Below are 114,364 nucleotides of genomic sequence, written 5' to 3'. Positions count from 1 at the left end.
GGGAACACCTATCGAAGGATAAACTAACTTCACTAGAAAAACGTTCTCTGCCTGCCAAAACACGCTCCTTGGAGACTAACCTATGAACTCACAAGACATCCTTTCTATATAGAAGAACTGCGATTAAAAACCATTGCCTTCTACGACACAGTACCAAGCTTCACATGAGGAAGTGCAGGATAAAAAGGCAAATAGATGGATATATTTTTTTTACCAAATAGACGGAATGATGACGTCAGAATGGATTAATGACAGGCATATCACGACGAGTTATCTGACCTATTTATAAGGAGTGCTGCAGAGCAACACGGGTCTTCTAAGTTATTTTAAAAGTATAATATCATCCCCATATAAGTACAAAACCTGTGGATACATACAGCAAACATTATTATTAATAATAATAATGGCGTGTGGCCTTCGGAGAAAACTGAGGCAGGTCTTTCGAGTTGACGCCTTTTAGGCGACTTGCACGACTGTGAGAAATTATGAATTATAATGCTGAAGACGGCACATACACCCAGTCTCTGAACCATTGGAATTAACCAATAAAGGTTAAGATCCCCAATCCGGACGAGAATCGAACGCGGGACCCCTTGCACCAGAGGTCAGCACGCTGACCATTTAGCCATGGAGCCGCATACAAGTAAGTAAGTATTTATTGAGCATAACAGGCTTTCCCCAATTACAACGTCCCCCTATTCCAAATTCAAAATAACCACAGAAGTGAACATTTATTTTTTTAAAAATCAAACTAAATCTACTATGTGACCTCTCACATAGGCGGATAGCCAGTCCACACGCAAGACACCACCCCTAAATACAGAATATTATTTTAGCTACCCTACTGTAAGCACTAACTACTTCGTACCTAACTACCACTAAATCTACTGTGTACCATCTCACACATGGGTGGATAGCCAGCTCCACATGCAACACGCTACCTCTACACCTAACTAAACTAACTACTTAACTACGTTAAATCTATACAAATTCTATCCTAAATCTGTCTAGTCGCGACATCACTCCTGGTGAGGAACGGCTACCACCCTTCCCAGGGATGTCACGACCAGACATGTCTCACGAGGCCGGGAACCGATACCTCATAGACCCGTTAAGCCGTCAATGTTATTTCTTCACCACTCCTTCATGTAACAGCCCACATGTGAGCGGATTGCCAGCTCTACATGTAGCCTGCCACACCTGAATTCTTCTGCCGAGACCGATGTCATAACTCGCATGAAGCCGGATACAACAAATATTGATATATTTATAGCTGAAAATGTAGACATTTCTGTGCGAAGCAGTTATGTAATTCAAAACACCTGTTGAGCTTCAGAACACGAGCCATTTAAAAAGATGTTAACCCTGCATTACTCGCTAGGTCTGTACGTTCGCCGTTACTCGCTAGTGAGCGAAGCGCTCACCTTTATGTTTAAAGGCCATAATATGCCCACAAAAGGGAGGTATTTTTAATACATCAATTAGATATATTTAAATATATAGGAACACAGCCGAGCGGACTGCTATTGAGCCAACTTCTGCATTCGGAGGACGCGTGAGTTCGGGCCCCGCCATCGGCTCTCCTGAGAATGGTTTTACGTGGTTTCCTATTTACGCTTCCAGGTGAATGTAGGGACAGTTCCTGTTCATAGGCCACAGGCTATTCCTTCGACCTGCTCACCCAATTTCATTCACCATCATTCATTTCATATTCATTACCCTGACAACAGATGTTGACATCAGGAAGGGCATCCGGCTGTAAAACAAGTGGTATAAATTAATCTCGCATCATTCTCGACCCCACATCAAGAAACGGGGCTAAGGGCAGACAAACAATGTACGTATTCGAAAACACAAATGTTTAAATTTAAACAAATTTGAGGCAGGAGTAATATGCTTAGTACGAACTAAATAATGCAGATATATGATCCTGAAAAATAGGAAACAAAACTTTTACACGGCCAGTCATCACTTCTGTTGCTTTCAGCATCTTTCCTGGGCACTGTTTCCGGGTTCGAACATTTCGAACGGAATCATGGAAGCCTGAGATGGTAATTCCATCCTTTCCTAAAACAAATGGAATATAGCCTTCAATCAACGAAAGTGCCTCTTCGTCTTTTGAACATGTAGACACTCTGTTTCAGAGTTATCATCACCTTCGTAAACCTCATTTGTTTCATTACCAAGTACAAGTCTACTTCTTTCACCGTTTCACACAAACACGAAGGTATCTGATCAGTGAATGCCATTGTGACTTGCATAAATTTACTAACAACAGTCACAATATGAACCTTTCACTTTAAACACAACCATAAGACAAAGCTTGATGTATTACAATGCACTGTTACTCGCTACTGAGCGCACCGCTCACAAAACATACACAGTCGTGTCTAATAATGGATTGAGAGTCTTGGTTTTGAAAGATAAAGGAAATGACTGACGCATCCCCTTCCTAACGATGTATTTGAAAGGTATATGGAGTTTCAGAAGTATAGGTCAAGTAAATTTTACGACAAAAAGCAATATGCTACGAAAGTGAGTTCCGCGCTCTCCATGCGAGTAACCGTGGGTTAATAAAGATAATAATGTTATTGTTTTTACGTCCCGCGAACTACTTTTAACGGTTTTCGGAGACGCCGAGGTGCCGAAAGTTTGTCCCACAGGAGTTCTTTTACGTGCCACTAAATCCTCCGACACGAGGCTGACGAGCACTTTGAAGTACCACCGGATTGACCCAGGATCGAACCTGCCAAGTTGTGGTCAGAAGGCCAGCGCCTCAACCGTCTGAGCCACTTAGGCCGGCTTTAAAGATTTAATAATATTTTGTTTTACCCAACCAACCAAAGGCACTCAAGAAATGTGTTTTACAAATAACTGACAAAATATTCTAATTTTTTAAGTATTGATAATAGTGAAGGGGGTGCCTGGCCGAGGCGGTAAAGGCGTGCTCGGTTCGTCCGGAATGACGTGGGTTCGAATCCTCGCCAGGAAGTTGTAAAATTTAAGAAATGAGATTTCCACTTCCGGAGGTGCATATGGCCCTGAGGTTCACGCAGTCTACACCAAAAATGAGTACCAGGTTAATTTCTGGGGGCAAAGGCGGCCGGGCATAGAGCTAAACCACTCTACTCCATCACGTGCCGAGGTTAACAATGGTGGAAGCCTTTACCTTCCACTTCTTCAAGGGCCTTCGTGGCCTGTACGGAGGTGACTTTGCTTTACTTTGCTTTGATAATAGTGAATAGGTTCATTTGGTATGTTTTGCTCAAAAAGTCTTAAGCAATGAGTGGCAGCAATTGCTCATGAATTGCCCTCTTTACGGTGTTGCAGGTACATTATGAGTTGTTACGCCTGCTTTAAGATTGATACTTCCCTGTAACACTAAAATGTGTTCATATCTTAAGGACTAGAACACATCCCCAGTGCCCTGGCTTATATGCAGAATCAGTCAAAACAGTATTGTGAACTTTGGACTTAATGCCAACAAGGTCTGACTAGGAATTCCGGAAAATTTGGGGGTTGAGTTGGGTAGCTTTCTTGCCGTGCTTCTTTTGCTTCTTCTCAGGTGCCTCGATATTACTATTAGGGACATGGTTGCTTCTTTTAACCTATATGACTGTGATACCTGTACTAATGTGGTTACTTTAATTAACAGGAGCTATGAATGAAAAGTTGAGGTGCGGGTTGGTGCTTAGTCGGGAAGGTAAATGAGCCTTTGACACATCTGAAAGGACATAGATTCAGTCCTCAGTCGCGAAGTCAAATTTAGGAACGATACTTTCACTTCTGTGGAAGCAAATAACCAATGGGTTTACTCATCTTGTAATAGGAATGAGTAACATGTTGATTTCTGAAATTAGAGGTGACAAAAACAGAAAGCTATCCAATTTATGACGAGGTCACAGATATTGGAAATCTTTGGTCCCCCCTCCTTCAGAGCACTTGAATGGAGATACAGGCCGCTTAGATATTATTATTATTATTATTATTATTATTATTATTATTATTATTATTATTATTATTATTATTATTATTATTATTATTATTATTATTATTATTATTATTATTATTATTATTATTATTGATGTCTGTAAGTGACTGAGTGAGTACTAAGTTCTGTGATGTTCGAGAGTCCTTTTCTCATAGTTCAGAGTAGCCCGATTATATTTTCTGATGGAAAGTGTATTTCGTATGACAACTTGTTGTGTCTCTCAGAAGATAGATATTTTGATTGGCAATTTGTTGTCTCTCTTAGAAAATACATCTTTTAATCGGCAATTTGTTGTGTCTCTCAGAAGATAAATCTTTTGATTGGCAATCTGTTGTGTGCCTCACAGGATAAATCTTTTGATTGGCAATCTGTTGTTTCCCCTCAGAAAATAAATATTTTCATTGCCTATCTGTTGTGTGTCTCACAGGATAAATCTTTTGATAGGCAATTTATTGTGTCTCTTAAAAAATAAATACACTGACTGACAGAGCAAATGCAACACCAAGAAGGAGTGGTTCGAAAGGGATGAAAGTTGGGGAAAAAACAGAGACGGCACGGAAGAATAATTGATGTTTATTTCAAACCGATATGCAGGTTACACAATGCGCACGGCATCGACTCAGTAGGATGTAGGACCACCGCGAGCGGCGATGCACGCAGAAACACGTCGAGGTACAGAGTCAATAAGAGTGCGGATGGTGTCCTGAGGGATGGTTCTCCATTCTCTGTCAACCATTTGCCACAGTTGGTCGTCCGTACGAGGCTGGGGCAGAGTTTGCAAACGGCGTCCAATCAGATCCCACACGTGTTCGATTGGTGAGAGATCCGGAGAGTACGCTGGCCACGGAAGCATCTGTACACCTCGTAGAGCCTGTTGGGAGATGCGAGCAGTGTGTGGGCGGGCATTATCCTGCTGAAACAGAGCATTGGGCAGCCCCTGAAGGTACGGGAGTGCCACCAGCCGCAGCACATGCTGCACGTAGCGGTGGGCATTTAACGTGCCTTGAATACGCACTAGAGGTGACGTGGAAGCATACGCAATAGCGCCCCAAACCATGATGCCGCGTTGTCTAGCGGTAGGGCGCTCCACAGTTACTGCCGGATTTGACCTTTCTCCACGCCGACGCCACACTCGTCTGCGGTGACTATCACTGACAGAACAGAAGCGTGACTCATCGGAGAACACGACGTTCCGCCATTCCCTCATCCAAGTCGCTCTAGCCCGGCACCATGTCAGGCGTGCACGTCTATGCTGTGGAGTCAATGGTAGTCTTCTGAGCGGACGCCGGGAGTGCAGGCCTCCTTCAACCAATCGAAGGGAAATTGTTCTGGTCGATATTGGAACAGCCAGGGTGTCTTGCACATGCTGAAGAATGGCGGTTGACGTGGCGTGCGGGGCTGCCACCGTTTGGCGGCGGATGCGCCGATCCTCGCGTGCTGACGTCACTCGGGCTGCGCCTGGACCCCTCGCACGTGCCACATGTCCCTGCGCCAACCATCTTCGCCACAGGCGCTGCACCGTGGACACATCCCTATGGGTATCGGCTGCGATTTGACGAAGCGACCAACCTGCCCTTCTCAGCCCGATCACCATACCCCTCGTAAAGTCGTCTGTCTGCTGGAAATGCCTCCGTTGACGGCGGCCTGGCATTCTTAGCTATACACGTGTCCTGTGGCACACGACAACACGTTCTACAATGACTGTCGGCTGAGAAATCACGGTACGAAGTGGGCCATTCGCCAACGCCGTGTCCCATTTATCGTTCGCTACGTGCGCAGCACAGCGGCGCATTTCACATCATGAGCATACCTCAGTGACGTCAGTCTACCCTGAAATTGGCATGAAGTTCTGACCACTCCTTCTTGGTGTTGCATTTGCTCTGTCAGTCAGTGTATTTTGATTGGCAATCTGTTGTGTGTCTCACAGGATAAATCTTTTGATTGGCAATGTATTGTGTCCCTCAGAAAATAAATATTTTATTGGCAATTTGTTGGTGTCTCACAGGATAAATCTTTTGATAGGCAATTTATTGTGTCTCTCAGAAAATAAATATTTTGATTGACAATCGGTTGTGTGCCTCACAGGATAAATATTTTGATAGGCAATTTGTTGTGTCTCTTAGAAAATAAATATTTTTATTGGCAATTTGTTGTGTCGCTTAGAAAATAAATCTTTTGATTGGTAATTTGTTGTGTCTCTCCGAAGATAAATCTTTTGATTGGCAATTTGGTGTGTGATAAATCTTTTGATTGACAATTTGTTGTGTGATAAACCTTTTGATTTGCAATTTGTTGTGTCTCTTGGAAGATAAATCATTTGATTGGCAATTTGTTGTGTGATAAATCTTTTGATTGGCAGTCAGAGTAACACACTCCGAGGAACCCACTGGGTAGAATAATTTTCTGTATATACACTGACTTAGCAAATGTCATGGGATAGTCACCTAATAGCGTGTAGGGCTTCCTCTGGCTCTGCGAACTGCAGTGAGACGCCGTGGATGTGAGTCGACTAGTCCCTGGTAGTCCTCTGGACGCAGCTAACACCAAATCGTTTGCAGAGCGGCCGCCAATGCTGGTCTGTTCGTGGGTGCAGGATCCATGACACGGAGCTTGCGTTCCAGGACATCCCAGATATGCTAGATAGGGTTCATATCGGGGCTCTTGGGTGGCCATGGCAGTCGTTGGACCTCCACTGCATGTTCCTGGAACGATTCCTGGGCGACGTGGGAGCGATGTGGCGGTGCGTTACCATCTTGAAACACCGTAGAACCGTCTGGGCGCTGGAAGGTTAAAAATGGGTGGAGATAGTCTCCCAGCAGCTCAACATACCGCGTACCATTCAAAGTATCTTCCAGAACAACTAGGGGGCCCATTCCATACCAGGAAAGTGCACCCCAGACCATAACAGAGACACCAGCGCCCTGGACCACACCTTTGAGGCAGGCGGGATCCATTGCTTCATGTGGTCTGCGCCATACACGGTGCCTCCCATCGGCATGGTGCAGTTGAAATCGTGATTCGTCCGACCATATTACGTTACGCCATTGTTCCAGTGTCCATCCCTGGTGACTGGCGACAAATGAGCGTCGTTGTGCCCGATGACGTTGGGTTAACAGTGGCACCCGTATGCGGCGCCGGCTCCCATACCCTATAGAACCCATGTTCCTACGACTGTCCACTGGGAGACGTGTCTAGCACGGCCTGTGTTGAATTGAGCCGTGATTTGTTGCATGGTTGTCCGTCTATCGCTATTGAAAATCCGTCTCAGATGTCGCCGGTCACGGACATCGAGGGTGGGTGGACGGCCTGTCGTTCGTCTGTTGTGGACGGTGACACCCGCATTCAACCATTCGCGATACACCCTGGACACGGTTGATCGTGTGAAGCCGAATTCACGCACCACTTCCGAAATTCCACTTCCCAACCGTCGGGCACCGACCACCATACCCCGTTCGAACGGTGTCAGTTCACGACGACGTTCCATGTTACACCTGACACATGCACAGCCACTGCTCACACACCTGCGCATCAGTGCTCCGCTATCCCATGACATTTGCTCAGTCAGTGTAAAGTAGAGACAACGTGGTCCAGACACTCGCAGGAGATCGGGCATGCGCAAATAGGGTATGGGAGTAGTCAGGTGGCGCTGTTGTCGATGTGTGGCGTGCATTGAACGAAAACCCAGTTGGGAGTGTTGTTGCTGTGTGGCGTTGAAGTGAAGAGTGCCGATTTCACCGCTCTGAAGCATGCTTTCAAAAGGTGATCAGCGTTCGTTGATTAAAATCGAGATTGCCCGTGACGAAAATGCATCAGGGGATTACGTGAAATCTGTGACGAGAATGCAGTACCGTATAGGACGGTTGCACGATGGGTCAAGGCGTCCCGTGCGGGTCGGAACGAGACTGCACATTTTCACCGCGCACTTCGGTCGTCCATTACTCACGGTCAGATTGACATCGTGAGTGGTCTCGTTTCCGTAGACCATCAATGGACTGTCCGGGAAATATCCGTAGTGGTTGGTCTCAGTCATCAAATAATTCCGCGCACTAGGGCGCTCCGTCGCTTTCATCAACAAGGAACACCTTGCTAACGCTGCCTAACGGCTTCCCGACATTTGGCGTGTGACTTTATTGCAGGATGTACTCGTTAGTTCATTAAATCTTGCGTTCTATCAATACAGCCCTCGTAAACGTCCAGCCACGAGCCAACTATATTGTACATTAATCAGTAAATGAAGGGTAATATTCAAAGTCCAAGGAATGTTCTTAATCAATTGAGAGATAAATTTATATTACTAGATGTAGGGTCAAAAATTGAGAAGAGATTATTTATCATTTTCAATTTATGGAACTGGAGTTAGTAAATTTTAATAAGCTTAAATGTAAATTTTTAAGGTAGAATTTTGAATTTATGTACGTGAGTTTATTTTGCTTCTGCTTCATTGATTACCACTAAATGTTTTAGTATTAAAGTATCCAATATTTTTAAGGTGACATCAACCGATGTTCGACGACATATAAAACCTTTTTAGAGTGTATTTTCTTAGATTATAAAATTGAAAATTAAAGAAACCTGAACTGGCAGCACATACAGGCCCTTTAGTTCCTTGGACCATCAAAATGATTCCTACAGACGGCTTGAAAGTATTGGATTATACCACAGTCAGTATCGTAACACTCATGGCCGTATTACACGGATTTTTAGACAATCAGAGTTCTATGAAATATAACTGGCATTTATTAGATGTAGCCTACATAAATCAGAAACTGAGTAGATACATTCCACACCGAATGTCTTCTCATACATAGTGAGTCGACAAGACTGGCCGCCTAAAATAATGTATCCCATTCTGTTAAAGGTATCATTATTTTTTCATATTCCTAAATGGCATTAAGGGACTCAACAGACAGTATACGACTTTTTTCCCTGGAATTATTAATAACAGAAACATCGATACTAAGTTCTTGTTTCCAAATAAAATTATACAAGTTTCATCCGCCAGCACAGCAGTGTTAAATTGGGCAAATCTAGTAGTGCACTTGATTTTAATGTACAATCGTTCCTTTGGGAGAAAATCAGTATTCCAAATCACACTCTCACAAACGTTGCATGCTGCTCTGCAGCAGGACGACGACGGCGTGACGCGGCGGGTATGAATGTACATTTCTAAACAGTTATTACCGCAAGCTAGTGAGTGCGCTGACGTGTGTTTACATCTGTAGCGCAGGCGTAGGAGTGGCTTGCAAAGCAAGTGAGCTATAACGTACCCTCACTTCAAAGCACTGTTAGCTGGTTGGGAATACAGGATACATAACAAATCGTATTATGTTACTGATTTACTGATAATTAATAATACGATGTATTTAAGTAAACATTTTCGCGCAGACGCAACTCTATGATAGTCCATTAATGCGCAGCATGTGAAGTAGAATATCGAACGTCAAAATCTTCATGCACCCTAATCAGTTGACTCGTCAGCCGTGTTTGTCGAACTAACATCAAAGTTGCTGCTGTTTTGAAATTGTGTAAGGAAAAATGAGTCTTCAAAGCTCTGAAAAACCTTTTAAGGCTCTGGGTAGAGGTGAGAACAGAGCGCGTAATACTTTAATGCTCTCTAAAGCTGCAAATCACATTTCTCCAAACCATTGTCTATCGTAATTTTTTTGTTCATTGGCTACCTAATAGCTACCTAATTTAAATCAACGGTTTTTACCCTGAAAGCCTTGCGGGCGGCCATTAGTCGGGAGTGACAGTGATTCTAGCGCCGGGGATGTCTTGGTTACGACTATCACAGGATAACTCGTTCCCAAAGGGCATATGGGATTCCCCTTGACGACGAGTAGTTCCACAACTTCTGATTCCTGGGGAGACTGGAAGTACCTGGCGAAGGACTATCCTTTCTACACTCCCCCGAGGTTATATATTCTATTGGGCTATGTTCTTGCATTAGTAATTCATTTTCAGGTCACCATAATTCGTGAGGAGTGGAGCCTCATGACTTCACAATACAAAATAACAACTCGCAATAATACAACATTATGCACAATTTCATTTCATCTTGAACCAGGCGAACCTCAGCTAGGCTGTGTAGCTCAGACGGCAGAGCACTGCTTCACTGAGCCCATGAAGAGGGATTCGACAAAATTTCCGTCTCTTCGGCGTCTTCAGAAATCTTAGGTCCACATCATCAACAGTTATTAAATGAATACTAACAAGTTGTTTATTAACATCGAGTTAAAATTAAGCAGCGTGTTAGGACTCTTGCATTTCCTCAAGCATTTCCTGAGAAATGTGAACTAACATGTTGTTAACTCTTGCAGAGTTACAAACAGTGCGAATCTAGAAGGCAGTGGCAGAGCCATGCGGTTTTTGAGCTTATTTCAATGCAGTTTTGTTTGAATACAGCTATCTAAAACATGGCGCGTGAAGTCAGCATAAGCAGGTTGTTTGACATGTGGTTCGAAATCCCCAGCTAAGAACGAGAAACCGTCTTTTCCAGGTCTCTATAATCCTTTTCACGTTGTTTTGTATCGTGATGTATGCTACGTTATGACTATTCGGAGGTCTTGCTTCTAGATGAAAATGTGAGGCAAAACGTTATCACCTAGCAGAATCCCTTTGCAACTTGTGCTAATTTCAACCGTTTCCTGAGACGAGAGTTATTAAAATATTGTAGGCCTACAGTGATTTACAGTCCCTGGCCATCTAGTACAGGCATCCCTGCATATTTCAGCTCTATTGCCTCCAGCTGATTCCATTCTTTCTAGTGTATAATCTATTGCACCTGAAACACCAACAAAACGTCCGGCTCCATGGCTAAATGGTTAGCGTGCTAGCCTTTGGTCACAGGGGTCCCGGGTTCGATTCCCGGCAGGATCGGGAATTTTAACATTAAGTGGTTAATTCCTACGGCACGGGGGCTGGGTGTATGTGTCGTCTTCATCATAATTTCATCCTCATCACGACGCGCAGGTCGCCTACGGGAGTCAAATGGAAAGACCTGTACCTGGCGAGCCGAACCCGTCCTGGGATATCCCGGCACTAAAAGCCATACGACATTTCATTTCAGTGAAGATATATGTATATATACATGAAGATGTCATACTACTACTACTACTGCTACTTCTACTACTACTACTACTACTACTACTACTACTACTAATAATAATAATAATAATAATAATAATATTCATATCAAGATGTCCTTCGCATATAATTCCTGCATCTGTTGTCATCGGTAATAACTGATCCTAAGTAGCAGAACTTGTGTACCTGTTTCATTAAAATATTTCCAATTATGAGATGTGCCTCTGGCTTCATTTTAGATTTGCTTACAACTATAATATTCGTTTTATTTACATTAATGTTAAGTTGGAAACCTTTTAAGATGGATGTTAATTTGTTGAGCATGATCTGCATGTTCTCCTCATTGTCAGCCAGAAGTGCAATGTCGTCGGCAAATCTAATACAGTGTATAACTGTTCCATTTATTTCAATGCCAGGTGTTTTTGATTTAAAAACTTTCATGGCCTCTTTAGTGTACAGATTAAATAGAAATGGTGATAAGGAACACCCCTGTCTCACTCCTTTCCTGATCTTCACCTTCATATTGTTTCATTACTTTCAATGTTTATTCTTTGATTGATGTAGAGGTTTAGTATTGCTTTTCTGTCTTTCCAGTCCAAATGAATATCCTTTTTAATTCTGAACAGTCTTTTCCACTGAACATCGTCAAAAGCTTTTTCCACGTCTACAAAAGCTATATATGTATTTCTGTTAAGCTCTAGTCTTCAATCCAAGATGGTTTTAAGTGCTATAATAGCTTATCTCGTTCCTACTCCTTTCTTGAACCCAAACTGATCATCATCTAGATTCTGCTCAATTTCCATTTTGATTCTGTTTTTCAAAATGCATGTGAATATTTTTGCTGCATTTGAAAGTTTTTTTCTTTTTGTGCTAGTTGTTTTACGTCGCACCGACACAGATAGGTCTTATGGCGACGATGAGGCGGAGAAGGGCTAGGAGTGGGAAGGAAGCGGCCGTGGCCTTAATTAAGGTACAGCCCCAGCATTTGCCTGGTGTGAAAATGGGAAACCACAGAAAACCATTTTCAGGGCTGCCGACAGTGGGGTTTGAACCTGCTATCTCCCGAATACTGGATACTGTCCGCACTTAAGCGACTGCAGCTATCGAGCTCGGTGCATGTGAAACAAGGCTTAGTATTCTGTAATTGTAAAATTCTGTAGAATCTTTTTTGTGCAGAAGTACTGCTTTGCTTTCTACAAAATCCTCTGGTATATCTCCGTTTTCATAACAGTACTTGGTGATTTTGAAGAGTTCATCCTTCAGCTTTTTTCCAGAGATTTTTCACAGTTCAGGTAAATATTTTTAATATAAAAGTCAAAAGTAGGCATTTATACAAGTGGAGACACATGCTTCCCTTAGTGCATCGTTACTGCATTGTCCTACATAGGAGGCTTACAGTGGTGTCTGTACAGCGCACTAGCCGCCAGCGTCTTAGAAAGGTGTAGCAATCCAACTGATGAGCCCACTGCTACACCGGGGATAAACACGAGTAATGTTACCATTGGAAAGGCCGAAAGAGCCTGAATAATTTTAACATTTGCAATCGATGAAATGAAATTATGGTTTCCTCCTGGAAACTAAATTTGTGATAATTTCAAATACTTAGGGGAAATCCTCCAATCGTCTGGATTAAATCGTGAAGCAAGCAAAGAGAGAATTTCAAAATTACAAACATCCTATAGAATTACATGGAACATATGTAACAAAAATCAGCATCTCGGAACGCTAAATTAAAATACACGGCAATTAAATCTGAAACATTATGCGCATCAGTAACCCTGATTTAGTGTGATTAGCTGCTACATCGAGAGGTCCGGGTTCAATTTCCGGCTCTGCCACGAAATTTGAAAAGTGGTACGAGGGCTGGAACGGGGTCAATTCAGCCTCGGGAGGTCAGATGAGTAGAGGTGGGTTCGATTCCCACCTCAGCCATCCTCGAAGTGGTTTTCTGTGGTTTCCCACTTCTCCTCCAGGCAAATGCCGGGATGGTACCTAACTTAAGGCCACGGCCGCTTCCTTCCCTCTTCCTTCTCTATCCCTTCCAGTCTTCTCATCCCCCCACAAAGCCCCTGTTCAGCATAGCAGGTGAGGCCGCCTAGCCGAGGTACTGGTCATTCTCCCCGGACTCAAAGTCTCACGCTCCAGGACACTGCCCTCGAGGCGGTAGAGGTGGGATCCCTTGCTGAGTCCGCGGGAAAAGCCAACCCTGGAGGGTAAACAGATTAAGATAAGAAGAAGATGAAGAAGAAGAAGTAACCCTGATCATTGGAGGCAGATCCCTAACTAAATGTTTAGGAAAACAAGAAAGGAAAATCTGTAGAAAAATGTTTGTCATAATTTGGATAGGAGTGTGGATGAAAAGGAAGTTTCTTCAGTTTTATACCAGTATTCTGAGAAACTATCAGAAAAAGACGACTGAAATTTTAGGGCCATATTCAAAGAATGGACTATGAAAGACTTACTAAAAGGATATTTAATCATGCCTCCTCACTAAATGTCAAGAATAATTGGATAATCGAAATTGAAAAGGGCTTTAAAGAAATCAGTATAACATTACGAAATTATATGTGACGGGGCTTGCCTTAGAACGGTGGGGAACAAATTTCATTTTGCTGAAAAACCCAAGAATTATGCGCAAGCGCTTCAACGAAATTAAAGAATTAAGAAAATATACTTTTGTTTTATTAAAATACGATTCTTTGATTAATTATTTTTCCGTCAAGTATGTTAATGTCCCAGATTTGAAGTCTGTGATCTCAGTAAATAATAATAATAATAATAATAATAATAATAATAATAATAATAATAATAATAATAATAATAATAATAATGTCCGCCTCTGTGGTGTAGTGGTTAGCGTGATTAGCTGCCACCCCCGGAGGTCCGGGTTCGATTCCCGGCTCTGCCACGAAATTTGAAAAGTGGTACGAGGGCTGGAACGGGGTCCACTCAGCCTCGGGAGGTCAACTGAGTAGAGGTGGGTTCGATTCCCACCTCAGCCATCCTGGAAGTGGTTTTCCGTGGTTTCCCACTTCTCCTCCAGGCAAATGCCGGGATGGTACCTAACTTAAGGCCACGGCCGCTTCCTTCCCTCTTCCTTGTCTATCCCTTCCAATCTTCCCATCCCCCCACAAGGCCCCTGTTCAGCATAGCAGGTGAGGCCGCCTGGGCGAGGTACTGGTCATTCTTCACAGTTGTATCCCCCGACCAAGAGTCTGAAGCTCCAGGACACTGCCCTTGAGGCAGTAGAGGTGGGATCCCTCGCTGAGTCCGAGGGAAAAACCGACCCTGGAGGGTAAACAGATGATGAATGAATGAATAATAGTAATAATAATAATAATAATAATAATAATAATAATAATAATAATATTGAAGTCTGTGATCTCAGTAAATAATAATAATAAAAAATAATGTATATATGTATGTATGTATGTATGTATGTATGTATGTATGTATGTATGTATGTATGTATGTATGTATGTATGTATGTATGTATGTTAGGTTTTCAGCCCGAAGGCTAGTTGGATCCTCAACAGGTCCATCATTAGCTGTCATAGATAGCCTAGGTGTCACTGAAGAGGCGTACTAGGGAAATTAGGAGTGAGGTAGTTTCCCGTTGCTTTCCTCACTGGGCCAGAAGTTGCTATTGCACATCAGTCCGCCAAGCCCACTGAAATGCGTGCACCAACCGACCCTATGAGCGACATCTTCACACAATTCATAGTAGGGACTGGCTGCATAAGGAATGGCATTACTAGCATCGCTCATACCTCAGTCACTTTCACATTGTCAAAGCCAAGTATAAGACTGAGACAGGTAACAAATTTATTCTAGCCCGTACCAGAAGACGTAGTGCACTGTAAACACTACATCCTGCCAGCAAAGGCATAATTATAATAATATTAATAATAATAACTTACAACAAGAATATCTCGATCAATGCAAAACTCAGACACTACCAGACAGTGGTCCTCCCGGAGGCTTTGTATGCAGCTGAAAGTTTGAACCTGATAAAAACAGGATTGGTCAAGAAGTTGGAAATAGTGGAGAGAAAGATTCTGAGGAAAATAGTGGGACCCCAATGAACAGAGGATGGATCAACAGAAAGAAAGGAAACCAAGAATTATATCTCAAGATGGAAAAGATCTCAGATACCTTCTGAAAGAGGAGAGCCATGTTCTTCCAACATATATACAGAATGAACCCGGGAAGACTGACCAATCAGATAAAATTTTTTGAGACCAGGAAAACTACAGTGCGCTGATACCAGGAGGTGAAGAAGGATCTGGAATAAATGGGAATGCAAGGAACGGAAATCAGCAACAGGGATGCTTACAAGGCCACGAAGAGGTTTCAAGAGAAAGATCCCGTACCCAAGCGCCATGGACAGGAGAAAGGAGGAGATTGCAGAGTAAAGGGATAAAGGAGTACTGGACGAGTATTAAAACCCAGAAACAGAAGAAGCTGAATTCGAATTAACGTGGTCCATAGTCGGCCAAAACGAAATAATAATAATAATAATAATAATAATAATAATAATAATAATAATAATAATAATAATTGTACCGGAGGTACACCTTCTCCGTTCTGTTAAACTATAAGGCCATCTGTGTCATGAAACTGGAACTAGTGTAATATAAGATACTTGGACTGTCAACCGTTAGATGTTTCTACCATCGACTTGGTGACCCTCTGGCGGAATTAAGGACAATTCATTCTTGAGAGAATTTCAATTTTCAAAGTCTCTTAACCTTAGTTTTTGTAGACTTTTTTTTAATGTGTCAAAGTGTTCAACACTCGTACAGCTTCCTTCTTCCTTAGTTATTAACCAATCAGGAATTTTGTGTACATTTTCTCTAGCCAATTAAAATTGGGCGTGTGTATAGGCATCCTGCCTATCTGAAAAGAGATCTGGCAACTTTCCTCGAAAATGCTATAAAAGCTGGATGTTTTAGGGCCGTATTGTCATCTTCACCGCTCTGGTCTAGTCAGTGCAGGGCTGCAGGGCGGCGTTCGGAAGGCCTAACAACTCAAGGTAATGGCAGAAATTTTTTAACATGTGATAGCTCCAGGCAGATAGCCTGAGGGGAAGGTTTCAAACTTATTTAATTTTATGTATAGTCCTAATTTAAGGATTTTAATATAGATTTTCGGCAAATCTAAGGACCCTGTTGAAATCCCTGCTGGAAAACATGTAAGTTAAGGGAACAAAGAGTGATCACCCTCTGTTGATTCCCATTCAACTTGGTATGAGTGACTAATATTTTCTAAACCGCTAAATTCTTAACCCTCTTTCGGCATTTAATATTCCTCGTTCAATCAACCCTCTGTATTATAGGCCTAGCCTCTGCAACTTCGGACCACAAGCCCTTTTAGGGTTTTAAGATTTTTCCTAAAAGGAGTGCAAGTGTTTCGCCTTCTAGCCTTTCTTCATGGCCAATCATGTTAAACCTTTTATTTTTACATTAAGGCCATTTAGTATTGGCACTCATTGCCCCCGTTTACATTTCAATTATTGATAGACACGTGTGTAAAAGACTGTTGAGCAGCAGTAACTGTAAACACAGTATTTGAAGTTTATCAGGCGTAATTTTCTAAGAAGCTTGTGCTGAGAGGCTGAACTCTAGTAACTTTTGGAACTCAGTCTCGTGGGATGTGAATTAGTGGAGCAAACACTTTGTTGTTTGTTCCGAATCTTCTATCAATCAATGTCCTACTCGGTGGCTGAACGGTCAGCGTACTGGCCTTCAGTTCAGAGGGTTCCGGGTTCGATTCCCGGCCGAGTCGGGAATTTTAACCTTAATTGGTTAATTCCTACTGCACGGGGGCTGGGTGTAGGTGTTGTCTTCATCATCATTTCATCCTCATCACGACGCGCAGGTTGCCTACAGGCGTTAAATAGAAAGACCTGCACCTGGCGAGCCGAACCCGTCCTGGGATATCCCGGCACTAAAAGCCATACGACATTTCATTTATCAATCAATATTTTCTAAAAAGTAAAGAAATGAAATTTCAAGATTTAGTACTTTAACTTATGCTTTGGTCATTTCATTGTCAGCCCATTCACCTCGGCAGCTCCTTACACCTCTCTGTTCCAAGATATTCCCTTAATAATAATAATAATAATAATAATAATAATAATAATAATAATAATAATAATAATAATAATAATAATAATAATTAACATGTACTTTGACTTACCTTACAGTGAAGTTAAATAACTTTATTGCACAGATTCTCAACTGATTTATATGTTAGGTAATAAAGCTTGGAAAAGGAATCCAGAACACACTGTAAACTGTTTACAAAAGGCTCACTTTACCTCTCGTAATAATAATAATAATAATAATAATAATAATAATAATAATAATAATAATAATAATAATAATAATAATAATAATAATTAACGTGTACTTTGACTTACCTTACAGTGAGGTTAAATAACTTTATTGCACAGATTCTCAACTGATTTATATGTTACGTAATAAAGCTTGGAAAAGGAATCCAGAACACACTGTAAACTGTTTAGAAAAGGCTCACTTTACCTCTCGATATTGTAGAAAGTTATTCGTCAGACTGACCGTTTGTTTGTTTGTTTGTTTGTTTGTTTGTTTGTTTACAGAAAGAAAGCATGATGACATGAATTCCTTTAATAATATTGTATATTTTGCATAAAATGGCTCTCATTTCACAACATATTAGATTGTATCAAAAAGATATAAGTATAATAAATATTCATTCTCGTCTGTTTATCCCAAGAAATATACTGGAACTTTCTCCCCCTGAATAGTTCTGCAAATGTACGGAAATTCATTCTCCTCGGTTTTAACTCTTCTGGCATATGAAATTCCTCTCGTCGCTACAGTTTGCGTTGAACACTTCTCCATTACTCAGAGCTTTCCCACACATTGCTTTCATACCCCTTGGCTCTCCTGAGGCCCATGGGATGTCCTCTGCAGACTCTCCTAGAAAAAAACCATCATATGGATTGAAATCGTTACAAATAAAAACATTACATCATTTAAGCTAAAACATTTTGAACTGAGTCTGAGTGAAAAACAAATACGACTTTTAGATAATATCGTTGTACACGTTGTACACTCAGATGACTTTAAATACCGAACTCCTTTGCTAAATAATGAGAATTTGCATCGTCACATTCCTAGTTGAGGTTTTATTAACAGACAAAGTAGCGGCCCCCTATATTACGAAAAACGTAAAATTAACTAACTTCCTCAATTGTGCAGAAAGTTAAAGGGATAAACGGCCAGGAAATGTTTCAAATTGTGAGTCTTTGACTACTACCATTAAAATGTTTTCATTCCTCCCCTGAAGGGGGAGGCGGGTCTCTTAGACAGTGACACCGTCTCTCGGGCCGGGAGATTTGTCACGGTGAAGGAGATGCTCGGAGAAGGTGAAGGGGCGGCGGCCGTGGCCTTTACTAGGAACTGTCCCGGCATTCGCATTAGTGCAGGAGAATGGAAAACCACGGAAAACCATTCTCACGACAGCCGACGGTTGAGACCAGCCGTGAGGTCCAGCCCTGTCCCGTCTCCCGAATGCAGAGGCGTAGAGCCACGGTAGAGCCATGGCCACCCCTCCTCTGCTCGGCTGGTCGGTCAAAGTGCAGAGCTGTTGGAACACGGACCAGCCGTGGCCACGTATGGGCCGAGACCCACACTACATCTATCGACCTGAGTCTTGAATCGCTCTATCAAAAAAAAAAAAAAAAAAAAAAAAAAAAAAAATTGAAAATCAGTTTCGGCATAAATGCAGTTCCAGAAAAACAGTCTAAAATCGCTCGTTACTTTAGTCGTTTTTTTCTTTATTCAAATCCTATCCAAATTAACTTATTTACATAATTATTTCTGTAATGTGTTCCTTGGTTCCAATACCTCAGGCGTTTTTTTTATTTTTTTTTTTAATGTCTACACCTAATCTATTAGTAACGGCTTAAGTGAAACAATGCATTGACTCACATTAGCGCTCGTACCGATAGAAAAAGGCAAACTGATATTCCAATCGACCGGATAACTATGATTAAGAAAAGGATTTCAATTTTTAGGAATAAATAAATACTATATTATCATGGCCAAAAATATGGCTTCCGACTGAGATAGCTAAATAAAATTCAGTTTTCTGATTTTTATTTAATATAATTATTATCATATTTTATCATATTTTATTTACCTAAAATCCGTAGCTCATATCCCTAGGATGTTTTCAACACTGAATTGCTTGCCTGAAGGGCTAGAACTGTATGGCTTTCAACCACTGAATATACACATATATTTGAATGTAGGTATATTTCTTCGAGTGACTACTAATAAAAAAATTTCATTCCTCCCTGAAGGGGGAGGCTGGCCTCTTAGACGGTGACGCCGTCTCTCAGGCCGGGAGATTTGTTACGGTGAAGGAGATGCTCGGAGAAGGTGAGGGGGTTGGCGGCCGTGGCCTATGCCAGGAACCGTCCCGGCATTAGCCTTAGTGCAGGAGAATGGAAAACCACGGAAAACCATTCTCAGGACAGCCGACGGTTGGAGCCAGCCGAGAGGTCCAGCCCTGACCGTCTCCCGAATGCAGAGCTGTTGGACTACGGACCAGCCGTGGCCACTTATGCGCCGAGACCCACTCTGCATCTACCGAACTTCGAGTGAAGTGTACGAAATGTATTGATTGTATAGTAGAACATTCTATATGCGTGTAATTCTATGAGCAACAGCAACAACTTCTTCTTGGTTGAAGTCGTCAGAACAATTATTCAGCGTTATGCTTTTTTTAATTCTGTCACATTTCGAAACAGGTGATTAAGAAGAATACGAAAAGGTGTGGTAACTGTGTGAAATTTCGTGGCGATGTTTATTACTCATTGCGAACCGACAGCTGTAGAGCATATCCTTTGTCTAGTGTCGCATTTAGCCTCTAGGATCGCTCCGCATTGTCTTGACTTGTGCTGCCATCTTACGCAGAAATACACACTCTCCAGTTATACTGAGGTTATACACATAAAACATGTTCACTAAGCAGATTCCTAGCTATCGCTTGGTAATGAATTCTACAATATTATCAATATTTCCCAATATTTCCATGGATTTACTGTATGTCTCATTTTACTCTGCTCTGTTGCAGTGTATCATATAGTACAGAAGATTAGGCACCATTGCACTATAATTATGTTGCTTCTCACGAGAGTTTAATCCTGATGTAAACGTGGTATCTGTATGCCTCCGTCAAAGAAAGAATTGTGATTTGCTGAGCGTGTACTATCACGCTCCACTTCGTCAATGTCTCGTGTTCGGACGACAACAATGCGAAGATTAGAACTTCTGACTAAACATATATTTGTGTACAATACGTAACGCGCCGGGCTGAGCAGCTCAGACGGTAGAGCGCTGGCCTTCTGAACCTAACTTGGCAGGTTCGGTCGTGGCTCACTCTGGTGGTAGGCCTATTTTAAGGTGCTCAAACACATCAGCCTCGTGTCGGTAGAGGCACGTTAAAGTACTCCTGCGGGACAAAATTCCGGCACCTCGGCGTCTGCGAAAACCGTAAAAATAGGTAGTGAGACGTAAAATAATAATAATAATAATAATAATAATAATAATAATAGGATGAGGAACAGTTTTTGATCTGTTTGAAACTAAACGGAGGAGTTAAAGGGAGATCTTCTGCTGAAATATGAGGAATGATTACGTTATTTATTTATTTATTTATTTATTTATTTATTTATTTATTTATTTATTTATTTACCCTTAGGCTACAGCAAAAATTACACATGTAGGAAGATTTACATTACGATGACTGTCTGAAGTGCCACCGATACACACTAATCTATTAAAATACCAATAAGCCAAATATCTAACTTGCAAGTTGAAATTTATATAACTAATATTAGAGATTTCCTATCCTAATTTATCATGATTAAACATGTCATCTGGAACTGTATATAATCATATAACAAGTATCGAAAAGAAAAAAAGATAAAAGACACGAAATATAGGCAGTTGCAGTCATAACACAGCTCTCCACTTAGTTTCTCTACCTCGTTTATTGCTAAACTTGGATTCTGTTCACTTAATTTATTGAACACATTCACAGTGCACTGTGATCGGTTCTGGGCAATTTTCCTCTTGTGCACTTCACAACACATGCTGTCCTACCTCTTACTCCATTTCTTTCACACTGAATACTGACTCAGACCAAGTATTTGCTCAGACTCTCTGAATGCCGATGCAGGATGCAGCACCTTACCTTTAGGCTGTCCACCTCGGAGCTTCCCCGCACTGCGAGGAGTTTTCCAGTATTACACGTCTTGTGCCTTAATTTCTCCATATTTAATCACTCGTTTATAAACAGGTGCAAATGTACATATACGTAAATGATAAAATCTCAAATATTTATTCCAAATTTCTAAATACACTGAAATAAAAATTAATATGACGTACTACAGTCGAGTGAATCCGACGGTTGTCCAATCAATGAACTATGTCTATGTCCACGTGCAAAGACAAGATGTTCCGCCTATTTGTTTACATCACGATTGAACTCTGGTGAAAAAGAGCATAGCTGAATTTAGAGTTCACGGAAACAGCCAGCTAAACAATCGTCGATTTGTAGGCCTATTCCACTTTCTTACGTAAGTCAGGATCTCTATTTCCTCTCTTGTATCTGTTCTCTCCCGGCGAACTGTCTTTCTCACTCCATCGCGGGGAGATCAGATTTGAGGGGTCTAGGGAAGTTTTCAGTTTCACTCCCATCCCTGTTTTAGCCAATAACTTGTCGTATTCAATATGACGTCACGAACACATTTCACTACTACATCGCGAGATACGTGTACTGAGGCATAATCCCCGTTATATAAAGCAAGAAGGCTAACTGACTGACTGACTGATTCACTGACATTAATGTTTAGCCATTTCCAGATGAGCTAGGAACTTGAAATTCGGCAATCTGATAGCTATTAAGCTGTAACCTAATGAGAAATTTCAATAGGTTTAATTTTTAAATATATTAACCCCCACCCCCAAAGAAAATGTCGGACGCGAATTCCGGGAGCCGTAGGAAATTGAAATTGGGCCAAAAATATAGCTGTTACCCTGTAATCGACTGAGAAATTTCAAAAGTTCCAATATTGAAATGTTAAACCCCGAAAAGTATCGAATTATTGAGGCAAAACAGTGAAATGGCGTATGGCTTTTAGTGCTGGGAGGACATGTTCGGCTCGCCATGTGCAAGTCTTTCGATTTGACTCCCGTAGGCGACCTGCACGTCGTGATGAGGATGAAATGATGATGAAGACAACGCATACACCCATCCCCCGAGCCAGAGAAATTAACCAATGATGGTTAACATTCCCGATCCTGCCGCGAATCGAACCCGAGACCCTTGTAACCAAAGGCCAGCACGCTAACCATTTAGCCATGGAGCCGGATATTATTGAGGTAATTTTTAATGTCGGTGCCGATCTTTGTTTCGAAATATTTTGTGCCTAAACGATAATTCCCATCAAAAATAGGTAGCACTTTCGGTCCCTAGAATGCAGAGATGTACAACCTTGATCCTGTGACTTTTTGTCGTATCTTGACTCCTTCTAATTTAGATTGAGATTCATTTTCCGATTTTGGGTCAATTTTGTTTCTTTTCCATACATTAATTATTTCACTGCTTGAAACACTTATAACAGACAGGATCACGAAATTCAGCAGGATCCTTGTCACGACGATTGGTCATAATATGAAAATCAACTTTCAATATTCTAGCTGCCATGAAGGTATGGGAAAAGAGAAGAAATATGTGGAAACACTACTAAAATTTCAGCTTGATCTATGTTTCTAAAGCAATCTAAGGAGTAGCTTATGGTGATACGACTAAATGTCAAAGAACCAAAATTACAGTTCGTTTCGAGGTTGATGAGCCTGCTTAGTTTCAAGACTGTAGCTGTCTAATAAGTAGGCGAAATAATTTCTCAACTTGTAAAAGACGCACGATATTTGATAGAAACATTTACCTCTATCCATGTCATAAAGAGGACCAAAAATGCAGGCCACTGAAAGGGCCGTCTGATACCGTAATCCATTTGTCGATACTATGTACTGTTCTTTCACAGTGATTTTCAAAATGAAGGTCTGCGCTTATAAACGTGCACATCTCCAACCCATATTCTATACCTATTACATAAAGCCAGAAGGCTAACTGACTCACTCACTGACATTAATGTTTAGCCACTTCCAGATGAGCTAGGAACTTGAAATTCGACAATCTTTTAGCTACTGGACTGTAACCTACGGAAAAATTCCAGAAAGGTAAATTTTTAATATTCCCCCCCTCCCCCACCGGACACAATTTATGACGGAAATTCCAGGAGCACTAGAAAATTGAAATTTGGCAAAATTATAGCTGTTATCCTGTAATCTACAGAGAAATTCAAGAAAGTTCCAATATCTAACTTTTTACCTCCAAAAAATATCTAATTATTGAGGCAATTTTCTTGCCTGTGCTGACCTTCCCTTCGAGGTATTTTGTAGCTAAACGGTAATTCCTATCAAAATATTGATAGCATTTTCGCCTCCTAAAAGGAAGAGATCTACGACTTTGGTCCTATGACATTTTTTTGTCGTATCTTGACTCCTTCTACTTTAGATTGAGCTTCATTTTCCGATTTTGGGTCAATTTAGTTTCTTTTCCATACATTATTTCACTGTTTGAAACACTTATAAGACAGGTAGGATCACGAAATTCAGCAGGACCCTTGCCACGACCATTGGTCATATTAAAGTCAACTTTCATTACTGTAGCTGCCATAAGCGTATGGGAAAAGGGAAGGAATATGTGGAAACGCTACTCAAATTTCAGTCTAATCTAAGTTTCTAAAGCAATCTAAGGTGTAGCCGATGGTGATACGACAAAACGTCAAAGAACCAAAATTACAGATCGTTTCATAGTCGATACGCCTGCTTAGTTTCAAGACTGTAGCTGTCTGATAAGTTAGCGAAATAATTTCGTCAACCTGTGAAAAACGTATGAAATTTGACCTAGATCGAAATATTTACCTCTATCCATGCCATAAAGAGCAGAGATACGAGAAAATGTCTTAGGACTAAAAATGTAGGTCAATAAAAGGGCCGTCTGATGCCATAATCCGTTTGTCGATATGATGTACTGTTCTTCCACAATAATTTTCTAAATGAAGGTCTGCACCTATAAACGTGCACTTGTCCTACACATACCCTGTTATTCCTTCCCTAAGCCAGAAGACTAACTGACTCACTGACTCACTGACATTAATGGTTGCCCACTTCCAGATGAGCTAGGAACTTGAAATTCGGCAGTCAGAGAGCTTTTAGGCCGTGCAACCCAAGGAAAAATTCCAAAAAGTTAATTTTTTTCATATTTAGCCCCTCCCGTCGGCCAATCAAAATATCGGACTAAAATTTCATGTTAGATCCTTCCAGATGAACTAGGAACTTGAAATTAGGCAATCTGATAGCTATTAGGCTCTAACCCAAGGGAAAATTCCAAAAGTTCAATTTTTTCACATTTATTCTTATTTCCCATATTTCCCAATCAAAATGTCAGACTCAAATCTCGTGTTAGACCCTTCCCGATGAAGTAGGAACTTGACATTCGGAAATCTGATAGCTATGAGGCTGTAACCCAAGTAAAAAATTCCAAAAAGTGCAAATGTTTCATATTTAGCCCCCCCCCCCAATCTGCACCCAAGCAAATTATCGGACTCAAATTTCGTGTTAGACCCTTCCAGATGAGCTAGGAACTTGAAATTCTGCATCGTGATATCTATTAGACTGCAACCGACGGAAAAATTCCAAAAAATTCAAATTTTTAATTTTTAATTTTTCCCCCTGCCCACACAAAATGATGGACGCCTGTGATGCAGTGCCAAACAAAATTAACATTTGACAAAGTTCTAGCTCCTAGCCTGTAACCGACTTAGAAAATGCAAGAAGTTCAAATATTTAATATTTTACCCAGTAAAAGGTCGATATATTAAGCCAAATTTAATGACGGTGCAGACTTTGGTTTCGAGCTATCTTGTGGCTGAACGGTAATTGCTATCAATAAACGGATTGCACATTCCTGTCCTAAAATGAAGAGATCTACAACTTTGGTCCAATGACGTTTTGTCGTATCTCGACCCCTTCTACCTCAGATTGAACTTCATTTTCCCGGTTTTGGTCAATTTTGTAAAATTTCCATAAATTATTTTACTGATTCACTCACTCATAAGACAGATAGATGCACGAAATTCAGTACGCTCCTTGGCACGAACATTGGCCATTCGTAGACCGACTGTTATTATTCTATCTGCCTTGAGTGTATGGGAAAATGGAAGGAATATGTGGAAACACAAATAAAATTTCAGCCCAATTTATGATTCTTAAGCAATTTATGGTGGAGCCCATGGAGATACGGCAAAACCTCATATAACCAAAATAGTAGATCGTTTCATCGTCAATCTGCCTGCCAAGTTTCAAGACTGTAGCTGTCTGCTAAGTTGGCAAAATCGTTTTTCAACTTGTGAAAAGCGGACGACATTTGACATGGATCGAAACGTTCACTTCTCTCTATGGTATAAAAAGCGGAGGTACAACATGTATAAGACAAAAATGTAGGCGAATAAAAATGTCGTATGATTTCGCAATCCGTTTCTCGATACGACGTACCGTTTGGCAGCCTTAAATTTCCAAATGAAAGTCTGTACTCTGTAGCGTGCACATTTCCTGGCCCTATCGGCAGTCTGATAACTATTAGGCTCTAACCCAGTGAAAAATTCCAATAAGTCAAATTTCTAATTTTTACCCCTCCCCGCTAAATAAAATGGCGGACGCAATATCCGGGTGCACCAGAAAATTGAAATATGACGAAATTATAGTTGTTTTACCCTCTAACTTTTAACTTTTTACCTCTGAAAAATATCTGCCGTTGCAGACCTTCGTTTCGAAGTACTTTCTGCCTAAACAGTAAATCCAATCAAAACTGGATAGCACTTTCTGTCCCTGGAATGAAGAGATCTATAAATTTGGTCCTATGAAAATTTCAAGACTGTAGCTGACTATTAAGTGAATAAAATAATTTTTTTTAACTTGTGAAATTTGCCCCAGATCGAAAAGTTTTCTCCTATCCATACAATAAACCGGCAATATACGAGAAAATATATTAGCACCAAACATGCAGCCCAGTCCGTTTGTCGATGCGACATACCGTTTCGCCGCAGTCTATTTCGAAATGTCCATTTGTTATGTAGAGTACCCGGGGGTACGAGCGAAAGCGAGTTACTGTATATAAAGCCAGAAGGCTGACTGACTGATTCACTCACTCACTCACTCACTGACATTAATGTTTACCCACTTCCAGATAAGACAGGAACTTGAAATTCGGCATCTGATATATATTAGGCTGTAACCCAAGAAAAAATTCCAAAAGTTCAAATTTTCAATATTTTTCCCTCTCCAAACAAAATGGCGGTCTAAAATTTCGGGTGCGCTAGAAAATTGATATTTGACGAAATTATAGCTGTTACCCTGCAACCGACGGAGAAATTACAAAAAGTTCGAATATTTATCTTTTTATCTCCGAAAAATATCGAAATATTGCGGAAAATTTAACGATGGTGCCGCCTTCGTTTCGAGGTGCTTTCTGGCTAAACGGTAATTCCTATCAAAAAACTGATAGCACTTTCCGATCGTAAAATGAAGAGACCTACAACTATGGTCCTGTGACGTTTTGTCGTATCCCGCTTCTTCTACCTTAGATTGAGATTAATTTTCCGATTTTGGTTCACTTTTTATTTTCCATATATTATTTTACTTCTTGAAACCCTTATAAAATAGATAGAATCAAGAAATTTGGCGCGTCCCTTGCCACGTCTATTGGTCATACGAGTACCAAGTTTCATCATTCTACCTGCCGAGCATGTTTGGGAAATCGAAAGGAATATGCGGAAACTGTGCTGCAATTTCAGCCTAATCTAAGTTTCTAAAGCCATCAAAGGTCCAGCCGATGGAGATACGGCAAAATGTCAAAAAACCAAAATTGTAGGTCGATTCACAGTCGATATGCCTGCCAAGCTTCAAGACTGTAGCTGTCTGCTAGGTTGGCGAAATAACTTTTCAACTTATGAAAAGCGTACGAAATTTGACACAGATCGAACCATTCACCGCTATCTATGGTATAAATAGCCGAGATACGACAAAGTGACTTAAAAATAAAAAATATACCACTAAAAGGGCCATCTGATGACGTAATACGTTTGTCGATACGAGCAACCGTTCCGCCGCAGTAAATTTCTAAGTGAAGGTCTGCACTTAGAAATGTGTATATCTCCCGCCAATATCTATATTATATAAAACCGTGCGGATGGCTGACTGACTGACATTCAAAATTTACCACTTCCAGATGAGGTAGAAACTTGTAGCGTGTGACCTATGGAAAAGTTCCAAAATTTCAAATATTTAATTCTTACTGTTCTTACCCAAAACTAAATTGCTGATGCTATGTTGCGATGCGCCAGAAAATTAAAAATTGGCACAGTTATAGCTCTTGATCTGCAATCGATGGAGACATTCCAAAAAGGTTCCAGTGTTTAACTTTTGAACTCCAAAAATTATCGAAATTTGGAGTCAATTTTCATGACGGTGCAGATCTTCTGGAGGAATATTGTGGCTAAACGGTAAGGCATATCGCCGAATGGGCAATACATTTATAACCCACCATGTAGAGATCTACACTTTTGACCCGTGACTTTCAGTCGTATCTTGACACCTTATGCCTTAGACAGACATTTTCTGATTTTACGTCAACTTTGTACATTTTCCGTAATTAATTTTACTGTATTGCACACTTGTAAGACTGATAGAATCATTAAATTAGGCAGGCTCATTAGAACGTCCGAGGGTCATATGTGAGCAAAATGCATGATTCTAGATGCCTTGTAAGAATGGGAAAACGAAAGGAATATGTGGACACTGTACTCAAATTTCAGCCTAATCTTATAATCCAAAGCAATCTACGGTGTACCCGATGCAGTTACGACAAAACGCCAAAGAACCAACATGTAGATAGTTTCAACCACGTTACGCCTGCCAGGTTTCAAGACTATAGCTGTCCATTAGGCGAGGAAAATAATTTCTCATCTTGTGAAAAACGTGCGTAATTTACACCAGGTCTTGGCTGTAAATTGGGAATATACGAGAAAATATTATCGGACCAAACATTTAGGCGAAATAATGGGCCGTCGGTGGCGCAATCTGTTTCTAGGTTCGACGTACCGTTTCGTCACATTAATTTTCCAAATGATCACTTCTAACGTAGAGGAATTAGGGGTTTGGGGGCGGAGCCTCCAACGAGCAAACGCGAGTCTATATAATCTAAAACTGTACGGCTGACTGACTTTCTGACTGACTGACTGATATTAATATATACCCCTTCCAGATGAGGTAGAAACTTGAAATTTGGCAAAGTGAAAGCTATTTGCCTGTAACCTATGGAAAAGTTCCAAACAGTTCAAAGTTTTAATTTTTATTTCCTTTCCCCAAAACTAAATGGCGGATGCTATGTTGCAGTGCGCTAGAAAATTAAAATTTTGCATAGTTATAGTTCCTGCCCTGCAACCGACGGAGAAATTAAAAAAGTTCCAGTATTTAACTTTTGCCTACAAAACTTATCAAAACGTGGAGGCAATTTTCATGCCGGTGCAGACCATCGTTTCGATGTATTTTGTGGCTGAACGGTAAGTCGTATCGCCAAATGTACAATACATTCGGAACCCATCATGATGAGATCTATAATTTTGGTCCCATGACTTTTAGTCTTTATCCCATATGCCTTAGATAGAACTGCATTTTCTGATCTTACGTCAATATTTACATTTTCTATAATTAATTTTACTTCTTTGCACACTTATAAGACGGATAGAAGAATGAAATTCGGCAGGCCAGTTGAAAGGAGGGTGGGTCATATGTGAGCAAAATGCATTATTCTAATCTGTCATATTGTAACCGTTCAATACCAGGATAATAGACAGGTCATTAGGCCCAACAATTAATATATACCGTTTTCCGCGCCATTATACGATATATTTGGTCGTAATAAGCACGTTTTGTGCAGTCGGGATACGAGCGGCGCTGCGCTAGCTCAGAGGGCGAAGCTCTAATTGCGCACACAGAGGGAGAGAGAGCTCAGTACAGCGAAACCTTGGAACTACGCTCTCTATTCAACAAGCGAAATCGAAAGAGAAATGCCCAGAGAACAGATGAGTCAAGAGGTGGAGTCTGTTTTACAGGATTTTAACTTGAGAAATGGAGATTCTCAGCAATTTCCATGTATATTCATGGATTCCAACTCACCATTTCAGCGCGTGAATAATAACAATAATAATAATAATAATAATAATAATAAATATTGGTACAAGCTTTAGAAACTTACGAGTAAGGACACCTTGGAATCATTATAATTTACACTATCAGAAGATGTACTACTTAATGACGTATTGGTAATGACGCACATTAGACAAATGTCCTTAATGAGAACCAGATGTCGGGCGCTCAGATCGTGAAGGAAAGAAACGAGTCCCCAGCTTATTCTGGCTTGCGTACAAATTCCTAAGAGGAAGCTTGTGAAATTAGCAGAGATTCAGCGATGCGATTTACATGAAATTAGATCAATGAAAAAGGAATTCAAGATCTACAAAATGAGTATTCACACGACTCTGAAGGATCATTGCTAACGGAGCGAGTTGTCACCTGTGGGCGGAGCTTACCCTCTCTCCAGCCGGCTACTCGGATTTACTATAAATGGAACGTAGACTAGCCCTGAGTATTCCATTCTTTACTCATTCGTTCCTGAGACTTCGTCACTCATTTTGAACCAGTGTTGCTCAATTAATACTCTCTGTTATTCAGTGTTTTTAATTAGTGTGTTAGACAAGAAGCCTGTTCAAGTCAGACCGATGCACGTATAATATAACCAGATATTTCTTGTATGAAAAGAACAATTGTGGTGTGTGAATATAGGTGCTTCTAAACACAATATTTATTAAGGGGATGGAGACTAGTAAAGTTATTATCGGATCACACGAATAATAGTCAATGAACGGGTGAGATTCAATAATCGCCAAGGCGCTAGAGATTTAATGACTATATTCTACCAATAATCATTCTGTCCTATGTAGGGCAGGTGCAGTAATAGGAGAAGTCATTCTAACCCGAAAAAGTGTTAGATTAGCCAGGAAGTGATGTATAATTGAACCACTAATAGAAGGCAGTAATCGTGTCATGTTACAATAAAAAGGGAATCGAGTATTGATCTCCAAGAACTGCAACCGCTACTCGGGTAGTCCATTCGACCTTATGAGGTGGTCTAGCCATATTATGTTATCTGAAGGCATATAAACAGTATTTCAATAACCAGTTTCCTATTTGTCCACATGTACGTGAGTACTTGTCGAACTCCGGAGTCTAATCTACTAGAGTGCGCCATTGTGCCTGCAGTTTTGGATTAGGGACGACCTGAACGCGCCATTGTGCTGGCAATATTTCATTCAGGGATCATCCAGAACTTCCGACCGAGGTGGGTGCAGATCAAGACATCATGTACGTGACCCCGAAGTAGATGAATCTAGGACTCTCAGGTAACAAGGCGTCAGTGACGGAGGCTTAACGGACGGCACGGCTACACGCAGCAATGATAAGTACAAATCGATCATATATCTAGGCATGTGAATCACGAGGGTCGCATAAAATGTAACTGTGTAATATATATGTATATATTTCCTGCGTGTAATTTGTTAATGTACAGGTGACGCAATATGCGTGTTTCAATGGGGGTAAAGTTTTTGTTGATTTTATGGGCTTCATCTGTGATTCTGCATAATCACGAGTTTATTCCGGAGATTTCTTTTGAATGAATTAGTATGTAAGGCCTCCATAGTGTTTGTGCTTAAGTGAAGAATTTTTAAGACTTCATAATTCATTCCAATTTTGATTAATTGAGATGGATCTTCATAAATTTCTAAAAGTATACTATTTCAATGCTTCACGATGTAATGCAAGTGCCCAGCTAGTCCCCTTTAGATCTTAAGGACGCTGACACCTGGAAGAAAGAGGTAATGGCTCGAGGTGCAATAACGATTTATATATACCGGGCGAGTTGGCCGTGCGGTTAGGAGCGCACAGCTGTGAGCTTGTATCCGGGAGACAGTGGGTTCGAATCCCACTGTCGGCAGCCCTGAGGATGGTTTTCCGTGGTTTCCCATTTTCACACCAAGCAAATGCAGGGGCTGTACCTTAATTATGGCCACAGCCGCTTCATTCCCATTTCTAGGCCTTTCCTCTCCCATTGTCGCCATAAGACCTATCTGTGTCGGTGCGACGTAAATCAAATAGCAAATGATTTATATAGTTGCGGGAGTGAATTCTAATTATATTACCTGTCGATTTAGAGTCATCATGATACGTGTACAGCGTGGGTATTAGATACGTGTGTGTGACGAGAAGGGTGAAACGATAATAATAATAATGATAGTGATGAGATAAACAAGGCTGAATATGATCGAAATATTGATAAAAGATATTTGAAGCCAGCTAGGAATGATCATTTGCCCTCAGAAAGACGAGAGAATTGAAAAAGAATTACGTACGTATGTCTAGGGACGAAGTGAAGGTCTTCGCCCAGCTGACGAGGGCAGGCTACTTCTTAGAGAAAGATTTATGGCCCTCAAAGGGAAAGGAATGTCAGGCCTAAGTGGCTGGTTCTGTTGTCTGCCAAGGCTCGTAACATTCACGTAGGAATTCTCCTTCACTTTAGCACTGTACTGTTTATTCACAAGCCAATAATTTCTTACCATCAGCGTTGTATGTTCTATGATTCGATAGGTGACGCAATCCTCTCAATTTTATATTCAAATGAGATCGGAATAGAGTTTTCAGCTTCACTTCAAGGTTCAACTGTCACGGGTTCCATACCGTGTAATATCGACCGCCTTAGATCGACACCAGGAGACATGCTTCATTTTAATGTGTTTTTATTTACGTGTATGGTGATTTATGGTGAATTACAGGATACGAACGTTGTATGGGTCCGCTTTTTTAAGAGTAGGGTAAGATAATACTCTGGAGAAATGCGTATATGTGATAAGTGATATATAATTAATGTAATCAAGTATATTTTATTTGTGACGAGCGACGGCATGATTTTCATGGTTATGAAAGTACGCGGAATTGTACCTTACAAAAATATCTCAAGACCATGTTGGTTGTTGTTAATTAATATTGTTGCCCTACGAGAAATGACATCTCTGTTTACATAAAGTATGTGTTGTTAGATGTTAATATTACGGATACCAGCGGGTACCCATATTAGGTAAAGAGATATTCCCCTCCTTTATTATGAAGTGCATGATATTTGTATCCAGTGTTAATATAAACTGATATATTCTGAATATTCTGATATAATTATTCTGAAAATTCTGAAAATATTCTGAAAATAGACTGATATGGATGTTATCGGCATTTTCCATAAATTGATTTCCTTTGTTTTTAATTATATGGCATTTTCTCGTTTGTTTCAATTTCTCTGTGACTCTATCAGTTTATTATTTATGTTTTGAATTGGGAACAAACATTCTGCTCATTCCATAGGGTAGTGTATTCCTCTGTTATTATATAACACACTACTTTCAATACATCTAGATTTAGTGCCCACTTATTTGCGAACGGACCTTTGACCCGTATGCTCTTCAGCTTAGCCGTTGTGCCAGTGAAAGTAGGGACGATGAGACCGATGCCCGGGATCGACTTCCGAAGTTCCTCATTCATAAGGTTTCTATCGAAATATTTGTGTGTGAAATTAAGTTTTATAATCAGTGCCCTATCGACCCCGGGAGGGGGTGAAATAAGTGTACCAAGTTTGGTTAAAAGCGGTCCAGTAGTCCTCAAGACTAACTGCGTGGGGAAAAGTCACCGCTGGAACCCTTATTGGTGGGGATTGCGGGGTGAGAAAAAAGATTAATCTAAAGTAGTGTCGAATCCATAGTGTGCGGGCTCGCTGAGATGATAGTGATACACTTTAAAGTCCAAGTTCATCGTGGAAGTGAAAACATTTCCAAAATGACTGAGATAATGAACGTATGTGTGTACGTTCCAGCAATGCTCTCTATCAATATCAATACAAGTATGACTTACTATCCGGAAAAAATACTGTGGGGGTAAGAGACCCCCAGATCCCGAGGGTAGGGGTGAAATGTAAAAATAATCGAAAACGACCGATATTTGAGTTGAATGCATAGTTTTGGGGGGTTCGCTGAGATGAACTGTGACACTCTGGATGCCGTTTAAGACAAAGTCCAATCCCAATCGGTAGAGGGGGTGAGAACCACTGAAGAGAAAAAAGTGTCAAAAGTGACCAAGTTTACGGGCGTATGTGTATGCGTTCTACCATACCTCTCAACCAAACTTGATACGTATATGAATTACCGGAAAGATATTACTAGAGGGGTACGATTCAGCCAGCACCGCTAGCGGCGGAGTTGAATTATAAGAAAATACGGAAAGAGGGGTGAAATATTAAAATAATGAACAACGACAAATATTAATGTACAGTCCATGGTTTTCGGGGTCCCTAAGGTGAATAATGACACTCCGGATGTCTTTGAAGTCTATGTTTGGCCAGCAATGGCATGAGGATGAGAAGGAGATAGGAGGAAAATATCCAAAATTATGGAAATTACGCATGTATGTATGATTCTTCCACCATAGCCCCCATACAGTATTGGTACACTTACTGTCTGGAAAAAATTCTGTTGGAGGAAAACACCCCTAGCACTCCCAGCGGAGGAGATGAAATATAAAAATAAACGAAAACGACTGATGTCAAAGTTGAATCCATAGTTTAAGAGGTCGCTGAGTTGATCTGTGGCACTCTGGATGGTGGTTAAGTCATACTTCAGCCGCAATAAGAATGGAGGTTGAGGAGGGGTGAAAATTAATGTAAAAATAACCGAGATTATGACTGTATGTAGGTATGTTCCAGAATAGCTTTCAACGAAAGTGCGTACACATACGACTTACTATCTGAAAAACATACTGTTGGGGGGGATAATCCCAGTACTCCTAGGGAATGAGGGGTAATATATAAAAATAAATGAAAACGACTGATATTATTCTAGAATCCATTTTTACAAGGTTGCTGAGTTGAATTAGGACACTCTGGGTGCTGGTTAATTCCTACTTCAGCTCCAATCAGATTGGAGGTTGAGAAGGAGTGGAAATTAATGTAAAAATAACCGAGATTGTGGATGTATGTGAGTATGTTCCAGAATAGCTCTCAACGAAACTTGGTATACATATGACCATCAGGAGAAAAAATATGTAGAGATGGAAGATCCCAAGCCCCGCTAAGGTAGGGGAATGGTAAATAACCTGTATTAATGTTGTCCGACTCCTTGGCTGAATGGTTAGCCTAGCGGCCTTCGGATCAGTGGGTCCTGGGTTTGATCCCCGGCCGGGTAGGGGATTTTAATCGCTTCTGATTAATTCTTCCGGCTCGGGAACTGGATATTTGTGTTTGTCCCAACACTTCTTCATATTCAGACAACATACAACACTACCAACCACGACAGGAACACACAATAGTGATTATATTCCTCCATGTAGGATTGGTGTCAGGAAGGGCATTCGGTCGTAAAACAGGGCCAAATCCACAAGTACGACGCAGTTCGCTCCCTCACATATAGGTGTAGTAAAAGTGGTAGAAGAACATGTATTAATGTCGAATCCATTGTTTATGTGTCTCTGAGATGAATTGTTACGCTTTGGATACCGTTAAAGTCCACGTGCATCCTCCATTGAGACAGGGGTCTGAGATGGGCTTAAAAGTAAACAGTCTGAAACAACCGCGATTAGTGTTGAATCCACTGCTTTTGGAGTCGCGAGGATGATTGGTGGCAGTCCCAATGACAATTGAATTCGTGTACATCGTATCTATATTGCGACGGGTAAGTGCATATAGTTATTACTAGGGCTCGGATGTTTAAGACCTAAAAATAGGTCTGAAATACGAGAAAACTAGAAATCAATCTATTTTTGAAACATATTTGGCTCGTTTAAGCTCAGATTACCTTAATATTATTCAAATGCTTTAAAGTTTAAACGGAGCACCACGAAACAAATTAACTAGATGTCTTTCGATAGATTATGGTAGGGTGGCAGGGCAAATAGTGCAAACTCACATGATTTTTTCATTCTTCTCCGCGGGTGGTATTGAAGTGTATGACAAGATTCATCTTCAAAGAATCAGGCGCGGAAGACCTCCGATTATCACTTAACACATTCTTGTAAAAAGAGAAGCTCCTTTCTACGTCACAAGACGTTATCGGTGCGTATTTTAATATTAAATCAGTGCTATCGAGTATGCACTCGTCTTGAAATGCACTGGTACCTTCTCTAAGAACATAATTTCTCTTGCACACGCAGCGAAAACCATCACATCGACTGAGCACGTTTTGAAGTTTCCTTTTTACACTGACGCAAACTATTCCACATGATTGTTGTGCTGAAAGTTCAACACTTCTCATAATTTCAATACTTGCATGAATTTCTAAGCCAACAGCTTCTAAACGAGTAATTGCACTCGATATAATTCCAAAGTTCGACTTAATATATGCCACACTTTCTAACAGACTGTTGGAAAAGAATTCCTGCGCAATCTTGTAGAAGAGGCAGAGTATTCCACTTGTATTAACTACAGATGTGATACGGAAAAACAGTTTTTTGAATACTAGTTCTCATTCGGAAAGTTGATTATGATTTCGCCAAACCGCCGAAATACGTTGTATGACCGAAATATGACGTTTGTACGAAGATAGCTCACAATATGATCTTATGACAAAAATAGCCAAACTATGCATTTATATGACAAGTAAAAGTCACTTAATTGCGACGATAATCACCTGATTTGCACCAAAATCCAATCAGGCATGAAAATAGAGACAAAGAAAAAATATTGCTTTTACTAAACATCCGAGCCCTAGTTATTATTATATTTTTGACAGGGTCAAATACTTCCCAGTCAATTCGAGCTTCCATAACGATAAAGGTTTACTCGAAAATTAAGTAATCCAAAACTTGAAATCAAACACATTTCAATAACCTTAAAACTACATAATAGATCATGAAGTATCAATCAACATTTCAAAAAGGAATTCTATAAAAAATCACTTCACACATCCATAGTTCGTATTTTTATGCAGTAATAGGTTAGATTGCAAACTAATTTGGTTAGTAGGAAGTGTCGGCCAACCGCTCTTCAATAATGTACAAAGAGTAACATAAATTATAGGGGTTCTGATGGGCCATGCCCTTAATATTTATGTTAACCCCATAGCACAGTTATTGTGAAGGTAGACTATACCTGGTACTCACTTCAGTAAGTTTGCATTCTAACCTATTAATGCATAATTGGGAACACAAATCATTAAAGTCAACACTAAAAAAGTAACCGGGCAACGTCGGGTGCTACAGCTAGTAAAATATAAAATACGAGGGATATAAAATATCATGACAACTAATCTTTTTTAAGTGCCCATCCTGTGGCGATGAACATTAAGGCGTAGGGTCCTGGCACCGTGGTTAGGAGGTTCGAGTGCTATCGGCCGGAAGGGTGGGACAGGTGGTGATATCAAATTTCTGATCACTAGGTTGAGTGCCAAAAGCCTGGGCTCAATTCCAAACCTCCGTGCAATGTTCATGTGGAGTAATGCAATGCAATGGCGTATGGCGTTTAGTGCCAGGAGTGTCCGAGGACATGTTCGGCTCGCCATGAGCAGGTGTTTTTGGAGTTGACTCCCGTAGGCGACTTGCGCGTTGTGATGAGGAAGAAATGATGATGATGAAGACGACACATACACCCAGCCCCCGTGGCAGCGGAATTAACCAAAGATGGTTAAAATTCTCGACCTAGCCAGCAATAGAACCCGGAACCCCTGTTACCAAAGGACAGCACGCTAACCATTTAGCCAAGGAGCCAGACTTCATATTCAGTGAGGGTGTGTGACGCTGTTCATGGTGATTAGTCTGTCAGATGGGGACTTTAAGCCTTGAACATAACCCCTTGGTACTATTCGACAGGAGTAGGCAATGTCCCGTCACCGGGTTTCCCCTCCTTCTTATATTATTAATAATATTTAATTAATAATAATAATAATAATAATATATTATAAAATTATTATTATTATTGTTATTATTATTATTATTATTATTATGTCCGCCTCTGTGGTGTAGTGGTTAGCGTGATTAGCTGCCACCCCCGGAGGCCCGGGTTCGATTCCCGGCTCTGCCACGAAATTTGAAAAGTGGTATGAGAGCTGGAACGGGGTCCATTCAGCCTCGGGAGGTCAACTGAGTAGAGGTGGATTCGATTCCCACCTCAGCCATCCTGGAAGTGGTTTTCCGTGGTTTCCCACTTCTCCAGGCGAATGCCGGGATAGTACCTAACATAAGGCCACTGCCGCTTCCTTCCCTCTTCCTTGTCTATCCCTTCCAATCTTCCCATCCCTCCACAAGGCCCCTGTTCAGCATAGCAGGTGAGGCCACTTGGGCGAGGTACTGGTCATTCTCCCCAGTTGTATCCGCGACCAAGAGTCTGAAGCTCCAGGACACTGCCCTCGAGGCGGTAGAGGTGGGATCCCTCGCTGTGTCCGAGGGAAAAGCCGACCCTGGAGGGTAAACAGATGATGATGATGATGATGATGATGATTATTATTATTATTATTATTATTATTATTATTATTATTATTATTATTATTATTATTATTATTATTTCGTAATGCTGTTGCGAGCCTGGTGCAGCCCTTGTAAATAATATCCTCCGACGAGTGTGGTCGACGTCTGCTATGTACGACAAACCTCATGTTGGTGAAGTGTGTGTGTGTGTGTGTGTGTGTGTGTGTGTGTGTGTGTGTGTATTATTTACTGAAATATTAGGAACAGCACGAGCACCTAGTCCCCGAGCAAAGGGAATTAACCGTTTAAAATAAAAATCCCTCTATCCGGCCGGGAATCGAACCAGGGACTTCGAGGACTGGAGGCCAAGACGTTGAGCACTCAGCCGCGATGCCGGACTATTTAGTCTTAATAATACTTGTATTCACTTAATCGCTGCATTGCATTGTAAGCTCCTAGCTTATTTTCAACTCTGTCATTACAATTAGATCATTATCAATTGGTAAAATGGTTACATGATTTCCGTGTAACCGAATCCAATCCTGCTATTTATACCTATCAGTACATGCTCAATAAAAACTAGGAACAATGGAGGTGACAGATTACAGTTCAGTTTGCCTCATTACCACTTTGAACTGAAGACACATTACACAAACAATTCTCACTGCAGTCTGATTACCATGTTATTATCTTCCATGTCACAATTCACAGAACATTTAACATTCTCTCCCTAACATGTTATGTGTTACATCTTCCTTACATACCCAGAGCAGGACGGTGAATATTATTCTTTCCTTGGTATTCTAGGATACATATTTCGTGGGTCCACGGAGCTTTTCGTTCTTTTTTTAGAAGTAACATGTTTTCCCTACTTCAACAGAATCCTCAACATTCTTTCGCTTATTATTCCGTCATACGTCAACCCTAGATCCAAAAAGATAGAATCGTTGAGTTCCGTAGGTCTACTAAACACAATAGTCAACTTTCTTTTTATTCGTATTATGGGATGACATCTTCCTTAGATAAAAAAAAACCAGAATAGTCAACATTATTTCTCTAAGTATTCTATGATAGCATTTTCTTAGATCAACAACAGAGAATAGTCAGCATTCCTCCCTTAATATTTTGTGATAATGTTCCTTAGATTGAAAAAGCAGAATATTTACAGCATATATGTCTTCCCTAGATCCATAAAAGAGAGTAGTTAACCTCCTTTACCTGAATATTATACGCTAAGTCTTCCCTAGATGCGGAAAAGAGAATAGTTAATTTCCTTTCCCGTAGTATTCTGTGGCACGACTTCCCTGTCCGGCGACAGAAGTGTTGGTTGTCACTAGCGTCCCAGCGAGGTGGTTGTGACTGAGTGCCCAGCAAGTAGCTGGACTGCAAACGATGTACAGGACAGAAGACTGTGTACTACCTACACTGTGTGTGTGTGTGTGTGTGTGTGTGTGTGTGTGTGTGTGTGTGTGTGTGAACTACTGTCGTTTGAGGAACGCCGTGAGTCAGCAACTGAAACGGCTATAGTGAGTGTAATTGGACCGGTGTTAATGTTCGCTGTTGTGAGTATCGTCCTGCTGTTGAATACTGTTGAGCTGTTGCTATTTAGTTGTCACTGCATGTGACTGCGTGAATTACTAGACTATCTCTGAAGTCGAACCAAGGAATAGGTTCGGCTGGAGTCCTGCTGTCAGAGACTTGTAGATAGACAGCAATTAGTAAGTGTGGCCGTTCATGGTTGAATAGCATTGTAATAATAATAAGGTTATTTCCTTTACGTCCCGCTAACCATTCATTTACGATTTTTGGAGACGCCGAGGTGCCGGAATTTTGTCCCGCAGGAGTTCTTTTACGTGCCAGTTAATCTACCGACACGAGGCTTGCGTTTTCGAGCACCTTCAAATACCACCGGACTGAGCCAGGATCGAACCTGCCAAGTTGCTTTCAGAAAGCCAGCGCCTCACCCGTCTGAGCCACTCAGCCCGGCAAATAGAATTTTGTGTGTGTGTGTGTGTGTGTGTTCATTTATTGGGTCATCCTGAAATAAATTCGAGTAATACATCAGACGCTGTTGAATTCCTAAAACTAAAAAACCGAAATATAACTGTATATTACTGTGGTAACATTTCTTATCATTTCGTGCATAATGAAAAATCCGGTATAGACCTTCGATAGCCTGAACCTGTACTGACATTTGGTTCATACTCTTTTTGGTTTTTGGTTCACCCTCATTTTATAATTTTTACGTGTAATATTGATCTGAGATGGAGTATATCTTGATACTTGTTGGAATCCTTACAGTTCCCATGGATGTGGGTGAGTGTTATAGTAGTATTCGTGTAGTGGATGAACATCTAATCAAATGGCATTGATGAAGGTGAATATTGCTTTAAGGGACAGATAATCATATGCTCACTTCTTCGCAACATCAGTCAAAAAGAGAAAGAGGTAACGTTTTGACTCCTCAGTCAATGAGACTGTAGGGTAAAGAATAAGGTGGTCTATGACGAGGAGAATTGGAAGAAAATGCAAACCGAATCCTGCGGAAAAGAACAAGTCAAGAAATATCACAGGATAAATATGACCTAAGGTGGAACGATGTGAGACTGAGTACGGGTTCCGTGATTACCTCAATCATGGCAATCCCTTGGCAATTTTAGTATTTATTATTTATAGCCCGAGCGAATTGGCTGTGCAGTTATGGTCGCCTAGCTGTGAGCTTACATTCGGAAGATAGTGGGTTCGAACCCCACTGTCGGCAGCACTGAAGATGGTTTTGCATTTTCACACCAGGCATATACTAGGGATCTACTTTAAATAAGACCACGGCCGCTCCTTGCCCACTCCTAGCCCAAGTTACCAAGACCTATCTGTGTCGGTGCTACGTAAATTACAGATATTAAGATATTAGTTAGGTAGGGCATTTTAGACCACACAGATTAAAAATGTCAAAATAAGGTTATTGGCAATAGTTGCTGCTGATGACCATTTCACTTATAGTTCACTATGTAACTATTTACCAAGCACAGTGATCCATTTATTGTTGTCTCCAGATCCAAAGACACCAACGTGAAGTGCATCTGGCCCCGAATTATTCCCGATGACGTCGCTGTTTCGGCCATATACTGTGCTGAAGATCTGAGCCTGCTGGTCTGAGTCTATGACAAGGAGGTGAGCTTCTTCCCGAACACACACATCTCGAGCGTCAGTCCAGTTGAGAGGTTTGGTATGCAGCTTGTACTGTCCTCCGTGGACTGGGCGGTAGTCACCAAGATCACCTGCGTATCACACAAAGTATTTCACTCCGCTTTCATTTTTTAAACACAAATATCTGTTACATAATTATATCCTCCATTCAACTTTGCTTGGTGCTTATACAGCCCAGAATTTTAGACGAAAATCTTCCGGATGTACTGCATGAAGTGTAAAATGAGACAAACTGTTCGAAAAACTTGATATTCCGTCATAGCCTAGTTTCACTTCCTTTGAAGGAACGTTTTCAATGATGCCAGAAGTCGTGAATTGAAAGTAATGGTTACCCTGCTGACGAACAACTACACTCTTTCGCCACCAGATGGCTCTATAAGGCTTGTAAAAACGTCAGAACATCCAATCAGTTTGTTTCATTTTATGCAAAATAAACCCAGAAGACTACCGAAATAATAATAATAATAATAATAATAATAATAATAATAATAATAATAATAATAATAATAATAATAATAATAATAATAATAATAATAACTCTCTGTAGATCAGTGGTAGAGTGTCGGACTTCCGATTCCAAGAATACGGTTCAGATCTGGAGGAATGAGTCGGAATTTTAAAGGGTGAAGGAAAAGTCTCCTCGATATTCCCTGGCGTACGATGTCGGCATGTTAAAGATTTCTGGTGACCCACTCAGTACTTATCTGATGAAGTTACCAATGCTGGAAAATTTTCAGACATCCGCCTACCAAGCTCGATAGCTGCAGTCGCTTAAGTGCGGTCAAGTTATCCAGTAATCGGGAGCCCTGAAGATGGATTTCTGTGCTTTCCCGTTTTAACACTAGAAAATTGCTGGGGCTGCACCTTAATTAAGGCCACGGCCGCTTCCTTCCCACTCCTAGCACTTTCCTGTCCCATCGTCGCCATAAGACCTATCCGTGTCGGTTCGACGTAAAGCAATTTGTAAACAAGTAAATATTGTTCAGGATTTAGTACGCTTTGTTTGTTTGTTTGTTTGTTTGTTTGTTTGTGTTAAGTCCACATTTGTGCCCTTTAATTCAAGCGCTTGTAGTAGTGAATGTGATTTAAGTGTGATTAAAAAAAAAACGTAGTGATTTTGATAGGAAAATCACAAAATCAGCACAGCACTGGCATTTTCAAACAGACGGTTATTGACATGTTAGAAGGCATGGTTAATATTATAGAGGTGTGCAAGTGAATTTTACTTTTTTTTTACTCGTGGCTCCTAAGAAATTATGCTGGCCCCTAGATTTTTCGACACATCTACTAAAATAAGACGTCGAAACTGGCGCGCAGATAGGCTTAAATGCATCAAATCAAACTACCCGCACATGGTAGCTGAGATCACACTATTGTATGTATGTTCAGTCCGTCAGCGATTCCGCTGGTGGGATCCTCAATAGCTCTGCCATCAGCTGTCATAGATGGCCTAGGCATCACTGAAGAGGCGTACTAGGGAAATGAGGAGTGAGGTAGTTTCCCGTTGCTTTCCTCACCGAGCCAGATTTACTATTGCATATCAGTCTGCCAAGCCCACTGAAATGCATGCACCAACCGACCCTATGAGCAACATTTTCACACCATTCATAGCAGGGACTGGCTGCATAAGGATTGGCATTTATAGCATCGCTCATACCTCAGTCACTTTCATATTGTCAAAGCCAAGGATAAAGCTGAGACAGATCTATGAAAGTAACAAAATTGCTCTAGCCCATGCCAGAAGACATAGTGCACTGTAAACACTAGGTCCTGCCAGCAAAGGCACAAATAGATTATTAGTAACAATAATAATAAAAACAATTTCATTTTTTTAATGCCGAAACTGCAAATGGTCCTAGGAAATGCTAGAGTGTCGGAATTTTAGCCCGTAGAAATTCGTTAACGAGCTGAAAGCCAACAACTGTCGCATATAATACATCCTTAAATCCCTCCGAGCTGAGTTAGGATCGAATACAGGGCTAACGATTGACGTACGGTACTAATAAGGCTAATGAGTGCAGTGATCTGGTTTCTAGCCCGTTTCAGGTAAACTTAAATATAAAAAACTACCCATCAACTCAGTTTTAGATCCTCTGGATATTTAGGCTAGAAATGGAATCCTGGTCATAATACATACGAGTCGATTGAAATCTAGCAGCTAAGAATGGGCACTATATTACCGTAGAGAATAATCTCTAAAGAGCAGCGTGGTCCTAACAGTTGCTCGCATACTAATTTAATAATAATAATAATATTATTGGTTTCACGCCCCACTAACTACTTTCATGATTTTCGGAGACGATGAGGTGCCGGAATTTAGACCCGCATGAGCTTTTTACGTGCAAGGAAATGTACGGACATGAAGCTGACGTATTTGAGCACCTTCAAATACCACCGGACTGAGCCAGGATCGAACCTGCCACGCTGAGGTCAGAAGGCCAGTCTGAGCCACTTATCCCTACTGTAGATCATCATCATCATCATCATCATCATCGTCATCATCATCGTCTGCAGTTTCCAGCTGTTGGCCGGGTCTGGTTCGTGCCTACTGTAGATATCGCCTATAATGATTTTGTTGGTCCTGGAATTTGTAATATGTTTTGTAGAAAAAATGCATAAAATAACATTGTAAATTACTAGTTAGAATCAGTGTCGTATATTTAGAACGATTTAAGATTTTAAGGCGAATAATTATATCACCCTCTTCCAGATGACAACTCATTCACTCAATTACCATTTTCCATTCTGGAAAAGGACAGCGCCTAATAACCAACGTGTTTCTTTTCGTAAAAGAAACTTTCTACTCGTCCGTAATGGATAATTTGACTGTCTAGATTGTTTATTCCTCTGGTTCCCGAAAAGAACAGTATTCGGTTGTATGCGTTGTTCATTAGCTCAAAATCCTTACAGTCAAGTTTTCCGGTGTGAAGCAATCGGTTATCTTCATTTTTGCTCTCTATGACGTGTTCGGCGAACCGAAGTGTTTATTCCTCTTTTAAGAATTTATTATCTCGATTGTTTATTCATTTGATCACCGCACCATTGTGTATTCGGTTACATGACTTCGTGGTTCAAAATTCCGTCCTTCCCCAGGTTCTTCAGACTTGGGTGCGTTGAGTGGTAACCATGGGGACAGCAGTTGAGCCTGATACTGCTTACATTTACTTGTTACGAACTTCTCAATTTCATTCTTCCTGTTAAACCTCCGTTATTCAGGTCTGACATTTATTACTATTATGAACAATTACATCGCAATTGGGAAATATTCCGGTAGCAATGGTCACTTACAGTAGTGTGATGATAAAGTTAAAACGTAATTACACAACAACACCATGAGTACAACATGCAATTCCATGGAAAGAAAATATAACAAGATATACTACTAGTTTTTTTCTTTCTTAATCTACTTACCCTCCAGGGTTAGTTTTCCCTCGGACTCAGCGAGGTATCCCACCTCTACGCCTCAAGGGTAGTGTCCTAGAATTTCAGACTCTGGGTCGGGGATACAAATGGGAAGGGTGACCAGTACCTCGCCCAGGCGGCCCCACCTGCTATGCTGAACAGGGGCCTTGCAGGGGGGTGAGCAGTTTGGAAGGGATAGACAAGAAAGCAGCCGTGGCCTTAAATTAGGTACCATTCCGGCATTTTCCTGGATGAGAAGTGGGAAACCACGGAAAACCACTTCCAGGATGGATGAGGTGGGAATCAAACATACCTCTACTCAGTTGACCTCCCGAGGCTAAGTGGACCACGTTCCAGCCCTCGTACCACTTTTCAAATTTCGTGGCAGAGCCGGGAATCGAACCCGGGCCTCCGGGGGTGGCAGTTAATCACGCGAACCACTACACCACACAGGCGGACTACTAGTATTAGTTTAACATTCTAAATAGCAACATCAATTCATCTATCAAAATTCACACACAACTTAACATTACAACACCGTCATATACGAATTCACACGTACCATACGTAATTCAAAATTTTAAAATACCTTCCAATATGACGATATTAGTTTTGCGAGGCATCGCATCCACTCCGCATCCGCGAATGGTTATCCGCGGATATTGTAACTATTTAACTCTATTGAAACAGATAGAGCTGTTAACATGATACCTGGCACCAGCCCCCTGCAGTGACGGGTTTACTCTTGCGACAACTATCAACATACTGAGTGGTTCTCTTCTTTTCACTAACTGTAGGTCTCCGATTCGTTAGCTGAATGGTCAGCGTACTGGCCTTAGTTTCAGAGGGTCCAGGGTTCGATTCCCGGCCGGGTCGTGGATTTTAACCTTCATTGGTTAATTCCAGTGGCCCGGGCTTGTGCTGCTCCCAACATCTCTGCAGCTCACATACCACATATAACACTACCCTCAACCACAATAACACGCAGTTACATGGCAGATGCCACCCACCCTCATCGGAGGGTCTGCCTTACAAGGGCTGCACCCAGCTAGAAATAGTCACACGAAATTAACTAACTGTAGGTGGGAGACAGTTAGGCTTGGGTCATATTTACGGCTTTATGGACTCAAGGCTCGTTTTACATCACCATTCTCCCATATTAACGTCAAGGGTCACCTCACCACAGGCGTGAAATGTATGAAAGTGACTTGTCAAAATTTCTAGAGTATCATTAAACCTCATTATTTGGAAATTATCATCAACATTATCCGCACTTCCATAGAGGTTACATGCCCGGATTTATCCGCGGATATCCGCTTCCGTGCAGGGCTCTAGGCATAGGGAGCTTCTATTTAACACGCCTTTCATCTTCCTTTCCTTTAGCCCCTACCTTTCTTTTCAGGTGAGTTGAATCTCTTGCTGCCAGGAGGTCATGATAATCGAGTGCTACTGTCACTAGCTCCTCACCAAGGCTGTCACGTTTCGAATCCCAGCGAATGCACGTGGGATTTTTCAAACTAAAAGTCACGTCTCTGTGATTCAAATTCCACGTAAACCTGAACGTCTGGCGGCTAATGTATTACTATTACCAGACTTGTAAAACTAGAAACTTCCTTTCCTTTTCTTTCCTCGTGTCGTTAAGTAGGCCTATGTGTTGCATTTATGCAGAAATTGGTAGTACAGAACATGAAAGTAATTATAATCAAGATGTAACTTTATGGAAATATAACCTGCCCACCATACGTATCTATATAAGGTATGTTTATTTAGGGTGGCATAATATTCTTATATTTAGCATCCAAATCACTGTAAAATATGGCATTTCTAATACATCCGAACGCTAACACTAGCTTATCTGAAGTCACTTCCAGTCTAGGTGAAAGTTTATAAACGCGTATATGTAGGGGCATAGAATACATCTAAATTATTCACTGGACATTGTAAGAGGTGACTAAAAGTGGTGGCTTCCCAGGGACTCTGAGAGTGGAAGTGTGGAGTAGAGGCCATCGGAACCCCAGGTGAATCTGGCAGTATTTCACTTGCATGTGTCAGAGTCCTTAATTTCACATTTCCTATCCGAACTCCCTTAATTGTAGAACATGTTGTGTCTCTCTTCCAAGGTATCTTCAGCTGAAAATTGACATAATATAAATTCCAATTTTAAAATGACATAATTTACACGTGTAAAATAAAATATTCAAACAAACTGCATTAAAATAAAAATCCCGAAGATAATGGGTTTGCAAGTTCTAGAGATAATTTCGCTTTTACGAGTTTATGGCCCTTGCCTGTCCTTCGGTGATACTTTCATATTTCGAAGGATCATACCTTCTCTTTTGTCTTTTTATTGGAGCCGTGAGTGGAAGGTTAACTAGTTAAATCACTAAACGAGTGGGCTTCATTATATGGGAGTTGAAGTTGTAGTTTTCCATAATTAAGGCCACGGCTACGTTTCCTGTTTGCAGTCCTACACCTTTCCAATCCCGGTGACTACAAAAACATATCAACGGCTCTTTTTCGGTGACGATAGCGTAGCAAAGTGCTAGGACAGGTTAGCTAGAAAGGAAGCGACTGTAGCCTTAACTAAGATGTGGAAATGGAAGACTACGGAAAACCTCCTTAGGCTATTGATGGTGGGGTTCGAACCTATCATATCCGGAATGCAAGCTCAGAGTTATGCGGCTTGTACCACGCCACCAACTTGCTGGATTCTATCTATTTAGTGCGATGTCAATACTTATCATCATCACCACCACTACCTTTTCCGGCTCCATGGCTACATGGTTAGAGTGCTGGCCTTTGGTGACAGGGGCTCCAGGTTCGATTACCGGCAGGGTCTGGAATTTTAACCATCATTGGTGAATTTGGCTGGCACGGGGGCTGGGTGTGTGTGTTGTCTTCGTCATCATTTCATCCTCACCACGACGCACAGGTCGCCTACGGGTGTCAAATCAAAAGACCTGCACCTGGCGAGCCGCACATGTCCTCGGACCTCCCGGCACTAAAAGCCATACGCCATTTATTTTTTTACCACCAGCTCAAAGTCTACAATGTCAGTATAGATCTACATTTGTAATTAATTTCATTTATCTCATCGAAATATGGACCGCTTGATTACCTGGTGTTGGTTCAGGAGAGGAGCTCATTGTTGAAACTTCGGTGTCCGGCTCGGCTGTTTCTGTGTTGTATTCTGTAACAGAATATCAAGGACATTTACAATTATTGGTATTTCAGCCTGTTATTATTCATCATGTGAATAATCTTTCATACCTGCTGTTTGACTCTCTGGGGTTGTATTCGCAGGTCTGTGAACCTGGGAGTTCTCGCATGCACACGTATCTGGTCTTCCAGCCATAGAGGCTGCTTCCTCACACTTGCCCCGAGATAAGCTCTCTTCTACGTCCAGATGCAACTTAGAAACAAAATAAGAAACTGTATATAATTCCCATGTGTATAAAAATGTTCATACGACTAGAAAATGTTCATACAACTACAGAAAGAAAGGGAAAGGAATTAGTTTCGATACTCTGTAGACAGATGTAAAACAAGTATCATAAACAGCTACAGTAGATATCGAGTATGTCGGTCGAATCCTCAGTTCTAAGACAGATTAGATCCCCAGTCGCTTCAACCATTAACTGTCACAGCCTAGCATCACTGAAGAGGTGTACTAGGGGAATGGGAGAGTGAACTAGTTTCCCGTTGCTTTCCTCATCGAGCCAGACCATGATATTGCCTATAAGTCTGACAAGCTCACTGAAATATATCCATTAACCGCCCCTATGAGTGAGTCTTTCACAACATTCATTCGAGGGATTGGCTGGGTAAATAATGGCATTTCTAGCATTGCTTATCCCTTAGTCACTTTCATATTGTCAAAGCGAAATACATAATATTGAGGCAGAGCTATGAAAGCGACATTCTTGCTTTAGCGCATACCAAAAGATAGGCCTACAGTGCAGTGTCAACGTTATATCTCATATCCGGCTCCATGGCTAAATGGTTAGCGTGCTGGCCTTTGGTCCAGGGGGTCCCTGGTTTGATTTCAGGCAGGGTCGGGGATTTTAACCTTCATTGGTTAATACCTATAGCTCTGGGATGGGGTATGTTAGCCGTCTTCATGATTACATATCGTCAGATGTAGGGCCCCATCCTCATAGACACGCAGATCACCTCTACGGCGTCAACTCGAAACTCTTCGGTGGCCACACGCCATTAGTTACTGTATTTCATTACAGATGGACCCGCACTGAAATATCGAGTACTCCGTAAAATTTAACGTATGGAAATCAACCTCCTTACAGGCCTATTTGCCCCAATTTTTTCTCTTGAATTCAAACATTATCTTCACATTGTGATCTGTTCTTAAAAAGACCACTCAAACTTGTTCTTCTATTAATGTCATTGCATGTCTTCCCTCCATTGACAGCTCGGAATATACCGCTTAGTCGAGCAGCTCGTCTCCTTACCCCCAAAGTCTTCCCAGGCCAAACTTTGTAACATTTCGATAACGCTACTCCTTTTTTTTTCAGAAATAGCTCAGAACAAACCGAGCTGCTCTTTTGTGTGTGCATTTTTTCCAGCTCTCGAATCAAGTAATCCTAGTTAGTGTTCCATATGCTGGAACCATATCGTAATTGTGATATGATCAGACAATTATATGCCCCCTCCTATACATCCTTGCTACACCCTCATCACTATATGAAGAGATCTGTTACTTTTATTTACAATCCCGTTCATGTGATCACACCAATGAAGATCTTTCCTTATATTAACACCTAGGTAGCCTACTTTCAAAGACCCCCGTGAGGGACCTTCAGCCCTTCAACGTAGTAATTAAAACTAAGAGGATAATAATGTTATTTGCTTTACGTCCGCTAAACTACTTTTATGGTTTTTCGGAGACGCCAAGGTGCCGGAATTTTGTCCCGCAGGAGTTATTTTACATGCCAGTAAATTTACCGACACGAGGCTGGCGTATTTGAGCACTTTCAAATACCACCGGACTGAGCCAGGATCGAACCTGCCAAGTTGGGATCAGAAGGCCAGCGCCTCAACCGTCTGAGCCACTCAGCCGGCAAAACCTGACTTTCCATCCCATTTGCCTTCCTGCTGTCCATCTCACAACATTGTCGAGGTCATCTCGCAGTTGTTCACAATCTTGTATCCTATTTATTGCTCCATATAGTATAACATCATCCGCAAAATGTCTTGTCTCTGATTCCAGTTATATTTTTGTTTTACAATGTGTTTACTTCGCACCGACACAGATAGGTCTTACAGCGACGATGGGATAGGAAAGGGCTTGGAGTAGGAAGGAAGCAGCCGAGGTCTTAATTAAGGTACAGCCCCAGCATTGCCTAGTGCGAACATGGGAAACCACAGATAAACATCTTTAGGGCCGCCGACAGTGGGGTTCGGATCCCTAACCGCACAGTCAACTCGCCCGGTATTTCAGTTCTTTACTTATATCATCTATATAAATAAAATTGTAGGGGGTCCGCTGTCTGTAATTTCTTTTGTTTTGCCAATTTTTCAGATATTTATCCGTTTTAGGTCAACTCAAGACCGAATCGGTGGTTTTTACGTTTCGTGTCTGTTTGTTTGTCTGTTTGTCTGTCTGTTTGTCTGTCTGTTTGTCTCTTCCACCATCACGTCGAAACGGCTGGATAGATCTCAACCAAACTTCATATTTAGAGTATACTCAACTCGGGGAAGGTTTCGATATGCATATCGTTTTAAAATCTTTGAATACACGGGGGGTTTATAGGAAAACCAGAATGGTTTTTCCATCATCACGTCGAAACGGCTGGATAGATCTCAACCAAACTTCATATTTAGAGTATACACATCCCAGGGAGGGTTTCGATATGCATATCATTTTAAAATCTTTGAATAGACGGGAGGTTTATAGGAAAACCAGAATGGTTTTCCTCCATTTTCTCTTATACTATTGATTTTCTGTAAACTTCGTTTACCGTACGTGAAACATCTCTTCATTATAAACAACTTTCCTTATGTTCATAATTTACCTTACTCTTCACATGACGGAGAAATTTACAATTTTCCGCTGGTATTATGGTCTGCATTGAGTGACCGACAGACCGACAACGAACTTACAGGTTACCATGGCAACGTCTCTGACTGCATGCCAGCAGGGAAGTAACGTATTGCCATTTTCCTCATCATGCCTTTAAATTCGTGGTTGTTCCTTGGGTAGAAGGCAAGAGAGGCGTCAATCGGCCTATCTGCGGGATATTGGCGGAATATCGTTGGATGTTATAACCGCCCTCGAATAGATTAAGTAATAACACCATTAGTCATCTTCTTATTATTTGTTTACCTAAAAATCACTGAACCTAAATTTCTCCTCTGTTACCGCTTTATTATATCCATAACTCACACTAGCATAATTTATTGAGGGGCATTTGATTTTCCAATACATTCACTTGTCATTTATATATTTGTCGTTATCCGGCTGTCCTCAGTTATAAGCCATTTTCTATTACTTTCAACCTTCTTAACTGTATTATTTCTTCCTTAATTACGCCGTATATATGCGAGTGCTACAAACTACTGGATGTATTTCCACCAAGACTCATATTTAGAATACACCTGTCCTTGATAGGTTTTAGGGCAAATATTGTTTCTAAATCCCTAAACTGACTGGGGGTTTATACGAAACCGAAACAGTGATTTTGCACTTCCACAAAATATACACAACCAAACTTAATGGAAATTTACCTACCTTGGTAGAAATCAATTTCTAAACTTTTTTTTCTCATGTGCATCATTTCGATACGAGGATTAATAAGGGAGATATAATTAACGGACCGTTTTTCTGTACAAGTCGCATCGGACTTGACTCACGAGCGGGTGCGTGTAAAGCGTATTCCTTAGAACTTGAAAACTACTGAAGACATTCGAACAAAAATTTATATTTAGCATCCACCTGTCCAAAGGTAGGTTTTAAACGTAAATAACATTTCATGTTCCGGAATGGACTGGCGGTTTATAGGGAACACAAATGGTAATATTACTCTTCCACAATATATACAGAACAAGACCAACCTGACTGGAAATCGACTAAACGTGATGGAATTCCACCTCTAAACCTTTTTCTTTTCAGGTGCATTTTTCGTCAGGAGGATTAATAAGGGAGATATCATGAATGGTCAGTTTTGCAGGTTAAGTCCAGCGGGCATAGCCCAAAAGGTGTTTTACATGGAGCAGATTCCTTATCTACATAAATCAAATCGTAACGACTGTGTGCCTCTACACTGACTATTTTGGCGAAATTTTCGTACAGCTTTCCGTTTAAGGGGTAATAATGACCATCTCCATAATTTTTGGTTTAGTTTCCTGAAAGTCCTAATTTTTACCCGCCTCGCCCAAAATCCACATTGAGGCATAATCTGCCAGAAGAAAAAGAAGATAATTAAAATTTGACAAAATTATACGTTTTAGCCTGTAACGAACGGAAAACATCCTAGATCATTAAATTTTTCACTTTTTATCCCCGAAGAATATCGAAATATGCAGGCAATTTTAATGATGGTGCAGACCTTCGGAAATTCCTATCACATAACGGATTGCACAATCTCCGTTCAATTTGGAATGATCTACAACCTTGGTCTTATGACTTTTTGCCATATCTGTATCCCTTTTACGTTTGATTTTTCTCTATTAATCGATGTTAAGTCAATTTGGAATTTTCATATACATAATTCATACTTTCAATTACTTATATGAAATACAGAATCATCAAACTCTTCACGAAAATTGGCCCACCCAGTAGCCATATGTGAGCCAAATGCTATGTATATAGCTGTCACATAATTATCCGAAAAGTAATGTAAGAATAGATGACATATCATAGGACCAGCCATTTAGGCCACTAAATCCGGCGTGTCTTATGGTATAATCCTTTGTCGATATGACGTACGTTAAGTAGTAGTTAATCTGTAAATGAAGGTCTTCAATATTGTAAACACGCATATACTTTCGTATGTCGATCTATATATATTCACTGATGTCGATTTTTAGCAATCGAGAAAGGGTGGGTCTGCTGTTGTAATCAGTACTCCCCACACCGACTTTGACTGGCAGTAGGAAAGGGTTCCTTCTCCAACTCCTGTGTAACTGTCATTAGTAAGGAAGGCCTACAATTGTAATGAATAGTTCCCTTCTCGATTTGAATTGCAGAAGGCAAGTGAGCATGCAGTTTTGTTTAAAACTCCCCTACCCGATTGTGTTTGGCAGTAGGCAAGGGTGCCCGCCATTATAAAGAAATGTCCTCATCTAAAATGTGACTGGCATTAGGCATAGTGGCCTGCTATTTTGATGGAAACTCACCAACTTGGTGTGACTGGTAGTAAGATGTCTGGCAGTAGGAAAATGGGCCTGACATTATAATGATAACGGCACAACTCAATTTTGACTGGTGGTAGAGAAGTTGCCTGCCATTATAATAAAATCTCCTCGACTGTAATCTGTTTGGAAGTAGGAAATGGGGCCTGCCATTGTAACGAACACTCCCAAATTGATTGTGAGCGCGCAGTAGGCAATGTGGCCTCCAATTATAATGTAAACTTCCAAACTTGATTGTAAATGGTAGTAGGCAAGTGAGCCTGCCGTCATATCACAAATCCGTAACAAACACTTTACATTGGAAACAACGTATGGGGACATCCCCATGCTCTTTCTCGGATAACGCTAAGAGACATGCAATTTTAAAACAATCTTATTTACTGCATGTACACTATTTACTTCGATATTCGAATACAATGCCGAATACCCTTAGCGAAGCACGGGTACATTTGCTAGTTTATATATAAAAATACGTAAAGTTTAAATGATACTGCCTTGACGAAACCCCCTCTTAATGAACACAGGAGCAGATAATGCTTCACCTAATTTAATTCTCTGAATTCTATATTCTAGAAAGTTGGAGAACTTGAACAAGGATGTATCTTCCGCATAAAAGGCATCAACTGGTTAACCAACCCCTTCGCTTGGTATTTGAATGGAAGAAACTACATAATTGAGTGATTTGCTTAGAATGAGTCTACAATGATTGAATGTAGCAAGACTGGAGTGGAAAGATTAAATCAAAAACAGGAAAAATCCATCTGCGGCCGAAACAACAGCAACAAAAAATTATATTACTACTAATAATAATAGAGTTTAAACAGTTTTCATTAAAATATAGCATGTACAATATGTGATTGTAAAAACGATGAAAAACAATCAATAAAGTACCTCATTAAATCCTGGGCGTTGGCGACGTAAATAATGCCCCCGCTAGGTCAAGGGCTACCGGAGTTTACTTCCGTACGGTTGTCTACCTTTTCTCTCGACGTCAGCACGTGGACTACGCATCCAAATGATGATCGCGCCTAACGCTCCATTTCACGGGATCCGGTGTTTCAACGGGGCTACACCGTCGGCAATAGCACAAACATGAATATGAAACATTTTATTTATAATTTTTTTATTATCTGAATTTACTCACTCCATTTTAGAGGAGCTTTCACTTTTCGTAAATATCAATTATCAAGGGATTGAACTCTGACATTATGGTTTTATTAACATGGCATATGATTATTCCTACTATTACTTGTTTATACGTCTTTTTCTTCTTTCTCCTCCACTTTCCTCACATCTGTGGTGTCGCAGGTTCGAACTGTGTAGCACATGTGGATTTGGCCATGTTTTAGGGCCAGATACCCTTCCTGACGCCAACCCTATATGGAGCGGTGTAATTACTATCGCGTGTTTGGCAGTGTACTGTGTTGATTGAATATGAAGGGGAAAGTGTTGGGACAAACACAAACATCCAGTCCCTGGGTCAGAAGAATTAATCAGATGCGATTAAAATCCCCGACCCGGCCGGGAATCGAACCCGCGATACTCTGAAGAGAAGGCCTCAACGCTGACCATTCAGCCAATGAGTCGGTCACTTGTTTATTCTAATAAACAATTATTATTTGCCCTCACTGTATTTGAAATACCTACATTTATAAACGAAATATTTTATGCATAAATAGGCTACAGTATTTTTGACATTCTGAATTTGTTGATTTTTTAACTCACTTTGGCGATACGTGTAACTAAACTTGCAACGATACAGAGAAGATTAGCGCGGTCGTTATGAAGGTACACTTAACAATGTTTCCTGTGAAAATTAAGACCACGGCAGAGTACATGCATATGCTATACAAGTGTTGATAACGCTGTCCGTATGTTGCTTTGGACCAACTTGGTCCTCCTAGAAAACGCTTTCGACGCCAGTACATATGCATAATAATTAAATATAGAATAAAAATAAATTAATAATGTTAATAAACTATTAAAAGCAATGATTGTTAGTTTCATCTCTCATGTAAAAATAACAGCTGTTGATCACAATGCCTTAAATCTATATATATAAAGTAGCTTGTCCTGACTGACTGACTGACTGACTGACTGACTGATTCATCATCGCCGAGCCAAAACTACTGGACATAAAGAAATGAAATTTTGGGGATATATTCATATTAAGATGTAGGTGCTCGCTAAGAGAGGATTTTTGGATATTCATTCGCTAAGGGGGTGAAAAGGGGGGTGAAATTTTAAAATGAGTGTATCTATATCTCAAAACTTTAAACGTTTACAGATGTAAAAATTGGTATTTAGAATCTTCTTTAAAAATAAGGAAACACGTATTTTTTTGTTTTCAGAAAATCCCAATAGGAGGGGTGAAAAGGGTGAAAATGGGGAAAAATGGGTTGAATGCCTTTGATCAGGATACCGCTACTTATATCTCAGAAACTGAAGATATTACAGACCTGAAAATTGGTACTTTTGATCTCTTTTAAAAATAAAGATACACGTATTCTTTTGTTTTTGGATAATCCAATTAATGGGAGGGTAAAAAGGGGGTGAATTTTTAAAATGAGTGAATCTATATCTCCAAACTTTTAAAGTTTGTAGATGTAAAAAATTGGTATTTAGAATCTTCATTAAAAATAAAGAAACACGTATTTTTTTGTTTTCGGAAAATCGCAATAGGAATCGTGAAAAGGGGTGAAAAAGGGGTTGAATGCTTTTAATGAGGCTACTTATATCTCAGAACCTGAAGATATTATAGACCTGAAAATTGGTGTTTGGGATCTCTTTTAAAAATAAAGAAACACGTGTTTTTTTGTTTTTGGAAAATCCAATTAATGGGGGGTAAAAAGGGGGTGATTTTTTAAAATGAGTGTATCTATATCTCAAAACTTTTAAAGTGTATGGATGTAAAAATTGGTATTTAGAATCTCCTTTAAAAATAAAGAAACACGTATTCTTTTGTTTTCGGAAAATCCCAATAGAAAGGGTGTAAAAGGGTGAATAATGGGTTGAATGGCTTTAATGAGGCTACTTATATTTCAGAACTTGAAGATATTACAGACCTGAAAATTGGTATTTTGTATCTACTTGAAAAGTAAAGACAAACGTATTTTTTCGTTTTTGTAAAATCCAAATATTGGGGGGTGGGGGTGAAAAGGGGGGTGAATTTTTAAAAATGAGTGTGTCTACATCTTAAAACTTTAAAATTTACATATGTAAAAATTGGTAGTTAGAATCTCCTCTAAAAATAAAGGAACACGTATTTTTTCCCCCTGTAAATCCTAATAGGAGGGGTGTAAAAGGGTGAAAAATGGGTTGAATGCCTTTGATGAGGATACTTATATTTCAGAACCTGAAGATATTACAGAAGTGAAAATTTGTATATGGGACCTCCTTTAAAAATAAAGAAACACGTATTTTTTAGTTTTTGGAAAATCCAATTAATGGCTGTTAAACAGGAGTGACAAATTGGGGTGAATTTTTTGAAAGACTATATCTACAGAATATCTTGCAAGCGTAAAATGTTACAGACGTAAAAAGGGGGTGTTTGGAATCTCCTGTAAATGTAAGGAAACATAGGTGATTTGTTTTTGGAAACTCCACTTAAGGGGAACTCAAAAGGGGTGAAATTTTAAAATGAGAATTTTTACAGTATATCTAAAAAAACTTAACATGTTACAGTAGTGAAAAATGGTATTTTTTTATCTCTATTAAACATAACGAATCGTGTATTTTTAGTTTTCGGAAATACCACTTGGGTGGTGGGGGGTGGGTAAAAGTGACTGAAAATGGTGTTGAATTCTTTTAATTAGGCTACTGATATCTCAAAAATGAAGATATTACAGACGTGAAATTTGATATTTGCAATCTGCTTTAAAAGTAAAGAAAGACGTATTCTCGGAAAATCCAATGAAAGGGGGGGGGTGAAAGAATTGAAAATTTAATTGACTTAATTGTATGAGAATGCATACATCTAATAAAAACTAAAGTTGTTACAGACGTGAAAATTCGTATTTCGATCTCCTTTAAAAACAAATAAAAACGCGTTTTGGTGGGGAAACCATCTTGGAGGGTGGGAGTGTAAAGGAGTTGAATTCCTTTCATGAGGACACATAAATCAAAAACTGAAGAAGTTAGAGTCGTGATAATTGGTATTTAGAAGATCTTTTACTATTAAAGAAACAAGTATTTTTTGCGGGAAAATTCACTTGGGGGGGGGGGTGATTAGTGTGAAATGAAGTGAAAAAAGTAAATTATTTTTATGGGAATACTTATATCTCAAAACTGAAGGCAATAGACGTGAACATTGGTGTTTGGAATCACCTTTAAACATAAAGAAACAAGCCTTCTTTTATTTATTTTTTGGCGGGGTGGCGGTAAATAAACTTAACGGCGGTGGGGTGTAGAAGGAGGCGAGACCTATTGATTTTACTGTTCTTAATGTACTTACAAGTATCCTCCGTTGCTCAGGCGGCAGCGCGCCGGCCTCTCACAGCTGGGTTCCGTGGTTCAAATCCCGGTCACTCCATGTGACATTCGTGCTGGAAAAAACGGAGGCGGGACAGGTTTTTCTCCGGATACTCCGGTTTTCCCTGTCATCAGCCATTCCAGCAACACATAATATTAATAATAATAATAATGTTCCGGACCGTCGTCAAATGTGCGGACCGCGCTGGAAACGGCTCCTGGACGGGTAATGACTAAGAATGCAGTCCGGCCGCGGGTTCAGTGCCGCCAAAGCACAAATATGACACCACGCCGGATCTTCTGAAGGATTTTATACATATTAAAATGACTATAGGAAAAGATGGCAAAGATTTACGGACCCAACTGACCGGGAGGAATACCTCAGCCTAGCCCGGGAAGTACGAAATCGATTCCTGGAAAGGAAGATTGAAAAATGGGAGGAAACATGGCGTAATCTAATAGAAAACGAGTCAGATCGGGAATATTGGTGGATTCTCGCTGAAAACGTGTCAGATCGCGAATTTCGGCGGATTATATATCTAAAACAATAAGCATTCAATTACAAATTTCAGTATAATACCGTAGCGAAGCACGGGTACCTTGCTAGTACCTTATAATTATGAAATACAGGAATTGACACTTACAGCAACTTCCCAGTGAGCCGTGACGTTCTGCTGGCTGTTGACAGAACAGTTGAATCTAGCTGTATGAATCCGGGATTGCATTTCATTAGGGATTAGTCCGGTACACAGCAAAATGAAGAAATACTTCCTCACCTAGAAGATGAAAAGTAGGCCACGTCATAATAGATACATTTAAAACAGTCCTTTGCACTTTTTTTTTATCATTGCATTGCTTTATGTGGGGAAAGCCCATGTGGCCCAACCTAGCGGGTCAAACGTGTTCTTAGCCGTGTTCATAGCATATTACACATCCAACTCGTTGGCTGAATGGTCACCGTACTGGCCTTCGGTTCAGAGGGTCCCGGGTTCGATTCCCGGCCGGGTTGAGGATTTTAACCTCCATTGGTTAATTCCAATGGCTCGGGGCCTGGCCGTTTTGTGCTGTCCCCAACATCCCTGCAACTCACACACCACACATAACACAATCCTCCACCACAATAACACGCAGTTACCTACACATGGCAGATGCCGCCAACCCTCATCGGAGGGTCTTCCTTACAAGGGCTGCACCCGGCTAGAATTAGCCACAGGAAATTATTATTATTAGCATATTACATGTCCTATTATTTAGCAACGGGATCTGTTGAGCGGGACTCCTTAAGGAATCTGACATTATACAAAGGGGCTACTTACCTCAGGCGACACATCTGAAATTCAGTCAACCTAAAGTACCGCCATTCTCTGCTCCATTAGTCCAAGTGAATAGCACGAATCAAAAGTTGCTTCTTTCCTAATCCTCAAAAAAAGTTAACTAGTGCCAGGACTATGTAGAAGCCACGGCGTAGAATACGTCGCACCGGTGTGAGGTGTAGTACGTATTAGAAATATCGAATGTGCAGAGTTAAGGTTTAGAAGGATTTATTTTTTTCTGATTGGGCTCTCCGCTTACGAATGCTGTGTAATCGCACTCCATAGACTCAATTATATCTTTCGCGTATTTCCGGATTTATCTATTTACGTAGGCAAGATTGGAGTAGTAAGTAAAGGTCTACTCGGTTGCGGCTTGTGGCGTTCGGCCACCTCAGCTTCCTTACGTCGTATGCAGGCTCAGAAAAATAACTGTAGAAGTTTCTCTCATGTACACTTCTCTCAGAAAAAATGAACCAATGGATATAATGATTTTTGTGGTCAATGGTGGTAAAAGTACAAAAGGAAACTAACTAACTGGGCTGAATTACGTTTACCTGAGAACTGTTCATGGAATTAAATTTTTTCAACATTTAATCCATTTTTATGATTCTGGTACTTGGTTGATAATCTGCTGACCATTAATTCACCAGCGTTGCCGAGGGTGCGTCCGATTGTATTCGAAGAGTTCGAAGGAATACTGACCACCTCCCTTAAGGAACTTTCAGTTCACTATGAGATGAATCACTTTAAACCAAATTCAAGTAAAGCACAGGTGTTTGATTTTCATTAAATCAGAACAGAACCCGGAAGAAATTGAAGGTTAGGTAGAGACAACAGAAGCTTAAACATTGTAACACACCAAAATATCTGGGTGTGAAACTGGACAGAGTCTTATCTTTCAGACAGTATTACAATGACACCAAGCAGAAGGATTGCGCAAGGAATATTATCATTCGGAAACTGACAGGCATATCATGAGGAACATAACCTTATGGTCTCAGCTCATCAGCTATAGCACTTAGTTTCTCAGCAGCAACAGCAGAATACTCAGCACCTGTTTGAAGGAATTCTACTCATGCAAAGCAAGTGGATGTCTGTATTAATGATTTGGTGCACTAAGATGCTTAAAACCAACCCCCACTGAAAAACTATACACTTTGAACAGGAACAGCGCCACCTGCAATAAGAAGACATGTCGGAACCAAAGCGCAACACCTGAAACACACCTCTCACACGCCGTCCCTTGTTCGGACACCAGACGCAACCAACCAGACTAAGGTGAAGGAAAGGCGGTATCCAGTCAACACAACCACTGACTGTTTCACCTGGATATCGTCGATTGTCACAGGAGATCCTGAAGGCTGTCCGACTCATTGACTGAACGGTCAGCATTAAGGCATTCGGTTCAGACGGCCCCGGGTTCGATTCCCAGCCGGGTCGGGAGTTTTATTCACCTCTGATTAATTCTTCTGGCCCGGGAACTGGATGTTTGTGTTTGTCCCAACACTTTCCTCTTCATATTAACACAACAAACTACACTACCAATAACCACAGAAACACGCAATAGCGATTACATCCCTCTATATAGGGTCGGCGTCAGGAAGGGCATCCGGCCGTAAAACAGGGCCAAATCCACATGTGCGACACAGTTCGCGCCTACGACCCTACAGAGTTGGGAAAAACGGTAGTAGAAGAAGAAGAAGAAGAAGAAGAAGATCCTGGAGGAAATATGTCTAGTCTATTCACCACAAATGTTTACGTGAATTCCTGAGATTTGAACCTAGGGTACAATGTTCTAAAGTCATTTTTAACGTCTGAGAGGTGATAGTACCGGAATACTACTACTACTACTACTACTACTAATAATAATAATAATAATAATATTAATAATCGTCCATCTCCTTGACTGAATGGTCGGCGTACTGGTCTTCGGTTCAGAGAACCTCGGGTTCGATTCGCAGCCAGGCCATTGATTTTAACCGTGTTTGTTTGGTTCCTCCAGCTCTTGGGATGGGTATTTCTTTTAATCTCAATAGAAACCTTCATTTACGTACAACACATAACACTAGAAACCTCCACGAAGAAACGTTATAATGAAACATTCCACCTTTGGCGTCTGGAAAGCCGTAAGAACGGCACATTAGTGCCGATCCCGTGTAGTTAGGAAAACGCCAAGAATACGAATAAGAATAAACCAAACCAAACCCCATGGCACTACAGCCTTTGAAGGGCCTTGGCCTACCAAGCGACGGCTGCTCAGCCCGAAGGGCCTGCAGATTACGAGGTGTCGTGTGGTCAGCACGATGAATCCTCTCGGCCGTTATTCTTGGCTTTCTAGACCTAATAATAATAATAATAATAATAATAATAATAATAATAATAATAATAATAATAATAATGTTGTAACAGATATCAAAAGGAGCTCAACAATGTATGAATAAGGTAGTTTTTATTAGACTCACAGAGAAGACAGTGACGTGAGTAGATTTTATAAACCGAGCTCGATAGCTGCAGTCGCTTAAGTGCGGCCAGTATCCAGTATTCGGGAGATGGTAGGTTCGAACCCCACTGTCGGCAGCCCTGAAAATTGTTTTCCATTTTCACACCAGGCAAATGCTGGGGCTGTACCTTAATTAAGGCCACGGCCGATTCTTTCCCACTCCTAGCCCTTGTAATTCGAGAATCAGAATTACTATTTTATGAGTGCATTCATCATGTGAAGGAAGTGGTCACGGTGAGGTACTGAGTGATGAAGTGATAGTAGAATTATTGAAAACTTTAGTTCTTGGCGATCGACGTCTCCCCTCTTGAGACGTTTGTATTAATGTGTTTCAGAGTTGAATTCATATGTACCGAGCATGTTTGCTGTTACGGCCGCGTAGTTGTGAGCTTCATTCGGGAGATTGTGGTTTCGAAGCCCACTACTGAAAGCCCTGAAGAAGGTTTTCAATGGTTTCCCAGTTTCACACCAGGCAAATGCTGTCACTGTACTTTCATTTTAAAGACACGGCAGCTTCCTTCCCTCTTTTAGCTCTTTTCTATCCTATCGTCAGTGACAACATGCCTGAGTTAGAGCGAGTTAAACCAGTACCAAATAACATGCAAATGCATATACAGTAGTTGGTGATAACGACAGCGTTATATCCTATCAGTCGAAAGAGGTAAAACTATTTATAGAACAAAACGTAATAAGGCTTATTTTATATTGCATATTGGCTCAAGAGAGAGAACCTATGATATAACATGACATGACATGACATGACGTGATATGATATGATATGATATGATATGATATGATATGATATGATATGATATGATATGATATGATATGATATGATATGATATGATATGATATGATATGATATGATATGATATGATATGATATGATATGATATGATATGATGTGATGTGACGTGACGTGACGTGACGTGACGTGACGTGACGTGACGTGACGTGACGTGACGTGACATGACATGACATGACATGACATGACATGACATGACATGATATGATATGATATGATATGATATGATATGATATGATATGATATGATATTATAATCTAAAATATTCACCTCCCATGTAGTTATAAAATTCTCCGGATACCCAAAACAAGCATTATACCGATAGATCCAATTCTTTCTGAAAAAGTGCTCCTACGGGGAACTCACACGATACCATGCGCTTATTCTTTATGTTTATTTTATGACTGTACACACATCTTTAAAGCTTGATATTGAAGTAAAAAACGTATGTGCAACGTAAGGTTGGTAAAGAGAGGGGAGAGCTGCGAGGGAAATTTCTGGCAGCTATTTCAGAATGTCACTGACAGAAGGGGAGAGTAAGGACTTTGTCTTGACGCAAAATAACAAATACAATTTTATTTTTAAATGTTCGACAACAGAGATATTAAAATTATTTGGTTCTTAGAAAACCCTAATCCTAACTGGTGGTTAAGTAACATTATATACGAGGTAGATATCGGTGGACAAGTTCTAATCCTAACTGGTGGTTAAGATAACGTTATATACGAGGTAGATGTCGGTGGCCAAGTTCTAATCCTAACTGGTGGTTAAAATAACGCTTCATACGAGGTAGATATCGGTGGCCAAGTTCTAATCCTAACTGGTGGTTAACATAACGTCATATATGAGGTAGATATCGGTGGCCAAGTTCTAATCGTAATTGGTGGTTAAAACAACGTTATATACAAGGTTGATTTCGGTGGCCAAGTTCTAATCCTAACTGGTGGTTAAAACAACGTTATATACAAGGTTGATTTCGGTGGCCAAGTTCTAATCCTAACTGGTGGTTAAGATAACGTTATATACGAGGTAGATGTCGGTGGCCAAGTTCTAATCCTAACTGGTGGTTAAAATAACGCTTCATACGAGGTAGATATCGGTGGCCAAGTTCTAATCCTAACTGGTGGTTAACATAACGTCATATATGAGGTAGATGTCGGTGGCCAAGTTCTAATCGTAATTGGTGGTTAAAACAACGTTATATACAAGGTTGATTTCGGTGGCCAAGTTCTAATCCTAACTGGTGGTTAAAATAACGTTATAGGCTATACGAGGTACATACAGGCGGCAAAGTTCTAAACTAAAGGTTAAAATAACGTTATATACGATGTAGATATAGGTTGCCAAGTTTTAATTCTAACTGGTGGTTAAAATAACGTTATATATGAGGTAGATGTCGGCGGCCAAGTTCTAAACCTAACTGGTGGTTAAAGTAACGTTATATACGAGGTAGATATAGGTGTCCAAGTTCTAATTCTAACTGGTGGTTAAAATAACGTTATATACGAGGTACATATAGGTGTCCAAGTTCTAATCCTAACTGGTGGTTAAAATAACATTATATATGAGGTACATATAGGTGTCCAATTTCTAATCCTAACTGGTGGTTAAAATAACGTTATATACGAGGTACATATAGGTGTCCAAGTTCTAATCCTAACTGGTGGTTAAAATAACGTTACATATGAGGTACATATAGGTGTCCAAGTTCTAATCCTAACTGGTGGTTAAAATAACGTTATATACGAGGTACATATAGGTGGCCAAGTTCTGATACCATGTACCCGACAAGGTTTTTCCTATCCATAATGTTCCTTAAGACTGGTCACTTCTACCAGCCACACATGGGTATGCAGTCTATCAGAACAATTTTCGTTGTGTTAATTTTCCTAAAGGTATATGTAAATGAAAATGAACCTTAAATACATTATATGTACGAGTGCGTGAATACGTCATGCAAACATACATTCCCAAAGTACGCTAATGTTCATTTTTCCCTACATACTAGCATAGGAAAATTTGCCAACAAAAATTGTTCTGATGGACTGCATATCTATATGTGGCTGGGAGACTTGACCAGTCTTAAGGAACATAATGAATAGAACAGCATTATCAAATACATGTTATTAAAACTAAGCTATCGATATGTTTGTCGTATTAAGCAAGGCTGAGAAATACTTTCCTCATGACGAATACCACGACACTCATGCTCAATTTAGGAATAGGCAGGAGTGTTAAGCCCTGCCAGCATGTGCTGGTTCTATGGGCAATCTAATCCGAAATCGCCAGGATTCGAACCCGGAACATTCAGGTTTGGAGTGGTATGGCTGAGCCAGCATCCGCAATCCCTCTGATACTATCAAACTCTCATAGTTCAGACTGAGAGAGGTCGAAGAAATGCTAGAGAACCACGAAATATCACCATATTACGTACATGACCTTATGTATATTATATGTAATGCCTCGTACACTTACACTAAACAATCCAGTAATCAGACACAATAATGGGAATTTTAATCATCTCCACCTACCATCAAGGGTTCACACTATCCAGCCTTCTGTAGTCAACTCCTGGGCTCTTTGGAGTAAGCTGATTTTAATGGTGCGGCCTGTGGCCTAATTTACTTCTATACCTCTTATCTTCAAATCGTTAGAAACTGAGTCTAACCATCGTCGTCTTGGTCTTCCTCTACTTCTCTTACCCTCCACACGGAGTACATTATTCTCCCAGTTAACCTATCCTCCTCCATTCGCCTCACATGACCCAACCATCGAAACCGGTTTATGCGTACAGATTCATCCATCGAGTTCATTCCTAAATTAGCCCTTATCTCCTCATTCCGAGTACTCTCCTGCATTCCTCCCACCTGTTTGTATCAGCAATCATTCTCGCTACTTTCATGTCTGTTACTTCTAATTACGAATAAGATATCCTGAGTAAACCCAGCTTTCGCTCCCGTAAAGGAAAGTTGGTCTGAAACAGACCGATATAAAGATAGTTTCGTCTGGGAGCTGACTTCCTTCTTACTACACCTTGATTCAATCTCACTAACTATATTACCATCCTGGGAGAACACACAACCTAAATACTTGAAATTATAGACCAGTTCTAGCTTTATATCACCAAATTGGCATTAAATTCTGTTGAATTTCTTACCTACTGACAACAATTTAGTCATTGAAAGGCTAATTTTCAAAACATACTCATTGCACCTATTTTCAAGTTCCAAAATATTTGACTGCAGGTTTTCGTCACAATCTGCCATTAACACCAAGTCGTTAGCATAGGCCAGACTTTTTACTAAATCTCCACCTAACTGAATCCCTCCCTGCGATTTTATACCTTTCAGCAGATGATCCATGTAAACTACGAACAGCAAAGGGGGAATGATTACGGCTTGTGTAACCCCTGTAAGCACCCTGAACCAAGAACTCATTCTACCATCAATTTTCACTGAACCCCAATTGTCAACATAAATGCCTTTGAATGATTTGAATAATCTACTTTATTTCCATAGTCCCCCAGTATGGCGAACATCTTTTCCCTCGGTACCCTGTCATATGCTTTCTCTAGATCTACGAAACATAAACACAACTGCCTATTCCTCTCGTAGCCTTTTTCAATTACCTGGCGCGTACTGAAAATCTAATCCTGACAGCCCCTCTGTGGGCTGAAACCACACTGGTTTTCATCCAACTTCCTCTCAACTACTGATCGCACCCTCCCTTCCAAGATGTGATGCCTCGATAGTTGTTGCATACCTTCTTGTTCCCTTGCTTATACGTAGGTGCAATTACTGATTTTGTCCAATCTGAAGGTACCTTAACAACACTCCATGCTAATCTTACTACTCTATGAAGCCATTTCATCCCTGCTTTCTCACTATACTTCACCATTTCAGGTCTAATTTCATCTATTCCTGCTGCCTTATGACGATGGAGTTCATCCTTTCCACTTCCTCCCCGTGAGCTTGGCTGTTCGCAACACCACCAGAAAGATTTCTTTTTACGTTGAGAAGATGTTCAAAATATCCCCTGGGATCTATTATGAGTTCATCTGAATTACTCAAAGCGCTGTTCATTCCCTTTTTCTCTCCCTTCTTAAGATTCTTTATTACTGTCCAGAAAGGTTTCCCTGCTGCTTGACCTAGCCTTTCCACGTTATTACCAAAATCTTCCCCCGACTTCTTTTTGGATTCAGGAACTATTTGTTTTGCTCTGTTTCTTTCATCTACGTATTATTATTATTATTATTATTATTATTATTATTATTATTATTATTATTATTATTATTATTATTTCCGTTTCTATTTTGCAGTGGTTAGTGTGATTAATTGCCACCCCCGGAGGTCGGGGTTCGATTCCCGACTCTGCCACGAAATTTGAAAAGTGGTACGAGGGCTGGAGCGGGGTCCATTCAGACTCGGGAGGTCAACTGAGGCCTTTCCTACACCATTTTCGCCATTAGGCCTATCTGTGTCTTTGCGACGTAAAGCAAATTCTAAAATTAAAAATAAATACAAACACTCAGTCTTAGAGCTACCGGAATTAACTGAACAAAGTTAAAGTCATCGGTTCGCCTGGAAATCGAACCCGGAGCCCTTCGAAAAGAAGGCCAGTACGCTGACCATTCAGCCAAGGAGCCCTACAATCAGGAACTACTGCCACATAACAAATATTTAGAAAAACTCGGAACACCTTGCAAATGGTGTACTGTTCTTCCTCCATCAGCATAACAAAAGATTCCTATCATTTTATTTTATATCAATACTCACCCCTTGTTTCTCCATTATTGTCGATGTCAGTCCTTTCCCCTTAAGGAAGTCATATCCTAAATATAGCAAGCCACGGAGTTCAGGGAAGTACCCCGGTCTCCCGAGGGATATGTTGATATGTTGCAGCGCCAGAAGTCAACCCATGACCTCTGTCGATAAGCTGCGATAAAGCAGTAGTCTAGAACTGTGGCTTGCAGGGCCCGATATTCAGTACATGAGTTGTTGTGATTGCTTCGCGTTAGTGCAGAGACAAATACAGAATACAGTATATGAGTTGTTGATTAGGTTTAGGTGACGAATTTTTAGCATTAGTTGGTAAATTTTTTGAAATTATTTGAAAGGCCAAGGTTTTGATAACATATTGTCAAACGCGTACATTTTATAACAGTTCTTTCTTTCTTAATCTGTTTACCCTCCAGGGTTGGTTTTTCCCTCGGACTCAGCGAGGGATCCCAACTCTACCGCCTCAGGTAGGAGGACCAGTACCTCGCCAAGACGTCCTCACCTGCTATGCTGAACAGGGGCCTTGCGGGGGATGGGAAGATTGGAAGGGATATACAAGGAAGAGGGAAGGAAGCGGCCGTGGCCTTAAGTTAGGTATGCGCCGTTCCCGGCTCCCTGAGAGGACGCATAATATCCAGGCTAGCTTAATTATGACCTTTCCGACTAATATAATTCTATCATTTGGGCTATGAGTTCCGAATAAGAGAAAGGCATACCATACGGAGCCAAATAAAAACTTAAATCACCTATAGAAACGACTCTCATACGTTGCTTATTCTACTCCTTATGCTATCAAGTTGTTACCGCATTCATCCACTTAAATCTAAGTCTCTACGCTACTAAACACATTGAAAGAACTGTTTAAAATGTTTACATATTTGTTTATTATATAAATGTTCCAATCCAGAAATCGAATGTTAAGCTATCCTCCCACAAGAAAATCTGGTATAGGAAAGTGCATAATCATCTGATCACTTGGCCTATTTCTAGTGAACATGGACTTAACCTCATAAGTCTACCTATTTCTTCATTCGGTTATATAATTAATCATTTCCTTTCCTCTTCTAACTGCTCCATATCACTCATTCAGCACTTCCGCATTTCTGAGTAAAAGAAAGAATTGACGAAATGACGGTATCGGGCAAAAATGTCTGCAAGCAAAGTTTATCGATAATCTGCCGGTATTTGATACATCCGGCACCCACTATGCCTTCTAAAGGAAATGTTGCTTGATTTCGTCTTCTTTACAATAAATCTACTGAAATCTATTGCACTAAGTGCTCAGATCTTGGTTGCCCAAATCAGGGACCGAATATAACATGCGGCAAATCATTGAATTCCGCATAAGCCATTATACAGCTGAATATTATTAAGATCCAGCTCATAATTATCAAATTAAGAATCATGAGTCCCAAAAAGAAAAATGTCAAGTTCATCCTCTTAGGCCCTTAAAGAAATAATCAAATCGGAATAAAGTGTAAAATTAATGGATTGAAACGACGAAGTCAAATATGTTTGGATACTTAAACTAGTGAAATAGTTTATAACATAGGTGAGTAATTAAAATTCGTATAAATAACTAAAAACTTACTTGGGTAACTAAAGAAAAACTGATTTGGGTGCACCCTAGCAAAGGAAAAGAAAAATATTTACAACATGAGTCCTAACAAGTTAAAATATAGACTGAGGGTGTCTTTTTCATGGTATCCAGGACGCGTTTTGAGGTTTAGAACCATATCTCATGAATTGGAATTCTCCTCTATTGCATATCAGGTTTTGAATTAATTATTAGCTCTCCCTCGGAGCTCATATTCATTTACTGACATATAATCATTCCTATCTTTCTCAACATATCAATAAATGCCTATGGATATTAACCTGGGAGGATAGTTCCCTAACACATTTACATATAACTGGTTACAATGTTGAATATTCATGCTCCTTCTTTATGTTGTTTTTCTGCGTGAAGATTGATAAGTCCTCTTTTAAATCAATGTAATTTTCATAAAAGGTTCAATCAGTACCAATAAGATACACATACCATTTTAAGATCCGAATCCTCTCGTCATTTTAAGTTGTACATACGTGCGATATTATTCCTGCTAACGACTACTCTACTAGTCTCATCTGAAATATATTATCTAAAGTGGTGCATGGTGTGAAGACTTGACCGTCGAATATAATTCCTACATTTTCATTCAGTCATCAGTGATAGGATGTTGCCTAAGAAGTTACTACATTTCCTCTCATCTGAGAATAGATTAGAATTAGAAAACATTTGTGACAGTACATGTGTTTAGTGCATCCTCCTAACTGAGATTTCGTTGACACTACCAAGTGTGCACGCTAACCAAAAGATGTCACTCTGATCTTATTTGAATTTCTTTATGCTTGCTCGTAAGATAAACAGTACATGAAACTGCTACATATTCATTTCCTTATTAGCAAAACTCAACATGAAAAACCATTAAGTCCACTACTACATCACCGTGCTTATCCTCGCGAAGAATCAATAACTACCACTATTCTAAATTATCAATCACATATTAACTTCTCTTAAAATATCATTATTATACTTTCGAACATATATTCCGTCTCCTTTACTAAATACGGGTTCACTTCCTACAATCGTGGCCCTTATTATTTTAATCACGGTTCATGGACATATTTCAAGATACTATGACATTCATTCCGTGATAACCTCCAATTATCATAAACATATTGGTCTATTTAGCAAGCATATCCTACTGCTGGTTCCTAACTTTACATTCATTGGTCATAACCAATGTACACGCGTACCTACATCGCTCTTTGACATATCATACAACTCACTGTCACCTTAACGAACTCAGTATTTCACACTACATGGATCACATTTCGAACGTAGGCTTTCATCACTGATTGACTACCTATCTAAGGATTGGTCATACATATCTGAAGATTACCTATCCACCTTTGCTATAACTCATCACACCACTCTTGTCGCTTAATTATTTCGCACGGAACAAATTATCAAATCATATTACACTTACATTTGAATAAAAACATTATTACACTAATTTAAAAGTAAGACTTATCAGAATTCAGCAGCTCCAGTCGTCGGCATATGTCCAGCTGACAGGATATATTGAAACATCGCCTCTTATTTCCCTAGGTGAACGGGAAATATTGGCATAATTCTCCTCTGGGCTTAGTCATCTCTCGGTCGGCAACGTCATCCGTTGGCACCCATTTGGGCAGTCTGGCTTATCATCTTCTTAGAACATCTTGCTCATCTCTGGACTAGTTGGAATAGAATAGCAAATAAGATTAGTTAGCATTTCCATCGTGAACAGCTGTGAGAAACTGTCTAATGCAAAGATTGTTTCCTTCTGAAAGAGTTGATCTACTTGTCAAATATTCTTCTTGGGGTAATGTAATTTTATGATTTGAAATGAACAAATTCCCTCTCTTCAATCTCTTCCGGGTTATTGTAGGATTCCCTTTCTTCAACTCTTTAACTTTGGTAATATCGTGTCATACGTCAGCAGAGACTGCGGTGACGTAAGCTTGTTGCCGTTTATTTCCAACTTTCCACGTATCTTGGAGTTCGCGGAATGAAATTACTAGTCTTCCACTTAATTCGCAACGTAGCTTCTAAAATTCCGTCTTTGTTCCCGCTGAGCTGATTTCTTGTTGTCTCTTCTTCTTCTTAGCGTGCCTATCCGCCTCGGACGTTGGCGATCAACATGGCTATTCGGGCTTTATCCATTGAAATTCGGAACAGTTCTGCAGATGTTTTGTTGAACCAGGTTTTAAGGTTGTCGAGCCAGGAAATTCTTCTTTTACCGTCCTTAAAATTCTGATGTAGTTACTTCCGTCTTCGACTCGTATTTTTCAAGTAGCAATCCAATCTCGTTTTCTATTTTTTTTAAAAATAATTGTTAGTAACAATCTTCACGTTCGATCCTTTCACTGCCTTCTGGATCTAAATTCTTTTTTCTCTCCCGCCTGATGTGAATACTTTCGCCTTCGCTTGCGGCATGATCAAACCTTTTGACGTTAATTATTCTAAGATACCTGGGTTCCATCTTTGTTCTTCTTCGGACGAAACTTCTTATAACAGTGAAATGGCACAGGTACTATCCCGGCATTTGCCTGGAGAAGTGGGAAACCACGGAAAACCACTTCCAGGATGGCTGAGGTGGGAATCGAACCCACCTTTACTCATTTGACCTCTCGAGGCTGAGTGGACCCCGTTCCAGCCCTCGTACCACTTTTCAAAATTTCGTGGCAGAGCCAGGAATCGAACCCAGGCCTCCGGGGGGGTGGCAGCTAATCACACTAACCACTACACCACAGAGGCGGAAGTATAACAGTTACTTTATTAAATTATTCACCAAACTCACGAGCACTACAGTAATATTGTGAAACTAGAGAAGATATTCTTAAGGATGTATTTCCTTTTCTATTACAAGTTGCTTTACGTCGCACCGACACAGATAGGTCTCATGGCGACGATGGGACAGGGACAGACTAGGAGTGGGAAGGAATCGGCCATGGCGTGAAAATGGGAAACCACGGAATACCATCTTCAGGGCTACCGACAGTGGAGTTCGAACCCAGTATCTCCCGACTGCAAGCTCACAGCTGTGCGTCTGTAACCGCACGACAAACTAGCTCGGTGGATGTATGTTCTGAACTTAATCAAATTAGGAAAAGTGGCAAGTTCGCAGTCTTCTTCAAATTCCTTAGCGGGCCATTCAAAATTTATTGTATTGGCGAGGCTACGTTTGATCATCCCTTATTTAGGGGCTTGAAAAATTCGTATACACAACGAAATCCTGATATTCTGTGGGACTGTATTATCTGTACTAGTGAAATAAATTGTTAAATAGGGAAGGGAGCGGCCCTATCTTGTATGTTCGGTGCCATTCCGATATGATCCGTGGGAGCCGTGGAAAACGAGAACAACTTTCCAGCTGACTTAGAGTGAGATATTACACACTTACCTTCCCACTTATCTTTCATGTTCTATTTTCTTGTTAAGAAGGAAGCCATACTTTTCAGTGTCGACTTAGTCAAATGAGACAAAAACAGTCTGTCAAACACACAACAATTCCAATATAAATAATAACACTTCTCAGTTGTCCTCATAAGGCTGATATCCAGCTTCTAACCTCATATCAGAACTAAATACTCTATGGTAGAGTTAGAAATCAAATCTAGACCAACCATGAAATATTTAAGAACAGCTGGCATGAGGATTTCCTATTTAAATAAAGACTATATTACTCCAAACAGAAAGATTTAACCGATCTAGACAGCTCGTCACACTCTCAACGACCACTGATTTCCATAAGAAAACTTTTGCTTGTCATCCTCATTAGGGATGTAATTTCAGCATTTTTATTGGAACAAGCAAGGAAAATAATAGTTTCTAGTAAGTTTTTTTCTAAATAAGCGTATTTCCTTTCGACCACAATAAAAGAAATGTGCAACTCTTTGGCTAACTTAAATCTCCGATAGTACATCTCGAAACTAATTCATTCTAATGACCTAACAATCTCCACACTTAATTCAACTCTATCATTATATATCTGGGCACTGTCAGTCCAATATTAGGATAAAAGTAATAAGGGACAGCAAATATGACGTACCGAGAACTCATATCTCTAGAATGTGTGAGAGAGAATTGTAAAATCCTCGTTGTTTCCAGATACTGATGGCTTAATCTATACTTCTATGCTATTATTTAAAGATGTTTGTTTGTATGCAATGGCTAATCTCAGGAACTACTGGACCGATTCCAAAAATTATTTCACTAATAGAGAGATAAGCTATCCCAGAGTGCTATAGGCTATATTTTATTTTCAAAACAATTTGAGGAGGGGAGAGGGTGCGACGTGGGGAGATACAAAAATACTAGACTAACATAGGCGAAATTTCGAATTTGTCGTACAAGGACGATACAAAGCTCAATTTAAGCCCCTTGACGCGAAGAAAAAACTCGGTAAGCCCTAAGGGCCCTAAAACTATGTTTTAAAGCCCTAAAACCAATCGTTATGGAGTATTGGCACCACACCACCCCTGCTCTAGGAATCGGACAAAGAAATGTACTGCAGTAACCATGACAACGTGAGCTCCTGTATCCTTACAGCAGCGAGATTATCTACAACATATCACAAAAACCTAACATGTTACAGATATGAAAATAGATATCTGGAATCTCCTTAAAAAATAAAAGAACACAAATTTTTGTTTTCAGAAAATCCACTTAAGGGGTGATGGGGGTGGGTGGGTGAAAAGATCGGAGGAAGGAGTTGAATACTTTATATGAGGATACACATATCTAAGAAACTGAAGATGTTACATAAGTTAAAACTGGTACTTGGAATCTCTTTTAAAAATAAATGAACACATTTTTTTGGAAAATCCACTCAAGGGGTGAAATAATAAAAAAGCGGATGAATTTTAAAATGAATATCTTCTTCTTCTTCTACCGGTTTTCTCACACCTGTGGGGTTGCCGGTCCGAACTGCGTCCCACATGTGGATTTTATGCTATTTTACGGCTGGATGCCCTTCCTGACGCAACCCTATGTGTACTATTGCGTATTTCTGTTGTGGTTGGTAATGTGGTTTGTTGAGCGAATAGAACGGGAGAGTGTTGGGACAAATACAAACAACCTGTCCTCGAGTCAGAAGATTTAATCACGCGCGATTAAGATCCCCGACTCAGCCTGGAATGAAAACTGGAACCCTGTGAATCGAAGGCCTCAACGCTGAACACTCAGCCAAGGAGTGGGGCAGTTTTTAAAATGAGTATATCTCATAAACTAACTGTACTACATTAACTGTAAACAACTAAAGCAGTTCTTAACATCTATCTTTCCGGAGGAGTACGCAAGAGGCTGAGATCAGGCATTCATGTGTCGAACAATCAGAAATATGTATATTTCGCAGAAAATTGCTTCTCTGCTTTAGCTTTATATTCTTTAAATCCATGTAGTCCAAAATAACAGAAGGGCTTAATGATTTACTTTCTTACTTATTATATAATGTATGTCTTAACCTTACTGAATTTGGTATCTGTATTTTCATTTTTTTATGTCTCATGTTTAGTTTAATACTTTAATATTATAAAAATGTAGTTACTGTGATCATACATCTGTATTGTATTATAAGAAGACGCTACATAAAGGGGATTTTCAGCCTCAGTGGTATGTAAATCATGATCAATAAATTCAATTCAGTTCAATTCAATGAACTTAACATGTTACAGGTGTGAAAATGGGTATTTGTAATCTCCTTTAAAAATAAAGAAACACGTACTTTTTTTTTTCGGAAAATCAATTTAATCTGGAGATCGAAAATAAGTGAAGAAGGAACTTAATTCTCTTTATGAGGATACTTATATCTCAAAAACTAAGACGTTACAGACGTAAAAATTGGTATCTGGATTGTCCTTTAGATATACCCTTTTTCTTCGACATAAAACGTGACTGTTTGTCACATGGGGAGTTCCATGTCGCATGTTCCAGATTTAGCTCTGCCAGTAGCCTGGTCATCTTAGCCGCAAAACGAGGTTTACACAGAGGTTCTGGGGTAAATGAAATGGAAGTTTTCGGTGAGTTTTTATACTTTAGGGATTTTTCAGTTAATGTCTTAGCGCAGTACCGAGGAACAATTATTTTTTATTAAATTACGAAATCTTCGCGAGAGAAGCCGTGGGTACCAGCTAGTTTATTATATGTAGTGAGAGTGTGCCTGTACATTATTTGTAGTTTATTACTCCATTTATATTCGAGATAAGATATGTTTTATGCTTTCTTTAATCTGAACCAGGACATTCCAGGTTTGTCTAATGACAAAAAATAACACACAGTAACCATTTTGAGGAAATATAGGCTACTTAGTTTTGAACAAGTAAATCAGACGTATCTAAAATAAGGGTTAGAGACGGCCATGTTAAATGCTATGAATAGCATATAAATGATATCGAAGAATCGAGACGAAGTATTTGATTATTGAGACAACTATCTCATCTTGCAGATTTCCTGTTTACTTATTTTATCCATGCAATAATGAAGAGAAACTTCGATCCACACAAATTTCCTAGTAGTTTGTTCGCATGATCTCTGCTAGGATGAAATTTTTTAGATGTATTATTTGATAACATCGTATTCCTATTGTTAATTTCGCCAATTACCACGACGATTCCACTTGTTCTTTTCATTAGGTGAAAGATATGCCATATTTTTATTACATAGGGCGTTCAGAAATGATTGAGACTGCACGGCATTTTTACACAATAACAGTTTCGTCTTCTTCATTTCGAATCACCCATCTTTGGGATACGTCAGTACAATTAATTCTTAGATGCTTGTGCACTTTTCTTCTCCCAGTAGTTCTTCATTCTAACTCATCTCCTCCTTTCCTCCTCCGATATCTGAATCGGTTTTCTGGTGTTGTTCCTAACTTGGAACCTCTTAGTTTTCTCTTTGGTCACGGTTTTGGCTGTACCATTCTTTAACAAGAGTTCGGTAATCTTAAGATCTCTCAGACCCTTTTCAACTTCCTTAAACCAATTGTATTTAGCCATTTTTTTAAAGAATTCAAAGACCTGTTTAGTTAATCTGTCAGTATTCATTCGGAATATGTGTCCACAGAAATCAATCCTCCTTTTCCTCATGGTATCCAAGAGTCTCTCCGACTGTACGTAGAGGGATTCGTTTCTAAAAGAAACTTGTTTGTTATTTTGGAATTTGGGACCCATGACCTTCCTAAATATTTTCCTCTCCTTGATTTCCAATTTCTCCATTTGCCCTTTCCTCCCCATGACTAGTGTCTCTGCTGCATAGAGTGCTTTCGGCTTAATTACTGTGTTATAATACCTTATTTTGGTGTTCCAAGAGAGGGCTTTCTCATTGTATGTGTTTCTGGTTTTCTGGAGAGCTACTTCTATTTTGGTCCTTCTCGCTTCCATTGCTTTCCCTTCAAGGTTGTTCCATTCAGTCCATTCCCCGAGGTGCTTGAAACTCTTCACCACCTCTATTCTTGATCCCCTACTTTAATTCTCTTAGGGGTGTCAAGTATATTCGTCATGATCTTCGTCTTTTCGAAAGAAATCCGAAGTCCTATCCTCCCCGCCTGCTCTTGTAATTCGGCGATTTGTTCTTTTGAGTAACAGTTTATTGAAACAAAATAAATAAAGTGTTCTTCGCCATATGCACCTCCGTCGTCGTTCCGCCAATTTCTGTATTTAATGCATGAAGCCCGTCGTTGGAGGTGAACTTCTTATCCTGCATACCTTCTTTCATATCATAGTCACTAGGGACAAGACCGGAAGAATATGGCGCCTCAGACATACTACTACTACAGCTACTACAGTAGTCTTTAGTTACCAACGAAGTAAATATTCCTGTCATTGTTACACAGACATACAAAACACAATCTGATGGCACCACTAATGCACCTCTCTGAAATGCTTCATTACTCTGCAGGAGACCTAAACATTTGTCACAGCTTATCCTTCTGATATTTTTCTTACTGCATATCCAGAAATTTATATTGCACCTGACATCTCGAAATCCCATCAAAAAGTCACATGATAAGAGTGAATCAACTTGTCTATAAGAGCCATATTGGCCCTTATAGCAACTGTATTGACAAAATAAAACAATTATAATTGACGAGTGAAACTATAAAAGTTCAGCGACGGTAAAATACCGGTTAAGTTTTGTTGATACAGTTTAGGCTAGGTGTTTTAATTTGAAAAACAAATAGTCCCAGTGTATTATTGTGGAAACAATGACTGTACTACACGAAGCGTCACCGGGTGCAACTGTAAGTGCATTGTTTAAAATCTGCTATGGAGTACAGTAAGTTGTGATGGTGTCGTCACTGCCTTGAATATCAATTTGGTAGTATAGACATGATACTGTGTAGGCTTTTGGGCTTATGCCGTGTCAACAAATAAGGTGAAATTCTTAACGTTTCGCAGAGAAATGTGCTCTGCGTCCTCAGAAGAAATCTCGACTGTCCACGAGAAAGGCTTCCTAAACAATGACACTTTTGAATTTGGACGTTGTGAGAGAAGTGGAAATGGTACGTTCATTCGCCACCAGATGGCCCCCAGGACGTGGCACAGCGCTAGCGTTCGAAGCGGAAACTGGCCGAACCATAACAATCGGACTAAGCGGTTCACATAACGTGTTTGCATAATATATGACATTGACAGGTGCACGATATAGACACAAGCCTGGAATGAAACATCTGCCGACGAGGAACGTACGAATTTGGAAAACACCCAGACGAAATAACAATAGTGAAGGGACAGGGCAGGGAACTACCTACGTAAATTCTTAATGGGTGGCAACCAGGTATTACTTAATTGATAGCTGGTGTCCCTGTTGAAATTGTTAGGATTTCTACGTATTTCCACAGCTTCCCATGTAATCCTGGACCTGTAGTGTCTAGTGTGGGTAAGAGCTCGAGCATCTTGGAACATGACATCATGACCCGACGATGAAAGTTGAATTTCAGCAAGGACAGAATGAACGCAGGGAGATAAATGTATACTTAATGGAACACCAGGCAAATCTTATTAATGATTTTAATAAATCATTAGAGAGTATTAGGGTCGACATGAAAAAATCCATTGAGAATCTTCAACTTGACTTAAATAAACGATTTCAGGAAAATCAAACAGACGTTAGGGCCGAGATATGCAAATCAAATAAAGAGTTAAGGAAGACTTTGATAAACAGTTCGCTGAAGTTACAAGTAGACATTGATCAACGATTAGGTGAGAACCAAAAGATGTATCAACACTTGTGTAGCAATCAGGATGAAATGAAAAAGGAGTTAGACCAACATTTGATAGCTAGTCAAGAGGCACATAGATTGTTACGTGAGAACCAAGTGTAAATTAAAACCGTTTTAAGTAAACACCTAGAGGAGTTACGTAAGTTGGTGTCTAATAGACAGGGGAAGACCATGACAATAATTGAGGAGCAGAGGGAACGTCTATCAGTTTACATTAAAGCGTTAGATTCTAAGATGGAAAATATGCGCGAAGATCTTGAAAGTTCTGTAACTGAAACTGTTGTGAAAAGGATACTTCAGGGTAATGAGGATACCTTGAATAATCTGAAAATATCTCAGGATTACATTAGCAAGCATATTAAGGAGATGCAGGAAGAGATGATAGAATTGAAGAATTATTTCGGGGATAGTAAGCAGGAAGTGTCAGGACAAGTTCAGGAGACACAAAATAGGATCGTTTCTATATAAGACAAGTTGGATGATATAAATGGGATACACGATGATACAGACAAAAAGGATGGTTTCATCAAGAGTGAGGTTGAAGATAATAGACGGGGGTATCCAGTTTTGTAGAGATAAAAGCCCAGATAATAAAGGTTACTAGCTCTTCAGCAACAGTATCTGATTTCAATATTAGCGACCAGATGTCGACTAATCATGAAGTCTACATTAATGGTCATGGGAACAACGAAAATGTTACTACATCTCTAGGATCGGGACTTACTAAAGTAAATAGTATGATCAGGTTGCATGTGGACCATCCTACAATGTTCAAAGGCAGTCCTAGTTTAATACTTCAGGGATTTTTGGAAGGCTTAAGGTAGTACAACAAGGAGGCAAAGAGTCCAGAAGATAGGCATTTTGAGAGTGGCGAAAAGATGTTTGGAAGGTGCACCGTTGCAGTGGTTTACTGGGTTCAGATATCACTTCGACAAATTTGACGAGTTTGAGAAAGCATTTTAGACAGATTTTTCAACACGGGAGTACAACCAAATTTGCGATTATAATTGTATTCTGGTAGGTACACTGCCATTGGTCCTACGAGGTACGCAGCATATTTTAGCGCTCATTTGGTAAATACCTCCGCCGTCACAACAGAAGCTTGTTCAGGCAATCCAGAAGCAGCTGCCTCCTGATGTTCAAAGAATAGTAATTGCGTCGAAAGCAGATACCCCAAATCAAGCAGAAATTATTCTGAGACAACTAGATCGTACTCACAATCAGACCATTAGAAAAGGCGGGAGATCTCACGAACATCATGTAAACGTAACTGATAGCGTCCCAGGGAATAATGAAGAGAGTCAATGTAGTCCAAATCAATGTAGGCCACAGCATCAGGGACATCAGTCTGATTTCGGAAGGAATTGGGAACCGCCACGTCATAGAGGTGATGAATCGGAGCGTCGTAGGAATAATTGGGATAGAAGACAAGGAAGAAATAAACACTGGCGAGGTTATGAACGTCATGGTAGAAACCGTAGAATTTATAGAGGAAACAGCTATGATAATAGGCAGGACCAGAATAGATATCGGGACGGAGCACAATACAAAAACAAGATGAGAAAACAGAGGGAGAATAAGGAGAAATGAAAGGATGCCATTGAGCCATTTGCATTGTCTATTATCAATTTAATCCAAATTACTGTAATGGCGTCTTGCCACCTCACTTCGTAAGAGTTAAATAGTACCATGTGTGTACGAGAGATGGCGGAGCAGGAGCGGTAGCAGGAGACTTCGAGTAATTCTACCCCCTTGCGGGAGAGGAAGTAACTATAAACGGGATCAGTGAAAGTTGATCCCGGTTTACGGTATACTCCGCCGGCTAGGGGGAATGTTGCAAGCTTGGCTGCGCCTGCGTATTGCTTCCTTCAGGCTACAGGCAAGGGCTCACTTCACATGAGCACGGGCCTTGTTCCCCGGGAGAACGGCGCTAGGTGTTCGACAGATCTCGTCCTGATTTTCACAAAACACAAATTCATATCGTACTCAAAATAACGAAAAGGCACCAGGATAATTGCACTGTACATAAATAATATTCCTTACAGTTCCAAGCTACGTGCTGGAGCCCGGTAGCACGTACTGACCGGCCGCCACTGTCAGCTTTGTAGTTTGCCACGAATCATCAGATTGTGATTGCCTTTCGTGTCATCGCGAGAACCATCTTGCCTTGTACGAATCGCGGTCGTAATGGGAATACTTTGCTGCGTTAGATTACACGGTCTTGCTGTAGTATTCCTAGTGCACGCTACATACGCACGTCCACCTGAGTGACCCTTGGATGACCTTCGGCTACTTGTTATGTTATATTATTGTTGGATCTGTGTGCCCGATGTTATGTTTGCATATCAGTCCCGAAATATATGGCGGTGTGGGTGAGTGAATGGGTGTGCTGGAGTACATGTGTCATATCGAAAACCCATTTCGATTATTAACTTCCATTTTTTCTTTCTGATGCCGATTCTAGGCTTGTAGTTTTGTATCCGTGTTGGCTTCTCACTATATTTTCTTGAATTTATTTTTTCCCATCATTTTTCGCACTGTTTTTACCTCAGTCATTTATTTTGTTTGGTCTTTCATTGACGTGCTTGTTTACCCCTTCTTTTTAACTTCCCGGAGCTCTTGGAACATGCATTACCTTTTACTATTCCTTGATGCAGGGGGCGGATAATGAAGGTGATGGATAGTTGAAAAAAGATGAGGTGTATGCGGGTGGATGGAATTACATGTTTTAGAGGAATAACATATTCCCAGGAAACCTTCGTGGTTCTGTTTTTCAATTGCTAGAAATTGTCTTTGAACATTTAAAAGAAAAAAAAGTTTTGCCCGTCAGTGCGATTACGTTGAATAATTTAAAATCACGATGTGGAAACATGTTTGAATATTTGTTTGTGAATGGCCAGGATACTACCCAAACGCCAGCGATTGAGCTACGTATGTATTTACTTAATCACTATTCTTGTTTTAATTTAATTCACCTTTTCAAAATTTGATATACCTTGATTGAATAAACCTTGTCATTTGTCCATTTGCATTTCTTTCGAGTAGCATTTGGACTCTTAATAGCACTAAGATAAGAGCCCGATTTCCAGCTCGGGGCCTTAGATTGTTGGCCTTTCCCAGTCACGATCCATGGTTGGTATCCGCGTATTATATTCCGCCGATATTATTGTTTATCGGGGAGAATCGTGCGGGTGGGTTCCGGTTCACATAACAGAACACAAATACAGACTGTGTTGGAGCTGAAAGTTTGGCATATCAGCAAGCCAACCGACAGAGCCATGATTCAGGTATATACCCGTCAGCTAATAGTTTTGAAGGTAGCAGAAATTCGCCAGCTAGTAAACGAAAAGGAAGTACAGAAGTGGATTAAACTCATAATGGAGGAAAATCGCAGGATCCATAAAGAAAATGGAATGTTGAGAGATGAGATTAGACAACTGTGAAACGGACAGCGATAGTTGGAGAAGAGAATGCGAAATGATGGTTTTGTTTTGAAATGGAGAACTTTGATTAAATATTTTCAATGCCATGAAAATACTTTATTTTGCAAAAGGACCATGAAACCATCATTCACAGTCGTCAAAAGGTATACCTAAATTTACTAGTCAACCTAGCCGCGTGGTGTGTTGTTGTGAATGGAGCATCCATTTTTGCATCTTTACTTGATGAGCACCCTGTGTCTTCTTCATGTTTCGTACCCACGAGACAAGAACGCTGAAGTTGAATTGCAATCTCTTTGGGCAGGGAAGAAATCCAGATTTATAAGATCCTAGGCGAGAGTTTCAGATGGATTCGAGCATACTCGTGGCTAATTTCTAAAATACGATCCAGATGTAAAATAAAAATTGGACTGGTACAGTGGAACGCCCAGTAAATTGAAAGGAATTGTCATGAAATCAATCTCTTCTGGCCGAAGATGGAATGATTGTGTTTAGACCGTGGGAAGATACGAAGCTACGTGTATGTCGTCATGTATGGGGAGAAGTATTTTTTCAACTCACGCTTCAGTGTTTTAGATAATTTAGAGGCAAATTAAAATTATAAAATCATGAGATTCACATTCCTCTAATTTGTCTGAACATGATGGATACCAACAGAAGAGATGATACCCGTGGGTATAATGAAATTGTATAATGTGATGCAATCTTCCTACCACTTTCCACGCGCCAAAAACCCAGACATACTAAGGATGACGAGAGTGCAAAATTCATTCCTTCTTCGGTGATACGCGAGCCCAGGTCTGTGTCGCTCTGGGTCAATTATTTATGTGCGGTTGATAAATTGAACATTCAAGTTCGGTTATTGGTAAGAGTGAAATACCAGTCTAGGGTAAGAACTGGTGGAATGTGAAATAAAATAAATAGTCATATGCATGCGAATATTAAGTTTGCCCGCGTTTGTGATGAAACGATAAATTAAAGTCATATCTCGGCACGTTGATATTAATTCAGTCCTTTGCCTGTTAAATGTGTCAGATGGTGTAAATATTGAAATATGAATCAGAAGTGACTTGATATTTTTATATGGTAAATATACAGTGTTTCATGTAAATATTATATAAAGGTAAGGGTAATCAAGAAGAAACGTGTGAGATAAACTTGAAGATTTACATATATTTGTTAAGCGTGTAGAATGCAAGAAAATAAAGTGAAATAATATTGCTAATTAAGAATCTCCGGGAAGAAATGTGTGAAGTGTGTATAGTGTGTATCAACATGGTGTGTTAAACCTTAATTGGGCGGTCGGCGAATGGCAATGTCTGAAAACATGCAATTGTTCAGCAGAAGTCCAGGTGGGTAAGATGATTTGTATTCTTTAAGAGTATTTTGCATCGTTATGTTCTCTGTAAATAAGGGCCGAAGTTTCTGACCGTTAGTTTGTTGCTTTTCTTTGCTCCGGTTTAAGAATGAAGTGCTGTGTGGCACTGAGATGTTATGAGAAGTCTACGCATATTTTATGTTGAAATCCCAAATTTTCCGAAAATTATGTTAAACCGGATTAAATAAATTATCGGATAAAGATACGTTTTATGCCAGTCTGGCGTTATAGAACTTGTGTGTCAAGATTCCGTGTCAAAGCATAATGTAAAATATAGTTGAGTGTTGGAAGATTTTCGTTTTTGTGGGTATCGGATAGAGATATCGTAATGTCTAAATTATGTCAAGATCGGCGTGATTTTGCTATCATTTAAAATTTAATATTTGATAGAAGTTTGTTTCAATAGTTACATAATTTTAGGACGATAATTAATCCACGAAATAAGCCACGATATTAAAATGAAATTTTTAAAATGTGATGGGATCGAGATGGAAATACAACATTTTATAAGAAATTAATCTAAGATCATATAGACATCAAATGGCCATGATGAGAAAGGACGAACCAGCAGAGACAATGTAAAATTAAATGAGTTCAGTTGGATTCCGGGATGGCAATGCCCCGAGGGAGAATCGAACTCAGGATATGTTGATGCCGGGAAGATGTAATGCCCCGAGGAAATAATGTGTTATAATGCCGAGAAGAGGAAATGCGCCGAGGAAATAATGTGTTAGAATGCTGTTGGTGGCATGTGCAACGTCCAGGTTTCGAGAATCGTTTGGTTTTAGGAATCATTTGATAATCAGAAGGCTAGATGTTATGAGAAATAAATTTAATTGAAATGAGTATGTTATAATCTGGCTTGTTCCATGCAGATTTACTGCAGGTAGAAAATTGACAGGTGTTACGGGATGACTGATAAAACGCTAGCCGGAAGGATGAGATATTTTTAGAATACTGCGAGCCCGTTATCAGACTACTGTCTCGAAGATTAAGAGGGTCGAATGAAGTAATAACATTACCGTATGTAAACCTCGTAATTGATAGAGATGATATTTTGTATACTGGATTAATGGTTTTTTGAAATGTGGGAGAGTATTTTACGGCAAAATCTGGACACAGTTGTTGTGGTATTAGATTGTTAATGTGTGCTGTGGCGAATTTATGGAATGGTAAGGGCAAATGATGGCACTCGTTTGTCACGCACCCACTATTGAGATATTGGTTTAATTATTAGATGGCCTCAGTTCTGGTTTTCTGTGGGATCATCAAGGTGTTGGAGTTGTGCAGTACTGATCTGTTAAAGACGTAATGATTGCGACTAGCCTCATACTTATTTTTAATGTTGGTTAGTGGACCACACGGATAGTTGTGAGTGATATAAATACTTTTAGGGATTAAAGAACGTAACGATGCAGAATGATTAAATCATGTCATTATATTATATATTTTTGTAACAGCGGTATAAGACTTACACTAAGAGAGAGAGATCACTAGTTATAAAGTCAGCATATGTTGATGACAACTATTTTCAACATTCATGAAATCAATTAGATGGTTAGTTCAGTTTGCAATGATCAGTGTCCAGATTATTTTCAACAATTCATGAAATCAATTAGATAGCCAGTTCAGTCTGCAATGATCAGTATCCAGTTTATTTGTAACATTCATGAAATAAATTAGATGGTTCGTTCAGTCTGCAATGAACAGTGTCCAGTTTATTTTCGACAGTAATAATATCGATTAGATAGTTCAGTCTGCAATGATCAGTGTCCAGTTTATTTTCAACATTCATGACATTAATCAGATAGTTCAGTCTGCAATGATCAGTGTCCGGTTTATTTTCAACATTCATGAATTAGGCTAGATGATTTGTTCAGTCTGTAATGATCAGTGTCCGGTTTATTATTAATGTTTATTATCAGTTAGATGGTTAGTTCAGTCTGCGAGGACTTGTGATTAGTTTACTCTGGTGAGAGCTAACATTTTATGGATAATCATTACACGATTAGTTCAGTCTGCGATGATAGTTTGTCAGTTACATTTTATTTGATCACTAAAGTTAAGTATTTGTGATAAAAATTTATTTTATGATTAGGATAGCACTGACCATAGTTTTAGAGTAGCACACTCCTTCAATGGTCAAGATGATGGTGTGATTACTGAAATAAATAATAAATCGTTCTCTATGTGAATGACACGTTTATCTGTGTTCATTACCACAGTAGTGGTCATGAATTTTGTTATGAGTGTGTTTTCTACATTCTAATGAAGATCATTTGTTTAATAAGTTCGCATTACCTGCTATTTACAGCATGGTGATGATTAATACAACACCGTTCATTGACGTTACTCTTTGCAGTTCAGTTTGTTAGTACCGTTTAATGACGGTCTGATTAAATTGTTTTAATTATTTTTTCAGTGAAAAAATATGATTAATTTCCAGAAATCCGTGCTTATTGGTTTATTCAATTTAAATTAGTTTATTATAAAATAATACAACCTGAAAGTTATTTGTGTGTTAACTCAAATGTAAACTCAAGCTTTTAAGTATACTTTATAAATATTGCAGTTCAGTGGAACAATATTCCATATAATTTTAAATAATTGATAAATAATATATCTTTACTTCTGGGTATCTGGTTGTGACACAACGTGGTGCGATCATGTATTTTATAGAGATATTAGGGATTTGGTAACAGTGAATTTTGGAGCACATGCCTTGCCAAGGAGCAAGTTAACTTTTTCTTATGTATAATCACTCGGTTCAAATATAACCTGAGGTTGTTTCGGTTCTATTCAGGGTCCATTCTGTAGCTGATGATATCTTACGTGGTATTTTGTGATCAGTGGATAACCTTAGTTAAAGAAAATTTCGGAGTACGGTTACGGAAACTGACTCTTCACGGATCAAGTGAATCGACCAACGGTGTTACTTGAAATCCGATAGTAATTTTCAGGTTTTTTCTCTTTCCATTGTTTTTATTATTGGATTCTGTTCTGGAATGGCAATTAACTAAGCATCAATAAAATAATTCCTGAAGCCTTCATATTTTTTGTTTGTGTCAAAATTTATGTTAGCTGTTTTGTTAAATACACCAAACTTTCTTTTATTAATCGATGCTTCACGTCTATGGTGCGTAAATATTTTCTTTTTATAATAAATCCATTTGCCTTTGCTGGTGAGATGTAGTGCTTACCGTGCACTATGTCTTCTGGTATAGGCTAGAATTAATTTGTTTCTTTCAATGCCCTGTCTCAGTTTCATCCTTGGCTTTGACAATATGAAAGTGACCGAGGTATGAGCAATGCTAGTAATACCATTCCTTATGCAGCCATTCCCTGTCATGAAAGGTGTGAAAATATCACTCATAGGGTCAGCTGGTGCATGCATTTCAATGGACTTGGCAGGCTGACATGTAACAGCAAATTCTGGTTCGGTGAGGAAAGCAACGGGCAACTACCTCACTCCTCATTTCCCTAGCATGCCTCTTCAGGTGGTGCCTAGGCAAATTATGATAGCTGTTGGTGGAACTGTAGAGGATCAAACCAGCCTTTGGGCTGAATACCCAACATACACAACATACAATAAATCCATTTCAGCCCATTTCTTAAATTTTATTTCAAGTAGTTATTAGCTTTCCTTATGCCACCCGGCGATTTATGTCAAAAAGCGACTGAAGAGTAGAATAATTTACATTTGCAAGAGCCAGAGGCATATATTGACTATCGGTAAGCAAGGGTGCAATATTCCTCGAGTAAACATTCATCTGCTTCAGTCTTCATTTCCTAATATTTTCCTCCAACACCTGACTTAAATCAACTGCACTCCATTATTGTTGTTTTGAACATTTTATTTTCATCTTGGAATCCTTTTTCAAGACTCCGTCCATACCGTCCAACAATCTCTCCAGTATTGTCCAAGACTCATACAAAAAAAGTAAGCAATTCAAAGATTTAAAATATCTAATTCGTCACTCAATGTTGGATGCTTAATTTCCAAGCTAACGTGGCTCTTCACAGAGGTTTCATTGCGTCATGGAACATACATTTGGGAATAATGTCAGTGCATGGCCGGACTACACTAAGTCTGGCCATGGTCAGTGACATGTCTTGACATTTCAAGTCGGAAAGCAATGTGGAATGACAACGCGATATTCACTACTATACCTTGAAATTATTCAGTATAACTTAGCTCTGCTTGAAATTCACCTTTATGGACTTCTACGTACAATAACTAAACTATGAAAATATATGTGGGTTTTTCGTTTGTTGTAATGTGCGTGATTGTCGAGTATCTTTGTCATCGGCTTTGTTGGGCAGGTCACGGTTCGAATTTTGACAAAGATATGTATGATTTTTGAAATGAGAATTCACGTCCTTGCGATTCAGATTCCAAGCAAAGCTAGACGTTTCGTGCCCATATGTGTATGTTGAGTACTCATCCCAAACGTTGGCTGGATCCCTAAGCGTACCATCATGAGATGACACTGATCGTGGAAAGCAAGCAAGCAAGCTTGCAGTTTTACATGACTTTTGTTGACATCGTGATCATAGTCATGGAACCACTCTTCTCTATTACAGTGAACTTTCTATATCCTTTTAGAGAAATTTAATACAGTCAAACTGTCGGCCCCGCGGTGTAGGGGTAGCGTGCCTGCCTCTTACTCGGAGGTCCCGGTTTTGATTCCCAGTCAGGTCAGGGATTTTTACCTGTTTCTGAAGGCTGATTCGAGGTCCACTCAGCCTACATGATTGCAATTGAGGAGCTATCTGACGGTGAGGTAGCGAGCCCGGTCTAGAAAGCCAAGAATAACGGCCGAGTGGACTCGTCCTGTTGACCACATGACACCTCGCAATCTGCAGGCGTTCGGGCTGAACAGCGGTCGCTTAGTAGGCCAAGGCCCTTCGGGGCTGTTTCGTCATGGGGTTTCGTTTGGTTTGGTTTAAGACAGTCAAAGTTCTTTATTTTGCTATGGATATCGCTGTGTATAAATATTAACTGTTTCTCTAATACTTAATTAATCCACAGCTGAATGGTCAGTGTCACAGGCTCAGGTTCAGAGGGTCCAGGGTTCGATTCCCGGCTGTGACTGGACTTAGGCCGCGTGTGGTTAATTCCTCTGGCTGGACGATTGGGTGTTTGTGACCTACTCAATACAAATCTCTCCATATACACAGTACACTGCCGTCCGGCTTCTTGGCTGACTGGTTAGCATGCTGGCCTTTTGTCCAAGAGGTTTCGGTTCCATTCCTGGCCTTTTCGGAGACTTCAATCCTAGTTACTTTCCTTGGTTCGGGGGCTGGTTGTTTTTGCCATCTTGAACATTAGAATTTATCCTAAGTAAGGTCTTTCTCACATATGCGCAGGTCGCTGGTAGGCGTCAACTCCGAAGATCAGCACCAGGCCTCTCCGGAGACCACACGTCGTTATTATTCAGCCACACTAACAAGCACCACAGAGACACCCTGTAGTCCATATTTTCCTGAACGTGGGGTAGGAAGGGCAGGGCCAAGTCTAACTGCATGACGCAGTATTTTGCTACTCGCGATCCTTCCAGGGGCTGGAGAAATTCAGCAGAGGGGGACAAAATATCAAGTGAATGTGCTCTCCGACAATGCACATTCACATGTTCAAGGAATAAAACATAAATTAGGGAGTACCGGGAATCTACTGGGGATAGGTTAGATCGGGTTAGTTTAGCTTGGATTAGGATAACATCAGAATATTTCAATAAAATAAAATGCGCATGGCTTCTAGTGCCGGGAGTGTCCGAGGACAAGTTCGGCTCGCCAGATGCAGATCTTTTGATTTGACTCCCGTAGGCGACCTGCTCGCCATGATGAGGATGGAGTGATGATGAAGACGACACATAGACCCAGCCCCCGTGCCGACGAAATTAACCAATTAAGGTAAACATTTCCGAGCCTGCCGGGAATCGAACCCGGGTACCCTGTGGCCAAAGGCAAGAACGCTAACCATTTAGCCATGAAGCCGGACAGAATATTTCAATAATACTGGCCCATTAAAGTTTATCTTACTACAGTTAAACTAAGCCATGGGAGAGTCAGACATTTTTAATACCATTCCCCAATAAATATATTGTATTTACGCCTGCCCTTTAGTCCTATTTCCTCATACGAGGTTGGGAATGAAGTGAGATGAAGTGATACGGCATAATTTTACGGCCAGATGCCCTTTCTGTCGCAAACCTCAGCTGAGGAGATAATGAAGATGAAATGAATAGTGATGAATGGAATTGGGAAAAGAAGGGGAAGGAATCGGTTGTGGTCTATGAGTAGGATCTGTCCCGGCATTTGCGTGGAAGTAAAAATGGGGAACTACAGATTGGAATTACCTTCAGCTGTCTTGGAGCCTTTTCGTAAAAAGGTAAGATGCTTAAAGAATAGCCAATGGCCGTAGCCGTGTTGAAACACCCGATCCCGTGAGATCTCAGAAGTTAAGCAACATTAGGCGTGGTGAAGATTTGGATGGGTTGTCACGCGCTGTTGGTGGGGGGTAAGGGAATGGAGGAGCTGAAAGGAACTGGCCATCCTACCGTACGTAAACTCCGGCTCAGGCAGACCTCTGCAGAGGTTCGGACCTGCCTTCGGGCAGAGTACACCCTTACCTTACCTTCAAGAATAGACTCCATCATTCTTTAAATTGTCTGATATTATGTAAATTTCACACTTTAATGTAACGCGCAACACTGCAACTCGTAGTATAAGGCGTGATCAAAAAGTTTCCGTTTGAGGGCGTTGCTGCAGCGGACATGCAACGTAGCGCGACTCGGATGCGGGTATACAAGCACGGAGATGTAGGCAAAGGGCAGTCGTGTCGTGCCGAGTTGCGTGCGTTACATGCGGCCACGTGAACTATGGCGACATTATTACAAAAATGCGTCCAAACAGGACCAACGTGCAGTTGAAATGAAATCTCGTATGGATTTTAGTGCCGGGATATCCCAGGACGGGTTCGGCTCGCCAGGTGCAGGTCTTTCTATTTGACTCCCGTAGGCGACCTGCACGTCGTGACGAGGATGCAATTATGATGAAGACAAAACATACACCCAGCCCCCGTGCCGTAGGAATCAACCAATTAAGATTAAAATCCCCGACCTGGCCGGGAATTGAACCCGGGATCTTCTGAACCGAAGGCCAGCACGCTGATCGTTCAGCCAACGAGTCGGACAACGTGCTATTATTCCCAAAGGACAAACACCGGTGGACATCCATCAGAGAATGGTCCGACTCGTTGGCTGAATGGTCAGCGTGCTGGCCTTCGGATCAGAGGGTCCCGTGTTTGATTCCCGGCCGGGTCGGGGATTTTTAACCTTCATTGGTTAGTTCCAGTGGCTCGGGGGCTGGGTGTTTGTGGCGTCCCCAACATCCCAGTAACTCACACACCACACATGACACTATCCTCATCGGAGGGTCTGCGTCACGAGGGCTGCACCCGGCTAGAAACAGCCACACGAAATTATTTTTATTATTATCATCAGAGAATGAAGGCTGTATATGTGTCAGCTTGTCTGTCGAAAACCACCATTACGGAATGGTGCACCAAGTTTCGTGCGGGTCGCGTTCCGACACAAGTCACCGGTCGAACTGGGAGGCCAGCCTCATCCGTTATGGACAACAAGCCGGCGGTGGATGACGCCTATAGTCCTTATCTCTCCCCGTGAGATAACGGCTTTGGTCCTCTCAAAAAGGGCTTGAAGGGTGGACGCTTCCTGTCGGAGGACGATGTGCAGCAGGCGGTTACGCACTTCTTCCCGCAGCAGGACGCGGTGTATTACCACACAGGGATCTTCAACCTGGTGCATCGGTAGGATTAGTGCCTTAATGCTCACGGCTATTTTTCCTGATTCAGGACTGTACGGCCGTCGAACGGAGACATTTTGATCGCCCCTTATATTACGGTATCAGGACATCTGGATTATTTAAGGTATGTGTGAATTTGTAAATGAACGTATTGTATTTAAAATGGCATGATAATAGTTAGTGTAAATATTTTGAAATACTTAGGGTACGTGTGAATTTTTATATGACGGAGTTGTGATGTTAGGCTTCACTATCATACTGTTGCACATGATCATTGTCCGACTCGTTGGCCTTCGGATCAGAGGGTCCCGTGTTTGATTCCCGGCCGGGTCGGGGATTTTTAACCTTCATTGGTTAGTTCCAGTGGCTCGGGGGCTCCACCACAGTAACATGCAGTTACCTACAAATGGCAGATGCCGCCCACCCTCATCGGAGGGTCTGCCGTATAAGGCCTGCACTCGGCTAGAAATGGCCACACAAAATTGTTTATTATATTATGTGATCATTGCCACCAGAATATTTCCAAATTGTCATGTACCTGTTAATAATAAAAAACAATCTCATGTTCGAACCCACTCGTCTCTCGATCGCTCCCTAGCCGTAGCGCTTTAACCATCACGGCCACTTCGCTCGCTATTGCTTAACAAATGTTCGCATTAAAATATGTTATGTATAGCCTAATGTTTTGTGGTACTTTTGAATTACGTCTAACGACCATTTCGCAACAATTTCTTGGTGCAATAGTTAATTATTTCGTTACGGTATGACATACCCTACGGTATATTAATGTAATCTTAAATGAGTTGCAAAAACGCCGTAACTTATTGGTGACATTATTAACTTCATTTATTGCTTTGATCAGAAACAAAATTACTTCAGTATGATTGTGTAATTCTTTTGTCCTCAATAATAAGGCACTCTATCTTTCCGGGTCGTTACCTGTAATCCACAATCAACCTTCAAACTCCTTTCACAGAATAAAATTCAGATCATACCTAATGGGTCTTTATGCTTCTTCATCTTTTATTCTAATATCTCCGCATCTTAATTGTACTGAAATAATCATAATAAAAGTACAGTCACAAAATATGTAAACGCCTGTTTTAGAATCTTGGAATGTACACTATTGTAGCCTGAAAAAGAATATTTTCAGTTGTTGCTATTGTTGGGACATCGGCATCTGTTCAGTTTATTCTCTCTCTCTCTCTCTACACGAATGGGGGCATAGAAAATATCCGTAGTATCCCCTTACTGCCGTAAAACGTGACTAAATGAGGGGTAATCTCTCAGTTGGAGCCTGAGTTGGCGAACAAGAGGTTCTCAGCCGAGACTGGCATTGCTTCCACTAACTTGCTCCAGGCTCTTCATTTTCCTCTATCCCATTCGTTTGTTCTTTTCCGACCCAGACGATATTAGGTTGCGAGGCCTATGGAGTCTTTCATTTTCATGCCCTTCATGGCCCTTGTCTTCCATTGGCCGATACCTTCATTTTTCAAAGTGGTGGTGGTGGTGATTATTGTTTTAATAGGAAGTACAACTGTGCAACCATCCTCTATTATCACTAATCATAATGGGAAAAAATGGAATGGGCTAGCAGAAGAATAACGGTTGGTATTGATATTGAAAGGGGTGAAACCATGGCGATTTTGAAAACTATAATACTAATTAATTTCAATTTAATAATAAATTTAAATATTATTGACAAAGCAAATTAAAATCAAGAGAATAAAACCGTCTGTTATTATTATCCCCTTCACACTTGGATGCAAGATGGACAGGAAGTGAAATAAGGGTTTCTGGAATATGTTAGATCATTTATTTTTATTTTGTACATTTTCAACACTTTCTGCTGAGAAGCTCCACTGTCTCTTCAGCACTTTCTGTTGAGCTGGAATCTCGTTCTGGGGTGGTCTCTGTATTATAGTGTTCAAAATCGCCATTGTCTCATTTGTTTCAGTACGAATACCAACAGTTATTCTTGTGCTAGCCCATTTCTTTTTCAATAAATCGTTCTTATCCTTTTACCACGACACGACTGTTGGTTTACTATGTGACATTTTAACACGAATTCTTTCTGTTCATAATAAAATTTGATAACATTAATATCAAGCAACGTGCTTTACCACGAAGCATACCGTCCTTCGAACACATGTTGAGCTGCGCCCATTAGACGCAATGTGAGTGACTATAGTTCCTCTCTCTCCGCTAACTTCTCGCTGTGGATGGAGGCGGTAGAATAACACCCACGATATCCCCTGTCTGTCGTAAGAGGCGACTAAATGGGCCCCGCGAGCTCTCAACTTCGGAGCGTGGATTGGCGACCACGGGACCCTTAGCTGAGTCCTGGAATTACTTCTACTTACTTGTGCAAGGCTCCTCACTTTCATTTGTCCTATCCGACCCTCCTTGGTCAGCACATGTTCTTTACCGACCCCGACGGTATTAAAGCACTCGAGGCCTAGGGAGTCATTTTCATGCCCTTCATGGCCTTTGTCTTCCTTTGGCCGATACCTTCATTTTTCGAAGTGTCGGACCCATTCCATTTTTTCTCTCTGATTAGTGTTATACAGAGGATAGTTGCCTAGTTGTACTTCCTCTGAAAACAATAATCACCACCACCACCACCACCATCACTACTCTCCGCTAACTGGTATTACAGTTAGTCACCACAGGAAAGCAAGTAAACACTACCCTTGCCCACTTCACACACACACACACACACACACACACACACACACACACACACTGTACGTGTAAACAATATTTAGCTTTGCCCATGTCAGCACTATGATTCGAGCTAGAGACCTCCTTTATGTGTCATTGCTACGTAATAATAATAATAATAATAATAATAATAATAATAATAATAATAATAATGATAATAATAATAACGTGTAGTCTCCGGAGAGGCTTGGTGCAGGTCTTTCGAGTTGACACCCATGGGCGACCTACACATTTGTGACTATGGGGGCCCTACGTAGGTTGACATGTAATGTTGAAGACCCAGTCCCCGAGCTAGAGGAAATAACCAATGAAGATTAAAATCTCCAATCCAGCCGGGTCGAACACGGGACCCCTTGGACCTAAGGCCAGCAGAAACCAGTTAGCCCAGAACTACTTGATACGAGAACTGTAAAAAGTCAAAGAAAAGCAGCACCGTTTGTTCTGGGTGATTTCCGACAATGGAGTAATGTTACGAAAATGTCGCAAACTTTGGGCTGGGAAGACTTGGGAGTAAGGAGAAAAGATGCTGTCAGTGGAGAGTTGGCGTGGAATGACTTAAGTAGACAAAAGCTTGAGTGGAGCTTTTAAAAGTATGAAGATTAAAGTTGAAATTCAAGAGGAAAAACTGGGACAAATAATCATTTATAGAACGAGGAGTAAGGTATTGGAATACATTATCAAGGGAAATGTTCAATAAATTTCCAAGTTCTTTGGAAGTATTTAAGAAAATGCTGGGCAAACAATTGATTGAAATCCGCCACCCGGGTCACATCCCTAAATGCAGATCATTATTTATTTATTTATTTATTTATTTATTTATTTATTTATTTATTTATTTATTTATTTATTTATTTATTTATTTATTTATTTATTAACTAGGGAGCTGGAGTACATGGCTATTTATCTGAAATCTTAAGCAGGTAAAGCTGGAATTTAATTTCCATATCGAACCAGGAGAAGGATTGTTTATGTTTCTAAGATGTCATTGGATTGCCCGGGTTTCAAGCAATCTTTACCTTTGCAAGAGTCTAGCGATGAAATCACACACACAACTTCTTTGTCCAGCTGTAGCGTATGAATAAACTTCCTGTAATGAAGGCAGGTAGACGAAAGAGATGAAAATATTTAGAAAGAGTAGGAAGGATTGAATGTATGAAAACGGAGAGCACAGAATTAAATATAAATATGAGAAGGTACGGAAAGAGTTGGAAGGAAGAAAACTAAATACTGTTCTTTCACTACCATCGCTTTCAAAAGACACAGAAACGTCTGAATTTTTCCGTGAATGGACCTTCATGAATGCACATTTACTTCGACCCTACATATTGTGACATTTCACGCATCTCTGAATTCAGGGTTCTTGATGATAAAATTATGCCTCGGCCGGTGTCACGCGGAGATACTCTATGGACGTGCAAGGTCATTGAATTTAGTCACAGAATAGTATCGTTGACTCTAAGTTGATTCGACTGACGTAAGATGACGATTGCTAATTAATATCTTAATCTAGGCTATCATCATGACGTACCTTACACTATCAAATGAGAACACCGAAAGTATAACTTTTCAGGGAAGGATTTTCCGTTTAATGACTAAAAATATTTCAAAATAACAACTACAGTGATAAGAAAATAAAAAGCAACACAAATGGAATTTGGAAGTTATTGAACGTTACGTTAATTAAAAGAAAACAAACTTCTGACTCTTGACAATATTTCATTCAGAACTTCAATGATAATTTTAAATTAATCAGAAAAATCAAACGAAAATCAATATCACAATGCTGAAGGCTTAAATTTTAAATAAAACCGTCGTTCACCACATTCATATTCAAACTGATGGTTAAAAATCATAAATTACTGTGTTTCTTCGGCAGGTCTTCAATTATCTCTTGCTGTTCGGGGCTTCCTTCTATTCCGTTGTCGATTTTATAACCACACACAGCATCTTCCGTATAATATCTTTCCATTATTCTTTCAGTGATGCATGCAGATTTCTTCTATCGAAGTATTCATCGTTTTCTGCAGCTCACTTTTTCTTTATTTTCTATCTTAGCTGTGACATCTTGTTTTCCTTCGCCATCACGTCTAACTCTAATTTCCTCCTTGTTTAAATCGATTATTATATTATTCTCTCTGATGAAGTCAGATCCAATGATCAAATTATACTGGATCCTATCCACCACTACAAATGGATGTTCCATTACATTTCCTCCGATTTCAACTGGTAAGTACGTCTGTATCTTACATATTGTAACTTTCTCTGGAATTATACCTTTGATTTTCATGTTAGCTACTGGGATAATAGGTAAGTGTGTCTTATCTTGCAATTCCGAAAATAATAGTTTTGAAACTATGCTAATACACGCACCGGTATCTAATAATGATAATACTCGAGTACCAAATATCGTAACCGAGATGACAGGTAGTCCTCTTTTTAATCTCATTCCATCAGGTTGATCGTCTTCATATAACAATTCGTCAGGTTCAAATTCCCAAGATTCAGTCCATGCTATGATCCATTCGTGTTGCTTGCAATCTAAATTTAATCTATTAAATTCGTAATCTAATGTTGATTCCAAAACAAAGTTCTTTTTCACCCCGTCGTTACTTTCATTATTATTAAACGGTGTAGCTCCAGGGTTCAGCACTTTATCTGTACCTTCCTTTCTTTGTTCCTGTTGATATAGTAGACTTTTCACACCTATACAATCGGCATTCATGTCCTGATTCTGTGTCGCTCTTTCCCACTGTTTTCCTTCTTGTTGTTTCCTCAGTTCGTCAAGATATCTTTCTCTTTCTTTACTCGTCTCTTCATCTTGTCGAGTATCCGGCCGTCTTGTATTCTCTCGGTACCTATTCTTACGATACGGCAACTTATCTCGGTATCGATTCCACCTTGTACCTCTATAATATCTAGGATGCCTTCGAACTTCATCACGAAATGGTACCCAATTTTGGCGTGTTCTGTCATCCTTTCCATGCCTATCTTTTTCTCCTCGATAATCTTTATTCGTCATCGGCCTTTCTCCTTGAATATATTCATTATATCTGTCATTATTTTCTCCTCCTTCATTTCCTGCCGGTGTCACAACGTTTACCGTCGGATCGACGTGTCTTACAATTCGACTACTGACATGTGTTATCGTGCCATCAATCTGCCTAAATATTGACTCTGCCTGCACTGCAGATTGAACGTTCGCTGCAGTGAGCAATCGTTGTATGTCCGGGGGAAATTATGTAATTATCGCAAGGACCATTTCCATCTCTGTGGGTAGTGAATCAAGTTTTTTGAACCTATGGAATTGCATTGTAAAATAATCAGCGAATCTGCTCGGTCCTGCCAGAGAATATTTCTTTGAATATTACTCAACCTAATTCCCTGCTGAATATCAACTCCCCAAAATGTATCTAAGAAAACCTGTTTGAAGCGAGCGTAGTCCTCAAAAATATATCGGAAAGCCTTGTACCAAATAAGTGGTGCTCCCTCTAAATGTCTCTCAACTGTCTTCAGCTGACCTAGAGATATTTTCGCCTCTCGAAAATATTCCTTTATCTCCCTAAGAAATCCGCGAGGAGCCATGCTAGATCCTATATTTCCATTGAATTTCTTAGGTCTATCCTCGTGTGTTCGTATTATATTGATGATTTGTGAACTGTTCCGTTATCATTAACATCGAGGCTAAACTGTGGCATCTCAAACTGACTATTTACTTCAATCTTCCTTCCATCCACAGTCAACGTTTGGCGATCAATTAAAGATGATGCCATATATTTGCTAGTTTCATTCTCGGTTCTCAGGTTTTGCATATCCTTTTGAATAGCGTTTAAGTCATCCTTAAGTCCTTTTATCTGCTGACTCATTAAAACTTTATTTTCATCCGACTCTTCCGCTATCAGATTAAATCTATCATTAATCTGTTCTCTGGCCTGTGTTATCTCTTTCTGTATGTTTTCATTGGTACATTCACCTCATCTGTTACTTTCTTAAATTTTTCTTCCCAACTAGTTTTGGATTGTCTCATTTTTCATTGCATTACATCTTCTTTGAGCTCTTTAAGGTCTTGATCGACTTGAACTTGTAATTCTTGAATGCTCGATTTAAAATCGGCCTTTAATTCCTCAAATTTTTCCTGAAAACTTATCTTATTTTCGTTCATTGTTTCACATACTTCCTCCTTTAGGTTTTGTACATCCCCTTGTACTTCAGATATCCTTGATCCAAGCGACACAACTTCCTCTTATTATAGTTAATATTATTTGGCATCCAGCAACTCTGAGCAAACGGAATACGCTGCGGAAGATGATGATTATAGTTAATATTATTTGGCATCCAGCAACACTCATTTGTTATTTCTGTTATAATCGCAATATACTCGTACATTGGGGGTATCACTGCACTAGAGTATACTTGTTACTTGCTTTTTTATGCCGGGAGTGTCCGAGGACAAGTTCGGCTCGCCAGATGTTGGTCTTTTGAATTGACTCCCGTAGGCGACCTGCGCGTCGTGATGAGGATGAAATGATGTTGAAAACGACATATACACCCATCCCCTGTGCAAGCGGAATTGACCAATTATGGTTAAAAATCCCGACTCTGCCGCTAATCGAACCCGGGACCCCTGTGACCAAAGACCAGCACGCTAACCATTTAGCCATGGAGCCGGACGATAAGTTGGTATTCTAACCTCTTACTGCCTAAAAAGCCGAGTTCTATTTATAATAAAACACTGAAAAATAACATATTGTATATAACATAAAACAAAATAAGGGAAAATAATAGTTTAATTTAATTAAAATCAGCATTCTTTACGGACCACTTTCGCCGTCCTCGCGGATCCTTAGGGGTCCGTGGACCATAGGTTGGGAATCGCTGCTCTAAAGTGGTAGCCTTGAGGACACGTCACTGTACTTCATACAAGTGTTATGTCAAAGATTGTGATGGTTCACTCCCTACTTAACTAGTAACGGCGACATCTTTTCAAGAGAGTTACTACCGGTACACATTGTGAAGTAGAGCGAGTGCTTGGCGTCGTGCCGATTAAGGTTTTAATTGCTCTTCGTTGCGAAAGTTAACTTTAATGACGCACATAGTTTATAGAAACACCCAGCATCAAAGTTTTCATTACTCTATATTTACGGTAGGTTGAATAATCATCTGAGCGTATCGATTTGTTTTGGTGCTTAAAATTCATGTGCATTAATCGTGCTGAGGTTATCTTTTACAAGTTCATGGTGAGTTATTGTCCATTATAATTCAACCTTCATGGAGATTGTGAAACAACGTCGATAGCTTGCACACTGTGACTGTAATGACCGCATGCATTTCTCACGTATGGATAATGCGACGTAAAATGTCATAAACAATTTATATTTGGTTTTCAGCTTGCCTGAATCCCAATTTGAACGTGTAACACAATAATTTGAGAAAGCAGCAATACTAAATCGTATGTGTCGACGCAGATGTCACACTCCATCCTCTCTTCAACAACACGAACCAAATAATCTCTAGATAACTAGAAAAATATGATTTATTTCATTAAGTCCTTTATTTGTGTAAAATAGTCATTTATAGGAATAAATCAATGCTGTATCAAAGTTATTTCTTCTGATGTTTCTATGCCAGCCCAATACAGGGCTCTATGAAAATTGGCTATCACTGCCTGCTCTAAGCAAGGCTTTTTGCGAATAGACTGCGACAAAAATTCTCCGTTAGATGGCAGGCATAGAAGCAAAAATTTCTTAACTCATTATTATGATGACAGCCTACAAAACATTATGTAGTATAATAATATATTCACCGAAGCTCGTAATTACATCAGTAATTTTAAACATCAGTAATATTACCTGTATATCGTTGTAGTTAGCCTCTTCATATCACAATTTAAAGATTTTCCTGGACAAAGACTCTGAGTGATACACCGAGCGGCTAACATTTTATGATCTTGCCAACGCAGAATCAGAGGTCTTACAAACTTGATTAGGATAATATAATTGACAGTTTGACCTCACACTGTAACAGAACGCATTCTGAAAACGAAGAAGTAGTAAGTCCTCCCATTACGCTCGTAAGTTTGAAGGACTTCCGATAATAGGGCACAGCAATTTCAACTAACTCCTGCAGATGCTTCGTCAAAGTAACAAAACGACATTTGCGTTATCGAACTTCTCCTCTGTTCTGATGCATAATCAGTTCCAGTTAGTAGTGTCGAATATCTGGGCAGTGAGATGTTGGTGACGCAGATGTCACACTCCATTCTCTCTTCAACAACACGAACCAAGTACCCGCAAAAAAGGATTTAATTTTCTTTGTCTAGATTGATCGGGACATTATCATTTGGATATCTGAAGTTGTCTAAAATGTGTAAACATCAAGACGTTTGTTTTGTGATTTTCCGTCACAATTATTATCAGAAGGAATCCACTATCGTCCACGGCTTTAATCACCTTCTGAAATAAGGTGTAAAGGTGTAAAGGCTGCAGATGCGAGAGTAATCTGAGCATATCCAAATACTTCCTTTATGAGGACCTGGATATAGCCGACTGCCACTTTTTTCTTAGTTCCCTTTTAGACAGTATTTCATGGAATCGTATCTCCTCTGGCTGCGAACCACTGTACCGAGATTTAAAAAATGGTACACAACAGTTGAATATTTCGGGGGGAAATCTGAATTTTCAGTTCTACAAAAAATTATAACTTGCAAAAACGGAAGAAAACACACATTAAAATAACTTCTAAAATATTTGTGAGCATAACATGATTAATTCACTTAACCCTTCTATACAAAATATAAGCCCGCCTGGTTGTCATGATCATTAAGGCGCTGAAGTCTAAATGGTCTGACACCGAGGTTAGCCGGTTCGAGCCCCGTTCGTCGAAAAAATTTCACCATCAGAATGTTGACCGGCAAGGTAGAACCTTTGGTGCTATTCGACAGGAGTAGGCTATGTGCTGGCACCGGGTTTCACCCTCTCCTCATTAACTCCTCTGATGAGGTTGACGTCAGTAAGGCCATCCGGTCATGAAAACACGCCACGACAGATTCATCTCACCTCATACCTGACCCCGTAGGTAAACGGGACAAGGGTTGGACAAACACCCTTCTATACAAAATATAATTTATACAAACGGAAGTGAACAGTCACGTTTACTCATTGTACGAAATAACTCAGCTTTTCACGCACATACATACAAAAATAATACAATGCTACACCCACAATGACCGCGAAGATTGTGTCTACGACTGCACTGTTACAGCGATTTGATGAAATATTGATATTTGTGCATTCATGTAAAACTACTGACATAGAACAGACAGTATAAGAGGATCGAGATGGCTGTGTTGTCTATGCAGATCTTTCTGTGTTAGTATGATAGATGGCTCTGTGAATTCAAGTCAGAACATATTTTATTTAGAAGCTCCAGGAGGCCACGGGAAAATATTTGTTTATTCAAGTTTAGTATGCTTGATTAGAACCAGAGGTGAGATTGCAATCGCTGATGCATGGACAGGAATTGCAAATTTGTTATTATCGATCGACCTCACTGAAGCGGACATCCTCGAAGTTTTTCGTCGACCTCTCCGTCTTTGGACTCGATCTCCGTATCAACTAACCTTAATTTTGCTCGGCCGGGGTCTCTTCACACAAGACCGACTACAATATATCAGACCTTAATATTACTATCGATTGGGAGGAAAATGGCGACTTCGTGGGCGAGCTTTTGAGACATGTGCTTGGTTCATATCTGTGTTTACATTCTGTTAAAGAGTGTTATTTTGATCGAGTTATTGAAGTATAAAGTATATGTTTGGTAAAATAGTAATCTATAACGGTTTATCAGTATGGTGTTTTGTTAGAAGTTTATTTGATGTTATTTTTAATGTATACTAGTGTTTATATTGCCGCGCTGTAACATAGCACAAAATGGGTCGTTCCTGTTGCGTTCGTGGTTGTAGATCTAATTATACCGTTGCTGAAGCTTTTAAATTCCCTGAAGATAGATCTCTATAGGAGAAATGGATAAGGAATATTCACCGGGAAAATTTGGAAGTCAAAGACCAAACTATCGTAGGCTATGTGTGTAACCAAAATTTGTGGTTAGGGAAGATCTCTTTCCAACCGATAATGGTGAGCCTATTCGTTTTTTGTTTTCTTATTCAGTCGGAGTAATTTCATGTAAGTTGACGATAAGTATTAGTTTCTATGTAGAATATAAGTATGTGAGTGTATTTATATGGGTCAGTGGTCACTAAGATCTGTAATTATACGCAGTCATGTGAGAATATGTTTGTTTTGATCGTGTTGTGAACCGGATTTAAATCGAACTATGGCAATGCCTCTCATACATCTATTCTTAAGTTCACTAAGAAATGAAACATTAAGAGAGAAGTGGATCAGGAACATACATCGTGAATATTTCTGCAAAACAGTAGTGTGCATATGTCATCTGACAGTAAGTCTGAGATTAGGGAAAACTATTTTTCTAATTCTAAATGGTGGACCTATTCGTATTCCTCTAAAAAAAAAAAAGCAAAAAAAAAACCATTCATTTAGATAGTGATAATTGATATGGTGTCTATGTGCTTCAAAGTGTCGTGTGATTTAGATGCAATTGTATTTTGAAAGAATTTGTGCTTGCCTGCGGGAACATTTGGCTAGATCTTGGTGTATAACAAAACTTATAGTGTGACAGACGGAGCAATCTGTACACTGTTACACAGAAGAAATAGTGACTTGCAGGGATGGTGGTGGTGATTATTGTTTTAAGAGGAAGTACAACTAGGCAACCATCCTCTTTATAACACTAATCACAGAGAAAGAATGGAAGGGGTCCGACACTTCGAAAAATGAAGGTATCGGCCGAAGGAAGACAAGGGGCACGAAGGGCATGAAAATGAAAGACTCCCTAGGAATCTATACGTAATACCGTTGGGTCTGAAAAGAACAAGTGTTGACCAAGGGAGGTCGGATAGGATAGATGAAAGTGAGGACCCTGGCACAAGTAAGTGGAAGCAATGCCAAGACTCAGCTGAGGGCCCCGAGGTCGCCAACCCACGTTCCAAAGTTCAGAGCCGCTGGGGCCCCTTTTAGTCGCCTCTTACAACAGCCAGGGTATACCGTGGGTGTTATTCTACCGCCCCCACCCACAGGGGGACTTGCAGGGATTAGCTTTGTTTGTAACTCAGGGGTTTTATTGTACCAATACCTTCCGATTCATGCTGTGGATATCTGCTATCAAGCAGTCTACACCAAATTGTAGCTCGTCCATGTAGGTTAAAGACATCATTGTTTAGAGTCAATAGAGTTGTTTTATTCATGTTCTTCAATGGGGAAAATCCTATTATATCTTTAGTGTTGTCCGACTCGTTGGCTGACTGGTCAGCGTACTGGCCTTCGGTTCAGAGGGTCCCGGGTTCGATTCCCGGCCGGGTCGGGGATTTTAACCTTAATTGGTTAATTCCAGTGGCCCGGGGGCTGGGTGTTTGTGCTGTCCCCAACATCCCTGCAACTCACACACCACACATAACACTATCCTCCACCACAATAACACGCAGTTACCTACACATGGCAGATGTCGCCCACCCTCATCGGAGGGTCTGCCTTACAAGGGCTGCACTCGGCTAGTAATAGCCACACGAAATTAAATTAAAATTATCTTTAGTGTTTGAACGCTTCATTTCTAAGTTTACCATCATGGTTGGAAGTGCTACTATATCATATGTCAACATACGATTTAAGAGTTTCCAGTAAGGAAGGCTTAACATCACCGCGGCTGTTCATTGAGCTGGCGTAATCACTTTGGGTGTACTCCATTTTCATCGAGTGCTGAACATTAGAAATTGTCCACCACTTCGAAACTAAGGCAACACGTTATGTTTCATAGTTCTTATGAGAGTGAATAAATTGAGGAATTTCGAACCTTAAATTATTTTTAAACATTCCAAATGATGTTATAAATATCATTTTAACAGTTTTATAATGTATTTCCATCTATCCAGGGAAGTGTAATCTAAGAGAAAACGTTATTTGACTAAGTGAAATTTCGAAATAATCAGCTTGTTGTTCTCTTTTGCTGTGGGGTTGTCCATCTATTCTAGCACAATTTGTGTGATTCTAGTTGTTTATATGTGATGAGTACTTGTTCGCGAAGCGTTTTCATCGGTGCAACAGTGATTTTCCCTATGATGTTACATTTATCATGTTAAATTACCTACCACCGTTTGCAAAATATGTACGTGATCTTTTCGTAATTTCTGGCTGATTGAACCAGATATTGTGTAGCTCTTTCAATGGTATCAACACAATAATTTAATGTAACGCCGGGCTGAGTGGCTCAGACGGTTGAAGCTCTGGCCTTCTGACCCCAACTTGGCGGGTTTGATTCCGGCTCAGTCCGGTAGTATTTGAAGGTGCTCAAATACGTCAGCCTCGTGTCGGTAAATTTACTGGCAGGTAAAACAACTCCTGCGGCACTAAATTCCGACATCTCCGAAAATCGTGAGTTGGTTTATCGTCGAAATGAAGTTATTGCGTGCTACCGTAACCTTCATCAGTCGGCAGCTACTGCGCCCACGACGTCCATCATCTTGGTTTTGATATTACGGTCTGATATATTGTAGTCGGTCTTGCTTCACATATACTCAAGCTCTCTGCCGACCTCATTGAAGCATATGGCCGACACCGCATTTTAAGTCAGCCTGCCCAGACTACGCTATGCTCTAACCAACATGGCCGATACCACCACCATCACCACGACCACGACGACCTACGCCTTCGCTTCCTATCACCACAGTAACATTTTCCCATCCATCACAGATTTCTACAACGATTCGTCCTCTGCCATCATAGCCTGATCCGCCTACTTTCCTTCGCATCCCTCCCCGCTCCTCCAATAGATTGTCCACCAACACCGACGCCTCAGCAACGCCACGGGTCCCACAGTCGTCCTCTTCAGCCGATACCGCACGAGAACCATCATTTCCGCCGCTGCCGTGGAGTACCAGCCTTATTGCGTGAAACGCTTTTGGAAGAATAAATATTGTGCTCTTTAGAGTTAACCTCTATCTAAACCTCTTAGAGGAAAAATATTTGGTTGTATCTGGTATTTGACACCTAGGACATAAAATAACAATCTTCTTGTAAAATTAAAACTTCCTACGTCAAACGGTTTTGGAGAGATGAATGATTTCGTTCCCAGATCTATACCCCATTTAACCCCTGACGAGTGGAATGTTTAAAACTATTTCCTACTTCACACCTAGGACTTAAGTGAAACATCGTTGGGTGTTCATTCAGAAAAGAAATCCCAAGCAGTCAGGAAAATTTTCTGGCGTTAGCAGAACGACGAAGTAGCTATAGGTCATCAAACGAAATACAGATTACTCAGCAGAAATAGGAAAGATGGCCAGCTCAGTAACACAGATCAGAGATCACCGGTGAAGATCGCAAACCATTAAAAACTTGCATTTATTAGAAAACTAAGCTCAACCTTAACTGAAGGTAGATATCTGACGTTTCAAACATTAATTGTATACCATGGTTGATTCATCATCATCATCATCATCACTTGTGTGACAGCCCTTTGTGGGCCTTGGCCTTCTGAAGAAGTTTTCCCCATTATTTCCTGCTAATTGCAGAGCTCCTCCAGTTCTTGATTCCAGTTTTCTTTACATCCTCTCTCACCCGTTCTTCCCACTTTAACTTAGGTCTGCCAACTTTCCTGTTTCCTTCTGGTACTGCAGTAAATATCTTCTTAATCATTCTGTTTTTAACACGCATGTCCTGCCCACTCCAACCTTCTGCTCTTTATACAGTTAACAATGTTTGGTTCGTTGTATAAATTCTAAATTTCATGATTATATCTCCTTCTCCAGACACCATTTTCTTCCACTGGTGCAATAATTTGCCTCAAAATCCTTCGTTCAAATATACCGAGCTGTCCTTCATCAGATTTTGAGAGTGTCCAGGTCTCAGCATCATATGTTAATACAGGCTTTACTAAAACTTTATACATCAAGACTTTAGTTTTCCTGAACAGCAGCTTAAACTTCGCATGTTTTCTAAGGCCATGATAGCACTTGTTAGTAAACAGTATACGTTTTTGGATTTCAGAACTAACATTGTCCTTGGAATTAACTTCTGATCCAAGGTAGGTAAAGCTACGCACAACATCAAACTTATACGAGCCAATTTATATTAATGTAGACCCACTAGAGTAGTCTTTCTTGGTTACGGGCATGTAAGTTTTTCCTTCATTAATCTGTAAATCCATCTTTCTTGCTGCTTTTTCGGGGCTTGTGAAAGCTTCCTTCAATGCTCTTGGTGACCTTGCGATTAAATCAATATTATCTGCATATGCCAAAATTTGAACTGATTTATATAAGATGGTTCCCCTTGTGTTGATTGATACTCGCATCTCTAACAACTTTCTCCAAAGCTATATTGAACAAAGGGCATGATAATGAATCTCCTTACCTAACTCCGTTCTTGGTCGTTACAGCACTTGATAACATATTCTGCATCTTAATTTGATTCCAAGCATTTTCCACAGTAGCTTTCACAAGGGCGATCAATTTCTTAGGGATATCAAACTCTTCCATTGCTACATAGAGATTACTTCTATCAATGCTGTCATAGGCTGATCTGAAGTCAATGAAGAGATGGTGTGTATCAGTTCCATATAATTTACATTTTTCAAGTATCTAGAGGATTGTGAAGATCTGATCAATAGTAGATCTTCCTTGGCGAAATCCGCATTGATAGTCACCAACCGCATTTTCCACGTAAGGCACCAATCTGCTGAAGAGAATATTAGGAAAATATTTTATAAGCAATGGGCAATAATCAGATACCTCTATAGTTAGAAAACATCATGATATCACCTTTCTTATGTATTGGGCAAATGATACCTACATTCCACTCATCAGGGACTGTTTCAGCTACCCGTATGTTAATACATGCTTGTTTGTGGAAGTGTTTAACAAATTCTTTTCCAGCATTTTTACAAGCTCTGATTGTATGAAATCCATTCCCGGGGCTTTGTTAAACTTGTTATTGAAAGCTCAACTTCCTCACTAGTAGGTATCGGTACTTCTATGCCTGATTTTCTTGTATTTACAGAAGGTAAGGTTTCTTGGTCATCACCTGGACTTTCATTCAACAGTTCATCAAAATATTGGATCCATCCCTCTAGTATTGCTCCCTCACTGCCAAGTATTATGCAGTCTTTATCTCTACACAAACTAGTTCTAGGCTGGAAATCCTTACGAGTTTTATTTAATTTCTGATAGAAAGCTCTCACATCATTCATCCCTTTCAACCATTCTTCTAATTCTTTCCTCTCGTACTGTCTCTTTTTCTTCTTGTGCAATCTCTTTTCTTCTCTTCTGGAAGTACTCTTCCACTGCATTTCGGGTGAGTTTCCTCTGTTGCATTCCCTTGTATGCTTCATTTCTTAAGGTTGTTGCTCGGGGACACTCTTCATCAAACCAACTGATGTGCCAGACTTCCTATTCCCTTCCTAAAACTTCATTTACAGTTTTCAATGGTGCGTCTTTAAGATTCTGCTAGATTTCATCAATACTCTCACTATTAGGCAAATCGGTCAGGCACACTAGCATATCTGAAAGCAGTTTCGGGCTCCTTCAGTCGAGCATTGTTGAACTTTCCTGCATTGGATCCATGTATCTTCCTCGCATTAGATATTCCGCTTCTAATATTTGCTACCACAAGGTAGTGGTAAGAGTAAATATTAGCCCACCTATAACTTCTAACATCCATCAAGTTAGAGAAATGTCTTGCATCTATTAGGAGGTGGTAAATTTGGTTCAAAGCACTTCCATCTGGAGACTTCCATGTCATTTTATGTATGTCTTCGTGATTCTCGAGGATGCAAAATGTATAAGCCTGATTCAATTATCATCAGAAATATCATGCAAGCTGTATTTTCCAATACAAGGTCTGTATTCGTCTTCCTTTCCTACCTTCGCATTCAAATCCCCGAAGATTATTTTACAGTCTGCTCTTGGGTACTGATTATAAATTTCATCTAATTTACCGTAAAATTAATCTTTATCTTCGTCGCTCTTCTGTTCAGTTGGAGCATGTGCACAGATAAGACTGAAATTGAAGAACTTCCCTCTAATTCTAAGTCTGCACAATCTATGCGATTTTGCCCGAAAATCCATGATATGATTCTGCCCGTTGCATTTTCTGACGTGTTTCAAAATGGCGTCAAGTGGAGATATGGACCACACAGACCGGAATCGTATGAAAAGAATCATAAGATAGAAGTTTATAGGAGGCCATGACCAAGTTGGAACATGCAATTTTTAAAAGGCTGTGAGGAGAGAACAGATCAGTGTCCAATGAATTGTTTCGAAAAACAAGTAAAATATAAGATATTATTATTATTTCACTTACCAAACTGAAGAGATAGAGAATCTCAGACATATATCAATTCAGCTGCGAAGGAAGAGGAGACTAATGACTACGATAGACAAAAGTACGCGGATATTACCCTTGATAAACGATAAAATACAGCGAAATACTTGTTATTCGACACTGAAGAGTGGATTCGCGGCGTGAAGTAAGAAAATTTGTTTCAAATACGTTCACCAGTTGGACCGATACGAAGCGATAAGACACGTCGAAGATCATTAAAAACAGAGCTTAAAGAAGGAGAAAATATTCTAAAATCACTTGTCTGAGAAGAGAAATTAAGGAATAATTAAGCCTTCGAGAATAGAAATATCGAGTAAATATATACATTCTTTAAAAAAAGATAAGAGCGAAACACTGAACCAAGTGTTAAATATTTGATTGACCGGATTGATAAGAAGGACATAAGGATATTGTCAAGAGAGATTATTATTTTTGGAAGCTTTAAAAATGAACAATTACTCGTTGGAATTTTTGGATTTTCTCACTAGCTCAAGAATGAAAAAGCAGAAGTCGTGCTAATTTCGAGGTGGACCGACCTGGAGATGAATACGAACCTGCCAGCAGACCAGACCTGTTGAGGGGAAATACTCCGGCCGTTCCACAGACCGCAGCCAACCAAGGACCAGAGATGTGACACGGCGGGCTCCGGAAGTCTCAGTATTTGCTGAATGACGAGCTAAGTTTGCTAGATATTGGTTCTTAATTAAGCTAGACATAATTATCTAGTATAATTTACAATAAGTGTGAAATATTTAAGAAGTGAAGTGACTCAGTGAAGTGATACATTTGAACTACACCTTAATAAAGTTATGACAAGATCGATATCTCGAAAAGTGGATATACTGTACATATGTTGAGTGAATTATGGTAGCAAATGAGAATATAATTATTTGCGAGAAGGAATGTAGATTATGCACAGAGAGGTGTGAGTATTTGCGTGCATTAGATTTCATTAATGGGTTTTGTGAAGCCATTCATGCTAAGTTAGGGTCATTTTGGGATGATATAGAGAGGAATTATGATTTATACGAGTTATTCCTTGTCAAATAACGTCATCGGATGGAATTAAGAATTGTTAGAGGTTAAACACTATTAAATGAAAAGAAGTATGATGCAAATAAGTGAACATAGTTGCAATGGAGTTTTATACGTCTTAATAGATGTGTTTATTTATGAAGAGGTTATGATATATGAAAAGTGGTTATGTTGGTGATATAATGGAATTGATTGAGCTATATATATAGTTGAGAATGGATTTATATGACGCGATTGGAGTAAAGTAATAGCAAGATATGTTGCAATAAGACGTAATAAGGGACGCTAAATATTTATATATTCAGATATGGATCAAATATATGAAGCAAGTATATTGAAAGAGATACATCGAGGGAATAACATAAAACAAGGTATGCATGACAAACCCATATGCGTAGATGAGAATAAATGGTTTCTGATACGTCAGTTACAGCTGTTGTTGTAGGGAAATACTTATAGCAAAAGACATATTGTGGTAATGCACGTAACGGAAGATTAAATGAGTGTGTAGCCGTATTGTATAACATAAATAGATAATATCGAGATATCATGACTGAGATTTAGAGGAGTCACTTAGATAAACTTGTCATGATAATATAAGCTTCGTGAATGACCAAAGGCATATCGAGAGGAAATTAACAAGGTTAATTAAGAACTGCTTTAGTTAGAAATGTGATATAGGTTATTTTACATTTTGAAAGATGGTCGTGGCCCTCCTTGTGCTCAGGCGGCTAGGACTATACAATTCACCGGTGGTCCATAACCCGTTAGAGGAGAGATCCTCACTTGGACTATGTGCAAGTAGGGCAGCATCCTGCTTCATGAATTTACCGAGCTCAGAACACTTTAAGCAAGCCTCGGACCTATGGAAGTAATGGAGTCCCACTCCCATTTGACAGGCGAGGGACTCCTTGGAAACAACTTGGCGAACGAAATGGAATTCGATGCGGAGCTATCAATATTAATGGGGCTTATGGAAGAAAGAAAGTAGAACTGGCTGAGTCAGCAAAGAGAATGCATCTGGATGTGCTAGGAGTAAGTGATGTTCGGGTAAGGGGAGATAATGAGGAAGAGATAGGAAATTATAAAGTGTACTCGACGGGTGTTAGAAAGGGAAGGGCAGAGTCTGGGGTAGGGCTCTTTATCAGGAATACCATTGCACGCAACATAGTTTCTGTTAGGCACGTAAATGAGCGAATGATGTGGGTAGATCTGTCAGTGAGAGGAATTAGGACAAGAATTGTGTCCGTGTATTCACCATGTGAGGGTGCAGACGAGGATGAAGTTGACAAATTTTATGAAGCATTGAGTGACATCGTGGTCAGGGTCAACAGCAAGGATAGAATAGTGCTAATGGGCGATTTCAATGCGAGAGTTGGGAATAGAACTGAAGGATACGAAAGGGTGATTGGTAAATGTGGGGAAGATATGGAAGCTAATGGGAATGGGAAGCGTTTGCTGGACTTCTGTGCTAGTATGGGTTTAGCTGTTACGAATACATTCTTCAAGCATAAGGCTATTCACCACTACACATGGGAGGCTAGGGGTACCAGATCCATAATAGACTATATCTTAACAGACTTTGAATTCAGGAAATCTGTTAGGAATGTACGAGTTTTTCGCGGATTTTTCGATGATACAGACCACTATCTGATCTGTAGTGAACTAAGTATCTCTAGGCCTAGGGCAGAGAAAGTGAAATCTGTCTGCAAACGAATAAGGGTAGAAAGTCTCCAGGACGAGGAAATTAGACAGAAATACATGGATATGATTAGTGAGAAGTTTCAAACAGTAGACAGTAAGCAGGTTCAGGATATAGAAAGTGAATGGGTGGCATACAGGGATGCTGTAATAGAAACAGCAAGGGAATGCCTAGGAACAACTGTGTGTAAAGATGGGAAGAGGCGAACATCTTGATGGAATGATGAAGTGAGAGCAGCCTGTAAACGTAAAAAGAAGGCTTATCAGAAATGGCTCCAAACAAGGGCCAAGACAGACAGGGATTGGTACGTAGATGAAAGAAACAGAGCGGAACAAATAGTTGTTGAATCCAAAATGAAGTCATGGAAAGATTTTGGTAATAACCTTGAAAGGCTAGGTCAAGCAGCAGGGAAACCTTTCTGGACAGTAATAAAGAATCTTAGGAAGGGAGGGAAAAAGGAAATGAACAGTGTTTTGAGTAATTCAGGTGAACTCATAATAGATCCCAGGGAATCACTGGAGAGGTGGACGGAATATTTTGAACATCTTCTCAATGTAAAAGGAAATCATCATGGTGGTGTTGCAAATAGCCAAGCTCAAGGGGAGGAGGAAAACGATGTTGGTGAAATTATGCTTGAGGAAGTGGAAAGGATAGTAAATAAAATCCATTGTCATAAGGCAGCAGGAATAGATGAAATTAGACCTGAAATGGTGAAGTACAGTGGGAAGGCAGGGATGAAATGGCTTCATAGAGTAGTAAACGTAGCGTGGAGTGTTGGTAAGGTACCTTCAGATTGGACAAAAGCAGTAATTGCACCTATCTATAAGCAAGGGAACAGGAAGGATTGCAACAACTATCGAGGTATCTCATTGATTAGTATACCAGGCAAAGTATTCACTGGCATCCTGGAAGGGAGGGTGCGATCAGTCGTTGAGAGGAAGTTGGATGAAAACCAGTGTGGTTTCAGACCACAGAGAGGCTGTCAGGATCAGATTTTCAGTATGCGCCAGGTAATTGAAAAATGCTACGAGAGGAATAGGCAGTTGTGTTTATGTTTCGTAGATCTAGAGAAAGCATATGACAGGGTACCGAGGGAAAAGATGTTCGCCCTACTGGAGGACTATGGAATTAAAGGTAGATTATCAAAATCAATCAAAGGCCTTTATGTTGACAATTGGGCTTCAGTGAGAATTGATGGTAGAATGAGTTCTTGGTTCAGGGTACTTACAGGAGTTAGACAAGGCTGTAATCTTTCACCTTTGCTGTTTGTAGTTTACATGGATCATCTGCTGAAAGGAATAAAATGGCAGGGAGGGATTCAGTTAGGTGGAAATGTAGTAAGCAGTTTGGCCTATGCTGACGACTTGGTCTTAATGGCAGACTGTGCCGAAAGCCTGCAGAATAATATATTGGAACTTGAAAATAGGTGCAATGAGTATGGTATGAAAATTAGCCTCTAGAAGACTAAATTGATGTCAGTAGGTAAGAAATTCAACAGAATCGAATGTCAGATTGGAGATACAAAGCTAGAACCGGTCGATAATTTCAAGTATTTAGGTTGTGTGTTCTCCCAGGATGGTAATATAGTAAGAGGGATTGAATCAAGGTGTAGTAAAGCAAATGCAGTGAGCTCGCATTTGCGATCAGCAGTATTCTGTAAGAAGGAAGTCAGCTCCCAGACGAAACTATCTTTACATCGGTCTGTTTTCAGACCAACTTTGCTTTACGGGAGCGAAAGCTGGGTGGACTCAGGATATCTTATTCATAAGTTAGAAGTAACAGACATGAAAGTAGCGAGAATGATTGCTGATACAAACAGGTGGGAACAATGGCTGGAGGGTACTCGGAATGAGGAGATAAAGGCTAATTTAGGAATGAACTCTATGGATGAAGCTGTACGCATAAACCGGCTTCGGTGGTGGGGTCATGTGAGGCGAATGGAGGAGGATAGGTTACCTAGGAGAATAATGGACTCTGTTATGGAGGGTAAGAGAAGTAGAGGCAGGCCAAGACGACGATGGTTAGACTCTGTTTCTAACGATTTAAAGATAAGAGGTATAGAACTAAGTGAGGCCACGACACTAGTTGCAAATCGAGGATTGTCGCGACGTTTAGTAAATTCTCACAGGTTTGCAGACTGAACGCTAAAAGGCATAACAGTCTATAATGATAATGTATGTATGTATGAAAGATGATCATGATTATTTTTAATACGTAATTATGGTGTACTAGGAAGATATGTGCCGAGATTTTGGTAGGCAATAGGGAGTAGTAACCTTAGCATTTCATTCAACAAAAACATCGATATAAAAACGTTATTAATAAAATAGTGCAGATTGCAAGATTTAAAAAAACGTTTGGAAACGAATTGAGTGTTTTGATAATTAAAGACATTGAATGATAATTTTCTTTCACTTTAACGATCATCTTAATGATGTAGTTGATTGATTGAATATTTTTTATATCAGATGAAATGCAACAAGATGTTAGCTCATGTCAGGAATGAAATCCAATTTTCTTTTGAAAGCCAGCGCTAACGTAAATGAAATACATGTAAATAGTAATTTATTTATGAGATGTTTGGAAGAATATCAGAATATGCTACTTACTCTTTTCTTTCATATTCAGTTAGATTAATAAATTTCTTCTTATGATTTATGTTTAAACATGTGAGTAACTGATTTGTCGATATTAGGTATAGGTTGACTTAGTTTTTAAGTTGAGCTCTTGCGATTTACTATGAGACCTGCGGTGATTTTAAAATGCGATAGGATGGAGACGTTCATCCAGAGATGAAGTATGTCACGTGCTATCCGAGTCTCTTCTCTGAATTCACGTTAAGCTAAATTATTTTACGAAGATTTACCCTGAGAAGAACACCAGCTACCGGAATATTTTTACGTGTGTCGTACCTGGACGCAGGATGGGCTCAAGATATTTTATTTGCTTATTGACAATAAAACCAGTGCCAAGCATGTGATCCTTCGTGTAGCAACTATAGATTACCATGTGATTCTTTCTCTGTATCACTCCTTCACCAATCTATCTCACTTCTTGAATAGCAGTTATATCTAGTCGATACTCATCCAGCTGATCGAACAACTTTCTTAGGTTTCAAGCTTGGTAAAGAGTTAAAACATTCCACGAACCAATTCTCACGTCCTTTACACGTTTGCGAGGTTGTCGTAAAAAGGTCGTGCCGGCTATTTTTTCCTCAGATTTCGTAACGAGAGTGTTTTTCAGACTGGGTTGTCAGCCCAACGCCAACCCCCAGCAATCCTGGAGGGTCGATGTTTTCTTTCAGGGTTGTCTCCCTTAGCTGGTGGGTCCCCATTTTAAAGCGTCGGGAACTCGCTTTTTCGCCCTTACATGACTTAGCCGTGTACACGCAGTGTACCCGTTGTCCAGGGGCCACAGCGTGGACGTGCATATATCGGACTTGGTAGGAGTAAATAGCATTTCCTGTGTTTTATTAGTACAATTCCACCAGCAAGAAGTGAACCCATAAGACCACATACAGCTCCTTCGACCCCCGTTTGATTCACCAGAATCTCACATTTATCTACCGAAAAAGGGATACATGAGAAGTTTGAACATTTCCTTCAGTCTGTCAGATCATACAATTGCACATTCCGAATCACTGTCTGCCAACATACAGTATGAAGGGTCAGCTGGAATCACAAGAATGACATTATGGCCGCTATAAGCAGTCAACAGCGGACAAGGTAGTCGTGTTGCTAGCGTAGAAGGAGTACGACGAGCGAGGCTTCCAAAGAACGAAAGACTCATCTAAAGAAAATATCAGTCCCTTTCTATTCTTATGAAATTATGTTAAGGCGAGGGAGATGAACTACTGGCGTTTTTGCGAAGATAGAGACTGTAAGGACTATAAGAACTCACGAATAGGACAGAGAGATACCTTCGCCTTAAGGATATAATGTCACGACAAGAGAGCTTTCACTATGTTGCATGTGTATAATATATTCCTGATCCGAAATTTCTGTTATAAGTACAATGAACCCGAAGTGGAAAAAATGTAATTTCATACGGCCAGTCACCCAATGATCGTCACATTCTTTAACGTGTATTTCACAGGAAATTCAAAGCTCTCATGTGCTTACTAAATCAAGGTCAAATGTTTGGACAAACTTTTTATTTTATGTCGTCGGTTGAACGTCAAATGCGAGGTCTACCTGTAAGCTACTGTTACGCACCGAGGTTAGGATACTAACTGCCGACATTGGTAAGGTCATTAGCGCTTAACTGTCGGAAAAATGTAATGAGCCAAATCTTTCCAACCTTTTTAAAAGTCACATGGACTATGGCGATCTCTGAAGTGGCGCTCTACAAATA

At 40.1% G+C, this 114,364-nt stretch overlaps 1 protein-coding gene across 1 annotated transcript; it reads right to left on the bottom strand.

Moving 5' to 3' along the window:
• Nucleotides 1-17,819: 17,819 nt before the first annotated feature.
• Nucleotides 17,820-66,667, bottom strand: LOC136866813 (hemolymph lipopolysaccharide-binding protein). Its single transcript, XM_067143922.2, has 6 exons — nt 66,651-66,667; nt 57,903-58,034; nt 47,689-47,830; nt 47,537-47,608; nt 40,830-41,087; nt 17,820-18,042 (listed from the first exon to the last, which is right to left on the bottom strand). Exons 1-6 carry the CDS (start codon nt 66,663-66,665, stop codon nt 17,903-17,905), a joined length of 759 nt encoding a protein of 252 aa, XP_067000023.2. The 5' UTR covers nt 66,666-66,667; the 3' UTR covers nt 17,820-17,902.
• Between the last annotated feature and the right edge of the window lie 47,697 nt (nt 66,668-114,364).

This window comes from Anabrus simplex, chromosome 1 (genome assembly GCF_040414725.1).
Source record: "Anabrus simplex isolate iqAnaSimp1 chromosome 1, ASM4041472v1, whole genome shotgun sequence".
Taxonomy (NCBI): Eukaryota; Metazoa; Arthropoda; class Insecta; order Orthoptera; family Tettigoniidae; genus Anabrus; species Anabrus simplex.
This window is presented reverse-complemented; position numbering and strand designations above follow the sequence as displayed.

Coding starts and splice junctions, on each gene's coding strand:
- LOC136866813 (XM_067143922.2), bottom strand. Junction 41,088..47,536: donor CTCTCCTGAACCAACACCAG/GTAATCAAGCGG, acceptor TGTGATACGCAG/GTGATCTTGGTGACTACCGC. Junction 18,043..40,829: donor TAAATGGATCACTGTGCTTG/GTAAATAGTTAC, acceptor GTTTTTTTCTAG/GAGAGTCTGCAGAGGACATC.